Genomic DNA, 140,698 nt, shown 5'->3' with positions numbered 1-140,698 from the left:
AATGTTCCTGATTATTTGGACTGTGTTGTCCAAATTTGAATATTCCGAGTTGAAAGTCCCTTTGAAGTAACGTATCGTCTCCAAGGCAATATTCTTTGGGTCTTCTAGCAAATTACCATTGTTTTCTGTAATCTTGGTTATAGTATTAGCCGCTCTTCTCGCCTTGGTGCAGTTATGGAAAATTTTGGTATTTTTGTCTCCATTTTGGATCCAGTTCTCTCTTGATTTCTGTTTCCAATATATTTCTTCTTTGGAAAGGATTTCTTCATACTTTCCTAAAAGTTCTTTTTCCTTAAGGTAACTGTCCTGGTTCATCCCTTCCTTAAAAACCTTCTCATTAAGGTCCGTTAACTCCTTTTCCACTGTTGTTTTAGCCTCAAATATGTTTCCGAATTCTTCCCTATTCCATTTTAGTAACATATTTTTAACATATTTCATCTTGCTTATCAGACAAAACATTTTAGAACCTTGGCATTTTTCTTCCTTCCACCATTTTTTGATTAGTTCAAAAAACCTGGGATCTTGTACCCACATTTTTTCAAATTTAAATGGGCAGCGGATAGGTGTTGCAGCCTCCTCTATATGAAGGAGGATCGGAAAATGGTCAGATCCCGAAGATGGTAATAGAGAGGGTGAGAAGTTAAAGGGGAAGTTTGCTAGCTCTCCTCTAAAAAAGAATCTATCTAATCTTTCTGCAATTTGGGTAAACCCTTTTCTTCTATTATTCCAAGTAAAGTACCCATTGTTGGTAATTATATCTATTAGATTATCATGCTTTACCCAATTGCGGAAGTCTTTAAGAGATTGGGACTCTCTGCGAATACCTCCATTTTTCTCTGATAAGTCAATAATAGCATTAAAGTCTCCCCCTATAATATAGTTTTTACTAGGATCACTATTTAACAGATTGCTAATCTCGGCCCAGACCGCCCATTTATCTCTGTCTGGAATTGGCCCATAAACGTTTATGAGGTAAAAGGATAGGTCACTATTATGTCTAATAACCTCCCCCACGAGCCAATGTCTGTTCCCGGCCAGGGGAGAAAATGAAACCCTCCTAGGATTCCAGATGATTCCCAAACCACCTGCTGCCCCTAGGGATTCTACAAATTCAGATTTTAATAAACCTATTTTCTTTGTAAAGGCTTCTATTTCGCCTGTAGCTAACTTAGTTTCTTGGAGAATAATGATTTCACTCTTATAATTAGATATAAAGCGCCTAATTAAGCGCTGTTTGTTAGGGGCATTCATACCCCTAACATTCCAACTTATGATTTTCATTGTGACAAGGGAAGGTCCTTCCCCTTCCCATTATCGAAGAAGGCAGTCAATTTGCCTTGGTCCTTAGCATTCCCAACCTGGGATCTTAATTCTCCTAAGGATTTCCTTCCTCGAGCTTTAGATACTTTAGCACAATCTGGTTGATTTTTCCCTGAATAGATATTCTTAATCCCAAGAGTCTTCTGAGGTTCCAAGACTGGACCATTCATGCTTGGGTTAGGAGAGCTTTGTGGAACCGACCTGTGGCTAATAGTGTGAGGGTAGCCAAGCTCTTTCCTAACTTCTCTAACTTCCTCTTCCTCCATAGATGATAGCAGCTCCTGAATTAGGAAGCATCGCTCTGCCTCATCGTCCTGCCTAATCAGGTCCATAAATTTGAAATATTAACTAATTTTCTTAATTTAATAACTTTTTTATTTTAATGAATTTTGAAAAAAAAAATATATCATCAATCTACACAAAATTCTTTTCTATTTAAAAAAAAATTCAAAAAATGCTAAGTTTACGTCAAATTATGTGGGTCGTAAACGTCAAATTTTTAAAAAGATAATTATGGCCATTAGAAAATTAATTAAAAAAAAATATTAGAAAAAAAAATACAGAAAAATATGCTCATCAATCTTTAGTGTGTTACAAACCATTTCCCATAACGGTTTGAGAAAATAATTTTAATTGTGTCAAAAAGTGTGGGTCGTACACATGCATGGTATGGTCCTGAAACAGGCATTTTTAAAACATGGTTTTTAGAACTCCATTCAAAAAGTTATTTTTTATTATGTGGGTATTAAAATAAATTACATATTTGAAAAGTACACTCAGAGGGCTATCTTTTATATTACTGACTTTTTCCAAGATTCAATCTCTAAGTGTTTCAAAATTTAAGCTCAAATGAGACAAAATCTGAAAAACCGGGAAAACACTTCCACTTTTTGGCCAAAAAGTGGACTCATCTTCTTGCACTGACCCTTCATGTTGGGTTCACCAAAATGTGCTATGCTCAAATTCATCATTGCTAAATAGGAAATAAGGAAAATCACGAATTCCTTAACTATCTAAGAAATTCAAACATAAAACCAATGAAATAGATGCAAAGTGGAATTAAATTAAACAATATGAAACTTCCTATTGCGCATCATGGCTTCCATTGTTCTTCTCCTCTCTGTGGTATGATGGATCTCAGATATTGCATTGGCAACCTGCAATTGACACAAAGATTCAAAGTTTGTGATTCAGAGTAATTGTGAGGATTGAATGCTCAATTTATAGATTTTTGGAGAAGATTGATTGAAAAGTAGAACAAATTGATCAAGAGGTGGAACTCAGGGGAGCTCACATGTTGATTAATAGTTGAACTGCTTACTTGGAGGTGAAACAGAATAGATTGAATAGATTAAAGGAGTTAACTGGTTGAGAAAAAGCTAACTGAAGGAAGAAAAAGAATGATTGGAGGAAAGTTAATTGATGACAAAGCTAACTAGAAGATGGAAATAGAGATTGGAGAGATAAATGATTTAATTAATTAATTGATTGAATTAATTAATTTAGCATGTGCTTGCACTTTAACTTAGATTTTTAATTTAATCTTTGCATGAGATTTTAATTCAAATAATTGAATTTATTCAATTTAGTATTTAAATATATTTACTTGACTTTGATTTTCAATTTGGTTTTTGAATTCATGCGCATGTATTTGAAATTAGAACAAATTAGAAGAATTAGAAGAAGAATGAAATTAAATGAAATTAGAAGAATTAATTAGTTAATTAAATAATTTAAAGAAACTATTTAATTATGTAGAAATGGACTTTAATTAAATAATAAAGATTATTTAAATTAAAGGATTAAATTACAATTAATTAAATAATTAATATTTAGAAAAGGGTTAAAGATTAGATGATTAGAGATAGAAATTGAGAATAGAATTTATTTAAATAATAAAGATTATTTAAATTGGGGAGTTAAAAAGAATTAATTAAATAATAAATATTTAATTAATATTTAGAAAATGGTTAAAATGATTAAATGATGATAGAATGGGAAATAGAATAATTAGTAAGATGATGAGGAAATATTAAATTAGAAGAATAAGATTAATTAAATTAATTAAATAATTAAAAAATTATTTAATCAATTAGAGGAATAATTAGTACATGATCAATGAGACATTTTTAGGTGTCTACAAATAGTTCAATAAGTAAGGAATAACAACTAGAAAATGTGAAAAAAGATTATGCCAAATCATAGCATGATTAAGCCTCTTTAAAACTCTATCAAGCCTAAAGAGCAAATTTGTCCACATATACCAAGGCAAATGGTCAAGATAAGGTTGAAAAGTTTCAATTTATTGTGCATGTCAAACCATGTCTCTCACATTTGTCCAGTGCATGGGAAAAGTTCCATATTTATCATGCAGACACTCGATCATGTTAAAATCTTTACAAAACACCCAAATTGTGACCCGCATTGAATCTGCAATCCATTTGAAAAGAAAAAATCTTGAAATAGCATTATTGAAAGCATAAACATTAATCACCCCAAATGAATAATTATGAATATATAAAACAGCCCAAACCATACATTTAGTCAGGTCACATCCATGATCAACCAAAAGTTGGCACAAAGTTGGTGAGAAAAAAGGTGATAACTCTGTTACGACCAACCTCATGATTGAAGCTAAATGTGCATAATTGGTAGGTTGTAGCATGTAGCAGAAACTCAAAGTGAAAGACCTTGACTTCTTGAAATCAAAGTATGTCTAAATCTCATAATCAAGCATGAACATCTCTAAGAGAGTATTTCTAGGGAAGGTATGTCAGACCTAGCACATTCCAAGAAATACAATTCATTTAATAGTTGGAGCATTGTAAATTGTATACCCTTATAGTTTCACACTATTTTTAGCACCTATTTAAGTGCTTGTGTTTAATCTTGTGTAAACATGCTTGTCTTGAGTTCAAATTGGTAGTATTGGTTACATCGCCGAGTGCCTAGCCCTTTGTGCAACCAAAAAGGGCTAGACACCAACACCCAATACTAGTGTCCTCCTAATGTAGCTTCAAATTTGAAATATCAAGTGTCATTTTGGGCCCTTAACGATTGTAACCTAGTTGTTGGCCTCTCCTTGATAATTATTTGCGAAGAGGTGCAAGTCACATATAAAGTTGTCTCCCTCCCTCATTTAAAAAGGTCATCTAACTCTTCTTAATGAGAACTCTAACAATCAATCCTATCAAGCAAACAAGTTTAGAAGTTCAAACACATTGTCAAGCACACAATGATATGCTATCAAGTATCATTATCATTTATCATTTATCATTATCATCATGTTGTTTTAACATATTGCAGACTTCATGAGAGCAAGTCGACATCACCATACATGAGATTCAAGCAAGGGTTTTCATTCCTAAGGTAATCATTATGGTTTATTTTATTCGCCTCTACTCCCAAGAGAGCATGCAATGGTTATCACTCATCACTAGTGTGTATGTGGAAACACTAACACATGGTTTGACTTAGACAAGCCCCTATACAACACAACATTTGCTTCTCTTTGGTGTATGCAAATCCGAGGGTTTTAGGTTGAGATAATGATACACACAAATAGAATAGGTTACAACAAACAATTCCAGACTTCAAACAATGAAAACCCCTCAAGCACTAGTGCTAGACAGTCAGTTTTCCTAGTTTTACCTCTTTTTTTAGAACAACTGCTCTAGTTTTGGTTTTCAACACTGGTATAAATGCTACAATCTACTTCAGAACCCTAGTGCCCAACGCCTTTGTCCTGCCTAGTCTGTTCCCAATTTTAGTAATAAATTCTTCTCAGCATTTTATCTCCAAATTAGCCCTCCTATTCTATAGGTTTGTTCCATATTTTTTGCATGTTGGTAAACTTGTTCAATCTAGCCTTCTTTAGCCTAATTCGTTACATGCATCCAATCAACCCCCAATCAATCACACCCAACCCAACACATAACAAATCAAGTATAGATCCAAGAAAGCTTAGCTCTCCCTTGCGGACTATAGTAAAACCCATTCACACCTCTTCTAATAAAATGTATTGTGAAAAGGAATTGATTTTAATTTTATGTACATGTTATTGGTGACCCTAATGTATCCTACACTTGCTATAATTTTTTATGTCTCATGCATATCTTAATGCATTTGATTAGCTAGTTAGTTAATTTCATGCTTTTATTGGGTACATTATTTATTATTTACAAAAGCATTATATTCACTTTAACACTTCTCATTAGCATATATTGTCTTCATCTAGGAGCATACTCTTGCACATTTTCAGATTGCATTACATATAGTTGAGTAATTGGTCAAATAATAGTTTTTCAAAAGATGTTCTCTTCATGTTATGGTGTTCTTAAATCATTAGTAGACATTTCTTGTTGCACTTTTGATACTTCTTCTTGTGATGATAATATGGATGCTTGTCCATATCCTAAAATTGGCCCTACTCGTGGGAACATTTTGGCACAACACGACTATGACATCCAAATCCTTCATGATACTTCACCTACAATCCATAGCAATGCTCTCCCTTACAAAGATGAAGTATTGTTGGATGAAAAGATTTGTCTTTCCTAGAAATTGTCCTACTCATAAGGATATTTTGGTGCAAGAGGATGATATTATCAACACTACACCTGATAACGTGTAGTTAAGAATTCGTGAAAGGATGGGGCTAACAATGATTTTCATTCTTGTAAAAGGACCAAATTTGCTTCCCCTATTCATCCTTTTTATGATTTAGAATATGATTACACATCTCAGTTCAATGAGATTAGTAATGTGATTCCTCCCCCTCCATTAGAGTTAAAAACACATTATGAGGTCGATTTTAAAATTCTCTCTAAACATGGATATAATGGACATGGTCTTGGGCATATGAGATGAGAAATTAAGGTCCATGTGTAGATCACAATGTACAATTAAAGAGAGGGTGTAAGTTTTCCGCCTTCTCCACCTACACCCCCTTCTCCATTACCTCCTAGCAAGCAAAACAAAAATCCTTCACATATGATAGGGTTACTTCTTGGTCCTTTTCCCTTATCTAGCAAAAAGAAATCCTTGTCAAGGTTCTTAGAAGCCTACTTGATTACTCTTCCTTCTCTAAAATATCATAAGCTTCACAAACCTAACCAATAAAATCTCACTTTTTGCATATCATCACATGCTTGGCCATGCCACTAGTGAATGTAATGCCTTTGAAAGGAAAGTAAGGCAGCTTATTAATGTTGTTATCATATGCATGATAAGTGGCATTAAGTTTCTCATTTGGCATGTCACTCATAATTAATCAAACCACTTGCTATATGTTTCTCCTCACTATGTGGCGTTTGTAACCCTCCATGGGGGCTCATTGTCATTCATGGTGGTACAATCTCAAGCACAACCATTATTTATATTGGATAGCATCATGATAATCTCTAGTGTGATTATCCTCACCTATTTATTGGAACGCAAGGACTGTTTTCCTTGGAGGTGTGCCTCCTTTCCTTGGGGATCCTCTTCTTTAACTTATTCCTAAAGATGTTAGAAAAGCAATATGACCTCCTTTTGGTTTTGTTTTCATTGGTGTGCCCCTTTTGTGGTGGTGGTGTTTTCATAATGCCCTCTGATGCTTGGATATCAATATCATCTCTTGTGATTTTGATGGTCTATGAATCACCCAACATAACACAACTTGTTGGCCAGTGGCATTCATATGACTCACCTTGATCACCTAGCATAATGTAGCTTGATAGCTTGTGATCATTGTTATTGTTTATGCCCCCTGAGGCATTGGCGGTCTATGAATCACCCAGCATAATGCAACTTGTTGGCCAGTGTCATTCATATGGCTCACCTTCATCACCTAGCATAACATAACTTACTATTTTGTGATCATTGTTGTTGTCAACACTTTGTGAAGTGTTGGTGGTCTATGAATCACCCAACACAATACAACTTGCTAGTTTGTGACCATTGTTGTTGTTTGCGTTCCCTAAGGCATCAGTGGTTTATGGTTCAACCCGCATAAAGCAACTTGTTGGAATTCATATGATTAACCTTGATCACCTAGCATAACGCAACTTGCTAGTTTGTGATCATTTTGTTGTTGGTTTATGGATCACCCAACATAATACATCTTGCCACCTAATGGAATCCATAAGATGTGATTAGTCATCCATGTTCATCTAGTATAACACAACTTGCTAGACCCATGGGGGCTTTTGCAATGTGCATGACCCTTAGCAATAGAGAAATCTAGTGCGAAAGTCATGTACCCATCATTTGTTGCATCAAATGTATTCTTCCATTGTGTTTGGCAAAGCTCCTACAAATGTCTTCTTGTATGTGTTTGATTATATGTAATGACTAAGTTCCTCTCTATGTGTTTGTTTTATTCTGTGGATGATGCTTGGTATTGAGACAACATTCGATATCGAGGTCTACTTATCTGACTAACTTGAAATCTCTGTTTACTTTAGTATTATGATTGCTCCTTATATGTTCTTGTGTGTATTATTTGTGTCTTGTCTTTTATGTGTCTATAGGTTTTCTATGTGTCTGTGAGTCATCTATGTGTCTTGTATGCATGCTTTGTGCCTTGTATGTTTTCAATCATGTTTGCTTTGTGTCTACTTCATGATGTGTATGTTTGATAAGTGCCTTAGCCTCTACTGCTATATACTTTACCATGTGTATGGGCATAAACTCGTACCCCTCCTAAAGTGGGGACTAAATGTAACAGATCATAAATTGTATAGTATTACAATTTCACATTGTATTTAGCTCTCGTTTTGGTGGTTGTGCCTAATCTTGGGTAAACAAGTTTGTCCTAGATTCAGATTGGTAGTATTGGTGACATCACCTAGTGCCAATACAAGTTTGGGTAAACAAGTTTGTCCTAGATTCAGATTGGTAGTATTGGTAGTATTTCTCCATGAATAGTATGCTTGTAACAATAAGGACAAAATTTCTTTAATTCCAATCGAAGAGGAGTATTGCGTCAATTTTTTCGAGTCGTATATCTCGAAATACCCGGTGATTTTTTATTAACACTATCTTGAGTACAACTAGTACATTCTAAAGTAATTGTTACTCTTACATTTCCACCCTTGGCCATATAACTTACTTTGGATATTGTATCTACTTCTTTTCTTTTCAATTCGGAAAAAAGAGAAGAAAGAGAAGAAAGAGAAAGGAATAGAAGTTTTCGAAGAATGATTAAAGATTTTATTACTTAATTCATTCTCGTAATAAAATCTTTAATTAAAAGTTTTCAGTAGTTTACTATTTGAGGAACTTTTGGATCTATATTTTTTTTTATTATTCTAACTTCCCCCCCTTGAATTCTAAAGAGATTGAATCTAATTTATTTTCTTTATCCAAGAAGAAAAGGAAATGAATCTAACATCATTTTTTTTCTTTCGGGTTCGCGGGAGAGGAAAATGAAAGTCAAAAAAAGGGAAAAATAAGGGCATCCGGGAAAAAACGATTTATCTCAATTAATAAACCGACTAAAAATCCCGACGATAAAGCAGCTAACACAGGCATTGTGGAAAGATATGTCTTTATATCTTGCATTGTTCGTAAGTTCTCCTTCTCAATCGTGATGGATATATTATATGGTCAACTACATCCGTAGTTTATGAGTAACTGCAAACAGATATTTGCACAAGTTGGTTTTTTTTTTTTTTTTAAACAGAACATGAACATGTGATAGTAATCAAGTAGTACTGTCAATAAATAGACATCTTATAGATCCGTGTATACAGTCTATTCACGAAATCAAATGGGAATCAAGGCGGATAAATGTGGAAAACAAAATTCATTTTTTTTTAATATGAAATATTGAATAAAAATACTCACGATTAAAAGGGAAGCCCTTTGTGTAGCCAAAGTTCTAGTGTCTTCCAATTTGGCTCCAAATTTGAAATATCAAATGTCATCTTTAGGCCCTTAATGGTTGTAACCTCATTGGCCTCTCCCAAATAATTTTTTGTGAAGAGGTATATGTCACATGCAAATGTGATTCTCTCCCTCATTTAAAAAGGCCAACTAACTCTCCTAATGATAATTCTAATGATCAACCCTATCATGCAATCAAGATCAATCAAGTATTGAGAAATCTAAGGATATCATCAAGTGTGTTGTTATCTATGATTGAAGTGATTTTGTTTCTTATTGTTATTGTTATGTTGGACACTAACACTTATAGGATCTCATCAACACCTTGTGTGGAACTTAAGCTAGGGCTTCACATGTAAGGTAACTAATGTCATTTCAAAATCAATAATTGTTTGCTTGCCTCTGCTCTCAAGGGAGCACGCAATGGTTATCACTCATTATTGCTAACATGGGGTTTGACTTAAGAAAGCCCCTATACAACACAACATGTTTGCCTCTTTGGTGTATGCAAGTGAAGATCCAAAGATTTCATGTTGCAAAAGTGATACAAACAGACAAAACAAATTACAACAAACAATTTCAGACTTTGAACAACAAAAAAGCCTTGAACAGTAATGTTAATCGTTGGTATCTTGGTTTTGCCCTATATTTTTAGGATAGTTGATACCTCAAAATCTGATTTTTGGCACTAGCATCTACAACAATCTTCTTCTAGACCCCACCACCCAGTGTCTCTAACTTGCCCAATATTCTCTTGATTTTAGACATATTCTTCTCGACATATCATCTCCAGATCTGCCCTCTTTTTTTGTACTTCTATTCTATATCTACTGCATTCTGGTAAACTTGTTCAATCTAATCTTCTTTAGCCTAATTCATTGCATGCAACTAATAAACTCCCAATCAATCACACACAACCTAGCATGTAATAGGTCAAGTGTGGATCCAAGACAGCTTGGCTCTCCCTTGAGAATTTTAGTCAAGCCCATTAACACCTCTAATGAAATGTATTGTGCAAAGGAATTGATTCTAGGTTAATGTGCATGTTAGCCTAGGATCACTTTTTCCACATTTCCACAATCAAGAGGTGTTGATTTGATGATCAGAGATGTAAGTAATCAGATATGTTAATTGGGTGCTCACCTACATATTGTCTATTCATTTTTGTATGTGTTCATTACTTCAATTATATATATGTTGGCGGTGCCCCTTCACTAAGGGTCACCACTTTTGGCCCAATAATTATATTATGTTATTATATAGCATAATTATATTATTATATTATTGTAAAATAATAATATAATATAATCTTCAACAATATAAGATAATTATATTATATTATATTATATTATATTATAATCTCAATAATAATAGTAATAATAATATTAATATAATTATTATGTCATAATAATTATATTATCACAAATATTATACCAATATAATAATTATAATGCCTATCAATATAATTATTATATCACAATAATTATCACAACCTTTAGGTTGTCTATGTCAACCTGTAGGAATCTAATCAACACTTCATCTTCCTCAGACTGGAAGTGATAACCGACGCTACCAATCTTCAATGCTCCCTCTCAGCTAGGGAGGATACTTCCAACTGCACAAAACATATCACCTCAAAGTGATGTTGACCACAATGGCTACATCCATATGTGGAAAGGAAAGATATCACCTTACTATGATATCAACCATCATGACTCATCTGTAGACATCACCTCATGTGATATCAACCATTATGGCTTATCCATGGCTATCACCTCACGTGACATCCACCATAGATATATCCTCATGTAATATCCACCATTATGGCTTATCCATAGATATCACTTCACATAATATCCACCATTATGGTATATCTACCATTATGGTATATCTAAAGATATTACTACATGGCATGTCCATGGATTTCACGTCACATGAAATCTACCATGAATATCTCTTTATGTAATATCCACCATTATGGCTTATCCATGGATATCATGTCTCATGATATCCACCATTATGGCATATCCATAGATATTACTACTAGAGATATAAACCATTATGACATATCCATAGATATCACGTCCCATGATATCCATCATAATAGTATGATAAATCAATATTGTAATATCGTCACCTTACGATAATGATAAAATGTACAAGTGTTCACTATTGAGAGATCGTCACCTCACAATAATGTTCACAGGGGCTCATGAAGCACTAAACCAAAATTGTCATGGAGTCACACAGATGACATCCACCATGAACAATATCAGAGGGTGTAGATAAGAGCTTTCTCCTTAAGTCTCTCTCAAAGAGAAATGCAATCACAAGAGTTTACACTTTAAAACATCTTTTGAAAAGAAGAATACATTAGTGAATAGAATGCCTTTCCATCATAGCATACCTTTCCACCATGTCTCTAGAGAGCCTTTCACATAGTATCTTAAGTGAATAGCATACATTTCCACCATATATCTAACATAGTGATACTTGATTTCCACATGCTTTGACCTATTATGAAATACAAGGTTGGAGTCTACATCACACTTGGTGAGTCCCAAGCTCACCAAGTATCCATCTATTCAGGAATATCATGACCTAGGAGTCAACATAAAGGCCTTCCAGCCTACATACATGGGACTTCATCTCATGAATCATAATCCTCTGACTGATCACTAGATAAACCATCTCGACATGGTCCACTCCCTCTTAACCAATATGACCAAGATCCTTGGATGTCAACCAAAAAACATCCTCTTAGCTGCTCCCTCTGAAGTTGAAATGTCAAGCTCCCTCTTAATGTTGATTCTTCCTCTTCAAAGAAACGTCTTCAGTCATAAACTCAATCTCATGGCAACCATTATCAAGGTCTTCCTTCCTTGAATGCAATCTCTTGTGCTCTTTTTTTTTTTATCCGTCTTGAAATATCAACTAGTTCATAGAACTAGCTTATCTGAAGGGAAATATTAATGCTAGAAGCATACAAAGTTCACTATCCTATTGTTAAGTCATGAATTAACAATTGCATAAGGATTTGAGAACATTATTTAGCCATGAAAAACTTATCTCTTAATTTGTTAGTCTTCCACCAATGTTCTTCCCTAATCTTGCTCAGCATTGGAATTTCTATCCATACCGAGTTTTATCTATATTGGATTCCTTCTTGTCTTCAAAGAACTAGACTTCTTTAAAATGCACAAAAAAACAAATTCTTCATTATTGTCAGTATACAAATGGTCTTCAAAATGGTGAGGAAGTATGACAATAGAATAATGGAACTGCAGCTAGGTTTTATAGAGCTTAAGATACTTCTTCATGTGCCAGATAACAGATTCCAATGGTGTCCCTCCTAAGAAAATCAACGCCCCAAACAGAAGCAAACAAACATCCAAACACACTTTTCTTCCCACGATCCTTCTTCTAAAGCTGACAGCTACCAATACGTCCTCCTTCAGTAATAAACCTATGCTAAATATACATGTGTCTAGCAACCTCATGATATAACAGAGGAGAGAACACGCAACCTTATGCCCTTTTCACTATTGGCTAAGATTCAGAAGATAGCAAATACAACATCACCTCAATCACTTAAATTTAAGGCTTAGCTTTCAATACATTCAACTTCAACACTTAATATAATTTCACAAAGTTGACACCATAGCAAATATTAATATTCTACGTTTCTGAAATATTTAACAAGTCAGTGGCTCAAATCATTATCTGTATATTTATTAATACATTTGACCTGATGTCTTTAAATAACAGTCCCAAAATGAATATGGAAGCGGCTTCCTTTTCTTCTCTAAACACCCCTGATAAATATAGCGATGCTAGTAAATGTGAACTGTTCTCCAAATACGAACTGCATATAAAGTCTTCTAAAAATCTTTTGATGATCATCGACCATATTAATCATTGCATAAAGTCGGCAGTATTTATTTTAATAACTATCTCTGACTTTTGACTTAATTGATTGCACCTTGTTCTCAAACCCGTCCAAGGTACTAACTCTGTCTCTCGCCACTTCTATCAATGTTCCATTGTCCTTAGTAATATGTAATCGTTGTCTTTTGAAGGATACAAAAAACCTTTGTAAGGTTTGAATCACTGCATTGTATGTTATAACGCAAATTGTTGGGCAGTTAAATTATAAGTATTATACACGATTTATATTTGTTGACTAGTCAATATAAATCGTAATCTTTCTCCCTTTATTTTTAATGTTACCAAGTCGATGATAGAATTATCGACTCCCTCCAAATTGATAGATTTTACTAGTCAATAAATACAACTTAGATATAATCGATTTTATCTTGGACATGCGTAATTATCTTGGATGAGTTTTGACTTTCCATTATATGTGTGGCATAGTCACCATATTATTGTGTATATATTTTGGTATGTTCTTCATGTGCAGGTATAATGACAAGAATAGTCACTGTAGTTGTTTCTGTTAGATATTTCTCTACATATACATAGTTTGTTGTATATGTATGTTACACCAAATAAATGTATACATATCACTGCATCTTTTATGTTGGATTGTATCTTTATTGGATTGATATGAATTGCTTTCTACTGTTACTGTGAAGGAAACTTACAAATCTGATCAAATTTTGGAACCCACTCTGATACCAAGTTGAGACATGAACCAGCTAGGACTCGAACCTAGGACCTTCCATACGTTGTTGGAGTGCTCTACCACTGAGCTACTGGCCCTTCTTGGACCAGTCCATCATCGGTCCGGGTGCGGTTTATTTCCAACACCAACACCCCCCCTTAAGCCACACCTCTTGTGTGCTTGGGGCTCCTAGCTTGGACTTTTCTCTAATACCATGTTGATTTGATGATCAAAGATGTAAGTAATCAGATATGTTAATTGGGTGCTCACCTACATATTGTCTATTCATTTTTGTATGTGTTCATTACTTCAATTATATATATGTTGGTGGTGTCCCTTCACTAAGGGTCATCACTTTTGGCCCAATAATTATATTATGTTATTATATAACATAATTATATTAATATATTATTATAAAATAATAATATAATATAATCTTCAACAATATAAGATAATTATATGTCCAAGGGGTTGAGCTTAACTGGTTAAAACACTGGGTTCTCACTGTGGAGACCAAAGTTCAATTCCCAATAGGGACATCTAAAATGAATTCTAAGTTGTGACTCTTGGCCTTCCATAAAAATGGGGAAGGTCTAGGGTCAATCTAATCAAACATAATAATAATAATAATTCAAAATATTGCGGCTTATATAATTATTATGTCATAATTATTATATTATCATAAATATTATACCAATATAATAATTATAATGTTTATCAATATAATTATTATATCACAACAATTATCATAACCTTTAGGTTGTCTATGTGAGCCTATAGGAATCTGATCAACACTTCATCTTCCTCAGACTGGAAGTGATAACCGACGCTATCAATTTTCAACCAGAGGAATTTCCTCAATATCCAACCCATCAATGACAAAATAACTTTTCCAAACCAAAGTGTTGAGAAAGGCATATCTACCAATTTGGACATTGAGTTGGATCACTTTTGTAAGACAAAACAAATTCTTCTTCCTTCAAATGCTCCAATGAGCTATTAGATCTCCTTTGACCCACCACTAATGGGGAAGAATGTCGAACATGACTAGCCAGGAGTTGTGAAGCAATCAAACCAAGCTAAGAAGAAGTTGTTGCCAAGTCCAACACTAGAATGTCGATCGATTTTTGAAATCTAAAAAAGCTAGAACTCCATGCAATGAGGATTTGGAAGCAAACTTAGAAATGCTAGCATTATTGGTTTTGTGAATGACCATAGTCAACCAATTGGCTTCCTCCTTAGGATGAGATAGCAATGCCACCAAGGTTTGTGGAGTGGACTTAAGATGTAGGGTGACCAATTGAAAATCCTTGATCTTATGATTTGGGGCTTGAAACTGATAACAAGTGTTTGGAAGATTAATATACTAGATTCTACGAGACTAACAAGTTGGACCAATTTGGTTTTAGGTTGCCGGTCTCTTGTTGGCCTTGAGAAGTTCTTTTCTTTGGTTGTTATTTTTGTTGTTCTTTTGCAGCCTTTCTCTCTTTGTTCTATTTTATCTAGTTTCTCTATTGCTTATCTATTCGTTATGTAAGCGGGTTTCGGGTCCCTTAAAACCTGATTTTCCTTAATCAAAAACATGTTGGACCAATTTGAATATCCAATGTTTCTTTGAAGTCCTTTAAAAGGTTAGCCTCAACGCAAACACAATAGTTAGGTTGAGCCATGTAAAAAAAATTAGGTTCTATGCAAACTACAAAACCCACTAAGGAAGCCATTTGGGAAAGAAAGTTCCAAAACAGAAAAGGTAATTATGAGAATTCAACCTAGATCGAGACACGGAGAATTTTTGTTTGACAGAAAAGTTTCAAGTCCAAGGTTTAAGCATGAACAAAGTGGAGAGAACAAGCCATGGACCTTGAGAAAGAACTATCTGGGCATGACCAACATCCACAAAGCAGAAAAGGCAAAAAATATTTTGTAAGGTTTTGCACAACCAACCAAACCCCGTGTAGGGTCCAAGATTTCTTGGACTAGTCATGGATAATACTTCAAGGGGGGGCCTCCCTATTAAGTTCTTTCAAAATTTTGTGATCAAAATAGAAGAAATGGAGATATGATCTGAAAGTTGTATTTTATCTGCTATAGCATGTTTTAAAGATGCATCACACTTATCAATTTCGATGTGTGCATCCTCCTCAATGTAAGCATGCTATATAAGTGGATGAGGGGTTATGTAGTGAAGAGATATGTCTTCCCACATGGGAAGACACATCTCTTCCCTACATACCTCTCACCACAGTATATAAACTAGTCACTGTTTACTGACCCGATCGAAAGGAGTGCGACTTGTTTGAGAATCGCTTTACCACCCGATACCATGAACGGTGTAACCGTTGGTCAAACGCAATAAGTTAACTTTGGTTTTATTTATCAGTAGTTAACATTAACATATTAGTATATGTAATCAAATTAATATATATATCAAAAGCATGAAATAGTATGACCGACGTTAAAAAATTAACACCCCCTCTTAACTAGGGAGGACACATTTCATGTTAGAGAAAACATCACAATTCATCCATTGATTGTGAAGAGAGGAGATATCACACCATAGTGATATTCAGAGATATGGTTCAACAATGAATATCAAGTCTCGTGATACTCACCATAACTCATAGTTATCAAGTAAGGTATGTGCATTGGCATCAAGTCACATGATGCCTACCATACTGATAATGATTTCATGGCATGTCCACAAATATTATGTTCATAATATTCACCATGAAGATCTCTATCATAATTATGGTTTATTTAATGATATCAACCAACAGATGTCTACCATAATGTCTCAGAGATATATATACTATCATGACATGTCCACAGATATCAAGTCACATGATATCCATCAAGATAGTTAAATTGATAATTGTAAAATCGTCACCTTACAATATCAATTTGAAATAAGTGTTCATTATTGAAAAGTCGTCACCCTTCAATAATGTTCATAGAAGGCCCATGCAGTCATGGAGTCACACACATGACAAATAAAAGAGTTTACACACTAAACATCTTTAAATATATTAGTATATCAGAATAAATGAGACTCTATCTCAAAATTAAATAACATTTTCAACCATACCAAGTTTATCTCTAAAGTGTTCAATCTTGATCCTGGAGAGAGGCTTGGTAAGAATGTCTGCAATCTGATCACATGTACTAATATAATTCAGTTGGATCACATAAATTTCCACCATATCTCGAACATAGTGATAAGGAATCTCAATGTGTTTAGACCTGTCATGAAATACTGGATTCATTGGAAGCTTGGTGCAACTCTGATTATCACAGTAGATGATAGTAGGATTTAAGTGTTGACCAAACAGTCCTACAAGCAATTTCCGGAGCCATACAGCTTCTCTTGCTCCCATGGAGGCTGCAATGTATTCAGCTTCTGTGGAACTCTGTGCAACTGAAGACCGTTTTCTACATATCCACGAGATCATTCCTGATCCTAAACTGAAGCAACATCTTGATGTGCTTTTCCTGTCAACTATGCTTCCAGCCCAATCGGAATCAATGAATCCATGTAGGTCAAGTTCTACATGTTTATATTTCAAACCAAAACCAATAGTTCCTCGAAGATATCTCAGAATATGCTTTGCAGCAACAAGATGTATTTCCCTGGGTTCACACATGAACTGACTTAGTGCATTTAAAGCATAACATATATCAGGTCTTGTGTTTACCAAATACATCAGAGATCCAATAATCTGTTTGTAGAGTGTAGGATCTGCAAACTCAGATTCTAGAGTTGTTTCCTTTAGCTTGTGCAGATTTGTCTCCATAGGTGTGGTCATGGATCTACAATCCAACATTCTAAATCTCTTGAATATATCAATGGTGTATTTTCCTTGATTAAGGATTATACCATCTGCCTGCTACCAAACTTCCAATCCAAGAAAGTAGTGAAGAATTCCTAAATCTTTCATATCAGAACTTAGAGGCTAATTCTTTCTTACATCGATAAATACAATTATCCTCTCCTATAATTAGTAGATCATCAACATAAAGAATAAGAATTAATAATTCACCATTGATTACCTTGTAGTAGAGATTTGAATCTGCTTCATTCTTGAAAAAACCTAATTCCAAGAGATAGTGATCAATTCTTCCATACCATGCTTTGGGGACCTGTTTCAATCCATAAAGAGCTTTCTTTAATCTATAGACATTTGATTCAGCCTTATGAATCACAAAACCTTCAGGTTGCTCCAAATAAACTTCTTCTTCAATCTTACCATTCAGAAAACCAGTCTTGGCATCCATTTGATGGACTTTCCATCCTTTAGATGTTGCAATAGCCAAGACTACTCGAACATAAGTGTTGTAGTCACAGATTATTTCATGCTTAATATCTCTCTTGATATGCCTGTTTAGGATAATCTTTTGTTGCTAACACTAACGTTTGTTTCTTGTGCTCTTGTGTGTGTTGCCATCAAACAGATTTTCTAATCCTTTTTGCAGAGCATCAAGTGTATCTGACAACAGGAGCAAATGTCTCTTCATAGTCAATACCTTCTTTCTGTGAGAAACCTCTGGCAACAAACCTTGCTTTGTACTTCTCAATGTTGCCATCTGCTGCATGTTTGATTTTGAAGAGCCATTTAGAAGATGCCACAGATTTGTTTTTAGGCCTAGGCACAATATCCCAGACATCATTTTTCGGAATTGACTGATACTCTTCTAATATAACATCTTTCCAAACTTGATGCTTGAGCGCATCTCCAACATAGGAAGGTTTTGCATCAATGATCTCACTCATCAAGGCAGTATAACTAGAAAATAGGTTAGGTCTCTTACTTTCTCTGAAGGTCCCCTTTGGAGCAGCATAATTTTTAGCTTCTTGAAGCATCTTTTTAGCCCATAGTGGTCTCTTCCTAGTTTCGGGATAATTTTCTTCTAAAGGTAAGCCTTGAACTTCATGCTCAGCATCTTCAGGGGTCTCCCTCTGAATCTCAGGGGTGGAATCCTCATCCAAGCTTGTAGGAGGATCTTGGTGTTCTAATTCATTAGAGCTTTTGGACCTCCTGAATGCTATGTCTTCCTCGAAGATGACATCTCTGCTTAGTTCAATTTGTCTTTGACCAAGTATGTATATTTTGTAGGCTTTAGAGGTTTCACTGTACCCAACAAATGCTCCTTTCTTTCTAGAAGGTTCTAACTCTGACCTCATTTCTTTGGGGACATGAATATAGACTGGACACCCAAAGATCCGGAAATGACTTATGTTAGGTTTGTTGCCAGTAAAGGCTTCTTCAGGGGTTTTATTGTCAAGAAGAGAATGAGGGCATCTATTTTGAATGTACACAGTTGTCCTAGATGCTTCAGCCCAAAATGAGGTTTCTATATTTTGGTCAAACAACATAGCCCTAGCAGCTTCTACTATAGTCATATTCTTTCTTTCAGCTACCCCATTTTGTTGTGGGTTATAAGGTACAGTTAACTTCCTCTTAATCCCAGCATTTATACAATAATCTTTAAACATATCAGAAGTGTATTCCCCCCCATTGTCTGTTCTTAAGGTTATGATTTTCTTACCTGTCATATTTTTTGCAAGAACTTTGAATTCCTTAAAATTAGAAAGGATTTCTTGAGACTCTTTGTACCTTAGAAAATATATCCAGGTCTTCCTAGAATAATCATCTACAAATATTACATAATATAAAAATCCCCCTAATGAGGGTACAAACATGGGTCCACATAAATCAGAATGAACTAATTCTAATACATTTTTGGATTTACTATTGCTAGAATTAAAAGACCCTTTAGTATTCTTTCCCAAGGCACACCCTTTGCAGGCTCCTTCAAATTTTTGACTTAGCTTGGGTAAGACGATCACCATCTTCTCTTTCTTAGGTAGGGCATGAAAATGAAGGTGCCCTAATCTTTTGTGCCAAAGTTCATTTGAATCTGGAGTCTCATGAATCAAGGCTAGAGGTGGAGTGGTGCAAAGTCTGTAGAGGCTCCCTTGTCTTACTCCAATGGTGTGGGCTTTCTTGATGGAGGAGTTCTTTGGCCAAGCAAGTACCTTTCCTTCCATAAAGGTTAATTTGTAACCCTTATCTTCGAGTGCAGAAACTGAGACAAGGTTTCTCTTTATACCAGGTACAAATAGAACTCTAGTCAGTTGTAGGGATATACCTGACTTTAGGTTGATATTGCAGGTTCCTATTCCCATAACTGGATAATTTGAGTCATCACCAATTGTTACTTCTTCATTTGAACTTTCCACAAGTGTATCTAGGTGCTCACGAAATCCAGTGATGTGTCGAGATGCTCTGTTGTCAATCACCCATGTGTTGAAACTGGAGGTGACTTGACTAGAGATGGTTGAGTAGAAGACTAGCTTCTCGAAATTACTCCCTTTCTTAATTTCTATCATTGAAGCTGCTTGTTTGATCATGTCTGGACACTTCATTGCATAGTGCCCATATTGGTCACATCTAAAACATTGTACTTCAGAAATGTCTCTCTTCTTCTTTGAAGGCCTCTTCCCATTTGAGTTGTTGTCCCTCTTTCTCTTAAAGTTCTTCTTCTATCCTTTCTTGTGGGAATTAGAGTTTAGAACTTGAATGTCTTCATTACCATTGTTTTGTTTTATTCCTCTTGTGACAAGTCGAGATTCCTCTTGAATGCAATCGGTTTTCAATCTATCAAACTTAAAAAATTTAAAATGAGCACTGATTCCTTGAATGAACAATTCCCATGAGGTAGGAAGTCCATTTAGGGTCATCATAGCAAGTTCTTTGTTTTCTACTAGATGTCCAATAGTGGATAGTTGATCCCTAAGCTCGGTGATCCTCAAGAAATAGGATGTAATTGTTTCTCCTTTATTCATCTTTATATGGTGTAGTTGATTCTTTAGGGTGAGAACCCTGCTAGTGTTGTTGATTTCATAAATATCAGCTAGTGCTTTGAACATCTGAAAGGCCGTCTCATATTTAGAAATGACTGGTACAATACGGTCTCTTACTGAATCCACAATTATCTTAAGGGGCTTCTCACTGTCCTTGCTCCACTGAATTTTCTCTGTAACATCAAAGGGTTCAGGAATTTCACTTTTGACATGGGAGTCAATTTTATTTTCTTTCAAAAACAAGCATGATCCTGAATTTCCAAGATACAAAATTTGATGCTCCATCTAATCTATCTTCAAACCTAACTCCGGTTGCCATTAGGATTATGGGAATGTGATCTTAGCAAGAGCTTGGTGAAAGTTTATGAGATCGTTACAGAATTTTTATATGATCTTCCTTAACTTCGCTCTGATACCATGTTAAGTTCTTTCAAAATTCTGTGATCAAAATAGAAGAAATGGAGATATGATCTGAAAGTTGTATTTTATCTACTATAGCGTGTTTTAAAGATGCGCCACACTTATCAATTTCGGTGTGTGCATCCTCCTCAATGTAAGCATGTTATATAAGTGGATGAGGGGTTGCGTAGTGAAGAGATATGTCTTCCCACATGGGAAGACACATCTCTTCCCTACGTACCTCTCACCACAGTATATAAACTAGTCATCGTTTACTTACCCGATCGGAAGGAGTGCAACTTGTTTGAGAATCGCTTTACCACCTGATACCATGAATGATGTAATCGTTGGTCAAATGCGATAAGTTAACTTTGGTTTTATTTATCAATAGTTAACATTAACATATTAACATATTAGTATATGTAATCAAATTTATATATATATATATCGGAAACATGAAATAGTACGATACAATATAGAAAGCATTGCAGTTCCTTGGGAACAAATCAGAAGATACAATAGATCAATAGTATACAGAAAAAAAAATTGAGTTCTAATGCAGTTTTCCATCAAGGATTTCTTTTCAATTTATATAAGTTATTTTTAATCTTTCATGGCCTAACCCAATAGAATGGACAGGTAATAAACAAATCAATGCATTTGCAACATTTGCCAGAATGGCATAGTGTGATGGTTAAAACGTAGCATTGTGGTTCTTGCCACCAAGGTCCAAACTCCTCCAGGGATGTTATTGTTTCAAGGTGGAGATGAGGTCCCCCATCTATCATCTCACTGATTCATAGCTCCAGTTGAAAGTGTTTGCCCAAACAAAACAAAAAATACATTTGCAAAATTTATAAACTATTATATATTCTCCAATCATCAGTTCAACTTCAAAAAAAATATCTTGCTTTACAAGGCCAAACATTTTGGGACTTTACTGACATGTTTCTTAAATTTTCCAAACGAGAAGATGTAATGAAAACTTTATCTAAATGACAAAGTATTGGCATACAATAAGTGGCACAAATCCCTTACTCCAGGAACTTGCACCATTTTAGGAAATTTGTTAAATATACAACCATTGTTTGAAGTATAATCTATTCAAAAAAATATCCACATACTATAGCCCTGTTTTCTACATTTACACAGAAGATGTGCACATTTGTTTTTACACCATTTTTAGCTGATGCTTCATTTAATACACAGTTCATGTGAACATCATCTTTGAATAAATTTACATTGGGTATGATTTGAGGTCGAGCAAAGCAGAAAGAATATACTGTACCCATAACATGAATTGTGGATTCAAACTATCAAAGTGATCCAGTAAATCCTTACACAAGTCAGCCAAGTAAGCCTTGAATCTGATCCCACTATGTAACTATTTCTTCTTCCACTAGTTGAACCAGGATGTTGCAATCAGTTTTAAATTGAATGCAGATAAAAAATAATAATTTAAGATTAGCAAGGTAATCATTTTTTTATTTTTAATACTTGTCCAATTTTGAACACAAAACATTTCATTAATAGAAACCATACTTTACATAATAATATACATTGAAATTCGCATAGATAATATACATTGAAATTCGCCTATGTTGGCCTTTGGACGGTTCTCTTAGCAGAGTGTATCTTTCATATGTAAGTACACATTTTACCAGGAGGAATCAATGTTTGCAACAAAATAGTACTTTTAAGAAATCCTGGCCTCTGTTTATAGATAACAATACTCCGATTTGTGCATCCAAATGAGAAAATGCCCCCTGATTGAGCCGAACTCAATATCAACTTGCATCTGCTTTAGGAACTTCAAATTTTATTAGTGCCTTGATTCACTGCAATTTAGAAATTTCAAAATTTCAAAACTATCTAATATTTAAAAGTTTTACCTCCTAAGACAGGAGAAAAAGATTTTTCAAAACTTGCAGGAAACATTCACTGGAGTACACAACTTTAGGAATAACACATGAAAGGGAAGAGATGTCATTATACTACTTATAGCAAGTTTGTTGCAACATAGATATAGTCTTTAATACATGAGATACTTTGTATAGCAGTTCACAACTTTCTACTAAATGGAATTACTCATAACACTATATGTCCACCCTTTATGGAACACCAAGAGCATCAGTGTGTCCCTGGGACATACCCTCAATTTGGGGGGATGTTTCAAAGATGTTTGCCCATTATGAACACCATCAGAAGATACCTAGAAAATCCATTCAACTTAGGGGACATTTCAAGGATGTGCATCCACTATGGAACACACAAGAGATGGCGGGACATGCCTGATGGCTGTACTTTGAAAAAGCATCCACAACAATCATTATGGTCAAGGATGATGACCTTCAGAAATTTAACCTTCTTACATAAATTGCTAAATTTTGCCTGTTTTTTGATATAAAAAATTTGTAATGAATAGAGAACTAGCTGACTTCAGCAGCCATTTTATTTGTATTACTCATGTCTATAATATATTTTTCTTTTTCGCTCTTCCTCGTTTTTTTCTTTTACTGTTTGTGTGGTATAATTATAATTGTTGACAATTGGTCTTTTATGCAACTAATACATAGGTATTTGGCATAGAAGTGTGTTGGATTGATTTTTTTTGTTGTCTTGTATATTACAAATTTAAGTGGTAATTTTATATATTATTTTGACAGCTGTCTGCCTGCCATTTATAATATTAATATTGCTACCCCAGAAACCACATCCTCACCTCTTCATCCCAAAAACTTGGAGAAAAACTGATATTTGCTGTAATGTACCCTTCCTAACCAATTGAGTTGGTAGACCTTTAGCCTATTCAGTCCGATCCCATAGGCTATTGAGTTTGGGTTAGGAAACCATGGAGGCAGTTTATCCAGCAGTTTGACAGTATTCAATGGTTAGTTGAGCTCCCATCGGAATTATGAGTGGAATGCCCTTTTTCTGGAGTAATGTTGGATTAGTCTTCCTATACTTACTATACTTACAAAATATGTTGACTTTTCCTTACCTCCATAAGCTGTGATTGACTTGATAACCCTTTCAAAGGCCACATTGGCAGAAATAAAGGCTTTCAAGCCTTGAAACAAGATCATTCGAATTCCTTTGTTTCTTTAGAAAATAACAATGGTACGGCAACCCATTTGGTGTGTTATGAATACCTTTTTGGAGTTGAAAAGTGTACAGCCAGTAAAGGCCGGCTACTTAAAATAAATTTAATATAATTTCTTCTCTTCACCACACACACACTGATGTAGAGCAGGGTGGCAACCTTCTAACAAATCCAAATTGGTCAAGTTCCCACAATCTTTTAGCCCTTATAACCCTAACTCAACATACTTTCACAACTCCACCCTATATTTCTTGTAGCCCTCCAAATCATAAAACTTGCGCATATCTTTTAGAGAAAGGCCTCAATACCCAAACTCTTCATCATTTCAGATACCCTTTTCCCTCTTATGAAACATATCTCAAAATCAGATTAGGTCACTTTGAAACCAACATCCCAAAAATGGACTGATACGCTGTCCCACAAGACCAATTAGACCACTTTTCCAAAGCCACTACCCTCTAAACACTCTTCCAAACCAAAAATTTTCCTTCAATAGCCTAGGCAGGATTCAAATAGACAAATTCCACAATTTTTATCAATGGGCACCCTCACAAATTCACCCAACACACCAACCTCACTTTTAGGCCTTCTAGGCTTGCCTACAATGAGGGTCTATTGGAACTCTTATCTCTAGATCTCAAACCACTTTGCCAATACCTCAAACATGTCAAAATATGTCTGCACATGCTTTACAAACCTTCACCCACTCAATAACAATGTTCTTTCATCAAAACCCTACATGAAAGCATCAACTTTCACCAAAACAAGACATAGAATGCACCTAGGTATCACCACAAAATTGGCAAATGGCCTCCCCTACTCTTGACAACCCCTCAAACACAAAATTTACAATTGTGTGAGCCATTCCACTGAGTTACAGCATGGTACAATGGGTGGAATGGCTTAAAAGTCCATGTTTCACTCTCAAACCCTTGAACCTAGGTTTACATAGGCAGAATTCAGAAAAATTGCTATAACTTGCACTAAACTTAACCAAAATTCATGAAACTGGCGCCAAATGTAAAGTAATTCACCCCTCTTTCAAATGAGTCCAGTCTTGAGCTTTAACTCTTCCATACAAATTTGGAATAAACGCTGCAACAGGACTGTTATTGTAAAAATCTGGAAATTGCAGTCATTAAAATGATCATAACTACTTCAAATCTGAATGAATGTTAATGCCACAAAAGCCAAAATGAAGGTAGTTCACTACTCTAGCACATCCAATTGGTTTCCAATCAAAACATGATGAATTTCATACTGAAAAAGTGAAGAGAATCAGACTGCTATGCCCAAAAATGCATAAAAACTCCAATTTTCATTAGCAAAATTTTCAAAATTCCACCAACCAACCTTGGATGGCATCCCAAGGGTCTATATATATACCCAACCAAGTGGGTTACATCCTCAAACTGCCAAAGTGGGTTACATCCTCAAACCGCCATAAACTAACTTTCAACCACATTTCAAAAAGTTGCTTTCAAAAGTTGCAAGAATTGTCATAACAACAATGACAACTTTTTGGAATTTTTACATTTTAAACCATATGGACCCCAAACTTTCCAAATTGGGCTTCAATACATCAAAATGGCCTCAAATGGTCTTATTTGCATAAAAGAACACAAAACCAACATAAAATTCAAATTTTGACCTTTTGGACTAAAACTAGGTCCCTAGGGTGCTCTTGCACCAAACGCAGAGCACAATTAAATTTATTATTTGTTTGCGAATATCAAAAGATATGTACCTGGAATAACTGATGCCAGCAACTACAAACAAATTCCATATTTCTCTAATTAACTGCACTTGTGAAATCCAAATTCACCCAAGATTGGCTAAGTGGGTTTTCGTCTACAAAACCAAGAATCCCAAGGATTTTTGTCCTAGGGTTTGCTGAGCCAAAAGCAGAAGCTTTTGAACCTCTCCAAGAAAATAACAAGTCAAGAATAATAATGAATTGATTTTTGGCTCTCAACCCCTTTTTAATATCCACCTTTGAGAGAATTATTTTCTTTTATTCCATTTTCACACTCATAAAGTGACCCAGTTTATAATTTTCTATTGACATAATATAAAGTCACTATATTAAAATAACTAAGGTTAAACTTTTAATTAATTAAATATAAATAATCCCAAGAAGCATAGGACTATTTAAAATTTAACTAATTATTATTTTTGTCATTTTTAAATAATTAAAATTAGTCGTCTTTTAGATTATTTATTTATTTTTTACAACTTAAAACATTTAATTGTTCTTTAAGGTCAAATAAAAAGGGACATTACACCTTGTTGTCTGCTAAAAAATGGCCTTCCAAAAAGTCTATCCCCATAAAACAACCCCCATCATACAAACTTGGTATAACATAGCTTTACATCCTTGGTCAATTATTTATTCATAGACCACTATGTTGATGCGTGTTTTGTGACACTCTCCAACACAAAATAAAATACCAAGTATTATATCCTCTCTTGAACAAGGAAAACCCAAATGCTAAACAATGTGATCAATTAAGGTAACCCCAAGGTTTACAATGTGACTTTGCAATGGATAGATTCAGTGAATGATGTGATTTGCTGTTATCACAAATGGACTTATGCTTTTCACTGGAATTAGAACATGAATATTAAATTGACTTGAACTTCAAATAAAAGACAAAAGAGATAAAGGTTAGAGAATCTAAGCTAAATCTAAGGACAAATGAAGATAATGGATAGTGCTTAGATAGACAAATTCCTTATGGAACTACTTTCTACTTAACCAGAGATAGCTCACAATGCCATAGAAAGAGTGCAATCTTCTAAGGTAGTGAAAGATTTTCATATTGCAAACATCCATCCAAATACCCAATGTTGTGTTGGCGTAATCCAAAATCGAACTATTGCCAAAATGAGGTTCAGACTAACCACACACTGCAATTTGCAATCAACAAACTAAAAATGGTATGAACCAAGGAATTCATCACATATAATCACATTTCTCCATCAAAATCAATGAACTTTAACTAAATCTGGAAAAGTAGAAACCATGCAAATGTTTAAACAACACATAAAGATCCACCATATCTTCAATCAAAATTATGTATTTATTCGAGCATAGTCTTGGCAACAAATTTTTATCTCCTCCTCCTCCTACTACTGCTAACTTGCTAACTTCTATTCTTCTATCATTCACTATTACATATGAAAAGGCAAAGCCTTATATAGACTTTCAATTACAAACCAAGGGCCCAAATTGATTCTAAATCAATGCCCAAGATAATTCAATGAAACCCTAAATGGAGTTGGTTATAACTACCACCTCCTTACATTTAATATCCTCCAATGAGAAAATTACAAGTTCTTAAATGCACATCCTTTGGAGGAAAGGACCGATGAAAATTAACATAGCCTCGAAGTCTCAATTTATATGGAGTAAATGATGACATTCCATTTTATGTCTTCCACATGTCCAATTGTTCTTCTTTGGATGAATCAAGTTCGATGAATCCAGACAAGTTGACCTTGAATTGTTTGATTGGTTGGAGATGAGTAGATGCCACCTCAGCTTGCATATCTTGTAAATTTTCTTCTCCTTGCATTTCTAGCAATATCTCTTGACACTCAACATCATCTAGCTTTTTGACTGATTATGATGGCTCATATTCCCAAATTGCATCATCATAAAGCAGCCTATGTATCTCTAAATTTGATTTACTCTTTTGAAACTTCAAAATGCTTTCTTTAGGCTTCATTGCACATATGATCTTCATCCTTGAAATCCTTGACCTTTCATCCTTTTTGAATATCTTTGACCTTGATCTTCTTCTCGTAGTTGTATCCTACATTTTGTAGTGTTCTTCTTTGTCATCTTCTTGAAGATCTTGATTTTGTCTTTTGCACTTCCATCTTATTGAGTTCTTTCATCCACTTGCTTATTCAATCATACCTGAAAAGAGAGAATATCTAAAATCAAAGTGAAGGAAACCTTTATGTTAATGAAATGCAAGACTATTATGATATTAAAATTAAAGTTTAACCTTGCATTCTGTTGATGTGTTTTTATGCACCTCGAACACAGAATAAAATACCAAGGTATTCTATCCTCTCTTGAACAAAGACCTTTCGAATGCTAAGCTATGAGATCATACGAAATGACTCCAAGGTTTCTTTAGTCAGGTCTTGACTTTGCAAATGGATAGACTCAATGAAATTGATATGATTTTGCCGGCCCCCGTTCCCCGCCCGCTGGCAGTTCCACGCCCGCCGGCCACCCGCCCGCCACCACCACCTCCCCGATGCCCAGGCTCGCCGCTCCACCACCGGAGCGCTGCCGGAGCGCCACCTCCGCCCGACCCTGCCACCAGTTAGCCCCTGTTGCCCCTCTCTCTTGCCTTTGAAGGGGGGGTTGGTTTTTTCATCATATCTTGAGCATACGGAGTCATTTTTTTCGAAAACGAATAGGCGTCGGAAAGCTAGTTCCGAGCCGGACCTCATGGTGTTGGAATTTTTTTCCAATTTTGCTGTTTGACTGTACTTTTTTCCAGTCAAAGTGGGGCCTCTTTTCTGCACTTCTGGGGTCGTAGAATGGGCAAACGAACTCCGTTTTTCGAAAACGAATAGGCGTTGGAAAGCACTCAGCATCCTCTTTTCAGATATGTGATCTTGTTTCTCAGATTTTTCATCACGTACATGTGATTTCAGTTTGAAGTTTTTTTGCTTATGCACTACTTCCTTCTCATAAATATGTACTAGGGTTTGGGTTTATCTCTTGTGGGGGGGTGTTTTTTTCTCGCTTTCTGTCATTTATATCAGAACTCTAGAACACCAGAACTCTCAAAACAAACAAACCCTTCTGCATCTTCTGTCTATTCTAAAAGATTACATAATAAAAAAAACCACAAGCAGGTACAAGTGCAGAGTTTCATGTCAGATCCTTCAGTTGAGTTGTTGACATCACACAACTATCACACTTGGAAGCGTCGCATCACGAGGCTTCTCCGGGCTCGAGGGTTGTGGTCTTGTTTGGATGAGGTTCAGCCTCTGTTGTAGTGTCCTTATGAGCTTCTTCAGCACAGAAACAAGATGGATGAGGCCATGGGTTTTCTCTCTTTACATGTTTCTGACAGTCTTTTGTTTCACCTTGATGAGTTGCTCACTCCTCACGCTATGTGGTTGAAGTTTGCATCTCTCTTCGGGAGGGTTAATGAGATCCAGGCATTACAGATTGAGCCAGAGTTGGTTTCCTTGTCACCTGATTCCTTTCCCACCATTGAGGATTTTTTGAACAAATTCAAGACTACCAAATCTGTTCTCCAGGGGTGTGGAAAGATCAAGACAAACACAAAGTGCATTCACTTGATCCTTTCGAAGCTTCGAGGTCATTTTCAATTTTTTGCCTCTGCTTTCTACTCCACCATGGATGGCTTGGGTGCTCGTTTCACCATGCCTACCTTTGATGTGTTTTGTGAGCGTTTGTCGCGTGAGCAGTCTCACCTTTCTCAGCTGGACATGCTCTCAGGGTCCAAGAACAAAGCATTGGTTGCTCAGTCCTCTAAGGAGAAGCAAAAGCAGAAACCGAAGCCAAAGAAGAATTCTGCAAGCACTAAGCATTCCTCCAGGCCACCTCCTAAGTCTGACATTTCCTCCGAAACATGGGAAATCTTCACAATCTGGTGAGTCTTCCTCCAAGACTAAGAAGAAATCAGGAGATACTTGCAGTTTTTGTGGCAAGGAAGGACATCCAGTTTCGAGGTGTTGGAAACGATTAGAGGCTTTAGAAGAAGCCATGCAGCAGCATCACATCTCCTCACCTCAGGCGTCTTCTCCTTCCACAGGGAAAGGTCATGCTCTCACTGCTCGAGCTTCGACCTATGGGTCCACTTGGATTTTAGATTAAGGCGCTTCTCACCATATGACTCACACTCAGCAGTTGGTTACTTCTCTTGCCTCTTGTGGTACTTCACAGATTGCAGTGGGTGACTCAGTTCAGCTTTCAGTCTTGGGTTCGGGTTCTGTCTCTTTGGATGGGGGCACTCTGTAGGATGTTCTGGTTGTCCCTGACATCTCGACGAATCTCCTGTCCATTTATCAAATTTGCCATTCTGGCTCTGGTAAGACAGTTGAGTTCTCACCACATGATGTGGTTATTCGAGACCTCCATGACTCTGATTTAGTTGTGGCTACTGGGAGTGTTGATACTGCATCTCGTCTTTACAGATTTGATGGATTTGAGCCCTCTGCAGGTGCAGGTTCTTCTCTTATAGCACATGCAAATTCAATGAGTAAGCTTTGGCATGAGCACTTGGGCCATGTCAATTACAGATATCTTCAGCAGATGAGTACACAGGCACTTGTTCTTGGGCTCCCACAAATTTCCTGCACTGATGGTGTTTGTCATGGTTGTGTGCTTGGCAAGCATCACAGGGATCCCTTTCCAAAGGGAAGAGCCCCTCGTGCTTTGGCACCTTTGGAGTTGATTCACAGTGACCTCATGTCATTCCCTACTCCTTTTTCTGGGGCCAAGTATGTACTCACTTTTATTGATGACTTCTCCAGACGCACATGGGTGTACTTTCTTAAGTACAAGTTTGATGTCTTTGATTCATTTTGAATCTTCAAGACATTTGTAGAGAAGCAATCTGGTTGTTCTATTCGACGGTTACATATAGATAATAGGGGGTAATATGTGAATCAGGCGTTCAGAAGTTTTGCACTGAGCATGGTTTGCAGCATCAGTTTACCATTCTCTACACCCCTCAGCTGAATCAGGCTTTCAGAAGTTTTGCACTGAGCATGGTTTGCAGCATCAGTTTACCATTCCCTACACCCCTCAGCAGAATGGTGTCATTGAGCGAAAGAATAGAACTTTATGGGAGATGGCGAATTGTATGATTCAATCCAAGTCCATGGATTCGTCTTTTTGGGCTGAGGCAGTCAATTGTGCCAACTACATTCAAAATCGAATGCCTCACAAGGCGATTCGACATATGACTCCTGAGGAGGCCTGGTCTCATGACAAGCCTGATGTTTCTTTTTTCCAAGTATTTGGTAGTGAGACATGGGCATTTATTCCTGATGCTCAGAGGAAAGCAATGAAGCGGAAGAGCCGACCCTTCATTTTTGTTGGCTACTGTGAGGATGTTAAGGCGTATAGGTTGTTTGCTCCTTATTCCAGAGAGGTCCTGTTTCGACGGGATGTTCAGTTTGATGAGCGCCTTCCCACAGTGGATACCCTGTCTCCAGTGTCTACTCCTCTGCCTACTCCTCCCACTGCATCTCTTCAAGATTATTTTGAGGATGATTCTGATGATGTTGTTGATGATCCACCATCCCCACCTCCACATGCTCCCCCTCAGATGCCCAAGTGGGCTCGCTTTACTGTTGAGGTGGAAGGATCTGTGGCTGGTGATCCTTCAGATACGCGTCGCACCCGTTCTCATACTGTGGGTTCTAGTCTTTTGAGTCATGCCATTTCAGATGATCCTCAGAAGTTTTCAGAGGCTACAGGGCACCCTAAGTGCGATTGTGCTATGGAGGAGTGTTCTTCTTTGACGCGGAATAATACTTGGGATCTTTGTCCTCTTCCTAAGGGCATAAAGATGGTTCAGTGCCGCTGGTTGTATCGCACTAAGTATGTTGTTGATGGTTCGATTGATAAGTACGAAGCATGTCTTGTTGCGAAGGGTTTCTCGCAGGTTGAGGGTATTGATTACTCCGAGACATTTGCCCCTGTCGCCCAGATGAACTCTATTCACTTTGTACTCTCCCTTGCAGCTTCTAGGGGATGGCCCGTTTTTCAGATGGATGTGAAGAGTGTTTTCTTGCATGGAGACCTACAGGAGGAAATCTATATGGAACAACCTCAGGGATTTGTGCAGGACAGTTCTTTGGTTTGCAGACTTTTGTGTTCCTTGTATGGTCTCAAACAGGCCCCTCGGGCTTGGTATGAGAAGATGGACTCTTTCTTGATCTCCACTAGTTTCACCCGCTGTCATTCCAATCACACAGTGTACATTCAGCTTCTTGAGGGTGAGATCCCGATTCTTGTGCTATATGTTGATGATCTCCTCATCACAGGTAGCTCATCCTCTATGATTCAGCATGTTCAGCGCGCTTTGATGGACCAGTTTGAGATGACAGATCTCGGTCTTCTGCACTATTTTCTTGGTCTTCGGGTGATTCAATCTTCTGATGGGATCTACATTTACCAACAGAAGTATGCTCTTGACAAGCTTCAACGCTTTGGCATGCTTGATTGCAAGCCTGCTCCCACTCCTTTTCAGTCAGGGGTTGTTTTGATTACTATTTGCTCCACTCCTTCAGTAGATTTTACACTTTACAGGCAGTTGGTTGGCAGTTTGTTGTACTCGACGCACACTCGTCCTAATCTTTCCTTTGCGGTTGGCCTTGTCCCTCGATTCTCCCATGATCCTCATGAGAGTCATTGGCAAGCTTCCAAAGGTATTTTGCGATACATCCGGGGCACTATTTCTCATGGCATTCACTACACATCAGGGGAACCTCACATTATTGGCTACATTGACTCAGATTGGGTTGGTGATGTCAATGATTGGAAGTCTACTTATGGCTTTGTTTTCTGTCTTGTCTCTGGTCCTATCACATGGTCTTGCAAGAAGCAAATTGCTCATGCATTATCATCTACAAAGGCTGAGTACTGAGTTGTTGTGCTCGCCAATCAGGAGATCTTATGGCTTCAACAGTTGATGACTGAGTTTGGTTTTCCTCCTGATAGTCCCACTATTCTTTGGTGTGACAATCAGAGTGCTATTCATATTTCTCGCAACCCAGTAGAGCATCAGCGGATGAAGCACATTGGGCTTCACATGCATTTCATCCGCCAGCAGTTGATTTAGGATGGTTCTCTCATCTTGGAGTACATTCCCACTACCAAGCAGGTTGCAGATATCTTCACGAAACCTTTTGCATCGTCGCGCTATCTTTAGTTGCGCTCTATGCTTGGGGTGAAGGAAGTTGTCCTTGGGGGGTCTTTATGAGGCCTTCCTTCCTTCTTATTTCTTTCAGCATGTTCTTTTATCTCTTTTTACAGAGGAGTTTTTTCCCACTGGGTTTTCTCCTTTTTCTCCGTTTCATAGAGATTTCATTGTATTTGGGTACCTGATCAAGCCTTGTTGCCAGGACCCATCTTTCCTGCTTTCAGTAGCTGTTCTAGGTTTTAGCTTCTCCCTAGGTCTAGCTTAAGGGGGGGTGTTAGAGTAATCAGGTCTTTACTTGATTAATTAAACAATATTTGTTTAAATTAATTAAGTTCCCTTTATCTCTTTTACACTTAAGCTAACATTAGGTGCATAATAATTAATTCTTTTATTAATTATTATGTGCAAGCCTAGGTTTTCCCTTTTAGGGTTTCTTGACCTATTAGAGGTTAATTTCTTTTCTTTGTATTATTATCACATTACACATTTTTGTGAATATTGAGCTCTCATTTTTTTGAGCATTCTTTTGTGTATTTGGTTTTTCTTTGTTGCTTCCTTGCTTCTCCTTGTAACAGGTTTATTTCAGCTTGCAGAGATCATTTGAGCTCCTGTGGTGTTGTATTTCTCAACTCTCACAGGACTTACGTTTTTCTTAAACTTAGACTCTAACTAACTTGCTTGGAAAATAAAGCCAAAAGAGATAAAGGGTTTAGAAAGACTACGCTACTCCTAAGATCAATGATGATGATGAATGTTATTTAGATAGACAAACTCCCTCAAACCAAGCTTTGTTTCGCCATTAGGAACAACTACACAAACTTGATGCAATCTTCTAAGGAAATGGAAGATTTCACATTGCAAATACATCACTCAAATAACCAATGCCAGTGCAATTTGAACAAGTATCCACAATCGAACTTAGCACAATGATTAGGCTCAAGCTAACTTTACACTGCAGCTTACAATTAGCTAACTTTACTCTAATAACCTTGAGAAGTAACAAGGAACCATGCAAAATGTAGAAACAACACAAAGATCCACCATAATTTCAATGAAATCAAGTATTTATTTCCACAAATCTTGGCAACAGTTTCTTTTTTCCTCCTACTCTACTTTTACCTCTAACTGCTTCTGCTACTAACTATTATCTATTAAATCTTACAAATGAGAGTACTGAGCCTTATATAGAGGTCTCTTTGGTCCACTCATCCAATCCGAAGTAACAAGGCCCATACATCTTCCAGTTGCATTTTCAAATAATGCTGATGATTCTTGTTTTATTCTATTCAACATCCTATCATAATGAGGAATACCAAATGTTTCTCTAATTGCTTCTTCCAAGAAGAATGCAAGTACTACTCCGTTAGGTGCTACTATCGTCCTTGTTTGGGGATCGTAATGCCTTACACGTTCAACCATCAACTCATTGCATTGAACTGCTGGCAGGAAACCGGCAGCTTGGTAGATTCCATTCTTCACCATGTTGCTTGCTGATGTGGATGGCATTTGATCTCGAGTGCCAAACATCCTTCTTTTGAGCTTGACCAAATCCAACTGTTCCAAGTTGGTATTTCCAAATTTCCTCCATCTTTATGAAATCTAAGAGTCCAGGAAGAAACCTCTATGCACTGTCTTCATTTGAACTTTCCTCGCACTACCTTTGGTCCTTGCTCCCGACATGTTCCTATATGAAACTCAAAGTCAAAAACATTGATTTGAAAATGAATAATGACTAGAAATGAATTCAAATCATCAATTCCAGAATTACTTAAGTTCTGATTTCCACTTATAAATTTTGAATTCAACCTTCTAAAATTAGAATTTCACACTTTAAATGTTAATTCTAGCGATGGAATCATTAATTTTACAATATTTGAATATGAAATTCCTCACAAATTAAGCCAAAATCTGATATTCCATACTTGACAAGATCTGATTTTAAATCTGAATGTCGAAAACTTGAATGTATGCTTTATTATTCCATTGATTTTGCTGATTGACACACGATTTAGGCTTTGATCTTCAATCAGCCTTTTCTTCTTCCTTCCAATAACTCGATGTTTGTTTTGAAATTCACCCTTCAATGCTGGAAGAATCTGATTCTGATCTGATTTCTTGACTGCAAACTTAATCTTAGCAAATACAAAAATGTATCCTTGGTGCCTTGACAAGATCTGATTTTAGTTCTGAATGTTGAATGTATGCCTTAGAATTCGATTGATCTTGCTGATTGACATACAATTTAGGCTTTGATCTTCCTTCAAATAATTCAATGTTTGTTTTGAAATCCACCCTTCAATGCTGAAAGAATCTGATTCTGATTTGATTTCTTGACTGCGAACTTATTCTTAGCGAATCTGAAAAGGTATCCTTGGTGCAAACTTGCTTGGGAATTTAAATTTGAATTGTAATTAATTGCACACCTTTCTCTTGCTTTATAGGCATCGCTACAAAAAGTCCCACCCTTTCCTTTAATAAAGACGACTTTTGCACTTGAAACATCTTTTGTTTGCTAATTAAAATTCGTATTTGCTTCATTTGTTTAGTCGGCTTCTTCCTTTTTCTTGTGATTTTGCATTTAAATAATCATTAATCAAGGTGAAGCGCTCAACAATTTAATCCATATTTTATTTGTCCTTCAAGAGTGGAAATTTGACTTGGACAAGGAAGGAGTGGAAAAACGACCAGCACAAGGAAGGAGTAGAAATTCGCTATGTAGAAGGAAGATTTTCTCTTTCAAAATTAACCTTTTAATCATCCTTCAATCAGCAAGATTTGGAGTGGAAAAACGCACATGACACTAAAGATTTCGTTTTAGCTCTTGAAAATTCATCATAATTGGAGTTGAAATTCACACCTCACAAGGAAGAGTGGAAAATCACTAGGTAGAAGGAAGAGTGGAAAATCGATATGCATGAGGAAGATTTTATTTTCTGAAATTTCACTCAATGCTTGATTTAGAAGGGAGAGTGGAAATTTGAACTTCACAAGGAAGATTTCGTTTTCATTGCCTTAAAATTTCATTTTCTTCTTTCATCATTCAAATTAGAACAAGGGTGGAAAATCGACATGCACAAGGAAGGGTGGAAAATCGACATGCACAAGGAAGAGTGGACAATCGTCACTTAGAAGGAAGGCTTTGATTTCCTTGTTTTTCATCCTTTTTTGTTCCGTCTTGCATTGTTCATCAATTTGCTTGAAGAGTGGAAAATCGAACCACACAAGGAAGGGGTGGAAATTGATGGTATACAAGGAAGTTCTCAATTTCACACCATATTTTGATCTTAAAGGTCTTCTTTAACAAAGGTGTGTACCTTACAATGCCATCTCTATGTTTGATTTATACAATTGCATTCTTTGTAAGGAATTATCTTCTTTGATTTTGAATTACGGTACCTTACTCCATCAAGGGAAAAATTGGTCTTCAAACTTAGCAAAAAACATCAACAACAACCCTCTTCCTCCACCATGACAAATGATTTGAAAAACTTCATTCCACAATCCTACAAAGATTAAAAAAGGGAAAGCAAAGACAATATGATGAAGAAAAGTAGATCATTTTTGAAATATGATTTTCACTTTGATCAACAAACAACAAATTTTAGCTTATAACTTTGACACAATATGAAAATTCAATATGGTTACAAGAATTCGTCAAAGACAATCACCAAGATTAGGTGCCCCTAATTGAATCCAATAATAATATTATAAAATTCAAGAGTCCATGTGAAATTGGACTAGTTGAGAACTGTTGGTTGAAAATTTTGTACACTTAGGGGAAATATACAAAATTGTGATTTCAACCACAGCACACGAGTAAAAACTCTCCTAATTAAGGGAAGGCTCCCCCTATCTAACTAAAACTGAAATAAAAACAGGATGGGACAGCAGTCTTCCTTCTCTCTTCAAGAAAGACAATATCCTTTTCTCTTCACAGAAAAGGATAGCGATTGAATAACAGCAGTAACCACTTTCAAGTGAAATAAGAGAAAGGAAATGAAGTTTCCTGAAAGCGCAAAGACTTCCGTCACTTCCTTCGGGACGGGACAGCAATATCAAGCTCAAAGACTTGACTATTGGAAGTCCTATCTACCCTTTGCTATACTAAATTTTTACAATGGATAAAAGATAACAGCTCAAAGACTGGAATAATTTATTCTTTTAACACAAAGACAAGAACTAATACAAGCTCAAAGACTTGCTGCTATTTCTTATCAAACAGTAATTTTCCTCAAGAATAGACGCAAGCTCAAAGACTTGCTGCTCCTTCTAGAGATTTTCCTATTTTAATTAATCTTCTCTACTTGCAGCTCAAAGACTTCAAATCAGATTGGACTAAGCTCCTTTAGAAACACTTTGCATAGAAGAAATAAAAAGATTCAAACTCAAACATGTAGCTCAAAGACTCGAAACTTGAGTAATACTTCTTTCTTATTCTTCAAAACCTTCAATTCACATACATAAGCTCAAAGACTTCTTGCTGTAAATTTGGCAGAGTTTTTGCTTGCTTTCCAAAAGATATCAATTACAATGGACCTCTCAAATATTTATAGAATAGGAGGCTTGAGAAAAAGGTGGAAGGATCCCAACTAATTTGAGAGATTCTCTCAACCACCAAGACTCTTTTAATAAATAACTGAGACTTCATTAATTAACTAAGAGTTATTCTAACTAACTAAGACTTATTCAGACTACAGTCCTAATCGGACACAACTTGTAGTTACCTTACATGTAATTACAAAAGTACAAGTAATGTGTAACTTGCATTTTACATAAACTACTTTTACATGTATCTTGTTAAAACAAAATTACAACTAAGAAATTACAAAAAGAGAGAAAATTCAACTAAGTGCTGAGAAACACTTAAGTTGAATTTTGTGAAGACATGAATCCTTGAAACTTCCGGATGCTCGCTTGTAGTTCTTCGGGATTCGGTTCATGAGTGTTCTTAGCAACTACCATAGTCTTCACAATAGTGTCGTGGCAACGGAGAAGCGCGGAATTGTCTTTATCCAAGATGGACTGAATCTCATGCAAAAAGGCTTGGTGTTTCATCAATGTTTGAATTGAAACTACTGAGAATTGTTCACTCCTCCATTCACCGTAAATCCTCATCTGTAAATCCGCAAGAACCTCTTCTTCTGGAATTAGCTCTCCATCCTGACTTACTATATTGCAAGAGGCCCTTTCACAATGTGAGACAATACCTTGATAAACTTCATCCCGGAGTCTCCTTGCATCACTGATCTCTTCGATGAGGGATTTAAGAACAAGAGTTTTGTTTTCCATGAGTTCCTCGAATTCCAAGTACATGACCCTGGAAGAAATGATGGCGTGATCCTGCAGGATATTGAGCTGTTGTTGGGGCATGGTACGCCAGATTGCCAGACTTTTCTCAACACTTTCCAGATTCTTTTTGAAAGTGTTAGAAGTCTGATCCAATTTCTCCTCAATGGTTTCCAGCTTAGACATTATTTGAAAAATGTCTTTTATCACTTGCACGCATTGATCATGAAGCTGATCAACCCAGGAATCCAGTGCTTGTACTTTCTGAGCAGCTCTTTCCACTCCACGAATCGATTCTTGGGAACCAGAAGAACCTATAGAGTTACTCCCTTCGGCAGCAGGTTTTGTGATTTTATGGATGGCTGCCATGAGCTGTCGATTTTCTTCTTCTAGCTTGTTTTTCTTTGCAAGAAGATCGTCACATCTTTGCACTAGTGAAGCAACAGAAAACTGAGCATCATGTTTAATAACCTCATGTGTTTGCTTGCCCAATTCTACCTTTGTAACCTTATAATCAGCAGCTGACATTTCATCAAGTGGTTTATCTGCAATAGGTTCCACAATTTCAGCTACTTTCATCTTGTTGCTATCAACAGTTACCCTGGAAATAGTCTTCGCCTTCTTAGCAACTTTGGATCTGGACTGTTTGAGTTGCTGGTAGTCAAAGGCATCAGGTGAGATCTCTTGCTTCTTTCTTTTCGGGGTGAAAGAACTAAGCCATGGAGGCAAAGTCATCAACTCACTTCCTGTAGCAGCTGTAGGCAAAGGAGAAGCAGTTTCTGTTTGAATCACCCTGGTCACCCTGGGAGGAATATCTGTTTGAATAGCGACTATGTTTTGCTCAGTTACCAACGGACATGAAGATTGCCTCATGAATTCTTCAAAACCAGAAGTGGAAGTGTCAATTTCTGATAACTGAATGCAAATGGGAATATCTTCAGGAACTTTCAACACACTTTCTCGCTGTTGATCAGGAGAAGGCTCGTATGCCGAAATGGGAATTGCATTCTGAGGAGACTCATCAATGAGCAAATCAGGAGGAGAAAGAGGCGTCTCAATGGAAACTAGAGGAATGACCTCGTGAGGCGTGTCTAGAACTGGAGACTTAGGCGCATCATCAGATTGCTGCCCCTCTTCTGGATTATCCAGATCGACCACCTGAACATGGAACCGTGATTTCTCCTTCCCACGAGTAGTTGTCTCTTCAGGTGGAAGCACTACTGCACGACTAACTCGTAATTTGATCCTTGTGCTTGAAGATGAAGCACCCTCCTTATTATCAATTTGAATCTCAGACTTCCGTCCAAGAGGCCCTATAGAATCATCTTCTTTACCAACCTTGATTTTGATAAGTCTAACAGCATTGCTTTTCAACCATGCGTTAGTGTTGGCCAAGATAGGCTGAAATCTGTCAAGAATGGAGACGCACTCTTTATGTGACCATTGGATCAAAGGAAGTGGAGCTTCCTCAACCCTCCGTGAAGTGTATTCAGGATCAAGTATACGCCCGTCATCAATCATCCCTTGTGGGATATCTGCCAAGTTCAAGTCAACAATTTGCTCAACAGTGAGCCTGCAGTAATCCATCTTCAGAACTTCAGCTTCTGTGCGGAGATCTGCCCAGATGTCTTCAATGCGATGAACATGCACAAAGGATTTCTTGATCTTTTCCTTCATACCTCTATAATCAAAATCAGCTCTAGGTTTGAACCTCTTAAGCTTGATTTCCTGCAATTCAACCTCCATGGCCTTAGCCTTCACAGATGTGACAAGGGAGTATCGACCAATTTTCAATGGATTTGTGCTGGAGATCCCCATTCCAACCTTGTGTCTAGCAGACTGAAGAGTATGAACAGCCATAATCTGTCTTCCCAACTCCATAAGAATTATCCTATCGGTCGGGTATCTTGGAAGCATGTATGGTTGTCCATCATAGCACCCAATCCTCATGTAGGTGAAGGTGGGAAATTGCAGGAATAAACACACATACTCAGATACCTTGACCCATGCCTCATCTGATACTCGTTTATTTCTGAGATCCATGTCAAACTGACACATAAAATATCCAAAGAATGCGTCTTGGACTCTTCTGAAATGTAGTCTGCTAGGTTTCAAAGGCAGCTGGTCATAATATTCCCAAACTGGTATGAGTGAGCGATCACCCTTGGTAAAAAGACCTGGAAAGTGTCTAAGTGATGCTGCTAAATATACCAAATAAGAATTCATAAAGAAGGTCATAGTGGTAGGAACCGCTGCAAGTTGTTCGCACAAAGCATTGCTGATGATTTCACCCCATGAAATGTGATGCGACTGCCGTATGAACATGATGAATTGATACATCCATGGCTCAAAGACATTAGAGTGCTCAAGGCCTAACATTCTGCTGAGAAGAGTGATGGTGTCTCCTATCTCCCACTTGAAATCACAACGGTACAACTTTGCCCATCTTGAGAAGGAAGGACGTGTGGCTCATGAATCCACCTATTGATGTGGCGCTTGCAATCTTTTTCTCTTTTCACATAATACTCTGCTGCACTTTCTTTGGTGATTTCCATATAAACAGGTGCAGGTGGTATTTTGAAGACCTTCTCGATTGTATCCGCATCAAGACGAATTATGGCTTCACCATCATCATTTTTTATGACTCTTGACTCTTTGTCAAAATGATGGGCGCATGCAAGAACAAATTTAAGTTCTAGGGCAGCCACTGGGAAAGAAGACGCATGATGGATATGGCTGTCCAACAGCCGCTGCAAGTTGTTATCCTATGGATCTTCTACCCTGTGAATGAATTCTGCCATATCAACGTGCCCTATTTCTGTGTCCCTGATGCGATCCAATGGAGAAGATACCTGGGAAGGTGCAACCTCATTCTGGTATTTGTCATATTTGTATTTCATTTTCTTTGGAGTTGGCGATGCCGGCAAATCTGACATTGATTGCGAACCTGGAATGCTGTGATGAAGACTTAAAAGGGTTAAGGCCACATCATAATCAGCTGCAAATATCATTCTTTCTTTTTCAAATGGGTAAAACTTTGATCTCTGAATTTCACGGTTTTGTGAGAAGAAGAGGGAAGACATGTAGAAATGGGAAAATCTTGACTTTGACCAATTTCGGATCTTGGGGGAATTTTCGCAAGTATACAAGTTGGAAAGTACATACATGCAATCGGGATTTTAAAACCCGAATACAAGTATACTTGTAAATTCGAAAATGGAGAAACGGATGAAAAACGGGATTTTGACTTGCGGGAAATGATGGAAATGGAAAGTACGGATATGGGGAACGTGAATGGATAGAAATGGGAATATCCGGGATAGTCATTTTCATGAAAATGGGAAGATCTTTTCAACATGTAATCCGGTTTTCAAAACCCGAATTTGCAAGAGAGGGGTATTTCACACTTTTCAAGCTTGGAAATTTAACCAAAAATGATTTAATTCCTTAACCGTAGGGGAAGAACAAGAATTTCCAGCGAACTTGTAATCGAGATTAAAAATCCCGAATACAAGCTAAGATGGAATTTTGAGAAGAATAATGCAATTTAACAATTGCATTTCAAAGGGAAGATTTCTTTCATGAAAACCAATTTTAAGGGAAGAACAACACATGCGACGAATGTAACAAATAACGAAAAATGAAGAAAACATGAAAATAATAAAAAGAAGAGAAGAAAGGAAGAACATACCTTGATTAGAAAATCAAAATGCTTCTCCAACAATGCAATACTTCTTGAGATGAAGAAGCAAAACTGGACTATTAAACCCTTATCACGTTTTTGTGAAAATGCCCCCAAAAATGGCAGCAATCTTAAACTTGGAGGAGCAAAATGCCAATGAAAGTGTTCATTTCAAGTTTGTTGAAGCAAAACGATCAAGGAATTTGCTGAAGCAATAACACCAAAGGTATTTGAAGAGGTAACAATGCCAAAGGTTTAAAACGCAGCCAAAGAGAATCACGTTTTTGCAAAAAACGTGGTATTCAATACACATTCAATGGATTATTAAATGTCTTGAAACCAATCCCATACTCCACGCCTTAGTAGAAAAGAGCAAAACGATTTAGGAGTGTGCAAATTGTTATAGATTTAACTCCTAAAAACGTGGCATTAATAAATAGCGTGGTTGCTGATTTAGGGTAAAAACCAGCGAATGTATCCTTCAAATGGCATGAGAGATGTCCAACAATGCATGAAGATAGGATGCAAACCCAAAACGCCTCCTTCATCCAACGATTCCTCCACAAATTTCGCCTTGAAAAGGTCTAAAATCGTTTTTCTCTTGCATTTCGGGTTTTGAAGAGCCAAAGGCAAGTTCGTTTTCTTCAAAAGGAAGCAAATCGGGTTTTGGATATAAAACAACAAGTTCGATTTTCACTTTTTCCCTCTTTCATGCTTAAAATCGGGTTTTAAAAGACAAATGACAAGTTTAAAATCTCACTTTTTCACTCATTAAGCCAAAATCGGGTTTTTTTGGACAAATGACAAGTTTAAAATTGTCAAAAATGAACTTTTATGTTAAAATCGGGTTTTAAAAGACAAACTGCAAGTTTAAAAATACTTGTAAGGGGGAAATAAAATCCCTACAACAAGTATTAAACACTTGCACACATGTAATGGGGATTTAAAATCCCTATTACATGTGAAAACCATTAAAGTAGGGGTTTTTTGAACAAACTGCAAGTTTACTTGCAGTTGAGCTAAAAAACCCCTATTTTAACTAAAAATGACCAAAAAACAACAAAAAGATAAAAACATTAAATGGGAAACTTATAATATATTACAAGTGACATATTTGAAATAAAAAATGCACATGTAAGTGATCAAAAATTCCCCTACAAAGACCACAACAATGAATATCATTAAAACTTGTAGTTTGAAGAAAATTCTCCACCTGCAGTCTGGGTTTTAAAACCCGAAATTGAAGGAAAGGCATAGCAAACGAACCCAGAATTGGACGAAATTTGAAACATAGTTCGAGAATGGACTGAGGATTAAGCCAATCCAAGGATTAGTCAAAATTCTGCCTCGGGAAGCGTGCCATAGAGTAATAATTTTTATTTTTTCATAAAAATTTTATCGTAGTGGTCCTTCATTTTTGGAAACAAAAATGAGGACAACAAGAACTATCTCATAGAACCTTGTGATGTCAGTCCTACATCTTTTAAAATATAATCATGCTCAAACAACAAGTTCTTAGTGAAAGTTGGTTAACTTGACGGCCAAATTATTTTATCCATGCATTGCGCTCTTAAAAAACAAAACAAGTTCTTAGTGAAAGTTGATTAGCTTGATAGCCAATTTATTTTATCCATGCAATGTGCTCTTAAACAAAATATAGTTTGTTCATGTAAATAAGCTATTTTTTTGTAATTCCGATTATTTGTAGATAACTTGGAGGACAACATGAATAGAAGATTTAAGAGCTGAAAACCCTAGCCTACCTCAAGTAGTGGTTGTGGCTAAGGAGAATGAAGACTAGAGAGGCACTAAGGATAATGGATCGATCATTGTAGCAAATAAGTCTTGCGGGGCCTTTCTATGCCTAGCAAAGTGGTTGCTTGCCCTCCATGCAAGTGGGATGGGGTGCATTCCAAACCTATTTTAGAACTCATACAAAATACAATGGAGCAGAAAATGGGAAAATCATATGCAGCAGCAGCAAAGGGAGATGTCTCAAAAATAGAGATTGAGAGGAGAAGGGAATGCACTAGAGGTATTGGGTGATTTAAGATGGTTGATAAAATGCACATTTTGGAACGTGGTGAAGACACTGTGGAAGATACAGATTATTAAAAGGATATGGCTTTGATATGTAGATTTAGCTCTACTTGGCCTACCCTTCCAAACCTTAATGCATAGGTAAGTTCTAACTAGTTGCCCTTCTTACAATCCTCATTAGTAATAGGTCCTTATGCATAAGGTTTTTTCTGTAGTGGTATGTGATTCTGAAACTAATAGACATAGCAATCTTGAGAATGGACCATGGACATGGCATATAGAGAATGGTACCCGAGTTTCAACCCAAACATAGAATCTTTTCAGATGTCTCTAGTCCAGGTTAATTTGCCAAATTTGCTGCTTCATTTTTAGCAAATAAATCTCTAGGAAAATGCATCTTGATATCGCTTGAATGCAAAAACATGTATTAACTTCCACAACACATTCTACTAGAACTTGACATTTTCTTGTAGACTCCCTAAAGGCATAGGTTTAAAATTCAAGAATAAGGTGTGGAAATAGCCATTGGAATATGAGAATCTAGCTTTCTGTTTACTCAAGTAGCACTATACTACTTACATACAGAGTAAACAGAATGTAACTTACTAAACATAGAATATCAGAGCATAGAAATACCAAACGCAAATATAACTTCAGAAAGATAAATCTTTTATTCCAATACAATGTGTACATGCGAATAGTAAAAGGTTCCCGACACACCCAAAATGAGTACATAAATAGTAGCCAGTGGTTGGTTAAGATTACCAACCACTAGGAACTGTCAAGTATCGACTACTCATCGAGAACAATAAACACAATTACATAACATACATTTATTTACCAAACACCCGATTAACTTCTATACATTTTATGCATTCGGCTAACTAATATTTATTTTATAAACAAACTTGCCACATTCTGCCAACTACATCAACCCCCCAAAAGAAAAGTCTTCCAAACAACTTGAACAAAATTGGGAGCTGGAACAAACAACAAAACTGAAGGAAATGTCACTGAGAGGGATGAGAAGACGTCCCTATAAGTATGGAGGATGCTGGAGTAGATGCCTAGGAGTGTTGTTGTTGAAGGCATTGGAAGCATTGGTCGGCTACCAATTCCCTCTCCCCGGCTGCCTTCGCCATATAGGTGGGCTGCATCAACTACACTTTAGTCCTCTTGAGCTTGTGGTCCTTCTCCATTAGCTTCCCATTCTTCTCTACCAACTATCACACAAGTTGAGTAGTCTTCTCCACCAATTGTCTATCCTTCACGGCCAACAGGTGCTCTCTGTCAACCAGTCTTCTCTAGCATAGTAACGTGAGCATGATTTGAGCCAGTTGCTCTCTGGAATCTCGAACTAGTCAACCAAGGCCTTCTAGGCCTACTTATCCTAGCGAAGAGCCCTCTCCTATGACTGAGTGGCGTCCTCTATGGAAGTTGCAAGCCTATGGTATCGAAGAAAAAGGTCCCTGAAGCATAGCTCTACGCCATGCAACACTCGCATACTTGGCCATGTCGGCCTCCGACTGTTGGCTGCAAAGCATGCCAAGCATCCAACATTTCATGTGTCTCCACACTTGGACAACCCATGGAAATGAAGCACTTGAAAAACTTCTAGTGGCATTCCACCTACATGAAGGCCAAAATGCACTTCGCCGCATGGGTCATGGCTAATATCCAAAACCCTGGCAAGATCCCCCACTTTATCCATGAATGTAGCCATGCCTTGCAACTGTCGATATAGTATTAGACAATATTGATCGGATTATGGGGATTTGGTTGAACCAATTGTAAAATGATCTTGTCGCAATCACTAGATGATGACTCCTCTTCTCCGTCTGCAGGTGTCTGTGGGACTGGAGGTTAGATGGACTCGACCGTTGTCTATGCTAACCGAGGTGTCAACTCTAGAAGTGGTTCTGGAAGTGGCTCTAGAAGCGAATGCTCTCCCAGCACACCCTATACTAGTTGTGGCACACCTGGAGTGAGTTCAACCATTGTAGCTACTATCTCGTCCAACACAATATTCTCTAAAAGTAACATAGGAGACTCAACTAGAGGTGTGTCAAGTGGGAACCCCATAATCTCTAACCAAGTGTCAATGGCATCTTCAAGCTCTACAGTGCCATCTAAGGGAAGGGTTTTGTCCGCAGGAAATGTGTCGACTAGCACTGAGGGATCCACCAATGGGGCTAGAGTTAGTACGTTTGATGTTGTCATTAACTAGGCAACTAGTGGTGGTGCATCTAGTGAGGGTGCTACAACGAACTGGACGGCTAGTGAAGGTGTTGTCACAGGCTAGACAACTAGTGGTGGTATGGCTAGAGCCTATATAAGAACTAGTACCAATGGTACTCTTGCCATGTCCTCAATGGGAAAGGTCTCCTCCACATCATCCTCTTTCCAGCTTGCCTCTACGGCCACAAAAACTCCCTCAGCACTCTCATTGGCAGAAGACAACTGAATTGCCTCTCCTTTGTCGCTGCTCTCAAAGTCTTCCCTCTACTTCCGCTTCTTCCTAGTCAGTTAGGTTTGCTCCATGCCACCTAACTACACTCTCAGGTGGTCCTAGTAGAATACGACTGGCCACAAAGGATCAAGGTGACCAACTAGTTGTAATCGTCCCCATTTGTCCAAGGGTACCTAGGTACAAATGACGTCCAAGAAGAGGCCAATAGTTTGCTGAACCATGTAGAAAACCTTATGTTGCAAACTCAATAATTCTCTAATCCGCTTAGAGAGTAAGGATGCCCAATTGTAGACTTTTCAAAGGCTGAGCCCTGTCATAAGAGAGATCATCCACATGACAATATCCAATAACCTACGTGCTCCTGTAAATCTCCTTTTGATTAGGTCCAACACAAATCGCCATTCGGCTGTAGCAATGAAAATCTTTTTGACCCCTCAACTATTGCTACTGCTCCAAATACTATCCAATTCTTCCTTTGTCAGGTCGTTGCAACACACTTGTTTGAGGAGGGTAACCTTCTGGTGCATTTTCATTTTGCAACTTCGCTTGGCAATAGAGGCTCCTCTCAAGGGTATCCCAAATATCCTTGTAAATTCAATAGGTCAAAAAGAGATAGTAATATCACACCCCTTATAATATATAACCAACTTGTGGGAGTGTATGTTGTATTGTGCAACCATTGCTTTCAAGTAGGGCTCGAACTCCCAAACATTGAAAGGGGTAGCTATGTAGATTTGTCAACCTACACGTGCATGAGTGCTACCTTTAGGGAGTGCTTGTCCTCTGCGTCCTTCCACCAAGTGCAGCACTCACTGCCACTCAAGCTCTCCCAAGTGAGTGTTGCCAATAATGGCATCATCTCTTGTAGCCTTCCCTGCTTGAATGCAAGGCCTATATTGTTTGCTCTTGCTACTAGTGGTCATGTTTGTAACATGCATTGTTGGTAATGAAGAATGACTCGGGAGAGGCACTAGCAATTTATAACAACTTCGAAAGAAGTAGTGATAACTATGTATTCTCCGTACTAGTGAAATCCGCTTTTGTGGAATCAATTTGCCAAGAGGAAGTCATACCAATACCAATTTGCCAAGAAGAAATTGTACCAATTTACCCATCAATTCATGCACCAAGCTGAGCAGCCGTACAATGTTGCAAACTGGTCATACCAATTGGTCAGATAATTGTCATACCAATTGGAGTTGTCATACTAGCACCAAGGAGGGATGCATACCAATGTGCTATAAAATATCCATAACAGTCTTCCAACAAGGTACCATGCCAAGTTCTAGTCAAGCACTTGTACCAACTCAAATTGAACTAGCTTATAAAAAAGTTGTCATACATGTACCAAGAGATGTGGTCATACGGTGATGTGATACCAGGGTTGTATGGGATGGAGCCATACGAGTGAAGGGATGTGATGTTGTATTGATTTGTGGTGTATCTATATGATAGGGATCTGTCTACAGGTTGTACTATGTCATACAATAATGTTATGATGATGTGCTAATTGCCTTCACCTCGTTGTCGTACCAATTAATGAAGGGCTCGTACACCATGAAAGACCCATAGAGGAAACTATATGTTGTAGGGATAGGGTCGTACCAATAAGTCATATACCAAGCAAGTGAAGCCACACCAAAAGCTTTGTAACCTTGGCAGAGTGCGTTGCAAAGTAAGCAAGACCTAGTCGAAGGTGTGAGATAGAAAATGGTCATGTGTTTGTTTTATAATATGGCTGAGGCGAAAAATAAATTTAATTTTTTTATTCCCAACTTTAGCTTATTCACTTTCTTGCACGTTTTACATTCTTCTCCACACCTTATAATATTATTTAATTAGACGACCTTTATTTCCGACCTTTTAATGATTATTTCCAATTTTAATATATTAAATAAAAAATCTCTCCTTACATATTTTGGCCACATTTGTCCTCTACAATTTTAATTTTCTCACCCTTAGCACTTTATAAAAATACTTACTCCTTATATACTCAATTTTTAATTTGTTCTCCACTTTTCATTATTCCATCATTTTTAATTTTTCCAACATTTCTAATTTTTTTTAAATTCTTCTCTTTCCCTTCAATTTAATTTTTTGTTTTTGCAAAATTCTGCTTTTTCCCTTCACTTATATTTTTTGCCTTGTTTCCTACTCTCTCCATCATCAGTTTTTCTTCTTACTCCTCTATCCCCCAATAATAATCTGACCTTTACTTCCGAGGCATATTGCAACCAATAGGAAAAAAATGGCCTCTTATAACAATCATTTTTGCAACAAATACCCCACATATTCCAAATCAAAAAATTTAGCAAGCAACAAAGCAGGCCCCATACCTTTATACCTGCTATCAACTTAAAACTTGCCATATTGTTGATACTTGATACCATGTGGCCTCTTACCCTTTTTTTAAAACCTTTGGTGGCCCTACCGGATTAGGTATGACTAGCCAACTAAATGATTTCACACATCTTACAGTGCCTTATAGGATTCTCTGATCCACTCCCTCTGAACTTAGGGAGCTTATGCCTATCAATATTTGGACTCACCGAGGCAGTCACCATCCTTCTCGGTCAATATGTACCCTATGCCCAGGACTTGATTGGATTGTTTTTCTCTCAACATTCTAGTGTTTCTCTTACACTCGATACCATGTGTGAGCCCTCTACACATCCACCTTCAACATCCCTTGCACCTTGGTTACCTTCCTTGTTGTTCCTGGACTCTCTCCTACCTGGGATCTTCGGCTCAATACTTCCTATTCTCGATTCTTCTGATATGGATAGATTCTCAATGCGGTGCATATATTTCTCAAGTATTTCAGCAACCTTGTTCTCAAGGTTCTCTCTTTCATCCTCTTCATCCCATATAGACTGTATGGACTAGTTACTCTCCACAAACTCAGTCTCAAAGTTTTCTTCGTCCTCTTCATCTCATATTGACTATACGGACCGGTTGCCTACCTTGTCAACAAGATCTTCATTTGATTCGTCGTGGAGTGGTAGGTGACTGGCAATATCCTCCCACTCACTCCTCGTACAATGTGTTGTTCCTTCCTCATCGAATGGTTTTTCTCTCCCTTGACTATGGCTTCTGTTGACACTTCTAATTTTACTTCTTGCTAGACTTTCCAATTTATCCATGAATCTCTACAACCATCGTCGTCATTCACTTTGCTCTCTAAGCCAGAGAGATATTCTCACTAATCCCTCTCCCTCTTCTCAACCGCTTATAGTACATGTCTAGTCTTTGTTTGGCCACAAGGGTATTAATTGTCAGTTACGACGTCTATTTGTCTCATGTTCTTCTTCCTCCCTCTGGTTCCTTTCCTCATACAATTGTAGTATCTACTATCAACATTTCTCTCAATCCCTTTCTTCTCAAAGGTCTCAAAGGGCAATGAAGTTACGTGCCAACAACCTTGGTATTCTTCAGAGAAGATGGTCACCCTCATCATTCACTACCAAGCTATCTCGAATGGCACTCTTAGGGACCTCTCGCTAGAGAGCCTTAGTTCGAATGTACAAGTCGACAAATACTTCCCACAAGTACACCAAGTCTTGTGTCAATTCGTCTTTTGTCATGTACTCTTCTTCGCCCTACTACCCATCACTATACTACCTATCTATGACTTATATTTCAAATTCATATCAGCAATAATGCCAAATGTTTCTTCGAGTAGGATTATGCTACTTACATACAGAGTAAATGGAATGTAACTTACAAAACATAGAATATCAAAGCATACAAATACCAGAGACAAATAAAACTTCAGAAAGATAAAGCTTTTATCCCAACGTTATGTGTACATGCCAATAGTAACAAGTTCCCGACACACACAAAATGAGTACATAAATAATAGTCTGTGGTTGATTAAGCTAACCAACCACTAGGAATTGTTGAGTATCAACTACTAATCGGAAACAATAAACACAATTATGTAACATAGATTTATTTACCAAATAACCGACTAACTTCTACATATTTTATACCTTTGGCTAACTAATATTTATTTTATAAACAAACTTGGCACATTCTGCCGACTACACTTTCTATTATTGAAGGTGTTTTCAAGTGGGGCACTTAGTTGATGCTTGTTATAAAGTAAAGTGATTTTCAAGCAAAGCCTCCTGGTGGAAAAATGCCAAGGTGTGCCACCAATAGGAGTTCGATCTCTCAACAAAATAGTTTGAAGTAGAAGAATGCTAATGTGTTGGAAGTGATGCTTCTAACAAAGAATGTAGAAGGTCAAAGTAGGGTAATCTTAGAGAAACCAGCCCCTTTGAGCCTAAAGGTCAATGTAAAACAAGTACAAATTTAGAAAACACCAATCTCCTTGAATTGTTAGTTATCTCTTCTACAAATAATGCGAAGTTTTCTAAATCACAGAGTTTGGTTGAGGTGAACCACTTCTCTCCAAAGGACGATTTCCCTTCTGACACTAAAGGGGGCAATATATAAGATTCAAATGATCATTAAGCTATGTTACTTGGGGACATGTCCCCAACCAAAATGGGGTCGTCCCCACTTGGACATGTTCCAGGGACATGAGAACACTTCAGAAACATCCTCCATTGTCCCCACAAAAGAAAAAGAAAAACATCTCAAGGACATTTGCCAAATCATAGGAAACAACCAAGGAGGGCTAGTTGTCCTTCAGATCTAAGTTACCGGTTCTTCCCCTTTTGGCCTGGGTTCGGGTTTTGGTTCTTGCCCGGTCCTAGTTCTCCCCAAGTTCTCCTTGGGTTCCTCCCGGGTCCTTCCCAGGTGGTCGGGTTCCCAGGACCCACAGGGAACCCGACCACCTGGGAAGGACCCGGGTGGAACCCAGGTCGAACCCAGGAGGACCCACGTGAACCCAGGCCCGTGGTTTCCCAAAAACGGGGCCCATGGGTCAAAAAACAATTAAAACACTTTAAAATAGTTTTTTTATAATAAAACTCTAATTCGCCCCTTTATGACTTTTTAAAAAAGAATTGAAACTTGAATATTATCTTTTTTGCAAATTATGAATATGATATTAGACTTTAGTTATTAGTTTACTGATTACATTTGTGATATATGAATATTTGTTGGCATTGCCAATTAATAATTATGGATTTAGGATTTATCATTTATCATTTATGTATGGAAAGTCACATTGTATATTTTATTTTTGTATGGATTGTATATATTGAACATATATATAATAAATAGGTATATATATATAATTAAAATATATATATATGTACGGATGAACCCGTACCCGTACCCGTACCCAAGATTTGTTTTTTTTGCCGAATCCGCGAATCCTTACCCGAATCCAAACCTGAACCGGTAACTTAGCTTCAGATGGGCAAGGGATGCCTGGATGTCCTCCAACCATCCAAGAGATGGCTAGTCATCCCCTACAGCCCAAGCAAATTTAAGTTGCTTTGTTTTCAAAACACGAGAATAATAAAAAATAAGAGTGTAGGGGCCCAAGGGTTTCAACTATCAATTTTCAGATATTTGTGGCTATTATGAAGGATTTTTTATCAATTTCCGGCACTAGAGTTTGTTCTTTTAGACTTTCTTTCCCAGCTACTTAGGGCTTATAAATTGTGTGCACTTTTGTGGATGAAATCCTAGGGTTTGTCATTGTTTTCCAAACTTTTTTGTAGCTATCTAAAGGAGGCCAAAAAGAGTTAGGAAGGAAATGGTTGTCAAAGCCAAAGTGGTAAACACAATTTCACAATATATTGCTGCAAAATGACTTCAAGGAATCAAAGAAGAGCTATGATAATTACCCTGTCGAATAGGTTAATAGGAGAACTATGAACAGATATTCAAAAATTGGATGGTATACATCACTAGTATCATCTATGAAGGCAAGACCTTCATCGATTGACAGCTCATTAGTGATACTATGATAGTATTCCTAAGCAATTGATCGGTTCATTCTACATTAAGAGCTTTCACATGGTATCTTATATTGTATACTCCTTGGTACAGACAAAGGCATTCATGAGGCTAAAAAAGCTATGGGAAGAACGAAAATTTTACAAAAAATATCCACAATTAGAATTTAGATAAGGCATGAAACTTCAAGAGGGTCGATGATAATTTTGTAATGCTAAAACGGACCTTGATAATTAGAATCATGTTCACATTTTAGAATAGGCCATGGTTGTTTGTGTAATGTCCCAAACTAATAAATTTGTGATATTAAATTAAATTTGCATCAAGGGACAGAAAATTACAATTTACTTCTTATTCCAAACCCTCAAATAATTAATATTTCCAAATAAACTGAAATACCCATAAAGATTTAACAGTAAATCTTATAAACTATGCACCCGATTTGTATATCTAACTATCAAATCAACCCCAAACTTCACCAAACTTGACATGCAAGTAAATAATATCAAAATGAAGATTATTTTCATTAAAACCACAGCCTCAAGTCTGATATATACATCAATAAATTTCTAATACAAATAAACCCAAAATAGTGAACAGATACGAAGCTTGAAATGTATTGCAAGCTCACAAATCTTCAGGATAAACTCATTAAACCTCAAGCCAAATTTACTAATAACAAAATATCATGAAAATACATGAAATTATAAGAAACCCATGACCTTAATGCTGTCATTAACTTCTGCAACACATGCAAACTTAAAACTCAAGAAAACCTCAACTATTCAGCATAATGATAACCTTCGAAATGAGATTATTCAATGGTATTCCTTGACTCCCGTCCTCAGAACACCTGGTAATCCTCTAACTCCCATCCTTAGATCACCTTGGAAACCATGAACATCCCGTCCAAAAGTCTCCTTCTCCACTGGTTTATCAACCACTGAAGAAAAAAACAAAAGCTTAGCTGAAATCTGCAACAAAAATAATGCCAAATGAAGCACAAATTCATGTTTTATTGAGAAATCTTAAATTTATAATTTGGGAACCCACAACTCACAACCAAGAGAGAAGATTCTTTACATTTCCAACAATGTAACTTCTCCTCCACTTGCCTTTCACCTCCTAACTTTACTAGTTGCAACTTGCCAATTGCCCATTTTGTCAAAAGTTACCAAATGCCACTTATCATTCCAAAATGTGCTTTCTAATTTTTCCAAGCCATATTTTGCCTCCAAAATAATATCAAATGTTATCTATTAATTTAATAATAAATCTGATTTTGATCATTTAACCGTGAAGGACAATATTTCTCAATTTATTTGGAGGTCCTGATTTATTATTTTTGAAACTGCTAACTTACTATTTTTAGTTAAGTTTCTATTTTTAGAAATTTTGAAAAAGGGACATGACAAGTCCTCCCTTCCAAAAATTGCTTGTCCTCAAGCAATTGTAAACATAATGCACCAAGTTCTTGATTCTCAAAATATCCCATTGTAGACGGCAATTATGTCGTCACTAAATTAAACATGGTTTGTTATGTTAATATGGCATGTAATAAATAATTAGTTCCCATAGGTAGTTGGTAGTTCTGGCAGTAGGCACCTCTGCCAACCATCCGAGTGGTATATAGTCTGGCGAGAGGACTAGGAATGAAATTAACAATCAACTCTACGGCTTATGCAGCGGGAGGACAGTATTACAAATTTCAGATGTAGGCGACAAGCCAACCTCTTACACTTATTCAGTGGGTCTCTCTTTTCCTTTTTACAATCTAGAAGTAGCTGTTAGTACTACTAAACAGCTTTACAAATAAGAGCATGAGATTTTTAAGATAAGAAGAACATTGTCCAGCTCTGCAAACTGAAATTATGCACTCCCAAAGCCCACAGACAACCCCCACTAAAAAAACACACACCACACTAATGATTTTCAGATTTTAACATGCAACCCAATTGCTGGAAAACACAGACCAGCAACCATAAATCTCACTAAAATTCTCATATCTCTATGCACACCCAATGAAAAGACCCAAGAACGGATGCAAAAGATGGCTAGAAGCTAGGCAATGTAGCCAAAACTCAGAAAACACACCAAACAGACTCCACACAAATAATGCACGCAAACCAAAGCACTTACAGCAGGGTACGGCCAGGCAGGAAGTTCGATTTGCATTTAAAAATTCAATACTCAGAGTTAGGCACTAAAAACTTACAAATATATTCGCCCATGGCATAAAGAAAGAATAAGCCACCAGAATAAACAGATGCACAGGCAAAAAGATACAAATGAAAACATGCTACAGCCATACCCAAACCAGCAGCCTAAAAAACACACCTACAGCACTCCAAAATCACAAACTAATACAAAAATCTACAACATTGTCTTCAATCCACTTCTCTAAATGAAAAGCAATCTCTGGCTCAACTGGTTGTTGTATTGCAAGCAAGAAATCAAGCTATGGCTAGGAGGGTAAGCGTTCACCAAAGCTTCATTCAAAATTTTGGCAGCACTTCATTATAGTTTTTTCCATGGATACCAAAACGAAAGCCCAGCACTCTTCTTTATAGCTTTTTGTGTCTCCAAAATCAAATTCACATTCCCTCCAAATGGACGCCAAACCCAAATGCACATTCACTTCATATTATTTTGAAATTTACATTTCATTTCTCCTTTTCCCCAAATCGACCTTCACTAAGAGGCAAATATACTTTATAAAAATATCAATAAAGCACAATGTGGCGTCCATTGGTGATAAAGTGCATTAAATTATAAAATCAGTTTATTCCTCCTTAGGCGTCCAATATGAATAAGTGAAATATATTGCAAAATTAATTTATTTCTCCCTTAGGCATCCATTATTCCTTAGCTAATATTTCACTTAATAAAACATTTTTCCTCAACAAGGAATCGCCCAACATAAGCACTTGTTTACACATTTTTAAAGATTAAAATCTTCAATAAAATATTTTTAAGATGGACGCCCCCAAAAAGCAGAAATAACTTAAGTCATTTAATTAATAAATGTCTAGGTCCATTTGATCATATAATCAAGCTAAAGAAGCTGAATCCAATTTGCCTGCCAAAAATAGAACTGAATCTTTGGATCATCATGCCAAGCTGGACAGCCATAAATAGCCTGTGTTGCATTGGCTCAACCCAAAACCCTAAAAATAGTAAGTGTCTCCAAACTCCATTAGGGCACAAACTGGGAAGCAACTGTCACTTACTAAAAATAGCACTTACTAAAATAGCATACTGCTAAAAATAGTGTGTCCAATGCAATTTAACCACATATTGAGCAGCCATCACAACTTACTAAAAATAGTAAGTACGGAAAAGTCTTCAGATTCATTTGCATGTCACACCATCGGGAGGTTCTCTGAAAACCCATAAAAACCCAAAAAAAAAAGCTATCGCCCCACTTACTAAAAATAGTAAGTTCGGAAAAGTCCTTAGATTGAGTTGCATGTCACACCATCGCGAAGCCTTCTGAAAACCCAGAAGGAATCCAAAATCAAAACTGTAAAACTCCAACATGCAAGTCACCAGAATTGCCAAAACATCCTCCTAGAAAATAGGAAACCCTAATTATGCCTCTAACTAACCAATGGGTCTCGGGAGTGGCCAACAAACCCCAAAACAAACTAGAGCGAAAAAGGGGGCATTACACAATACGGCAGCAGGCAGTAAACACTAATGGGCCGACCATTCAAGCAACAGTTAATAGTTACTAAAAGTGATACACACGAAGAGGTCACGCAGGCAGAAGTACGAGAGGATCAAATGACGAAGGATTTGGTGGATCTATGGGAGGTTTCAGTCACCCACTACGTACAGAGGGAAGCTCGGGACAGAGCAGTCCCAGAAGGCACGGTACGTGATGAACTCACAGTCAATCCTATCGTATTTGATCTCCATTGAACGGCAAGACCAAAGGGAAGAAACCAATCGCGAACGTCGTCAACAGCAAATACTGCAGAGGTTTGAAGAACGGAACCATATGGAAGAGGAAGAGAGGGATATGAGCAGACGTCGTACCCCTGGCAATTACTGCCCCTACGGCCAAATAAGGACCGATGGCGTACTAGTACCACCCAAGAGGTAGCGGAAGGATCGGTAGGGAGATTCTTACATATCAGAGAACAAAGTAAACGGAGACGCCATCTAAGGGAGATTGTTGAAGGCTCGGCAAGTCCGGAAAGGTGGAGTAAGAGTCAGAGTGTGAGTCGGAGGCATAGTCGGGAGAGGCAGAAACCGTGTACAAGGAACTAGTTGGTAGAGGTTGCGAGGGACCTACCACTTCCAAACGTAGAAGAGGATCTCGCCAACTAGGCCACACACTCAACGTCGAGTGAAAAGTACAGAATTGAGTCTCAGAATAGCCCATCCAAACAATCCGAACATGACGAAGAGGTAGTACAAGACCTTGAGGGTGAGGTTGCTGAAATTTTTGAAACCAACCTATATAGAATTGGGAATCTATCTCTGGAGGAGCCATCAAAAATAGGAGGGTCGAAGCCAAAGACTCCAGGAAGGAGAGAATAGAGAAACGAGGGTGACCAAGGTGCAGAAGACGCAGAAGGTAGACACATAGAGCAGAACGGTCCAATTTGGTCGAACGCACACAGTACCTTCCAGGCGGCACACAATACCTTCCAGGCACACAGTACCTTCCAGGCGAGAACAATGGCGCACAATCAAAACACCCGAGAGAAACAAAAGCTTCCAAGATTCACGAGGGACGAGTCGAAGGATCCCGTATGGCATTGCAAAACATGTATAACCATTTGGGAGGAAAATGGCCAAGACGATCGGGATTACTGGTTGAAGGCATTTTTAGCCACCCTTCGGGGGATGGCAATTGATTGGTATACCGACCTCGATGCCCAACACAAAATCAAGTTTGGAATAATCCGAAGAAGGCCTTTGAGGAGGAAATCAAACTCCTGAGGGATGACAACGAGATTGTGGCTGAAATTTACAATACCAACCAAGGCAAAAGTGAAAGTGTTCGGGCTTACAACCGTAGGCTGAAAGAATTACTGAACAAGATGGAAAACCAACCAGATGATGACCTAAAGAAATGATGGTTCATGGAAGAGCTCGCCCCGTCTCTCGGAAGTTAGATGAAGGTGGTCCCTCCACCAACATATGATGAGGCTTATAACAAAGCAATGGACATTGAAAGCGAAAACAAAACATCGAAAGGAAAGAGGAGGGTGAGTGATGATGATAGTACGGATGGAAGTAGAGATGGAGAGTCCAAAACCGTACAGGCCCTCCGTAGGGACATGATGCAGATGATGGAGTTGAAGGCGGACAAGGAGAGTGGCAAAGAGGGTAAAGAGCTTTGGTGCACCGACTACAAAGAAGAAATACTAAGGGAACACGCCCAAGAAAGTCTTTTTGTGACATCTATCAGGTGCTGAGACATTCCATTAAGGATTGCCCATGCAATCTAAAAACACAGGGCACACAAGTGCTCATCGCCCAAGGGGAGCAAACTACTCCGCCAACCACACCACCTAAACCACTAGCAAATTCCGATGCTTCACCGTGAGGATACTACAATAATCGGCGAGGGAACAATCGGTCCAATAACAACACGCCAAGAAGTAAGATCCAATACGATGCGAAAGGGCAACCCATGATCCAATGCCGCAAATGTAATGAGTGGGGCCACTTCACTCATGAGTGTCAGGGCAGGAACAATAACCGAAGTTTGTTGTGCAAGTGGTGTGGTCCTGGGAACCATGAGGACAATAACTGCCCAAAGCAAAAAGAGGTAAATATGTTGGATGTCAAGGAGCCAGACGAGGAGGTACTAGCAATTACAAGAGTGCAGAGAAAAAAGGCAGTGTACCCCGATCCCTGTACGAAGAAGGAAAGATTCCACGAAGCAGAGGCTAATGCGGAACAGGTGATGGCGGAAGAACGTAGAGCCTCACATAATGCCGCCAGTATCCCACTTCGATCATAGGCCAAAAAAACTATAATTAAACAAATGTTGTCATTGATGTCAAAGGAATTGATGTTGTCCTTGATGTCAAGGAAATTGAACTAAGAATGAAACTTGAGTCATTTGGTCGAATCATAGAGATACAAAAGCTATGAAGAGTATCATCACTAGTAATGCTACAATGAGTGGCATGAAGAAATAAGTGTTGCTATATACTCTCAAGAATAATAAAGTTTATAATGGAATGGCAATAATGGACATCAGAAACCAAGAAGAGCCTTTATAAACCTGAGTAAGATTCAAACCTAAAGAATATTCATCATCAAAACCATTAAAACTTATACATACTAATCTTTGTGAACCAACTAGAACAAAAAGCTTGCAAAGAGAAAAATATTTTATGTTGCTGACTGATGTCTTTTCCAGGATGACTTGGGTTGCCCTCCTAAGGGAGAAATTAGAAGCTCTTGAAAAGTTTAAGGCCTTCAAAGAACTAGTTGAAAATGAGATAGATGCAAAAATAAAATGCCTTAGATCAGACCAAGGAGGAGAGTTCACCTCCAATGAGTTTGAATATTTTTGTATAAAGCATGGGATAAAAAGACAATTTTCAGCACCAAGAACTCCACAACAAAATGGAGTTGTGGAAAGAAAAAATAGAACTGTCCAAGAAATGGCAAGATCCATGTTGAATGAATCAAAGATAGTTGATACCTTTTGGAAAGAAGCAATCCACACAGCAGTCTACATCAGGGTGAATAATGACAAAACACCTTATGAATTATGTAAAGGTAGGGCTACAACAGTTGAATATTTCAAAAAATTTGGCAGCACATGTTACATTAGAAGGGATAAAGAAGATTTGGGCAAATTTGATGCTAGATCAGATGAGGGGATCTTTCTTGGGTATTCCACAAAAAGAAAAGCATGTAAGTGTTACAATAAAAGACTCCATAAAGTAGTTGAGAGCAGTGTTTTAAGACTTGTGGACTCGCCACGGACTCGCGAGTCCATGGGAGCCACAAGTCAACTCGCCAAGGACTCGCGAGGCGAGTCCTAGCGAATCCATCTGAAAGACTCGCGAGTCTTTTGCAAGGACTCGCGAGTCTTTTGCAAGGACTCGCGCAAGTCTTTTGCACGGACTCGCGAGTCTTTCAGATGGACTCACGCGACCCAAAAAAAACGCCATGCAAGCTTTAAAAGTGAGTTTTTTTTTTTTTTTTTGCCCTCCTTTGGCATTCTTGCTTGGTTATGACAGGTTTGTAGGGTGTGAAGGAGGAGATATACAAAGAGGAAGATGTAGTCTTCTCTTTAGTTTGTTCATTGTTGTTTTTTACATTTGGAGTTCGACATATCATTATATGTAATTTTGTAAACATTTATAAACTTATGCTGCTATTATAAATTTTGAGTTGAAACTATGAGTATGAATAATGAAATTTCAAATATTGCATGTTTGTAGATCATATGACATGTAATCTTTCAATTATGGCTTTTATGTTCTCTAAATCCATTAATTTCTTTATGTTTTTTTGGTAAAACTATGGTTTGTTTTTTTTTGTCAAGTCCTTCCCGAGTCTTTTGCGAGTCTTTCACGAGTCTGAGTCTGAGTCCAAATTTTTGGTTTGCCGAGTTTGTGGCAAGTCCGAGTTTAAAATTTTGGTTGAGAGTGCCAATGTAAAGATTGATGAAAAAAAACAATTTGAGAAGGTTGTAGAAGACCATCCTAAGGAACAAAGTGAAGAAGAAAATACTAAAGAAGAAGCTAAGGATGAGGAACTAGAACAAGATACCTCAAAAACTCCATCTAGAGCATCATCCAAAACACCATCAAAGGCACCATCAAAAATTCCATCCAAATTTGTTCAAAGAAATCATCTAGAAGACTTGGTAATTGGAGACTTGGATAAAAATATTCAAACAAGGAGAAGACTTGCCAACACAACAAAGCATGCACATTATTGTCTTCTTTCAGAAATAGAACCCAAGAACTTCAATGAAGCAAGTGATGACAAATCTTGGATAAAAGCTATGAATGAGGAGCTAGATCAAATTGAAAAGAACAACATATGGGAGCTTGTTCCAAGACCGAAAGATAAACATGTCATTGGAACCAAATGGGTTTTTCAAAACAAGATGAATGAGGATGGTGAAATCACTAGGAACAAAGAAAGGTTTGTATGCAAGGGCTATGCACAGGTTGGAGGAATAGATTTCGAAGAAACATTTGCTCCAGTTGCAAGATTAGAAGCCATTAGAATGTTTCTAGCTCTTACAAGTTACAAAAGTTTCAAAGTCTACCAAATGGACATAAAATCAGCCTTTAGACTTGGAAGAGGAGGTGTATATTGAGCAGCCTGAAGGGATCATTCTATCAGAACAAAAGGACTATGTGTGCAAGTTAAAGAAAGCTCTTTATGGCCTTAAACAAGCTCCTAGAGCATGGTACTCCCGATTAGACAAGTATCTTCAAGAACAAGGATTCAAAAGAGGAGTTGCAAACAGTAACTTGTACTTGTTGTGTAGCTAGGTCGGATCCCTTCTAGGGCCGACCTAGTGCACAAAATGCCAAGTGGCCTGTTGGCCTTGGCATTTGGATATCTCAGTTGTATGAGTCTAATTTGGGGCAGGCCCTATTTGGGCGAACCACTTGTGTGTAACTTGTGATTAAGTTAAATGTAACTTGCAACTAAGGGAGACTCATATGTAACTTGTGATCTATAGGTCTGACCCTATCCTTGGCGCCAAAAGTATATGACCGACTTGAGGTCTATTAGGAGGTATTGATTCATATATATGCAAGGTCATGATTGCATCAATAGCTATGAATTCAATAACATGAAGGTCATGTAGTGTGCTCGGGGGTGACCATAAGAGCTTATCGTCTATGGTTGGGAAGGCAACAGATCTGATGTTTCCCTGTGGTTAACGAGCACTACCATAAAATCAACTTGGCATCAAAGCGGGTTCCTTCTATAGGGCCTAACCGCTTGAAGGTAGATCATGTGCTTTTGAGGGAGTTCAATCAAAGTAATTTGCAGACTCGGAAATCTAAGTGCAGGCAAAAGTCGATTACCGAGCCTCTCAACTCAGTCGTGAGCATCGCATATGCTCTGCGGCGAGTAATGATCGTTGAGGTGCCGATGATCACCATAGATCTGGTATCGAAATGCTGACGGTAAGTGGAGTCGCTATGGACATCTCTATCCGTTTTAACATTCTATATTTGAATTCTTCATTCGAGGAGAACATGTTGTGGAGGATTCTCTCCAACAATCGTAACATTTTACTAGCAAATGAAAGTGACGGAGTTCGCTCGCTTCATTGCGCTCGTGGCTAGAGACATCGACAAGGTGGCAGCAAGAATTTTGAGGATTCAACGAAGCGACGTGAGTCAGTACGCGTGCTATCGACTGCTCAGTATAATGGAAGGTTGATATCGAGCAACAGCATAGTGGCGAGTTTTGTGATGATCACATTAGGCCATACACAAATGTGAAATGTGTGCGTATGGGGACAAAAGGGAATGGAGGCAGCTAACGATCAGGAATGGTGAAGAAGGCCTCAATGCAATAACGCCTTGCAACAGCGCTCACATCATCCTAGAAGCTTCGAGAGTCACATGAAGCATTTGTTTCGCTGAAGCCCGCATAGGCATCAGATGATATCGCAACTGAAGGTCCAGTTATTCGAGTTCTTACTTATGTCGCTCTTGAAGATCATCTGAAGTTTGTCCTAGGATGGGCACTGCAGCTTAGCATTTTGGCACACCCTGCTACAAGTGGATTTCTGTCACATTTATGTGGTTGGTCCATCACTTTGTTGTGGATGGTATTAAAGGCAGTTCTTTAGATGATGCTTAAGCTATGCTCGGAGCAAATATTGTGGACAGATGATGAGTGATGGCGAGGAACAAAAGCCACGTAGTCATCAAATCATCACTAGGTGCTTCGGTGTGATCAATCCAAGTGAATGGAAATTCCATTGTTGAGCAAAATTATAAAAGATAAGTACTCTTTATGTTTGAATAATGCTACATCATTGAATAGTGAATCATGTATTGACATTTCCCCTGACTATCATTATCTCTCTCTGAAATGCTTCCAGGACGAATCAAAGATTGCATTCAAGGAAGGAAGATTGCTTGCATTTCTTCGCAGAGGAAGAATCAGCATTCAGAGGGAGTCTGACATGTCGTCAAAAGTAACCTTGGACGAAGAGATCAAAAGGTTGATATCTGCTTCAAAGGGAGCTTAACATTTCAGCTTCAGAGGGAGTGCAATGTCCCTACTAGTTAGAGATCACTATCCTGCAAAACAGATTGTTAGAATACAACAGATATATATATATAACTAATCTAACTTGCCATCTAACTTTAAAATACTTAGTTAACATAATCACAATTCTCATCTAATAAAACAGGATACGAATGCCATACAGCAATATGTCATTAGGCGGCCGTGAGGCTCGCCTTCTTGGAACCCATCTTGGTTCCAAGCCCTCCAGGAAATCGAAGGTGATTCCAACTCCTGTCTTGAATGTAATTTCTTACATCCAAGCCATCCAGGAAATAGAAGGTTAATTTGATTCCTGTCTTGGGTGTAATTTCTTACACCCAAGCCATCCAAGGAAGACCCTATGTCCATTCCTTGCCTTGGGTGATGCATCTCATCATCCAAGTCCTCAGAGAGGACCGGCCAGATCCGTCTCAACAGGAGTTGGATTCACCTTCGATTTCCTGGAGGGCTTGGAACCAAGATGGCTTCCAAGAAGGCGAGCCTCACGGCCGCCTAATGACATATTGTCGTATGGCATTCGTATCCTTTTTTATTAGATGAGAATTGTGATTATGTTAATTAAGTATTTTAAAGTTAGATGGCAAGTTAGATTAGTTATATATATATATATATATATATATATATATATATATATGTTGTATTCTAACAATTTGTTTTGCAGGATAGTGATCTCTAACTAGTAGGGACATTATAGGGAGCCACGTCATCATGAAGATTTGGTTAATGCATTTTTCTTTGTGATGGAGAAATTTGAGGCGAAAGCCCTTGTTAATGAGTTCTTCTTTGTGAGGGAGAAGATCGAGGTGCAATCCATTGTTAATGAGTTATTCTCTGTGAGGGAGAAGTTCGAGGTGCAATCCCTTGTTGATGCATTCTTCTCTCGGAGAAGTCTGAGGTTAAAGCCCTCGTTCCACCCTCTGCGAGTAGGTATGGTGGATCCACCCCCTATGAGTAGGCATGGTGGAGATGCATTCTTCTCTGGGAAGTTTGAGGTTAAAGCCCTCGTTCCACCCTCTGCAAGTAGGTATGGTGGATCCACCCTCTGCGAGTAGACATGGTGGAGATGCATTCTTCTCTGGGAGAAGTCTAAGGTTAGAGCCCTCGTTCCACCCTCTGCGAGTAGGCATGGTGGTAATGCACCCACCCTTCTCACGGAGAAGATTGAGGTGAAAGCCCTCTTCCACCCTCTGCGAGTAGGCATGGTGAGCCCACCCTCTGCGAGTAGGTATGGTGGGTATCATGGAAGAAATTCCATGATGTGCTTGTTCACCCTCTGGAAGTAGCTATGGTGAACGTATTATTCATGGGAGTAGCCATGGTGGTAGTCACCATGTGACTTGGTTATTCAGAAGGAATCCTCCCTAGCTAAGAGGGAGTCTTGTTGTGTAGCTAGGTTGGATCCCTTCTAGGGCCGACCTAGTGCACAAAATACCAATTGGCCTATCGGCCTTGGCATTTGGATATCTCAGTTGTATGAGTCTAATTTGGGGCAGGCCCTATTTGGGCGAACCACTTATGTGTAACTTGTCATTAAGTTAAATGTAACTTGCAACTAAGGGAGACTCATATGTAACTTGTGATATATAGGTCTGACACTATCCTTGGCACCAAAAGTATATGACCGACTTGAGGTCTATTAGGAGGTATTGATTCATATATATGCAAGGTCATGATTGCATCAATAGATATGAATTCAATAACATGAAGGTCGTGTAGTGTGCTCGGGGGTGACGATAAGAGCTTATCGTCTATGGTTGGGAAGGCAACAAATCTAATGGTTGCCTGTGGTTAACGAGCACTACCATAAAATCAATAGTACTTCAAAAATGAAGGTAATGATTTGTTAATAGTAGTTGTCTATTATTTTAAGTGGTAGCAAAAACAAGATGTGTGAAGAATTTGCCTCTAACATGTAAAAAGAATTCAAAATGTCTATGCTTGGAAAACTTTCTTTCTTTTTGGACTTACAGATTTCAAAGTCAAGTGAAGGAATATTTCTTTCACAAACAAAATACATTAAGGAGATGTTGAGGAAATTCAGAATGCAGGAATACAATCCAGTGAGTACTCCTATGGTCACAGGTTGCAAACTAAGTAGAGAAGATGAATCCCCTGATGCAAATCAAACTCAATATAGGTCCATGACTGGAAGTCTTCTATATGTAACAGCTACAAGGCCTGATATTATGCAGGTTGTTGGTGTAGTTGCACGCTATCAAGCAGCACCTAAAGAGACACATGTGCAAGCGGTGAAAAGAATTTTCAAATACTTAAAGGGCACTATGGATTTTGGATTGTGGTATCCAAAAAGTGATGATTTTACTCTCAAAGCATACACAGATGCAGATTGGGCAGGCAATATTGATGATAGTAAAAGCACCAGCGGAGGGAATTTCTTTCTTGGCAACAATCTTCTATCTTGGCTAAGAAAGAAACAAGCTCCAGTTTCTCTATCCACTACAAGGCAAAGTACATTGCAGCAGCAGCATGTTGTACTCAAGTACTATGGATGAAGCCAACCTTAAAAGGCATTAAGGTTGAATTTGATCATCCCATCTCCATATTCTGTGACAATACAAGTGCCATTAATATATCCAAGAATCCAATTATGCATTCTAGGACAAAGCATATACCAATCAAATTTCATTTTCCAAGGGAACAGGTTCTTGAGCAGCAGGTGAGGATGGAATATGTTGCAACCAAGGAGCAGATTGCAGATATTTTTACAAAGCCTCTTCCAAAAGAGACTTTTGAGTACCTAAGGGAGAAGTTGGGAGTAATATCACTCTCATCTCTTCACTAAATGCTTCTTATGAAGCATACATTCAGGGAGAGCAGGTTAATAGCAGCAGAAGACCCCTTGCTATTGATGTCAAAGGGGGAGAAGTTGGAGACAAGGGGAGAATTGGAGTATTGGACAAAGGGGGAGCATTGTTAATCAAGATCATCATTTCACTAATAGGCTGCCATCAATGACAAAGGGGGAGATGTTGAAGAAAATGAAGTTAGATTTAAAAAAGGTTAAGAGAGAAGAGATTGAAATAGTATTGAGAGAATTTAATAGAGCATTAAATAAATTTACTATTCATTCAGATGTGACATCAAAATATTAAGGGAAATGGACGAATGGCTTGGAGGATAGATGAATGGAATGGTACAAGGACTTTTGACTGGATGGTGACAAATTATTTTGGGTTATATTTTATGAATCTTCAATCAATGAAGAAAATAATCTTTTGCATATTTTTTGTGATCCTATTCCTCTTTATGATGAGCGTTCTATCCAATATGATGTAGAAAAGGAAGAAAATTATCTTAAGTTCTTTTTGGTGAGTCTCCCCTTTAAGATACATTTGATGATAATGCAAGTCAATTTACAGAAAGAAAAGGTTAGGAAAAGATGACTATAGAGAGTCAAGAAGAAATAATGGAGGAGAGTGTTCCACATAAATCTTCACCCTTATAAATGTAAATGATGTTCAATTCTCAATTCAATATGCAAGATATATTCTAGTTTATATTTTCTTGATCTATGTATTATCTATTTATATGATAAATCTGATTATCTTATTTTGTATGGCAGGTGAGAGGAGCATTTATTGATTTCGATGTCCTTCTCACAAATGCCAATTGATATGTATATGCAAGTTGGGTACGTGTTGACGTGTATTTTGTACACAATCATACACAGAATAAAATACCCAAGGGTACCTTATCCTCTCTTGAATAAAGTCTCTGATTGCTGAAGATATCGCAAGAAGGATCAGTCAGGGTGACTCCAATGTTCTTTTATGTAGGGTCTCTACGTGTGGATAAGCTCTTTGTGGTATGATGTGATTTGCTGGAATCACAAGGGGACTTACATTTGATGCCTGAACTTCTGATTTGCTTTGAATATTGCTGGAACACAGGATTTTCACTAGCTTAGATTTGAAAAAAGGAAAAAAGACGAGGGCGAGGAGAGGATCTAATCCTAACACTAAGAATGTAAGAGCAATGAATGATCTTTGATGAAATTCTAACTAAGTCTTGTTTTGACATCATAGGAACATCTCCACAAGGTCAGTGCGATCTTCGAAGGAAAGCTTTATGATGTTCAAATCATCACTGCAGGCATAGACACCATCAGGTTGATGCATATCGATGAAGAAGCGACAATTGAAGTTAAGCTTAAGCTGAATGATTCCAGTTGACTACGCAAGGCAAGTCTGCAATCAACAAACTGCTAGTAGTATGGATATACGAATTTCACCATCAATCAAGCACATTTCTTCCACTCATCTAATCATAAAATCAAACATGAGAAGTATAAAGACCATGCAAATTGTCGAATTGACCCATAAATTTCACCATTTCTTCAATGAAGTTACAAGTCTTTTACAACAACATCTTGGCAACAATCTTTGCCTTCTCTCTCTACTCTACTCTAGTTACTATTCTATTTCTATCTTCTAACTATTTTCAACTCTCTAACTATTATCTCACTATTGCTAATTAGCCTTTACAAATGAAATGCCAGGGCTTATATAGTGCCCACAATACAATTCGATGGCTTAGATCAATTCGAGATCAATGGCCAAGATTTTACAATGAAAACCCTAATTAGGGTTTGTTACAACCATTACATAACATTTAATACTTGACCAATGATATAATTGTATTGCTTGGACACATGTCCTCTCTGGAAAAATCGACCAATGGATAGCCGGGGTAGGTACACTGGAGTTTGTGCCACCTTCCATGAGTTAGGTACATCGAATCTGGACATGCTAAGGTGGACTACACTGACTGGATGAGCGATGACTAGGATGCCACCTCATTTGACACTTGGAACTTGGTAGATATTCAACTTGATGTTGTTGAGAAGCTAGCTTTAATTAATTCATCTGGAATTATCTGCTTCTTCAACGAACCCTTGTTCTAACTTCTTGTGTCCTTGATGTGCAGGACGACTGTTGTACCCTGCCTTGAAATGCTGGATTGGAGGAGGCCGCCCTTGTCCTTGCTTGATCGTCCTTGAGGAGACCGTCCTTGATCTGGCTTGATTTTCCTTGATGAGATCTCCATTTGATGCCTACACAACATTTCAAAATTAGTAACATGATTTTGCAATGAATAACTAGATTAGAGATTAAATTTAGGAAACTTCATGATAAGTCCTTGAGTTATCATTTCCTAAAAAACGATTGAGCTATCACAATTCAAAATTTCAAAATTCAAACTTTAAGGCTATGACGATCAAAATTTAAAATTAAAACAAGGGATCTTGCCATACCTTACTTGAGAGCTAACTCAAAAAATGCAAAATGAAGAAAATCGCCTAGGCAAAAATTAATGTTTGAAACTTTCAACGTGATCTCCTTCAAACGAGCGATCCTCTTTAGTAATTCGCCACCTTTGGGGGGGGGGTCTTCAATGTAGTCTTTGGCAAGTTCGCCCCACTTTAACTTCAAGTTCGCACTCCCTTTGCTAAATTCGCACTTCTCCTTTATGAAATTCACTCCCTGTAAATACAAATTGCACCTCCCTTTGTCTTCTCCAAATCGCATATGAATGAAGGTGAAATGATGATTTGAAAATGAAATTATCACCTTCCCTTTATAGGCGCTTACCCCATGCATTACCTTAGGACGACTTTTGCAAAATAAGGTAATTAAAAGCAATTTTAAAATAAAACCAAAGGCCGACTTTGTAAGAATAAAACAAGTAAATCCAAGCGCTCCAAGTTTTCATTTAAAATAATAATTAATTAATTAAATGCCATCGTTTTTAATTAATTCATTTTTTTTTTTAATAGGCAAAATTAATCAATTAAATGCTCATGCGTTAATTTTTAAATGCTATCAATTGAATATTCCAATTTATCGATTTTTCTAGCATTTAATAAAATTCAAAAAAATGTTTTAACGCCAAAACTTGGAGATGGTGGAAAGATACAAACCATTATCGCCCTGGTCCCTGACTGAGGGACAGGAGCAAACTTCCATTTTAGCCTTTGATTTTCGCCTTTGACGTTCAAAATCTCCATCTTTACGTTGAAACTGGCATTTTCGCTAAGAACCTCGAGCTTGATTGATTTGATTTTGTGGATGAGTGCCTCCTGAGGTTGATATCGCCCTGGTCCCTAGGTGAGGGACAGGAGCGATCTTGGTGTTTTCTCCTTGATCTTGCTTCTTCAATCACCAATCTTCATTATATGGCAAGCAATGACGTTATCCCTTCGCTTCATGCATATTCTACTTGTCGTTAACAAGGCATATTCGATGTTTAAATGGTTTTCGCCCTGGTCCCTTGGTGAGGGACAGGAGCGAATTTTATGCTCTAGCCAACATTTGCTATCTTTCAACCTTTGCTTCTTGTTCGTTGCCTTCCAAATGATATCTTTGACCTTGTGCAACCTTGTACGTCCTTGACTTGGCGTGATTTTTGAATGAACTGGCTAATAAAATGAATATCGCCCTGGTCCCTTACTGAGGGATAGGAGCGAATTTGGACTTGTAGGCTCCATCACACTTTGTTAACTTCAAAAATTATCTTCAATAGACTCGTTGTGTCCCCTTTCATTCATCCTTGGCCGGGAGTTTGTTCAAACTTGGCGAGAAATCGACCTAAGGCAAAAATCGCTCTGGTCCCTGGGAGAGGGACAGGAGCGCCTAGGACAATATGGGCCTCACTTGGCGTTTTTGCAATCTTCAAATTATCTTCAACGGACTCGTTACGCCTCCTTTGCTTGCCTCAAACTCAACACTTACTTGATCTTCGCCCAAAACCTGTCTTATAGGGAAAATCGCTCTGGTCCCTGAGAGAGGGACGGGAGCTATCACTTAAATTCGCCCTGGTCCCTGGCAGAGGGACAGGAGCGATTTTGCTTCTAGGGTCAATTTTCCTCATGATTGCGCTTTCAAGTTATATTCAACTGATAAAATGTATCTCCTTTGATCTTCTCAATTCGCGAAATCGTTCAAATCTTTCAAGGGCAAGGCAATTTTGGATTTCAAGCTCCGGTCCTTCAGTGAGGGACAGGAGCGATTTTTGCTCTCTAGGCCAAATCGTTACAATTTTCATCAAAAAAAATCTTGGCTAAGGAAGATATCATCTTACTTCATGTTATGAATAAAATTTAATGTCCAAAAAAGGTCTAAAATTGTGCATATAAAGAAAATCGCTCTGGTCCTTCAGTGAGGGACAGGAGCGAATTTGACCTTCTAGGCAAAAACTTCATCATTTCATTGCTTTTGATCAAGTCTGGATGCTCGATCATGCTCATTTTGCCCTTCACCATGCCTTTGATGTCTCAATTCGTCCAAACAAGGTCAAGAATGGCTCAACTAAGCTTTTTCGCTCTGGACCCTTGGTGAGGGACAGGAGCGCTTCGCCTTGGTCCTCCTGGGAGGGACAGGAGCGAAATTCGCTCTGGATCCTCAGTGAAGGACAGGAGCGAAATTTGACTTTTCGAACTCTCTATCAGGATAACTTTTATGGAATAAAGTATAAGTGACATTTCCTTCTATGTTTCTTCTTTCTTATACTTTAAGTTATATTCCATATATACTTTCAGGATGTTTGAGAGTGGTTTCAGACCTCCAGGAGTTATATTGCAAAATCTAGTTTTTGGAGGTTTTTTCAGTTTCCAGACTTAGTCAAATTCAGGATCAGGACATTCCAGACTTAGCCAAAATTCAGGATCAAGACATCACTCAAGCCGGACTTGCTACCCTATTGATCTCCCCGACAGCACTCAAAATGCAAAGGCTAACTAACAAAACCCAAAAAAACCAAAAAACAAACCCTAAAAAGCAAAAAAAGCAAGGGTCCCCATTTGCAATGGGGCGATGTGTGAAAACGTCACAACAGTACGATCAAGCAATGCCTTGACCGGTCATGTCTCGATCAAGATATTACTTGATCGTACCCCTTGGCTTATCGCAGTAATTACAATCGGTGTATGTTAACAAACCAATACCCATTGGTTTATACTTATCTTAACATCCCGATAACCATCGGTGTGTATTTACCTTGCCACTCGATACCAATCGGTGTATGTTAACCCAATATCAATCGGTGCATATTTAAATTGTCACCCGATACCAATCAGTGTTTAGTTAATTCGATAATCATCTTTGTTTACTGTTAAATATATTAACCGATATAAATCGGAATACATTGGTTAGCCCGATTAATAATCGATGATCACAGTTAATAAGACAAACCGCTATTAACCGGGATTCATACGTTAGAATATAAACCGATATTAATCGGTATGCTATAGGATGATTATCGATAGTCAAGCATTGATCGAACTAAGTAGTTGAACGTATATGAATGAAGAATGGTCATCAAATGAAGGATTAATAGCTTGAAGTTTTCATCATAATTTATCGATAGGATAAATGATTGAATGAGAGACTTCATTTATCTCTCATTCAATCATTTATCTTACCGAAACTATCATGCGTTAACAATAAATACCATCAATAATGATTTTTTTTTGGGTATCTCATTGGACAAATATGCATATAATAGTTTTGATCATAAGTTGACAATGGTTTCTAATCTGTTGATTGATCTATACATAGATCAATATGAATTTCTTGAGTATCTATAATAAAGTGCAATGAACAAGGATAATTTCATCTATAAACCACCGTCAAATTTATTACCCATTCAAATGGCTTCATATATTCATTTCCAATTCAAGGACAACAAAGGGGAAGGAGAAGGAAATGTACAAGCGAACTTTAATTTGGTTCTCAAAAATTTGGTGACGAAGCTTGCCAAGGGAGAGAACATGTTGTCTTCCTAAAAACAACATATTTTGTTATTGATATAAATAAACTATTTTGTTATAAAGCTCATATTTTGTCACATTATGTTATTTATATGATCAGTGATTAGTAGCGGCATTAGGTAGATCATTAATAGGAAAAGGTTGAAAGGAAACAAAACTAATTCCAATTTTTTAGTAGAGTAACCACTATAGAAATAAGATATACCATAGAAAACCCCTTGTAAGGGAAAATATCAACTTCCAAAGGACACCCAAATGTTTTGATCTTCAAAAAAGGTGTAATGTCCCCACTCTAGCAGATTGACCAAGCATATGTGCGTTAGCCTAGCTCTACATGGTCCCGAGGGCTAACGAAGGGTTTAAAGGGATCCTGGAGTGTTTTGGCCTAGTCATTTCCAGTTTGGGCCAAAACGAAGTTGATTTACTTAGTTTCAGGCATACTTACTATTTTTAGTAAGTCAGCAGGACACAACGGAGGCTAGTTTTGGTGATTGGATTTGATACTCCTTGGCGAGAGCTTTCCGACGAGCTATCACTCACGCTATTCGGAGTCCGATTGCTAATATATTTTAATGCCTGAAGTTTTATTAAAGTAACATTTAATTTAATTGTAAAATATTAAAGTGTTACTTTAATATTTATTTTATGGAGATATGTGTAAATCAAAGGGGCAACCAAGGGAGACATAAGTGAATATTTTAATATGTTTTATATTGAACATGTTTTATCCCACATTGTTTGAGTGAGTTGGGTCGCCCCTTGGAGAAAGAATAAAAGGGAGCTTTTGTGGCTTCATTGGGCAGGTTGAATATGAGAAGAATTTGGTGTGTGAGTTGCAGATCCGTTCTTGGCATTAGAGGGCGTCTATCCTCTCTTGTGACATTCTAGACGTCATTCCCTTGGGGTTTGGCCTTTGGAATCCTTTGTGATCAGCTTCATTTACAGGCAAATTGGGTGCATTTTCCAGCTACAAGCAACAGCATTATTTGGTTGCATTTCCAGCTACAAGCCGCGACACTATTCACGTGGGTACTATTCACGCAACACTATTCACACGGGTACTATTCACGTGACACTATTCACGCGGTACTATTCACGCGGCACTATTCACATGGGTACTATTCACCTAGCACTATTCACGTGGCACTATTCATCTGGCACTATTCATGTTACTGTAGCAGCAGAATTAGAAACTTTTGTTGGAACATTATGTCAAAATGCTAGAGTAATTAGTGAGTTGAAAATAACCTGCTTTGTATTTGAGTTTGTTAATTCTGGAAATAATATTATAACAGCAGTAGTTCAATTTCCAGCTTGCCTATTATTGTAAATTCTTTTTAGTTCATGTTATGTGGTTTCATACCTGTGCAAAGACTTAAAACAAAAAAAAACATTGAAACATTAAACGGAGGAATAAGGAATTGGCTGCAAACTGTTTGACTAAATTCCTATCAGCAATGGGGTTAGTTTTTGGGCATTCTAGGGTGCCCATTACAGTGGTATCAGAGCAGAAGATTCTGCCATCTTGTGGGAAACTTTCACCAAAACATATTGCAGAAATAAAACAGGTCCAGAATGTATGATTGAGCATGCGACAGGGGCATTATAATTTTCGCAATACCAAGGCCAGACAAAATAGAAATCCGGATAGTCAGAGTGAGCAGTCTAGTTCATCCGTGCAGGTGGACATAGAATCCAGTCATACAGACATAGAGGAAATATTCTTCGATCAGGACAGCAGTATGGGTGACCGAGATGAGAGGAATATCATTCCAGATCAGGGGGAGGTAATGTTCAGACAGTTACTGGGTACGTTAGAGCAAGGGCAGCGTATGCAGCAGGAGCAGAATAGGCGAATGGACATGATGTTGCAGCTTATGGCTAGACAGATGGGCGTTAATATTAATCCAGGTGATGCCAACAATGGAAACAATAACAATGGGGGAAACGATAACAATAGGGGCAATGATAATAATGGAGGCCGAGGCAACAACAATGGCCCTGAGAATAACATTAATGGTAATAATGGACATGGCAACAATGGGATTGAGGCGGATAACTTTAGACACATTGCACACCCAGCTCGAACAACGAGCTCGAGACCTCTTCTACCCACCTTTCCACCTAGGGATCCGGTTCAACCAGTGAACGAACCGCAGATTACTGAGTTACAGGGTCAGTTCAAGAGGGACTGGGAGGCCAATGGACCCGAGTTTCAGGCGGATATTTCCCTCAGAGATTATATGGACTTGAGGATGAGACATATGCCTTGAGCAGGAGGGAGGAATCAGAATTTTGAGCTAAGAAAGAAAGTTGGAAAACTTTCCTTGCCTTATTATGATGCTCCAGGGAAGATGACTGCACGAGCTTGGGTGCAGAAGGTAGATACATACTTACAGCTTAATCCTATGCCTGAGGAGGAGGCTATCAAGTATGCGGCTATGCATTTGGACGGCGTTGCGCATGAATGGTGGCATCATGGCATGGTGACTCTGGGGCATAATCAGATTACATTCTATGAGGAATTCACAGAAAGATTGATTGAGAGATTTGACACTAGGGATCCCGAGTTACATTTCAAGGAGCTAGCACAGTTAAAACATACAGGTTCGGTGGATACTTACATCGCCGAGTTTCAGCGGTTGTCTGTACTTGTTACTGATATCTCTCCTAGGAGATTGGTGGTGTTATTTTGTGATGGGCTTGCTGATCCATTACGTGGTTGGGTGAAGGGACATGATCCACTCACCTTAGCAGAAGCAACTAAAAAGGCACGAGATTTAGCCCCTTCGGTATACAAAGGAAAATACCATTCAACAGATTCTTCCTACCGCAAGGACAAAGACAAAAAACCATTTCAGAAAGAGTATAACAAACCCAAAGAAGGATCAAAAGGACTAGACAGTGAAACCTTGAATGAACTTCGAAAGAAGAAACTATGCTTCCAGTGTAGAGAGCCTTGGGACTTATCTCATAAATGCCCTCTCAAGGCTAAGGCAAATCAAATGGAGTATTTTTCAGCAGAGGAGTCAGAGTCAGAGGGGGAGGATCAGCACTCCGATTCAAATGAGAGTAGTACTACAGAGAGGAGCAGAACTGCTGAGGATGACAGATCATTGGCACGGTTAACCGGGGCTCAGAAGGCAATCACCTTTAAGGTGAGAGGTACTATCCAGGGACAGAAGGTGATTTCCCTTATTGACAGTGGGGCTACACATAACTTTATTGATACACAGTTGGTAGCCAGGAGAGGCTTACAGACAGAGGAGCATGATGGTTTTAGAGTCATGGTGGCTAATGGCCAAAAGCTATTATGTACTCAGAAGGTTTCGAATCTTCACATTAGATTTGGAGATGGTTATGAGTTGGAGGATGATTTCTATGTTGTGGACATGGGAGATTACGACGTCATCCTCGGTATGACATGGATGGCATCGCTGGTTGAGTTCACTTTCAATCTAGCGAAGTTGGAGATGAGGTTTCAGCATGAGGGTAGGACTGTTGTGCTCAGGGGACTTTCAGATGGGAGTTGCAGGGTAGTGTCTTTGAGGAGAATGGAGAGACTTTTTCGACATAATGACATAGAGTGGGCAACAGAGTGCTTAGTTATGCCAGCTTCACCGGAGCCTCGAGTGAAGAGTCATCCACCAGATATACAGGAGATACTTGACAGGCATGCCAAGGTATTTGGTGATATTCCTCATGGGGTTCCTCCCGATAGGGGTGCAGAGCATGTTATTGAGCTCGAGGAGGGAGCCAAACCAGTGATGATCACTCCCTATCGTCATCCTAAGAAACATAAGGATGAGATAGATAAGGCAATTAAGGAGTTGTTGGAAATGGGGCACATCAGGCCAAGCAAAAGCCCATTTGCTTCAGCAGTTGTCTTGGTTAAGAAGAAGGATGGAACAATGCACATGTGCATTGACTACAGGGCCTTGAACAAAAAAACCATTAAGAACAGGTACCCCATTCCGCGGATAGATGAGCTGATAGATGAGCTACATGGGGCATGTGTATTCACAAAGATAGATTTGAGATCAGGGTATCATCAGATCAGTATGAGAGCAGAGGACATTGAGAAAACAGCTTTTCGGTGTCACTATGGTCATTTTGAGTTTCTGGTTATGCCATTTATGCTAACCAATGCTCCTACTACTTTTCAGAGTTGCATGAACCAGGTGTTTAGGGGGCAATTGAGGAGATACGTTTTGATTTTCTTTGATGATATTTTGATCTTTAGCAAGACATGGGGGGAGCATTTACAACATCTTGAGGAGGTGCTATCTATTTTGGAGAGAGAGTCCCTGTATGCCAAGGAGTCTAAGTGTGAGTTCGGGATGACAGAGCTTTTGTACCTTGGTCATATTATCAATGCAAAGGGAGTTCGGGTGGATCCTGAAAAGATTAGAGCTATTGTTGATTGGCCCACACCTACGAACCTTACTCAGCTTAAGGGGTTCTTTGGCTTATGTGGTTTTTATAGGAGATTTGTTAAGGGGTTTTCTCAGACAGCTGCTCCCTTGACAGATCTTACTAAGAAGGGGGCCTTCATGTGGACAGAGGCAGCACAGAGGTGTTTTGAGCATTTCAAGCAGGTGATGTCTTCGTGTCCAGTTCTAGCTCTACCAGACTTCACGAAGCCCTTTGAGCTTCATTGTGATGCATCGGGTGATGGGATTGGAGCAGTATTGATGCAGGAGAAGCACCCCATTGCTTTTGAGAGTAGGAAGCTCCGAGGTGTGGAGAGGAGCTATTCTATTTATGATCGTGAGATGTTGGCCATAATGCATGCCTTGGCCAAATTCCGATCCTACTTGGTTGGAGGGAAGTTTGTGATCAAGACGGATCACAATAGCATAAAGTATTTCATGAGCCAGCAAGACTTGAATGATAGGCAGCAGAAGTGGGTCACTAAATTGCAGGCTTATGACTTTGACATTGAGTTTGTCAAAGGGAAGAGGAATGTAGTAGCTGATGCCTTATCCAGAAGACCTCACATTTGTGCTCTTGCAGAGATTACAGGAGATTGGAGGGATAAGATTATAGCAGAGTATGTCGGGGATACTTGGGCGTCTGGTTTGATTTCAAGTACTACGCAGGATGATCGCTATGAGGTGATAGATGGATTGATCAGATTTCAAGACAGAGTTTACTTGATTCCGTCATCACAGTTGAGAGAAGCGATACTTAGGGCATTTCATGATGCACCTACAGCTGGGCATCCGGGGGTCTTCAAGACCTATAGGCAGATCCGAGAGCGATTCTCATGGAGAGGGCTCAAGGATGATGTTCAGAGGTATGTCAGGGAGTGTGCAGTTTGCCAGCAGAATAAGGGAGAGCACACGTTCCTTGCAGGTTTACTACAGCCCTTACCCATCCCAGATAGGAAATGGGAAAGTATTTCAATGGACTTTATCACTGGGTTGCCACGAGTGCAAGGGAGGGATTGCATCTATGTGGTGGTAGACCGCTTAACGAAGTTCGCTCACTTCTTTGCTATTCCGTCCACTTACACAGCAGCACAGGTGGTAGATCTTTTCTTCAGAGAGATATTCAGGTTACATGGGCTACCTAGATTCATTGTCAGTGATCGGGATAGTAAATTTATGAGTATTTTCTGGCAAGAGTTGTTTATGTTGTGTGGCACAGATCTTACACCCAGCACTAGTTATCATCCGCAAACAGATGGGCAGACGGAGATTGTGAATAAATGGGTGGAGGGATATTTGAGGAATTATGTGACTAGACAGCAGAGGGCTTGGGTTAGATGGTTGCATATGGGAGAATACTGTTACAACACTACATATCATATGTCCATCAGGATGACACCCTTCATGGCACTTTATGGTTATGAAGCACCAAGCTTCATGGATCTGGTTTTGGGGGACAGCAGGGTGCCCAAAGCGAAAGACTTATTGCAAGATAGTCAGGATATCCTGAGAGTGGTCAAGGAGAACATACAGCAAGCTCAGAATCAACAAAAGTTGTATGCTGATCAGCACAGGGTAGAGCGCAGTTTCGAGGTAGGGGATATGGTATACTTGAGGCTACAGCCATGTAGGCAGTCATCTCTCAAGAGGAGCGGGGCAGAGAAGCTGAAGCCTAGATTTTATGGTCCCTACAGGGTGATTCGCAGAGTGGGCGAAGTCGCCTATGAGCTTGAGCTTCCAGAGGGCAGTCGAGTACACAATGTATTTCATGTGTCTAAGCTTAAGAAAGCTATTGGTCAGAGTGTAGTACCTTCTGCAGATTTACCCCCTTTGGATGAGGAGGGGAAGCTCGTGTTAGTACCTGAGGCTATTCTGGACACCAGAGTGAGGAAACTCAGAAACAGGATAGTGAAGGAGTATTTGGTCAGATGGAGAGACCTGCCGGAGGAAGATGCTACATGGGAGAATGAGCAGGTGATACAGCAGGCTGGACTGAGATTGCTTGAGGACAAGCAATTTCAAGGGGGGCGGACTGTAATGTCCCCACTCTAGCAGATTGACCAAGCATATGTGCGTTAGCCTAGCTCTACATGGTCCCGAGGGCTAACGAAGGGTTTAAAGGGATCCTGGAGTGTTTTGGCCTAGTCATTTCCAGTTTGGGCCAAAACGAAGTTGATTTACTTAGTTTCAGGCATACTTACTATTTTTAGTAAGTCAGCAGGACACAACGGAGGCTAGTTTTGGTGATTGGATTTGATACTCCTTGGCGAGAGCTTTCCGACGAGCTATCACTCACGCTATTCGGAGTCCGATTGCTAATATATTTTAATGCCTGAAGTTTTATTAAAGTAACATTTAATTTAATTGTAAAATATTAAAGTGTTACTTTAATATTTATTTTATGGAGATATGTGTAAATCAAAGGGGCAACCAAGGGAGACATAAGTGAATATTTTAATATGTTTTATATTGAACATGTTTTATCCCACATTGTTTGAGTGAGTTGGGTCGCCCCTTGGAGAAAGAATAAAAGGGAGCTTTTGTGGCTTCATTGGGCAGGTTGACTATGAGAAGAATTTGGTGTGTGAGTTGCAGATCCGTTCTTGGCATTAGAGGGCGTCTATCCTCTCTTGTGACATTCTAGATGTCATTCCCTTGGGGTTTGGCCTTTGGAATCCTTTGCGATCAGCTTCATTTACAGGCAGATTGGGTGCATTTTCCAGCTACAAGCAGCAGCATTATTTGGTTGCATTTCCAGCTACAGGCCGCGACACTATTCACGTGGGTACTATTCACGCGACACTATTCATGCGGTACTATTCACGCGACACTATTCACGCGGTACTATTCACGCGGCACTATTCACACGGGTACTATTCACCTGGCACTATTCACGTGGCACTATTCATGCAGCACTATTCATGTTACTGTAGCAACAGAATTAGAAACTTTTGTTGGAACATTATGTCAAAATGCTGGAGTAATTAGTGAGTTGAAAATAACCTGCTTTGTATTTGAGTTTGTTAATTCTGGAAATAATATTATAACAGCAGTAGTTCAATTTCCAGCTTGCCTATTATTGTAAATTCTTTTTAGTTCATGTTATGTGGTTTCATACCTGTGCAAAGACTTAAAACAAAAAAAAAACATTGAAACATTAAACGGAGGAATAAGGAATTGGCTGCAAACTGTTTGACTAAATTCCTATCAGCAGTGGGGTTAGTTTTTGGGCATTCTAGGGTGCCCATTACAAAAGGTTACAATCCACTCTGAGTTGTAGTGCTTCAATGGAGATAATACTTTGTATTTTGAGGAATTCAAGCAGCAGAACCCTGCATAAACTGATCATAGAATCTCCATCTCAAGCCCTCCAAGTATTTCATCAATATAACAGAAACCTGCATATATCAATATTGTTACGCGTTTCATCACATTTTTGGGATAAGTATTTCTTCCCTCGTTATCTTGGATTTGCAGATGCAATTCACTTTTTGTTTGCATAAGTGCCCCGTATTTTTTTTTCATTTGTCATTGTTTTGTGAGGGTTGCATGTATACTACATCATGCAATCAAAATAGCAAAGAATAGGCCTCTCATGTCTAAAGTTAGCTCAACATTGAATGAATTTGTAATTTTGGGGGAATTGCAATCATGGTAGCACTTCTTAGCATGATATTTTACAATCTAAGGCAAATCAACTGATACATATACCAAATTTTATTTGATTGCATATTTATAGCTCATACTTTGTGTTTTATACATCTATTTTATTAGTATAAAAAAGACAATGCAAATATACAATATGCTTTCATGTGACAAGCTTGTTTGAAGTACAGATTTATATAAATGGAATGATCATACAATATATAGCATGTCTTCATGTAAAAACCTAATTTGAAATGTATATCATTACAAATGAAAACAAAAATGTGCAAAGGGCAGCAGTCCTATCTTACCTCCCAAACAACTTTCCAAATGCTGTAGTTGCAAAAGAAAACCTTGATTAGGTGCTGCTTGGGGCCTTTTACTCTTCACAAGCTCCAAAGCTTCGCATAGACTCATTCGATGAGTTCTCATCAAGTAAGCAACAATAATTGTTACACTACAATGTCATTCAAGTCAAAGTTATTCAATATTGTTGTGTCCAACACAGTTACAATAAACATCCAGTATAAGCTAAACTTTTACTTTTTAAAACATAACAATGACAATAGAAACAATCACACAACATCAACAATAATGCAACACAAGTAGAACACAAGATTTACGTGGAAACCCTTATGGGAGAAAACCACAGCAAAATATTGCTGATATAAATACTTCTCTTTTACAAATTTAGTACGCACCAACCCCCAGAAGACACCAATGCCCTATTAAATTATTTGTAGGTACCAACCCACTGGAGACACCAATCCCTGCAACTAAGCACCAACTTACTAAGAGAAACCAATCTCTTCAAAACCTCTTCTCAAACCTGCTCAAAATTCTCTCGACAAGTCTGCTCAAAACACTACACAAATCTGTTCAAACTTTCTTCACAATTCTGCTCAAAAATCTTCAACAATCTGCTTACAAATCTCCTTCAGATCTGCTTAAAACTTTGATTTAGATCTGCTCCAATCATGCTTAAAAGGATGCTCTAATATGCTTTAAAAATCTGCTCTAATATGCTTCAAAGATCTACTCTAATAATCTGATTTTGATTGCTTCAGATCTGCTCATGTATGGATAGATAATCGTGGATTGCTTAACTTCATCACTATTCACATGCTCTTCCTATATCTTCACCAAAGTAGGCAACCTTTTGGAGGAATATCATGCTTGACGAATGAGGACTCTTCATTATTTTATATATTTAAATCAATGCATCCTTTAATTACAAACTTGGGTGCTCTATAAGGCGTCGGCCCCATTAAATCCCCACAAGGTGGGGTACTACACACCAAGGGTTGGCCGGTATTATGAACCATGGGTTGGCCCTTATAAATTTATTTATTTAAAGGCACTTTAAGCTTTAATAGTGGGTGTCAAAAAGGTACAGGTCGACCAGCATCAAATATGTCTTGGATGCCAATATAAAGAAGGGGTTGGCCAGCATAAATTTAATTCATTTTTATTAATGTTCATTTCTGCCTTTGTGAAGATAACTTTTGCCTTCGGTCTGCTGCCTGTTTGCTGATATATCTGATAAATCAAATACAGGAAATAATAATATACATGACCACGCACACCAGACATGGCAGTAAAATATATCTTTATTCGCACATGCAGTTATTACAGAGAATAAGACCAGAGATGGTTGGCCAAGGATGCCAACCGCCGGACAACTACCTATCCCTACAGGAACCAACGGTTCATTTCATTGCCATACACAAAACATAAAAACTATGATTTATTTAGGCGTGGCAATTATGCCGTCTACACTGCCCTTTGACATCAATGGCAATAATCTAACACTCTTCAAGACCCTCTTAAATATTTATAACTTACAAAGTGTGCCTTTGTTCCTCCTTTCCATCACAAACTCTTCTTGAACTTTTTTCTCTTGGACTCACACAAATTCTAATTGTTATTTATTTTTTCTGGCTGTATAAGTTTCTTAATTTTGATGTTGAAGTGTGTAAAGGAAAAAGGAAAGAATAATAAGAAGATAAGTGATTCCAAGAAAATGGGTGCTGATTCTAATATTAGACTTCCTGACAGTAAATTCTAGGAATTAAGATCCTAGCAGAGCAAAGTTGAGCAACCAACATTTAAGAATTTGAATGGGCTCGTTTGAAGGTCTGTCTGTTTTTTTAAAGAGGAAATAGGGATGCAGGAATTAAAAGTTCCTAGAGGAAAGAAGACTTCTTAAGCATATAAGAAGATAAGTGATTCCAAGAAAATGGGTGCTGATTCTAATATTAGACTTCCTGACAGTAAATTCTAGGAATTAAGATCCTAGAAGAGCAAAGTTGAGTAACCAACATTTAAGAATTTGAATGGGCTTGTTTGAAGGTCTGTCTGTTTTTTTAAAGAGAAAATAGGGATGCAGGAGTTAAAAGTTCCTAGAGGAAAGAAGACTTCTTAAGCATAGACCACCATTTAGAATGATAATGACTCATAGTGTGGTTTACAAAATCCAAGAAAGTATATTGGGAGCACCTTTTCACTCTTGGTTAGGGACACCGAGAAAACTCATTAGAATCAGCACCCATTTTCTTGGAATCACTTATCTTCTTATTATTCTTTCCTTTTTCCTTTACACACTTGAAATTTTTTTGACTTCCCATTGTTATGTCACATGGCATATTTGGATCCTTTCCTAGCACCGCTTCATACTAGCTCATGAATAATACTTACAAATTTTGGCTTGTACCATCAAGCTGATACCTTTATTTAACAAATTCTGTTTGTACCTTGAATAGTTTTTACTTTGTATTATTTACGACATCTACAACTACCTCACGATTAAGGATCTTGTGAACAACTACTTTATTGTCATGTACCTCCCCGATTAGGAACAGTCCCAGCCACATCATTTTCCATCCTTTATTTCCCTTCAACCACCAGATTTTTATCATGCCACTTTTCTCTCTACTTACAAGAAATGCCAATGATTCATTGAGCATTCATTTAATTTTGTTAGTTGAGTGGTTTCGATTGATTGGACTACCTCAACCATCAAATCCATTCCTCATAGACTTATATTTATCTTGTATCACTCATCAATATCAAATCATTCATGTACTTATATTAAGGTCCTAAGAATATCGATATGAAGAGATCTTATCAACATATCATTGTTCAAGTGTAATGATGGGTACTTTGTGTTCATGTTATGGATAGTGATTCTTTTCCTATTTCTTGTGTCAAATGCTATCTATGGTACAATGTGTTAGCCTGTACTCATGGGATGTTAGTGTTTATTAGAGGATCTCACCTACATACAAGGACCCATGTATTGACTTAGTGGTTTTTTATTAGCCAAAATTATCTTGAATGTAAATTCCAAACATAGAGGCAACCATCTACACACACATGTATTATCAGCTTGTTCTATAGGTACATTGATGCTTGGTGATTGACACTAAACACAAAGGGCAATGCAATTACGCAATATGCCTAAACATTCGAACAGCATACCATACACCATCCTAAGTGCTTCTCTCTCAAATCTTATAATCAGCCTCCTATGCTAGTGTAAACCTAATTGAAAAATTTGGCACTTACGCATGAACATGGCATTGTTTTCTTTGTAAACAAATTGAGGAAGCCACATATAAATTGTAGTTTTCACCCAAAAAAACTTCATTAGGATGATATGCCGCCTAGGAGGGGAGAAGTGGTATGGAGTCCAGACCAAGAAACTTGATGATAATATACAATATTGCAATGTAGATCACAAGAGATTTTCAACAACATAATAAGCCCCTAGTTCAAAAGAATTGTGGAATAGTCAACCACTTGGGATGCTAGAATAATAAAACCTATAATAAAAATGAAATTAAATATCATTGGATGAAGAATAGAAAAACAAATGTTTCGCTATGTTTCACGGTATGTTTATCTTCTTGCATGCATTATAGTGGTGTAAAGGTAAAACATCTAATGTTGTAAACTTTGTATTTTCAAAGCAGCAAATAACCATTTACAACCTGAAGTTTATAAGAATCTTTTGTAAGCAACTAATGCACTTCTATGACAATTTAGGAACCTCAATTTCTATGGTAGATATGCAAACAAATATTGTATAAATTTAATACCTAGGGGATTTTTCTTGGAAACTGCTAGGGTTGATTGTTTTTCTCAAAGGGGATGCATACAAAGGTTGACCAAAACACTTCGCAATGCCTAACCCAAAATGTAAAGTGCCAAGCTAATTTTCTTGAAGTTCGGCACATGTTTGATGAAATACCAGCACTGGAGTGTCCTAATTATTTGTGTGATTTTTAAAGTGTTTGACAAAATGATCATACAATAATCAAATTTAAACTAATAACGATATTTTCCAATCAATCTAGTGCTACAATCACTTTCATTTATCACCATATACACAAATTTGACGAAACATAGTTCATAGTATCATTGCTGGGATGAAATATCAAGCATACATAGATTAGTTTGAAGCACATCTAACCTCTAGAATGCTGTTGCAGTCATCTACAGGTCAACAACTATAATTGCTACATCTGGAAGATCTTTCAAACTGGGTCAATGATGTTGTGACTTACTTGGGCTAGCTGAATGAAGGTAAAAAGGGCGGTATAGCTGTGTAATAGTGCATGCAGCAACTTCTCCCTTAGCTCCACTTCATCCAAATTCCTTACAGCAACCTTAAACTGAGTGTTGTGCCTTGCACACACTCCCCATCATCAACAGGGTACCCCTTTGTTGCCTGCCTCTTCGAGGTCCTGTGGGAGTTTTGTCTAGTTTTGCAGAGTGGTTAGCATGAGAAAGAGGGTACTAAGTTCAAATGGGCAAGGCGCCTGAGGGTGGCCTTACAATAATAATAGGCAATTTTGACATTTTTTCTTAAAAAGCCGAGTTTTTCCCTTTCAAAGGCGAAGTGCTAAGTAAGTTCGGAAGTTTTGGTAAATTTGCCAAACATTGCATTATAAAGCTTTTTCCGTGTTTTGGCTCCCAAGGCGGAACCTCCTCCTCAAGTCAACAGAATGAGAAGATTTTCCAAAACATTTCATTAAACGTTCACATTTTACTTCTAAAAGTCGAACTTCTGAAACGATAAAGGAAGTAAAGTGAAACCTTTAGGTCAAATTTCTCACATTTTTGCCTCAAATGCCGAGTTTTCTGCTTTATCCATTGGGGCGTTAAGTTTAGAATGAAGGATGCGTTTTGAGTCAAAGTTCACATTTTACCTATCAAAGCCAAAAAGTTTCCCTCAAAAGGTAAGAGGGCGTTTTAAAAGGCAATGATCGATGCTCATATTTCTCCTATAAATGTTGAGTTTTTTTTTAGTGGCTAAGTAATGAATTGAAGGAAGAAAAGAGGGGGGTTTTGGTGGAATATAAACGCAAACTTTTCGCAATTTCCCTAATAAAGCCTAAATTCTCCCCTCAGCAAGTTGTGTTCTAAAATTCCAAGGGGGCAAAATCAAGTAAAATGAAAGGGCATTTCTTTTTAAGTCGAACTCGCAATTTGGCTTGCAAAGCCAAGTTTTCTTCAGCAAAAGGATAAAGCGCATTTAAAAGGATTGCTAAGTCATAGGTTTGCTTTCTTCCTCAAAAACCCAAGTTTTGTTCTTTGGAAAGGTGAAGGTAAAAGTGAAACGGAGAGAGCGCCCTTAGTTGAGTTTGCATTCTCCCTCCCAAACCGGAGTTGCTCCCCAAAAAGCTAAAATTCTAAAGGGGGAGGCAAAAAAAATTAAGAAAGAGTGAAGAAAGGGAGGCATTTTTTTTTTAAATCGTGCAACTCACATTATTCCTCAAAGGCCTGAGTTTTCTCCTTTTCGTGCAACCCCAGGAAGATAAGATTACGGAAGAAGGCGAAATTCAGGATTTTTTAACAGAAGTGTGAACTTTGCTTCACAAATCATTTATGCGTTCTTCCTAAAATCACCTAAGTTTTCCCCTAGGGAGATTGAATGAAATTTTAAAAGGCTTCTCGTACTTTGCCTCTAATCGCCTAAAAATCCCCTTGAAAGGAAGACATTAAGTTAAATTATAAAGGAAACATCTTGCACATTTGCCTAAAATTGCCTTAAGTTTTCCCTTTTAAGGTGGCGCAATCTTAAGTCGAAAGCGAAATGAAGTAAAGGGGATTCAAATTGTTTTAAGAGTAAAAATCTGTCGTTTTCCCCTCTTATTCACCAAAACAGAACCCACTGTTGCCTTGATAACATTTAATATTTGTCAAAATTACTTAAACTTTTCAAGGTGATTGATTCAATTTGAACTCTCTTGTGTAGATTGATGCCGCTGCAAAGAGCTTGGGAAAAACTCAAAGCTCAAATTGAAGACATGATTGCAATCGAAGCCGAAGGATGAAGATGCAATGTGTAGGATTAAAATGGTGATCATAGAGCATTGAAGAGCACACCATAAAGTCAAGACCAAAGTGATGATGTTCCAAATTTTGGAAGGCATCAATAAAACCACTCAAAGTGCTACACGAAATATGCAGATTCGAAAAAAAGATGCACAACAAAGGATTCCAGAAAATCAATTTATTTATAAAAACTAAATTTTGCTTTATTGTAAAAGGACTGCCTATGAGCCCCTTTTAATGCATTTAAAACAAGGGGACATAGGTCACTTATTCCTTAGCTACCTGATTGACCAAATTGATGTAGAACGGTGGCCAGTAGCTAAGATAGTGGTTGAAAGTGGCAGTTGGGAGGACAACCGAAAGTTACTAGGCATGAGTTAAAGTTGTCAGGCTTCTAGAAGGCCAATTGCAGCCATTGGATGCAGTCAATCCTGGCCCTTGACCTGAATGGTAAAATCTATAAAAGACAGATGCCTCTCTTTTGTAAAGGGTTAGATTTTTTGGGGTTAGACTCTTAGAAGTTAGATTTTTCTTTAGGAGTTAGAATAGTTAGATGCAGTTTGTAGATTAGGAGTAGAATAGAACTGCTGGAAGTGTTAATGCATGATAGCCTCGGTAAGATAAATGATTGAATGAGAGATAAATGAAGTCTCTCATTCAAACATTTATTATCGTGAGGGGGCACGATCAAGTGATGTCTTGATCAGCCATGTCCAAAAGACATGGCATCGCTTGACCGTACTATTGTGACGTATTCACACATCGCCCCATTGCAAATGGGGACCCCTACTTTATTTGCTTTGTGGGGTTTTTCTTTCTAGGTGTTTAGGGTTTGTCTGTTAGCCTTTGCATTTTGAGTGTCGCCAGGGGATCAATAGGATGGTAGGCTTTGCTTGAGCCAGGGGAGTCAGCAGGTGCTCCAGGTTAGGGTTTCTTTGAGAGTCTTCCTTAGGGCCTGGTTTTGCTCTTGTTGCTAATTGTGTCTTGCTTTGTGAGTGAGCATCATCCTTGAAGGTCTGAGTTAGGTCAAGTTGGTGAGTGATGAAGTCTGGAATGTCATCCTGATCTTCAAATGCCCTGAAATTTGGCTAAGTCTAGAATGCCCTGATCCTGAAATTTGGCTAAGTCTGGAATGTCCTAATCCTGAAATTTGACTAAGTCTAGAAAACTGAAGAATCCTCCAAAAACTAGATTTTGCAATATAACTCCTGGAGGTCCGAAACCACTCTCAAACATCCTGAAAGTATATATGGAATATAACTTAAAGTATAATGTCACTTATACTTAAATGTTATATTCCATAAAATGATCCTGACGGAGAGACCAAAATGTCAAATTTCGCTCTTGACCCTTCCAAAGGGTCCAAAGCGAATTTCGCTCCTGACCCTTCCAAAGGGTCCAGAGCGAAATTCTCCATATGACATTCTACTTTGACCAAAACCTAGAACTAACGCATTCTCAGGCTTGAATGAAGGTAAAAACGCTTGTTTGAATGAAGAAATGTGCAAATGAAGTCAAGGATCCAACCCAAAAAGTGATTTTCGCTCCTGACCCCTCCAAAGGGTCTAGAGCGAAAATCTTCATGGACCTCATTGTCTTCCTTGTTAGGCCAAGTTCTTAGTGTCCAAGGCATGTTGGAGGAAGGATAAACATATTCTTGCCTTGAGGAATGATGGAAAGCAAGAAAAGATGAAATTTCAAGCCTAGAGAGGGAATTTCGCTCCTGACCCTTCCAAAGGGTCCAGAGCGAAATTCTTTGTAAACCTAGTTTTTTGACCTTGCTTAGGCTTCAATCCTTGTTCCTTGGATGAAAAATGATGAAATGTATCTTGTAAGGAAGAGTGGGATTGAAAAAATGAAGGATTTTAGCCAAGAAGGTGAATTTCGCTCCTGACCCTTCCAAAGGGTCTAGAGCGAAATTCCTAAAATCCCTTATTTTCCTAAGCAAAGTCAAGTCAAACTTGGGTTTTTGTAGCTTGGATGGGTGAGGATAAGTGTTTTCTTGCCTTTTAAGATAGATTCAAGTTGAAATGATGGAGGAATAAGCCTAAAACAAGATTTTCGCTCCTGACCCTTCCAAAGGGTCCAGAGCGAAAATCCTAAAACCCATCATTTTCTCCAAAATTTGTACCAAGCCATGCCTAGATCAAGGTGAGGGATGCCCTTGAGATTGTCCTTGAATTGATTGTTGTCTCAAAAAAATTATGATTTTGGGCTAGAAAGGGAAATTCGCTCCTGACCCTTCCAGAGGGTCCAGGGCGAAATTGTGCAAAACCTATCTTTTCCCTTAGTTTCATGCCAAATCTAGTGTGGATCATGATTAAAGAAGGCCTTAGGAATGACTCCAAATTGCCAATTATTATCAAACTTGAAGGAATTGAGCCAAAAAGTGATTTTCGCTCCTAACCTTGCAAGGAAAATAGGTGGTTTCAAGATTTTCACTCCTGACCCTTCCAAAGGGTCCAAAGCAAAAATCTTGAAACCACCTATTTTCCTTGCAAGTCTAGTCAAACGTTAGGTTTTTATGGCTTAGATGGGTGCGAGGAGACATGTTCTTGCCTTTTGAAGTTAATTGGTGTTGAAAATGATGGAAATTAGCCCAAACCAAGAAATTCGCTCCTGACCCTTCCAAAGGGTCCAGAGTGAAAAACACTAAAACCATCCTTTTCTCCAAATTTTGTGCTAAGTCAGGCCTAGACTAGCGTGAGAGAAGCTATTTGGAATGCCTTGGAAAGATGTTTATCCACCAAAGATGCAAATTTTGAGCTAAAATTGGAATTTCGCTCCTGACCCTTCCAAAGGGTCCAGAGCGAAATTCTAGATAGGTCCTGTCCCTGGCTAGTTTCTTGAGCGAATTCTCCTTTTTGGGCCTTGTGAAGATCGAACCAATGTTGCCAAGCTGAGAAGTGGGTTCAATATGGGGGATTCCAGATGAAGTGAAGTGAAGAAAGTGAAATTTAGTGTGAATAGGCAAGCAAAAAGTGAATTTTGCTCTTGACCCTTCCAAAGGGTCCAGAGCGAAATTCATTAAGTCACTATTTCCTCTTTGTGTCAAGACAAGATTTTGATTCCTAAGGCATGAAAAGACTGGAGAGAGGTTGTTTAAGCCTTGCAAGATGAGTTGAAGTGAAGGAAAACAAGCAAAGAGAGAAATTCGCTCCTGACCCTTCCAAAGGGTCCAAGGCGAAATTCTCCAAATCAACCATTGTTCCCTTGAGTGAAGCTAAAATGTTGATACCTATGGCATGATTGAGGTTGGGGTGAGATATTCTTGCCTTGTAGGGTGAATTGAAGTAAAGGAAGTGTAAAATAAAGCCTAAAGAAGGAATTTCGCTCCTGACCCTTCCAGAGGGTCCAGGGCGAAATCCTTGAAAACACCTATTATTCACCTTGTTTAGGCTAAGTTGAAGGCAAATTGCAAAATTGTGATGGCAAACCTAGGTTGTGAAGATTTTGATTCGTGAAGCAAACAAGCCTAGATGAGAGGTTCAAATAAGCCTTGAAATAATTTAAGCCTCCATCACTTTGAATATTTTAATGCCCAAGGAAAATGAAGATTCATCAAGCCTTAATCAAGCTTTAAGATTCCCTAAACTAGCCTATAGTCTTTCACTAAATTTGCCTATTACAAGACATTTGGAAGACTAAAACAAGTTCGCATAAATTAAGGCATTCATAATTTGATTAATTAATTTCTAGGCCTTGAAATAAATGAAAAAATCCACCTTCGAGCTTTGGAATTAATTTTAAAAATTAAAAATTATGCTTGAGTGCTCAAAAATCATTATTGTGCAAGTCGGCCATCCTTTGAGTGGAGTTTTATTTTATTTTATTCCCTATTTGCCAAGTCGGCCTTGAGGGAAATCAAGGTGAGCACCCTATATAAGGGAGGTGTATTTTAACAAATTCAAATCATTCTTTCATTATCTCTCATGCGAACTTGAAGAGCAGATTTGGAGGTGCAAAATTGAGCAAGTTGGAGGATAATTTCCAGATTTTGGAAGGTGTTTGAAGGCGAATTTCCAGATTTTCAGAAGCTAGTTGAAGGCGAAATTCTTTTTGAAGGCTGATTGAAGCTTAATTCATCCAAAGGAGGACCTGAAATTCAGATCAAACGTCCTTGTCCAGCAAATTCTCATCTCCCTTCATTCATTTTTCAAGGTTGATAGCTAAAAATTCAAGGAAGAGGTATGAAGAATCAGATTCTTGAAATTTTTATTCAAAATTTAGTTGGATTTTCCATAGTAATCCTTTGGAAAATGTAAGTCTTGTACAATCTGATTTTAATTTAATTTGAAAATTCATAATTCTTAGATTTATCATCATTTTCAAATTAATATTTAGTTATTTCCTTGAAAGGTCTTGAATCCTATACCTTAAGATATTATGCTCAAACCCTAACTTTAAGCTTTTGTGTAGGTATCAAATGACAACCTCCACAGGACCAGACCAAGACAAGGATGACCTTCTCCAATCCGGCATCATCAGGGACGGCCTTCTCCAGTCCGGCATCATCAAGGACGGCCTTCTCCAACCCAGCATCATCAAGGACAGCCTTCTCCGGTCCAGCATCATCAGGGACGACCTCTTCCAGTCCAGCATTCGAAGGAAAGGTACACCATCCATCCTGCACATCGAAGACAAAGGAAGTTAAAGCAAGGGTTCATTGAAGAAGCAGACAGTTTCAGAAGAGTTAATTAAAGCTAGCTTCTCGGCAACATCAAATTGAATATCTACCAAGTTACAAGTGTCAGACAAGGTGGCATCCCAGTCATCACTCCTCCAGTCGGGTTGGTCCACTTCAGCCTGTCCAGATTCAATGTACCTGACTCATCAAAGATGGCACTAACTTCGATGTACCTACCCTGGCTATCCATTGGTCGAATATTCCAGAGAAGACGTGTCCAAATAATGCAATTATTTCATTGGTCAGAATTAAGTTTGTTGTAACAAACCCTAATTAGGGTTTCCATTGTAAAATCTCGGCCATTGATCTCAAGTTGATCTGAGCCATCGAATTGTATTGAGGGCGCTATATAAGCCCTGGCTCCTCATTTGTAAAGGCTAATAGTTAGTCAATGGTTAGCTAATAGATAATAGTTAGTCAGTAGTTAGAAGGTGAATAGTTAGCTAATAGTGAATAGTCAGTTGATAGAATAGCAATTAGAGTAGAATAGAAAGAGAAGGCAAAGATTGTTGCCAAGATGTTGTTGTAAAAGACTTGTAAACTTCATTAAAGAAATGGTGAAATCTATGGGTCGATTCAACAATTTGCATGGTCTTTATACTTCTCAGATTTGATTTCATGTTATTAGATGAGTGGAAGAAATGTGTTTGATTGATGGTGAAATTCGTATATCCATACTACTAGCAGTTTGTTGATTGCAGACTTGCCTTGTGTAGTCAACTGGAATCATTCAGTTTAAGCTTAACTTCAATTGTCGCTTCTTCACTGATATGCATCAACCTGATGGTGTCTATGCACGTAGCGATGATCTGAACATCATAAAGTTTTCCTCCGAAGATCGCACTAACCTTGTGAAGATGATCCTGGGATGTCAAAACAAGACTTCGTTAGAATTTCATCAAAGATTATTCATTGCTCCTAATTCTTAGTGTCCGAATTAAATCCTTTCCTCACCCTCATCCTTTTCCTTTTTTTTCAAAATCTAGACTAGTGAAATCCTGAGTTCCAACAATATTCAAAGCAAATTAGACATTCAATCATCAAGTGTAAGTCCCCTTGTGATTCCAGCAAAATCACATCGTAACACAGAGAGCTTATCCACGAGTAGAGAACCTACATACAAGAACCTTGGAGTTGCCTCGACTGATCCTTTGGCGAGATCTTCAGTAGTCGGGAAACTTTGCTCAAGAGAGGATAAGGTACCTTTAGGTATTTTATTCTGTGCTCGCATGTGCAGAAAAAACACATCAACACGTACCCAGCCCACTACATATACCAAATGAAATGTGTGAGAATGGACATTGAAATAAAAATGCTCCTCCTCTCCTACAACATAAAAGAAGACAATCAGATTTATACAACAATTTAGTAATAGATAATACATAGAACAAGATAAATTTTAATTTTGATCCACAAATTAACATGGTATCAGAGCCAGGTTTCCTTCTATAAAGCCTAACCGCCTGAAGGAAGATCCGATTAAGATCAGATTGATATCTCCTTGAAAGTCTCAAATATGGCCACATTGCAAGAACTTGTCCTCTCAAACTTAAACTACAAGCGTCCCTTGCTGAAGTCAGAAATTCAGATGTATGTTCAGAAAAATATGTTCTCTAGAAGAAACTCAAGATACCTTGTGATTGAGAGGGAGCTTACTAATCAAGATTGAGCACTTCTGAGGTAAAAATTGTAAATATTGATTATTATTATTAATACTGATAATTATTTTATGGGCCCTATGTAAATCATAAGGAAGTGATGACTTCCAAATGATTTCCACTTGTATTTTTGAGGTTATTGGAAGGTGACGATCTTACAATAACTCAAGATTGTGGATAGAATCGCCGACTGAGGCAATCCGCGTAAAAGCTTGTGGATAGAACCGCCGACAGAGGCAATCCACACAAGAGCTCATGGATAGAATCGCCGACTAAGGCAATCCACGTAAGAGCTTGTGGATAGAATCGCCGACTGAGGCAATCCACGTAAGAGCTTGTGGATAGAATCACCGACTGAGGCAATCCACACAAGAGCTCATGGATAGAATCACCGACTGAGGCAATCCACGTGAGAGCTCATGGATAGAATCACCGACTGAGGCAATCCACGTGAGACCTTGTGGATAGAATCGCCGACTGAGGCAATCCACACAAGAGCTTGTGGATAGAATTGCCGACTGAGGCAATCCACACAAGAGCTTATGGATAGAATCGCCAACAGAGGCAATCCACTCAAGAGTTTGTGAATAGAATCACCGACAGAGGCAATTCACATCTTGAAACTATGGTCCCAAGATAAGCATCATATGATTTATGAATATTGCTCCCAATACCTTTTACATTTATCTTACCTAGCTAAGAGGGAGTGTTAATGCATGATAGCCTCGGTAAGATAAATGATTGAATGAGAGATAAATGAAGTCTCTCATTCAAACATTTATTATCGTGAGGGGGCACGATCAAGTGATGTCTTGATCAGTCATGTCCAAAAGACATGGCCAGTCAAGGCATCGCTTGACCGTACCCAGCCCACTACATATACCAAATGAAATGTGTGAGAATGGACATTGAAATAAAAATTCTCCTCCTCTCCTGCAACATAAAAGAAGACAATCAGATTTATAGAACAATTCAGTGATAGATAATACATAGAACAAGATAAATTTTAATTCTGATCCACAAAATTAACAGGAAGAAGTCGTAATGGCAGTTGAAATCAATATATGAACATTTAAATATGGTGTTTGTTACTTTTGTTTTCTCCTGTTTGCATGATTTCCCCTCAACCGGTTAAGTAGAGTTTAGTGGTTTCAATGGTGAAATGCAAAGGTATTTGATTTGATTTCAGGTTCATACCATTGGGGGTCTGGTAATTGTAGGTCATCGTGTATGGTTAGTCTGAACCTTACTAGTGTGCTTAGTTCAACTATAGGTATTCGTCTTAGGCTGCACCAGAATTGGGTGCCTAAATGAGTACCTCCAGTCTGAAAATCCTTCATTCCCTTGGAGCTTGCACTATCCCTGTTAAGCTGTGAGTATATCTCTTGCGAAGCAGGAGTTAGTTTATGGAAATCTGTCTACCCGCAGCATTAATTGTTAATGTCATTGTTCTTAAGAGTTCCTAAACCTTATCTCACTTGCTTTTATTTTCCGCAGTCTGAGAATCGCAACATTGTCAAATGCAGGCCAACTTGTTGTAAACATAAGCCCCCTTGTGTTACCAACAAAACACATCATCGCTAAGCTATACTGTAGTCAAGACCTAACATTTGGAACCTTGAGGTTGTCTCCTTTTATCATTCATAACAGCATTAGGGATTTCCTTATTCAAGAGAGAATAGGATACTCAGCATTCTATTATGTGTTGATCGGAGAGAGTTGATAATCCGACTTTAGCCACTCTACACTGAGCAGCTGGTTGTTTTGTCTCAACATATGAATCGCCCCTATTATTTCCTCATGTCTCCTACTCCTCTAAATTGTCACGACTTACAAGGGAAACATTTCAAGATAGAGTGGCTACAAATGAATCCAACCTGTCATACCACCCAACACCAATCTCACAAGTGCAGCCCCATCACTAGTGCAGTCTGCAAACTCCATTGGTACAACATATACTCTCCTTTAGAATGAGTGGCTACCATATTCAATTAAAAATAGGATGTTTAAATGTACTCCAATACTTCTCTCTGCTCTTGAATTAGAGAAATGAGTACATGCTTTGCAATTGTAATCAATAAATCTCTCCACTTCAACACAATCTCGAAATGAAGGTTTGTTCACAAAATCCAAACATTCAGACCATTTGTGAATCCTATATAAATCCACCCGTAAATTGGCTAGGAGGGTTTATGTCCTCAAAACCAATCTTGCCAAAGGTTTTTGTCCTAGGCAAAAGATGAACCAGTTGCTTACTTTTCAAAGCTGGGGTTTTACAAATGAAAGATGCCACGAATGCACTTTCACCTCCTTTCCCCCTTTTATACACTTTTTGGAAATAATAAAATATCATTTTCAATAATTTTTTATTTTTCCTCCAAAAATGAATTTATAGTTTTTATATTTTGGGCCCCACAAAAGTAACTTTTTAATTAAACTATCCAACTTAATAAACAATTTTATAAGGAGTTGTTGCAAAGTAATCTCATAGAATATTATTTGGAAGGTAGGAAGGGAAGACCAATTTTGGTAGGATAGATGGATGAAGGATACAACCTTAAAGGATATTCATCTATACAACCTTGTGGGTGTGTTGGTTAAGGATAATTGGATGGAAGGCCGAAATTGGAAAAAAAATTCCCTTCCCCAGTGCCCAAATTACAAGAAACTTATGACTGTATACAAAAAAACTCCTTTCCCTAGTGCCCAAATTACAAGAAACTTGTGACAGTATACAAAAAAACTCCTTTCCCCAATGCCATAATGTAATCTTGGCCATTGATCTTGAATCAATCTGGGCCATTGAATTGTAATTGGGATGTCTATATAAGGCATTACCATCTCATTTGTAAAAATTAATAGTTAATTGTTTAGTAATAATTCATAGTTAGCAGTTAGCAGTTAGCAGTTAGCAGTAGAGTAGGAGGAGAAAGCTCGAACTTGTTGCCAAGACTTGTTGAAATTAATACATGATTTCCATTGAAGTATGGTAGATCTTTATGTGTTGTTTAAACATTTTGTGTGGTTTCTTGTTACTTCTCAAATATAGTTGAAGTTCATTGATTATAATGGAGAAATGTGATGATATTTTGATGGAATTCCAATTCATACCATTTGGAATTTGTTGATTGCAAGTTGTAGCGTATGGTCAGTTTGAACCTAATTTAGCACAAGTTCAATTGTGGATGTTCATTTGAATCGCACCAGTCTTGGGTAATTGATGAATGTTTAAAATATGAAAATACTTCATTATCCTTTGGAGATTGCATCAGTTTTGTGTAGTTGTTTCCTCATGGCGAAGCAAGGCTTGATAATGGAATCCATCTATCGAAGCATCATCCTCTATCATCATTGTCCTTAGGATTAGATCAGATTTCTTAACCGTTTGTCCTTTTGTCCTTTATTTTCCAAGTCCGTTTAGTATTCCACATTCCAGCTGTTTTGCAAAGCATAACTCCCTTTGTGATTACCAACATTGCCATTATCACATCAATACACTAAATCTATCTAGAATATAAAGTCGATTGTTTGCATTGTAAACCTTGAAGTTGCCTTATTTGATTATATTCTTTAGCATATTAGGTTTCTTTGTTCAAGAGAGGATAGAATAGTTGGTATATTATTTTGTGTTCGAAGTGTCGTAAAAAACACATCAACACCACTCACTCCACGTACGTGTTGTGCCTTCTTCATAGATGGTGTTTGTCTCTCACGACAACATCTTCTGCTGACACTTCTAATTTTACTTCTTGCAAGACTGCAATTCCTCGATTCTTCGAAACCATCGTCAATGTTCACTTTGCTCTCTATGTTTGCGAGATCTTCTCACCGATCCCTCTCCCTCCTTAGACCACTTACAATATGTATTCAGTCTTTCTTTGGCCATAGGGGAACTAATTGTCAAAGGTAGTACGCTTGCCTGTATCACATTCTTCTTCCTCCATCCAGTTCCTTTCCTCATACCATTGTAGTATCTACTGCCAAAATTGCTCTCAATCCCTTTCTTCGTGAAGATCTCGAAGGGCAATAAAGTTACGTGCCAACAACCTTGGTAGCCTTCGAAGGAGATGATAAACCTCATCATTCACTATCAGGTTATCTCGAATGGTGCTCTCAAGGACCTCTCACTGGAGAGCCTCCCTTCGAATGTATGAGTTGACGGATACTTCCAACAAGTATACCAAGTCTTGCATCAATTTTTCTTCTGTCATGTACTGTCATGTACTCTTCCTCTTCCTCTTCAACTTCAGTTACTTAAAGTTCTTCGATCAGTTGGCCCATTACATCGACATACTACCTATTTGTGAATTATATTTCCCAGATTCGTATCAGCAATGGCAGCAAATGTTTGCTGAAGTAGGGTAATGTTACTTAACATATAGAGTAAACGAAATATGTAACTAAAGAACATAGAGCATCAGAGAATAGAATACCAAGTACAAAATAGTTTCATTAAGATAGATAATTTATTCCAATATGCAATGTGTACATGACAATAGTATTAGTAACAGATCCCTGAGACATCCAAAATGTCTCAATACATTAATAGTCCGCGGTTGGTTAAAACTTAAGATTACCAACCGTCAAGAATTGCCAAGTAACAACTACTCATCAGAGACAACAACCACGGTTACATAATATAGACAACTAACTACTACATACTACCTTTGGCTAACCAACATTTACTTATAACAACTTGGCATAATCTGCCAATTACAAGAAAAATCTATTGTAATATAACTCAACAAAGAATCATTGTGGAATTTGTTGGGTTTTGAGATTCATTATAAAAGGTTTAATTAGGGTTTTTGCATAATATCTTTATCAAGTATAGAACATATTGAATACAACTAATCCTCTTTACTTGCATTGATATTTAGTGGCCCTACTTCAGCGATTAGATTCACTTCTCCATTGAAAAAGAGAAATACTAATGAGTATGACACAAATTAATGATAAGTTCATCTAAGAAGGAAGAATCAACTATACATACAATTATTACAGGTCAACTTGGATATTTGGCAGAATGTAAAAAGTTCCATTAAATAACCAAGCAAGACTCTCTAAATTCTCAATAAATATGAAAATTTTGAAAATGAAATATCATTTATCAAATGGTAAATCATATACCATTGCAATCCTTTCAAAACTAGATATGAACATTTTTTGCATTGCCAATGAGTTTCCTCACTAATATGGAAGGAAGAAAATATACTAATGTGCACAAAGACCAAACTGGTTCCATGAGATTTTTGACTACAAAGAACTCAGAAGCAAAAGGATACCTTCTCGATCTTCCCGCAAAGCAATGCACCAAAACACCACCTTCCTCCTGCTTAGCTTCATCAATGAAAGTGAAACACTCCTCGAAATGTTGCTCTAGATCTGTATCCACGCTGTCAAGCACTGAAGAGAATGAAGCCTTTTGCTGTTAGATTTTAGTGAATACAGGCAATTTTGAAACAAGATGGGTTTCTACAGTCTTAAGTGTAGAAATCATCAGAACCTTCTAATTTTTTACAAAAGTAAGGTGAAAGAATCTAACATCCCCAATTTTCACAACAGTGTGCACCGTATATATGAAATGCAATAGACCAAAAGTAAAACAGACACAAAAAATAACTTAAGTTTCTAACAAGATCATATTTATCTTCAGTAAACTACAGTTCTAATCATGGGTGAAAATGACATAAACAGGAAGAAAATCACCATAATGTTAGTTTGTGGGATTATGCAAATATTAACAAATGGACTGTAAGCACAGAAAATAGACATTACAAACTATGCGTTCAAGCATCATTGCCACGAGAATCCAATATATGAACTAGAACCACATCTCCATCTCCATACCCACAATTTGCGGTGTCTAAGTTTATATATGATATGGCCATAACCTTATTAACTTACTAAATATCCTAATTTTAATGGCATCCCCTTCCCCATCCCTATACCCCCACATCTCCAGGTAACTATGCTTTGCAGTTAAGCTTATTTTACAAGCTTCCAAAGCAAGGTAGCTTCGAAGACTTTTAATATTTATAGTTGGGAGTAATATATTGATTTCTACGCATTTGTTGTTTCTGCAATGCATCATTATGTAATATCATTTTCTAGGAATCAACTGCATTAATATTGAATCAATCTTCATCCTAGAATGGTCTATGATGCATTGCTGAAGAGAGATAAATACATTCAGTATAAACAAATATGCATATTTAACAAACATTAGGAATTTAGGAGTACAGGAGAGATATTTCAACGTGTTGTGATAAATTTCAGAGCAAATGCCTAAAACATATGGCAAGCAAATCTGAAGATTCTCCCAGAGCATACAAATGCACACATGTGGATGTAATAAACCAATAGGAAACCAACAAAAGAGTAGAATTACTGGCCTTCAACTTTCTTGTATTTGAAATCATTTGGATATGCAGGTTCCAAAGCATTTGCCACTAATAGGACGTGAGTAACATTCAAGCTCTTTAACACTGATTTATTTTGAGCTGCTCCAATAGAACCGAGAAAGAGACCCTGAAAAGAAATAATCACTTGTTTACAGGCTGTGTGTAAATGTGAAGCTTAGATAACATATACACTTTCCTTGGACCTTTTTAAGAGAACACAGACAACCTTAAAACACAGTCAATATGTTCCTTTGTCATGTTCAAATGTTTTAAGAAAGCATAATGGAAAATTAAAGATATGAAATTTCCACAATTCATGATAAAATAGCTATCTTGTTATTTCTGGATTAGACAATGTAAACATACTTTTTTGTTATATCGATCATCAGGACGAGCTGCTAGAGAAGAGAATTGAAAATCTTAATAAATGCTCATAAAGCTTAGAGAATAAAAATATGTACTGTGGGCATCTTTATTACCACAATTCCTGACAAGAAGAGTGGAAGTAGTGTAGATAATTTTTGATGTTGCTTAAAATCAGGAAGTAAAATCTTAAAGACAGTAGACTTGTTAATATTGTTAATAATTATACTAGATTACAGTTAGTAAAGGAAAGTTGCCATTTATATAGAGGCAGGATTTACTTCCTTTTTATCAAAAAAAAAAAGGATTGAAATGTTTTGTCCCTATACACAACAGATTTTTTTATTTTTTTTTTATTATGTCATGTAAATGAGTTATTTAAATTTTGTCATGAAAGTCATATTTTCTCACATTATGTTATGTAAGTGGTGGTGAGCAGTGTTGTTAGGTAGATCATTAATAAAGTTATGTGGCTTATATTAAATGTTATTAGTAGATTCATTGCATCTGTGGATTCTGGTTATATAGTAACTTGTCTTAGAAGTAATTCCATTTGTTAAAAATAGGTATGCACCTTCTTATTACATATTCAATCGATCAATCATAATACAAGTTCTCATATAAACATAACTAGCAATTGCATCTCGGTATGCAATGGGTATGCCGAAGAGGTGTGAAAGGTCAATTAGGGGAAAATTTGATCAATTTTTTGCATAAATTTTTGTGGTACATGAGATCAATTGGTAGGCCATTTAGAAAATGATTTTGTTTGTGCAACAAAGGTCTCAATGGAGAAGTGATGCTAGCTTCAAATCCACCTTGCATCCACTTACAAGCATCTAATTACAACTGAAACAAAACCTTTGAATTAGGAAGGTAATCAAGTTCCATTACCAACAAAATCATGCTATGTTTGCAATTGGGTGAGAGGGAGAGAGAGGTAGAGATAGGGACAAAATGAGGGAGAGATAGAGAGTGAAAGAGAAAGAGAGGGAGAGAGATGGGTAAAGAGATAAAGATAGAGAAAAAGACAGAGATATAGATAGAGATGAAGACGGAGATGAGATGGAGAAGAAGATGGAGAAAGAGGAGAGGAAGATGGAGAAAAGGAGAGAGATAAAGAGAGAGAGGAGACAAAATTAGATAGATGTGGAAGCTCGAAAAATAAATAGAAAGAGAGAGAGAGGGGGGGGGAGAGATATCAAGATAAAGATAGAGATATTAAGTGATATATAGAGGGACGGAGAGATAAAGTGTTAGAGAGAGAGATAGAGATAAAGAAATAGAGATAGATGGATAGGTGAAAGAAGAGATATGGAGAGATAGATATACAGAGAAAAAGTAATATGAATATAGAGGTCTCAAAGGAGGGAGAGGGAGAAATGGGGAGAGAGATGGATATATAGAGGGAAACATGTCTAGAAATAGAGGGGGAGAGAGGAAGATAGAGGTAGAGAGGAAGATAGAGTGAGAGAGGAAGATAGAGTGAGAGAGGGAAAAAAGATAGAGAGATGTAGAGGGAGAGATAAAGATATAAAGATAGGGGGATAGAAAGGGAGAGATAGAGAGGAAGATACAGAGAGACCTTTATAGAGGAAGAGGGAGAGATGGAGAGAGATATAGATGGTGAGATAGAGTGATAGAGAGATAGAGATACAAGGAGATATAGAGAGAGGGGGGTAGGGAGAGATAAATAGATAGACAAATAGAGAAAACTAGAGATAGACAAATAGAAAAGGAGAGAAACTGAGAGAAATATGGGGAGATAGAAGAAGAGATAGACATATATTTGAAGACGAGAGAGAGAAAGAGAGAGAGATATATATACAAGAGAAAGGGAGAGAGAGGCAGCGATAAAGAGATAGATGGGGGAATAGAGAGGGAATGAGAGAGAGATATGGAGAAATAAAGAGAGAGACAAAGAGACGGAGGGAGAGGTATAGATAGAGGGAAATATAGAGAGATTGAGAGGGATAGGGAGAGAGATAGAGAGATAAGTGGATAGAGGTAGAGAAAGATATGGATAGTAAGAGACAGAGAGAGGAGAGAGAGATCAATTAGATAGAGGAAGAGGGAGTGATAAAGATAAAGGAAATTATAGATAGAAAAAGAGGAACAGGGAGATAGATAGAGAAAGATATGTATAGAAAGAGAAAGAGAGAGGAGCAAGCGGGAGATAGAGAAAAATAGAGAGATAGAGATATCATGCAAGGGAGATGGAGTGAATGTGTGTGTGTGTGTGTGTGTGTGTGTGTGAGAGAGAGAGAGAGAGAGATTGATAATGAGGGGGAGAGAAATATATGGAGATAGAGATGGAGAAGCCAAGAGTGAGAGAAGTAAGGTCTCAGAGACAAGTAATAGAGAAAGGTTTAGAGAGAAGGAGAGCGATAGACAAGGAAAGATAGAGAGATAGAGATAGAGATAGGGAAGATAGAGATATAGAGATATAGGGAGGGAGAAACTGAAAAATAAATTGAATGAATGATTCAATTCAATTGTCTTGCATCCTTCTCCTCAATTTTCAACCATTGATTTCAAAAAGTAGGTTGCACATTTCATATAGGAAATGCCTTCGGCTTTGGATGAGTATTTTCTCCATTGTTTTATTTAATTTGCAGAAGTAAACAACATTCTAGGGTGTCCAAGTGTCCCCATTTGCTTTGTGTAGTTGTGCTTGCTAGTATTGTAGGTATGCTACAGTTGGTATTACAGCACAAGTTATGTAGTTTTATCTATTTTCTTAGGCACTCTAGTGATATCAGAACCAATTTCAAGTGTATAGCACAGAAATAAAGCCATGTGTTGCATGAGTGGTAACTTTATGCTGGAGTGATGGATTTTGGTGAGATTATTTTTCATGGGGAAACAGATTTAGTTAGCTGTAACATGTATAAATATGTCACTTCCGGAATTTTCTACCACCAAAAAAAATTGTAAATTTTATGAAAAAAAAAATTACGAGTTAATATGTTTCAAACACACATCATTACTTTGAGAAAATCCAATGTAATTTATATGATATATTTATAAAAGCTCTATTATAAGTTTCTTCATTTTCAAGGGATACTTATGGGAGACATATAGAAGACGCAAAGAAACTTCATTTGAAGTCTCCTAATGTCTAAAGATGTGTCCATAAAGGTCTCTAAGAAGGTGTTTCTAGTACGGGAGATGAGTACCAAGAGTAAGGGTACGAGTCTCCTAGTAACTATGGATTTTTTACTAATAACAATTTGGAAGAAGTCTACAAGGCTATTGAGTAAATGGCAAAGAACACCTAGTGTTTATGTTGGTGAAAGGTTGTTATAAGATTCTAAACCTATGTTACCAAGTTCTACTACATAGGCCCCTATATTGCATAAACTCAATACTACTTCGAATTTAGATTCAAAACAACCCCCAATTCACCCTAGGTTCAGCCCGAGTACCTCAGGTATCTTGGGTACTGCGGCTCTAGGCACTAAGTATCATCCTTCAATGTCAGATTCTTAGGCACTACTTGTGAAAAAGAATTTTGTGCACCCAACATCTATTACACCCATAATTGGCATTGAGATAGTTTATACAACAAAAAAAAGATCAGTCAACCAAAAGATGTTCAATGATTTTAAAAGAATGAGATATCTGCAGACCTATTGAATTGTAGTTTAACGACAATAACAAATAATTTTTAAGCGTCTCTCATGACTTATCTAAGGCATTTTCTTCCTTAAATTCAAATAAAGGACTCAGCATGAATTGACTGTTCAAAACAAAAACAGTTACTAGAATAAATTATCACGGAGAAACCAAAATTAAAAGTGTGAAGCCCAACTTACAGGTTCAATTTCACACGGTATATTGTCATTTTTAACATATTTTGCTAAATAAAGTGCCCGTATAAATTTTGCCATTCTCTCCTTGCGTGTATCTATTGATGCCATTGATGCCCACAGGCTTGTTTCTTCAAAAATTTCATAGAAAGACAGCTTCACTGTTGGCCTGCTCAAATGTCTACAAATGATCCTCAAGTATTCCTTGCGTACTGGAGAAATAAAAGCAACATTATATTTATCAGCATGATAGAAAAAAGTTCTATCTCGTTAAACTGGCATACTAAAGAGTTTGGAAGTTCAGTTAACACATTGAGCAATAGACTGCCAAGAGACTAATGACTATGCCATGATATTAAACTTAAGCAAATATTTTCCCCATTATGCTACACAAACAACCCTTAATGTATCTGCATGAAAAGCTCATTCTAAGCAAAGATCGTAATACCGTTAATTCCAATTTGACATGGTGAATTCAACATTTCTATGAACCATGCAAAAATACTTGGTATTGAAAATAAAATAAAACAAAAAAAAAACTAAGAAAAGAAGGAAATTATAAATTAAAAAAAAACCTCGAAAATGGTTCACATTTTCAGCAAAACTAAGAAACCAGCTCAAAAAAGAATGAAATTGTTTGTATTTCTGTGGCACGGCCATGTCTTGTACTCAATAATAATAATCAGCAAAACTAATTTTTATTTGTAGCCACATAAAAAAATTAGAAACAAGATGTGTGGGAGCTTCATTTAAAGAGTGAAGATGGACCATAATCAAGTGACAAAGCAATCAACAGTAAAACCCAAAGATCGAAAAGAATCTCTTTTAAGTAGAAATTAAAAATGTTCAGAAATGAATCCCAAAAACACTATTATTGAGACTGAAAATATCCAAATTAAATTAATTTTCTGGTCTCAAACCTCAGGCAACTGGGCAATTCACGGCAACTTCAAAATATATTTGCATTTCATGAAAATATCTAATTCTTCAGAGGCTACAGTTGTCTTGAGAATATAAATTCCTTATTTTTAAATGTTTAGCTACCTTAATTGTCTAGTTTTGACAATTCTTCATGAATCAAAGAAACGTTTTGCCTTTGTTTACTGGATAAAATCAACCCATTATTTGTCAAAAAAACAAGCCAAAAAAATAATAATTATTTCTCCTAGTTGCAGAGGACTCTAGAGAAATTGAAGATCCCAAACCCATAAGATATTATAAAATGATACACCAAGTATAATCTAGGGAAGGCAAGGGTTGTCACTTAATTCAAGTTAATAAAGGAATTCTAATAGTGCCATGTCTAATGCAGTTAGAAATATTCTATCAGCCTGCAGTCTAGTGGTAAAGTGTTAAGTTTCTTGAAACACGACCCAAGTTCAGATCCCAGCAGTCACCTCCAATGATATAATGAATGTAATGCTGATCTGGCTTTGTGTGAGAAGAGGATTGACCTGCTCCAGTAACTAGAGCATTAACCACCAAAAAATTGCAATTAGGGTATATTAAATCTTCAGCTCCTGTAATTGACCTTGTGCTCTGCACCAATCAACAGACAAACGAGTTCATTATTCAAGGAAAATCCAAAAATAGAGAGATTGAGATTTACACAAGGAAGCCAAAGGTCTGCTTAAGATCCCTGCCTATTCCAGAATATGGCATGGACTTTCCAAGCAGAAACAACACAAATAGAAGAGTTCATCTAGATTCAAGCCAGCTTCAATGTATAGATTACAATAATGATCGTGGTTGATAAGAGAAACTACATCAGTTACACTGGAGAAATGCTCATATAAAAAACACCTTAGGTTAAGAAAAGTAACTGAACTTTGTTATTCCCATACAAAAAAATTGTACTGAATCAAGTTTAGCAACTATAAATCCTCACTTATCTATCCTTGATGTGTTCGAAAGTCTTAGCTTCAATGCACCACTTTGTTGGTTCATCTTACTAACACCACAAGATCATCAATACGAACACTTGAAGAATAACCCAACACACATTACATCAAGTGTGGCGACAAGAGAAGCAGTATGGCTTTGCAAGCTTCTTGCTAGGTTGTTTGGACAACCTTGGGAACCCTCGGTCATTTATTGTGACAATCAGAGTTGTATTAAAATGTTTGTTAATCCAGTGTTTCATGACAGGTCAAAAAATGTAGAAACTCATTATCACTATTGTCGTGATATGGTACAGAGAGGTGCCATTCAGCTGAAATATGTCAGCACTAATGAGCAGATTGCAGATGTTCTCATCAAACCTCTAGCTCGAGTGAAGTTTAAATACTTCAGAGAGAGGCTTGGAGTTGTGGAGAACGCAGCCTTGATTAAGAGGGGGTCTCAATCTCAGTGATGCAATCAAGTTGCATCTTCCACCCTCCGCGGGCAATGCAAGGTGGAGTCACCCTCTACGGGCAATGCAAGGTGACATTGTGTCCTCTGGGAGAAGGCTGAGGTGTAAGACCTCTTCCACCCTCTGCGGGCAATGCAAGGTGGATCCATCCTCTGCAAGCAATGCAAGATGGATGTCATGGAAGGTCAATGATGTGTTATGGTTACTTGGTGTTATCCTCCCTAGCTAAGAGGGAGTGTTGAAATTAGTACCTAGCTCGGATTATATCAGCTCGGATTATCAAACTTTAATGTTGCTAAAAGCAATTAAATGTTGATCATTATCTATGCGTTTAAACTCATTAGGGCTGGGCCCATTAAACTGTAATAGGTCTGGACCTATTCTGGGCGGTAAAAGAAAGTCTTGTAATTAATCATGCCCTATATGTAACTTGTGGGGTTTTGGCACGAAGTTAAAGGATAAAATTAAGATTATATGTGCTAGCAGACTTAGGTGAATTAAGGAGGTCAAGTCTCCTATATATATGCAAGTATCATTCATTGTATCTACACATCTTCAGCAAACTTCTCCATTCAGCAAGTTCAATCTTCTATCAACGAAATACTCCTAGCATCAGCGAATCTCCTTCTAGCATCAGCAAACTATTGGAGAAAGTAAACAAACCCTATCCAAGGTCAACAGACTATCTGTCTAGGGCAGCGAATTGATTTGCCAGTGTAGTGAAGCTCATCTACAAGATAGCAGAGGCAGTGAAATCCTTCCTAGGCACAGCGAACATATCCTCAAGTCTGCAATTTGGTGATCAGTGAACTCTTTTGGCATAGCGAACCTCTTCTCACAATCAGCAAACCATCTTGCAGGGTCAGCACACATAACTTCAGGTCTGCAATTTATCAGTGATCAGCAAACTCCATTTGTGGACTGCAGATAAGTTACATGCTTGTTCTATTTGCTGACCTAATACTACTGTGTTAAATACTTAATGTGCTGAAGCTAATTGTAAAGAGACCTACTGATCGTTGATTAATAAGATCTGAGAAATTTGGCTGGGTTTTTCACCTCCAAGAGGGAGGTTTTCCCAAGATAATTGTTTGTGTTGTCTTGTGTTTTGTTTGCATTGTTTACTTTTGAGTTTTATTATTAAGTCTGATCACTAAAATTAACATGCTATCAGAGCTTTAGGTTCATTATAAAGTAATCAAATTATCAGTTATCCTTCACTTTCAGTTTGTTGTTTTAGTTTTGCAAGATGGTTACAGGACTGAAGGTAGAGGACAGACTTGATGGTGCTCTCAATTTTACTTCTTGGAAAGTTCGTGTTCTTCTTGCCCTTTAAGAGATTGAGCTGTTACAGTTTGTGGAAGACAAGGATCTGCCTGAACGCTCAGATCCAAATGAGTTAAAGCTGTTCAAGAAGAATGCTCTTAAGGCAAAGAAGTTCCTAATTGATTCTGTAAAGGATCATCTTGTTCCAGTCATCTCCAAGTTACCTTCAGCCAAGGAGATGTTCAAACACCTAGAAGGAATATACGAAATCAATAACATTAGTCGGGCACTTACTCTAAGGTAGCAACTTCTTCAAATCAAGATGAGCAAGGGAGATTCAGTCATGTCCTTCTTCATGAAAATTTCAGAATTGAAGGACCAACTCAACTCCATTGGAAGTGAAGTTGTGGACAAGGATATTGTCATGATTGCATTAAATGGTCTCCCTAATTCTTGGGATCCATTCATTCAAAGCATAAGCGGGAGAGCTGAATTTCCCTCGTTTGATCGCCTCCGGTATGATTGCATTCAAGAGAAATCGCGCCTAGCTGCAAGAGGACTGCTCAAGGGCACCCATGGAGGTGACCATCATGTGCTTGCATCTCAACATGTCAAAAGAAAGGGTGGTCTTTGGAAGAAGAACAGCTTCAAAAGAGATAGAGACTACAGACCTCCTGCTGCTCATGATTCAAAGAAGAAGCCAAGGGATCTTTCATGTATCCGTTGCTTCAGATGTGATAAGTTTGGACACTATGCTAAAGAATGTCAAAATCTGACCAAGCAAGGAGAAGCAAACCTGAATGAAGTTACAGATTCAGAGGATAATGAAGGCTTCCTCTTCATTTCTGCCTTATCCAGCAATGTGCCAACCGACAGCAACACTTGGTTGATAGATAGTGGTGCATCCAAGCATATCATAGGATACCGGGAGCACCTCTCAAACTTAATGCAAAAAGAGTCCAACCTCCATGTGGTAATTGGTGATGATGCTCGGTATTCAGTAAGAGGTTTTGGCAATACATCTTTAAATCCAAAATCTGGTATCTCTTTGCATCTTAGTGATATTTTTTTTGTTCCTGAAATTAAAAGAAATTTAATCTCTATTTCTGCCCTAGAAGATAAAGGTTATCAAGAAGCATTTTTTGAAGGTAAAGTACTTGCATGGCCTAAGAATTCTAGTTTTAAATATGCTCGTGTTATTGGAAATAGATATGATAGTTTGTATAAGCTTTCAGCTAATCCTATTTGAGCACTCATTCATGAAGCTCTCGAATCTAGCGAGCTATGGCACAAAAGACTTGGTCACCTTCACTTCCAAGCACTCCCCTCACTTGAAAAATTGGTTAAGGGTATGCCTAAACTTAGTCATTTTCATGATGATACTTGCAAAGGTTGTGCATTAGGTAGGAACACTAAAAGTCCATTTCATAAAAGTGAAAGTAGAGCTAAGGAAAAATTAGCAGTTGTTTATTCTGATTTATGTGGACCCATGTTTGTTCCTTCACCTAGCGGATTTTTATACTATGTTACATTTATAGATGATTTTTCTAGAAAGACTGGATTTAATTTCTAAAATCTAAAGAATCTGATGAAGTGCTATGTACGTTTAAAGAATTTAAAGCCCTAACTGAAAAATGTCTGGTAAAAGGATTAAAGTGTTAAGATCTAACAATGGAGGTGAATACACCTCAAGTAGTTTCAATGACTTTTGTGTAGAGACGGGAATTAAAAGGGAATTTTGCATCCCCTACAATCCTCAACAAAATGGTGTGGCTAAAAGGAAGAATAGAGCCATTATTGAAGTAGCTAAAGCTATGATTCGTGATCAGGACCTGCTGACTTTCCTATGGGCCAAAGCATATAAGGCTGCAATGTATATTCAAAACAGATGCCCTCATCGTGTCCTGAGGAACATGACTCCCAAAGAAGCCTTCACTGGAGTCAAACCTGATATCAGTCACCTAAGGATTTTTGGAAGTCCTGTCTATGTTCATGTGCCAAAGGAAAAGAGAACTAAGCTAGAGCCATCCGGGGAGAAAGGTATCCTTGTTGGATACAGTGAATCCTCCAAAGCATTTCGTATCTACATTCCAGGACAATTGAGGTAAGTAGGGATGTCACTTTTGAAGAAAATATTGCTTTAAAGAAATCTAAAGGTTCCCTTGTCGATAATGATAAAGAAGTTAATGATAATCAAGATATGGATATTGATACTAACCCTGAGATTCAGAGGGAGTTCATTGAGCCTCCCGAACCTGTTGACCATGGTGATCCTCATAAGCCTCTGGATCCAACTGATGGACCTAGAGATATTGCAGTTAGCAAGAAAAGACCACTTTGGGTTAGGAGTACAATTCAAGAAGCAAAAAAGTTTGCAACTCCCCAAGGAACATTTAGAGAAAGCTGAAGACCTCAGAAATTCTCAAACTATGTTGCAATGATGTGCAATATAATTGAGACTGGACCATCAAGCATAGAAGAAGAAATGAACCAGCAAACATGGAAACTAGCTATGGACGAAGAGTATCAATCTATCATCAAGAATTATGTATGGGATATTGTGCCTAGACCTAAAGGTAAGTCTGTTGTTTCTTCTAAATGGTTGTTTAAAATTAAACATGCTACTAATGGTAGTATTGAGAAATATAAAGCTAGATTTGTAGCTCGTGGTTTTTCTCAAAAGGAAGGCATAGATTATCAAGAGACATTTGCTCCTATTGCTAGATATACTTCCATTAGAACTATTATAGCTATTGCTGCAGCTAAGGGTTGGAAGTTACATCAGATGGATGTAAAGACTACCTTCCTTAATGTTGTCATTGAAGAAGAAGTCTATATTGAGCAACAAGAAGGATATGAGACTCACAATAGAGAAACTCGTGTATGTCAATTGAAGAAAGCTCTTTATGGCCTCAAGCAAGCTCCTCGAGCTTGGTATGAAAGAATTGATAAGTATTTGGTTAGTTTAAGGTTTTGTAAGAATGACGTTGATCCTAACCTATACTTTAAAGTATTTAATGGTGAAATGTTAATTCTGGTTTTATATGTGGATGATTTATTTCTAACTGGTGAAGATAGTCTCATCATTAGATGTAAGAAAGAACTAGCCACTGAATTTGAAATGAAAGATCTAAGTTTAATGCATTACTTTCTAGGGTTAGAAGTATGGCAAAGATCTAATGAGATTATAATTAGTCAAGGAAAATATACCATTGATATATTAAAAAGATTTGGTATGCTGGATTGTAAACCTATGATTACTCCTATGGAAACTAACTTGAAGAAATTGAGTTTATCTGCAGCTAACTCTAATTTTGCAGATCCATTGGAGCATAGGCAATTGATTGGATCCTTGATGTATCTAGGTAACACTAGACCGAATATTTGTTATGCAGTGAGTGCCCTCATCCAGTTCATGAACAAGCCAAAGAATGTTCATCTTGTTGCAGTCAAGCATATCGTAAGATGTTTGTGAGGCACAATTGGCTATGGGTTGAAGTATCCAATCAACACTATCATCACCTTGGAGGGCTACTCTGATTTTGATTGGGCAGGAAGTGTAACTGATAAAAAGAGCACTTCAGTAATCTGTTTCAATTTGGGTTCTGCCATGATTTCTTGGGCCAGCAGGAAATAGTCCTCAGTTGCATTGAGTACTACAGAAGCTGAGTACATTACATCAAGTGTGGCAACAAGAGAAGCAGTATGGCTTTGCAAGCTTCTTGCTACGTTGTTTGGACAACCTTGGGAACCCTCAGTCATTTATTGTGACAATCCGAGTTGTATTAAAATGTTTGTTAATCCAGTGTTTCATGACAGGTCAAAACATGTGGAAACTCATTATCACTATTGTCGTGATATGATACAGAGAGGTGCCATTCAGCTGAAATATGTCAACACTGATGAGCAGATTGCAGATGTTCTCATCAAACCTCTAGCTCGAGTGAAATTTGAATATTTCAGAGAGAGGCTTGGAGTTGTGGAGAACGCAGCCTTGATTAAGAGGGAGTCTCAATCTCAGTGATGCAATCAAGTTGCATCTTCCACCCTCCGCGGGCAATGCAAGGTGGAGTCACCCTCTACGGGCAATGCAAGGTGACATTGTGTCCTCTGGGAGAAGGCTGAGGTGTAAGACCTCTTCCACCCTCTGCGGGCAATGCAAGGTGGATCCATCCTCTGCAAGCAATGCAAGATGGATGTCATGGAAGGTCCATGATGTGTTATGGTTACTTGGTGTTATCCTCCCTAGCTAAGAGGGAGTGTTGAAATTAGTACCTAGCTCGGATTATATCAGCTCGGATTATCAAACTTTAATGTTGCTAAAAACAATTAAATGTTGATCATTATCTATGCGTTTAAACTCATTAGGGCTAGGCCCATTAAACTGTAATAGGTCTGGACCTATTCTGGGCGGTAAAAGAAAGTCTTGTAATTAATCATGCCCTATATGTAACTTGTGGGGTTTTGGCGCGAAGTTAAAGGATAAAATTAAGATTATATGTGCTAGCAGACTTAGGTGAATTAAGGAGGTCAAGTCTCCTATATATATGCAAGTATCATTCATTGTATCTACACATCTTCAGCAAACTTCTCCATTCAGCAAGTTCAATCTTCTATCAACGAAATACTCCTAGCATCAGCGAATCTCCTTCTAGCATCAGCAAACTATTGGAGAAAGTAAACAAACCCTATCCAAGGTCAGCGGACTGTCTGTCTAGGGCAGCGAATTGATTTGCCAGTGTAGTGAAGCTCATCTACAAGACAGCAGAGGCAGTGAAATCCTTCCTAGGCACAGTGAACATATCCTCAAGTCTGCAATTTGGTGATCAGTGAACTCTTTTGGCATAGCGAACCTCTTCTCACAATCAGCAAACCATCTTGCAGGGTCAGCACACATAACTTCAGGTCTGCAATTTATCAATGATCAGCAAACTCCATTTGTGGACTGCAGATAAGTTACATGCTTGTTCTATTTGCTGACCTAATACTATTGTGTTAAATACTTAATGTGCTGAAGCTAATTGTAAAGAGACCTACTGATCGTTGATTAATAAGATCTGAGAAATTTGGCTGGGTTTTTCACCTCCAAGAGGGAGGTTTTCCCAAGATAATTGTTTGTGTTGTCTTGTGTTTTGTTTGCATTGTTTACTTCTGAGTTTTATTATTAAGTCTGATCACTAAAATTAACAAAACATATAGACAAATAGTTTGTTGACTTGGTGGTCAACACCTCCTTGGGGACTCGTGACATGGCTTGACCGCCTCCTATGGGTCACATTAAATCTGGCGTTTGTATTGAGCGTTGATAGCTTGAGTTTTTGGTGCAACAGCAAACGATTCCAACAATTGGTATCAAAGAAGGTTCCTTTGATCATAGCCTAACTGCTTGAAGAATTATCCATAAGAGCACAAATGAATGGAGTAGACGGAAATAGTTTCTCCTCAAACAAGGCACAACTATTTGATGGAACAAATTATGCCTTTTGGAGCATTAGAATGGAAGCCTACTTAAATGTTCTTGGTTTTGATGTTTGGCAATCTGTGGTAGATGGTTACACACCTCCTTCAACTCCTCCAACGGATCAAGCTAGTAAGAAGAAAAGTGAGAACAATGCAAAAGCTAAACATGCAATCTTATGTGGGCTAGTAAATTCTGAATTCACAAAAGTTATGCATTGCAAGTCAGCAAAGGAAATATGGAATAAATTGAAGAACATATATGAAGGAGATGATAAAGTAAAGGAGGCAAAGTTACAAATTCATGGAAGAAAATTTGTAAGTCTTAAAATGAGAGAAGATGAAAACATAACCTCTTATCTACTTCATGTTGATGAGATTGTGAATACTATCAAAGGACTAGGTGAAGATATTGAAGAAGATGTAATTGTTCAAAAGATTTTAAGATCCTTCGAAGAAATGAAAGATCTAGATCAATTAAAAAAGGATGAACTGCATGGGATTCTCAATGCTTATTAAATGAGGATTGAAGATAAACCATCACAAAAAGAGGTATCTTTTAAGACATCAAAAAAGGAAAAAAGAAAATAATATCCACCAAAAGATAGTTCACGTAGTGAATCAGATGAAGCAGAAGCCTATTTCACGAGAAAGTTTTAAAAAGGCAATAGGAAATATAAAAGAAAGTTTCCTTTTAAATGCTTCAATTGTGGCAAAGTTGGACATTATGCTTCCAAATGTCCTAAAAACGATAGTGACAGTAGTGAAGATGAAAAAGAAACATATGAAAAGAGGAATGGAAAGAAGAAGTACAAGCATAGCCAAAAGAACTTCCAAATACATAAGAAGAATTTTTATTCAAAGAAAGATAGCAGCTCATCAAAAGAAAGCAGTAATGATTGTTCAAGCAGTGATGAAGGATAAATATTTTTTATGGCAATGGAAAATGAAAATAAAGAAGAAGAAGATCCAAATGAGGCATGCAATGAAGAAGAGGAAGGTGATCTTGAGGAAGAACTTCACTATGCATACAAACAGAATGAAAAACTTAAAAAGAAAATCTCAAAGCACAAGATGGAATTTCAAGAAGTTTTTGAAACCCTTGAAAGATCAAACAACATTATTGAAGATCTGAAAATCCAATAAGAAGAAGCAAAACATATTGAGGAAGTAATTAAGGATTAGCTCAAAGCAAAAGAAGTGGATTGCAACAATCTAGAGTTAGAAACTGTCACCTTACAGGAGGAGTTAGAAAAATATCATAAATTTGATAAAAGCACCAAGAAAATAGATAAGCTTATCAATTCACAAAGACCTCCACTCAATAAAACTGGTCTTGGCTTTATGGAAGATCAATCAGCAGAAGCTACAAGTTCAAAGACTATGGATTTGTCAAGAGAAGTAGTTGAAGGCAAGCCAAGAAGTTATAGCAAGGCTCTCATGAATTCAACCAAGGACAGCAATAAGGAGGAAATCAAGAAGAAGGGTGCAATTTCACAAATAACCAATCCACACTTCAAAGGCAAACAAGGACAATTGGAGAAAGCCCCTTTATCAAAGACAGCCATATATGCCTAGACTTTATTATTCTTTTAATGGATATTGTTTCTCATGTTATAAGTTTGATCACAAAGCAATAAATTGTAGGAGTCATACAAGGAATGTTCCTAGCTTCATTCAAAGGAATTATATTTCATTTTCCCCTCTAATGGATTATGATATTATGTGTTACAAGTGCATCAATTTTGGTCATACAGCCCTTTTTGCAGAACCATCTTTGCTGAAGTTCCAAGACAAAATAAGAAAGAAGATGTCCCTATCAAAAGAAAGGAGGAATCAATAATGACTTGGAAAAAGAAGAAGCGAAAAAAGGAAGAAGAAGAGAAATCCTTGTTTGTGCAAACAGCCCTACATGCTCAAAATAAAAAGGATAGGTGGTATGTTGATAGCGGGTGTTCGAGACATATGATAGGTGACAAGAGCAATTCATTTCTCTTGAACTAACAGATGAAAGAATAGTTAGATTTGGTGATAATTCAAAGAAAGAAATAAAAGGGAAAGAGACTCTTAGTTTGGATCATAGTAAAACAAAAACTGAAAATGTTCTTTGTGTTAAGGTGTTGAAAAAAAATCTGCTAAGTGTAAGTCAGCTTTGTGATCAAGAGCACACCGTGACATTTCTTCCTAAAGGATGTGAAATCAAAAAGCATGAAAACTAATAGCAAATGCTAATAGAACATCAAACAATCTTTACATCCTTAAAGAGATTGATAGTGAAAGTTGTTGCATGGTTCAAGAGGACGAGAGTTGGCCGTGGCGTAAGAGATTAGGCCATTTAAATTTTGACAATTTGGTCAAAATAAGTCGTAAGGGAGCGGTGAGAGACATACCAAAGATTTCAAAACCCACAAATATCATTTGCAAGAAATGCCAACTAGGAAAGAAAACTAGAGTAAGTTTCAAATCAAAGGAGTATTCAACATCAAAACCATTAGAGCTCATTCATACAAATCTTTGTGGTCCAACAAGAACAAAAAGCATACAAGGAGAAAGGTATTTCATGTTATTCATTGATGATTTCTTTAGAATGACTTGGGTTGCCTTTCTAAAAGAAAAGTCTGAAGCTCTTAATAAGTTTAAAGCTTTCAAAGAATTAGTAGAGAATGAATCAAATTCTAAAATCAAGTGTCTTAGATCAAATAGGGGAGGAGAATTCAATTCAAATGAATTTGAAGATTTTTGTGAAAAACATGGTATAAGAAGACAGTTTTCAGCAGCAAGAACTCCACAACAAAATGGAGTTGTGTTGTGCGTAGCACACGCTCCCTGTCGCCGACAGGGTCCCCCTTCCTGTTTTTGAGCCTTTCGTCTTTGCCCTGTTAAGTTTCGCGCAGAGTGTCTCGCGTCCTTTCGAGCGAGGCCGCGACTGGTCCGTGGAGTAATGTTGTCAAAGGAAAAGAGCCGATAATTCCATCAGGCTAGTCTAGCCCTCGGGTACGAATGCTAAGAGTTTGTTCGAAATCGTGAAATCACCTTGAATAGGCGTAAGGTGATAGAAATTGGCGAAGCCCGCCAAGCAAGAACAATGCGTCTGAAGGTCGCACGAGGACCCAAAGTTGCCGTTTTTTGCACAAGAGCGATGAGATATATTGCATAAGGTTTGTCCTTGCGATGGTTATGGGATTTGAATAAAGGATGATTTTCGCCTGCTGGTGAAGGAGCGAATTTCCTGGCCAAAATGCCAAGGTTGCAAAACTTGCCCAAGTGCCCAATCTCACACTTCTCGAGGAGAAAGTCTAAATCGCCAACATCGCTCTAGGAGTAAAATTTTGGACTTTCAGGCCAAATTGAGAGGAAACTCCAAAATTTGCAAGACTGGGCCTAAGGTCCGAAAATGCCTTAAAACTATGAAAACTAGCAAAGGGTCTGAAATTTCAAAAAGTTGCCAAAATCGCCTAAGTCACCAAATTTCGGACCCTGGGGTTAAATTTCAAAAAATTCGAAATTTCCCAAAAATGGCAAATGGTCTGAAATTTACCTTCAAATTGCAAAAACCCCCAAATGGTCCGAATTTCACTTAAAATATCCAATTTCGGACCCTGGGGCCGAAATTCAAAGTTTTGTATAAATTTGCAAAAAGGTGGTTTAGGTCCGAAATTCTGGACAAGTTGTAAAAACGCCTAAAAACTCCGAAAATTGCAAAACATGTTCAATGGTCCGAAATTCATAAAATTTGCGAAAAGTGTTCAATGGTCCGAAATTCACTTAAGTCCCCCAATTTTGAACCCTGGAGCCAATATTCAAAAAATGATAAAGTTGCAAAAATCACGAAAACTCCGAAATTTGCAAGAAGTGTTAAAAGGTCCGAAATTTTGGATAAATTGCAAAAATCGCGAAAACTTCGAAACTCACCAAAACACTAAAGCAACTGAAAATTACAAAAGCGTGAGAGGGTCCGAAGTTTTTTAGTTGCGAAAAGTGTTAAATACTCTGAAAATATCTCCAATTTGCAAAAACGTCTAAGCGCTCCGAAATTCGCCAAAGGGTTAAGAATCGCGAAATTCCAAAGGGCATAAATGGTCCGAGGTTATTTGGAAATCGCAGAAAGAGGCGTTTATATGGTCCGAAGTTCGCCCTTAGGGTTAGAAAACGCAATTCAAATTTCAACCCCCTCCATTACTCCGAAGTTCACGCAGGTCGGGCAAATGCGAAGTATAAGTTTTGGAAGGGCCTCCATATTCGCCAAAGGGTCCGAAGTTGGAAGATAAAACGCAGTTGAAATTCCAAAGTCCCCTACTTCTCTAAAAATCGTGACGCACAGGCCCAAATATAGGGAGTTCGAAATTGATAAACCCCCCCCTTCTCCGAAATTCACCAGAAAGGGGATGAGTGTTAGGATTTTAAAATTTGCCGGAGCTCTTCAAACCTCGAGTCGCGCTGTAAGAAATTTTCAAAACGCCATAAACCCCTCCATACTGCCAAATTTCGCGTAAAGGAGGATCACGTCCGATTTTGAAAGAGAGACAGGGCCAATTTCGCGCGATTCACATTCAAGGTAAAACGCTGCATAAACTATTCCAAATCATTCAAGTTCAAATTACCAATTGCCTAAGGTAAAAACCGTTTAAAAATGATAAATTCCTTTCAAACAGTAATCGCGAAAATTCGAATTAAGGAAATAACTGTTGGAATTCAAAATTTGCAAAATTGTCCATTCGTCTTCACGCGGCAAGGTTGGGCAATTTCTTGCCATCCACTCTCATCAGGTAAGTGCGCTTTGTCTCTCTTGATCATCTAAAATGCTTGTAAATCAAATAGACATATGTGCGAAATCTGATTAAAATGCTTAAATTTTCGAAGTTCGCACCTTTTTCCGCTTGTAAAACGTTGTGCAAAGCAATCCAAATTAGAATTTGCTCCTAAGGTTTAACCAGAAATTGCATTTTCAAACTTAGGAGAATTTTTCGAGCTTTGTCCCTATTGAAAATAAATCCAAAATGCTTAAATATAAATTCACGATTAAAAGCTTCATGAATACTGTGGTTAAAATCAATCAAGCTCTCAGCTAGCAATGTCACTCCGTTTCCAATCTAAATTTTGAATTAATCCTTGAATGCTGGAATATTTTCTATCTAATCCGCCTTACTTCTTTTGTATCGCCTCGTAATCCACGTCCGGATGTGCAGGATAAATGCCTAAATTGGCGGTAGAATCATCAAAGACGCTCGCTACAGCCGAGACATCGCGAGCATCCAAATCGGATATCCCACGTAAAGTTGAAAGGATGAAGTATCAGTATCAAAGAGGAGGATTGAGAGAGTCAAAAGTTCAAAGCGTCTGGGACAATATCGGTGATACCGACCTAGGCCATATCGAGATCCAGGACTTCAGGAATCGGGTCTTCTCCCCTAACGCATATGGCAAGCCTAGACAAATGGTGGAAAGTGGCATCACCCAGGCAACGGGATTTCCTCCAGCAGTACAGAACTATGAGTTAGTAGTAGAGGCTACCCGGCATTATCAGCGAAATTCCAAATTGGTGCTCCTCGAGAATATGACTCTCGCCAACTTCACTCCTGAGGCCATTGGCGATGCATTCGACATTCCCTTCCCAAACAATCCCACAGCCACGACTATAGATGAAGCACAGGGGGCATATGATATGAATCCGGCCCAATGCAAAGCACTGATCAACGAAGAGTGGTACAAGGAGAGAAGGCTTCCGAGCGCCAGGATTGTGAAAAAGACCCCAAGAAGTGATTTTCATAATGAACATGGGGATATGGTCACATTACTCAGCCGGGTTATGGGACTTCCTAAATCCAACTACTTTGAAGAGTGGATGTTCTATTTCACAGAGCAAGTCTTCGCTGGGAAGTCTAAGTTTGACTGGGCCCAGATCATAAGCGACAACATCCACACTCAGCTGATTGAGCTTGAAACGAAGAAATACTTCACTATGACCTCTTATTTGGTCTACATGTTCGCCAAGAACCAGCCGCTGCCAGGTTTGATAATGAAAGGTGAAATCAGGAATGGGCCTGGTCAAGTAAAGGTCTATGATTGTTACCCGCAGCTGCATTACCAAGATATAGCTCAGAGGGAAAAGAGCAGCCCAGCTTATGCAGTTGGCCAATATGAGCGCGTCAATGATGCCTTCACAATGCGCCTGGTCAGGCTAATGCAGGGAGGATTACACATAAGGCTCTCAGAGCAAGTTACTATTCTAGTACAGAGGTATGGAGCCCAGTTCATTCAGTTCCCAAGGTTCTCCTATATCCGAATAGCGGGCTTTGATGGTGCCCCTCTCCGACTTCCATGGTACCCAATCGACAAAATAATTCTTATGGAGATCGCAAGGCAGTCACATCCGGCCGACATCTTACTCAAAGAAAGCAAACAGGCTGGATTCGCATTCCCCATGATCATAGGTAACCAGGATGTCCACCTAAAGACTCCCACCCTAGCAGAGGAATCCCTCGCAGAGTTGGCCTCTTATGGCCTGCAGGAGCATTTTCCGAGAAAATATTTCGATCGCAATAATCTAGCGAAGAGGGCCTATGGCAGGCGGTACAGAGCAAAGGAATCAATTGAAGACTATTGAAAGAATTGCTCTGATGACTATGAGATCCGGAGACGTGAATATTCTAGGCTAAGTGTGCAGCAAATGCGGCTCTTTGAATACCGTCGGATCCCAGATCAACTCACAAATTCAGGGAATTGCCTCCAGGTCCGAGAATTTGAGGCAGTAAGGCATCTTTTACCAGGCGTTGATTGGTCCCAGGACCCAATCACTGATTTTGAGGCAGTCATGGCAGCCCCAGCAAGGTACACAGATCAATGGTTACATCAACAAATTGAGAGGCTAATTCACGAAGGAGTCCAGTTCACCTATCACCTAATGGGCAGCCTTGATTCTCAGTCCTCCGAAGATGAGGGAACGTCCAGTGCACCCAGAGAAGAAGTCGAGAAACCTGAAAAGAGAAAGAAGGCTAAGGCCTGCAGAGGGACTCGGACGTCCAAGAGGACAAGAAGGGAGAAGATTCCTATAAGGACACCAGAGGTCACATCATCGTCAAAGGACCCTAGTTCGTCCGACGATGTGGTAGAATTAGATTATATACTTGCTCCACCTTCCCAGAGTGACATCGATGCATTTGAAGCTGATGATCCTCCTGCACCCGACATGTTAGAAGCTGAGATAAGGGCCATTGAATCAACCCAACCGGGTAACCAAATAGAGGAAAGAGAGATTCCATCCATTCAAGGGATCGAGGTGCATGAACCCACTCAACAGAGCCGCCATGAGCTGCTGCTCCACAATACGACCAAAGATGACTCTACTGTCGAAGGAAAACAAAGGACAGAGGAGACTCGCGAGCTCGAAAGGACTGAAGGACAACCATCACGTGAAGATACCAGACAACTGTTCAATGAAGTGGGAGAAAATTCAGCTACAAGCAAGGAACTTCGCACCTCTTCCACCCCTCAGGTAGCAGAACAGCTGTGAATCTGTGATGAGTCGGATGAGAACGTCAAAGAACAGAATGCAAACTTAACCATATCATCAGCCCAGGCAGTACCTCAAGAATGGTTGATTGCCAGAGCTCAGCGCAAGGCCGCCACCAAATCACCTATTGATCTGGAGGACATCTTCTCGCACATAGACCAAGCCAAAGCTAAGGGGAAGAAAAGGCCTAAGGCATATTCTAGAATGACTAAGGATGATCAAAGGAACCGCACTCTTCACATTGCCACCCCGCCTGTAGACAAGCCAGCAGATCAGATTACACTGGTGGATTATAGCATCACAACTGTCCCCATTGGACGAGCCACTAAGGAGCAAGAAAAAGAAGAATTCAAAGATTCAGTGCAGAATATACTCAGGCAGCTCGAAGAGATAACAGCTGAAAAGAACATGTATCGGACTTGTGCTGAGCAGGCCGAAGGATACATCAATCAGCTCCTAAGGCCACTACACAATGCTTTCTAATCCCATATTCCCCCGATAGCATTAGCACAGAGGACAACAACAGAATTCGAAGGAGTACGGGATACCGCAAGGGCCGTCAGAGAATGGATACAAGGCATCAAAGGGAGAGGAGAGCAAATCCTCGAGGAAGTAAAAGAGATGGCTCACCATCGAGAGACCACCTTGGTCTGGCTATTAGAGGTAAAGAGGGAATCTCTTAGAATGCATGAAGTGGCTGCCACAACTCTCCCCCTTATGAGGGCTCTTTTCTGGACCCATGCGCAGATTCCTACATTGTCCGCCATCCTAGATCCTCATAACATCAGCACTCTTAAGGAATGGTACTGGACTATCACCATGAAAAATGACACCAGAGAAATCATTGACAAAGAAAATGACGCATGCGAGGCAATTCTGGGAAACATGCAAGAACTAGGTAAGACAGTCCTCCGATCAATGGTTTCAGGATGGAAAAATGACTTGTCCGATGATGCAATCCAGCCGGACTGGGAAGAAAGAATGGGGACGGATAGGATTACCTATTCCGCTAAGGACTTGAGTTTTGCTAGTCAATTCCATTCAGATATGTTATGCTTTGAGCGTAATCGCTCCAGCTGGCAGGACGGTTTAAAGCACGTGGACCAGTATCTCGAAGGCATGCAATATAAAATTCGTCATCCTCCTATGCCTCCATTCAGTTTGCTATTCCAATTATGCATCAAATTCCAGGAATATGTTCATGAGGAACGTACGGCAGGTCATGATCTGTGGTAGGAATATTTGCATGGTGAAGATGAATTTCTAGAAAAGGAGTCTGAGGCTGGAAAAGAAAAAATGATTTCTTAAAGGTGCTTTTTCTCTCTAAGATCTTAAAAGTGCACTTTTGCACCAAAAGGTGATATTCAACTTCTAAGTCAACAAAAAAATGTAAAACTTTATTAATGCACCTTTTTGGATTATTTTTGGATATGTTGCAATTACCTTTTTTGGGTAGTTATTGCTCCCTTTGGGGTGGTTGTTGATATTTGCCTCCCATTTATGGGTATGGGCAGCCATGTTTTATGGATGAATCTGGGCCACTTGTTTAGATTAGATCTGGGCCATTCATCCAATTTTGGAGACTATTTAAAGGGGACTGGTTTCCCTCATTTTAGGAGAAGTTCTTGGATTGTTGCAAAAGCTCTGGCAAAATTTGCAAGAATTAATGCAAAGATTAAGACTATTTTCAAGTTTCCTTGTGAGTGCATGGTCTCCTTCTTCACTTAATTTAGAAATCTTTCAGTTATGTTTATTTCCTTTACATATCATTTTCAAGCAAACATCTGATAGAATCCTCGCAGTTCACACCATTGGGGAACGGCTGATTGCCTTTCTCTCTGCATGGTTAATCTGGACCTTTCATGCTTAGTTCAGTTATTGAATACTCACTATGAATGTAAAAATTCTAATGTTGTAGTTGATAACATGAAAATCTTATTTTCCTTTGAAGATTGCACTGGATTTATGCAAACATCGTGCTTAAGTAGCTGGTGATGCTTAGTCTAGTTATTTGGAGGTGTTCGTCTGTTTGCTGAAACTGCTATCTTAGTTAGAATTTACATTTCATGTATCTCTCTCGCCCTATCCTTCCCTCCTTTTTCCCCTTTTTTATCAAGAGAATCCACAGTCCCACTGAAAACAGTATCAATTCAACCGAAGTCATTTGGTAAGAAAGATCATAAAAGTTCCAGGCAACTTATCTATAAATTGCCTATTTCAACGTAAGTCCCCCTTGTGTTTCCAGCATAAACACATCAAACCACTGAGAAATCCCGCAGTCAAGACCTGACAAACGAAACCTTGAAGTTATCCCCTTTGATCAAACGTGAAAAAAACAACACTAGGGATTTCCTTATCTCAAGAGAGGATAGGATACTCAGCTGGTTATTCTATTCTGTGTTGGCCATATGGAGTTTGCAGCAATGCGATTCCAAACACGTCAACAAGTTGTAGAGAGAGAAAAAAAAAAAGAACGGTTCAAGAAATGGCTAGACCTATGTTGAATGAATAAAAGGTAGCTGATATCTTTTGGAAAGATGCAGTTCACACAGCAGTTTACATCTTGAATCGTGCACAAATCATGATAAATAATGACAAAACACCCTATGAGTAATGGAAAGGAAGACCTACAACAATCAAGCATATCAGAGTCTTTGGTAGCACATGTTATTAGAATATTTAATTATATTTTAGTCACCTATATTTAGTTCCTTGTTTGATGGTCATTTAGCTTTTTAGTTAATTAGCTTTTAAACTTTATTTAGCTTTTAGCTTTTTCTTTTTAGTTAATTAGCTTTTAAGCTTTATTTAGCGTTTAGCTTTTTAGTAGTTCACTTTAAACGACTTGTTCTTAATTTAGAACGTCGTCTTGTAATCTCTATATATACGCTTGTATATTGTTGAATACATTATCCGATTATTGAATCTTCATTCAATTTATTTTTCATGTATCAGAGCATGGAAATTAAAAATTTCAAAATTTTTTGTTATTAAAATTTTTCGAAGTTTTTAATTGAAGAGATTTTTTTAAAAACTGTTTTGTTTTTTTTTAAAAAGAGCAGATTTTTTTCTCTTCCTGGGCAGATTTTTTTTGCAGGTTGAAAATTTTCCTAGGGTTTCTGCAATTTTCGACTAGGGTTTTGACCCTTCAATTCAAGTTGAAATTTTATTCTGGTTGCAGATTCTTGGTGGGTTTTTTGCGACCTCAACTGGGTCATCATCAGATTTTTATGGGTGCATCGTTTTTCATGCCTCGATTTTTGAGTTGTCGAATCTGCATTATGTTTTCAGATTCTTGGTGGGTTTTTCAAGAGATTTTTTGGGTTGGTCTCAGATTTTTTTGGGTGCCTCATTTTCTACACCTCGAATTTTGTGCCCGCAAATTTGCCTTGGAATTTAAAAACAGTTCACAATTTCTGCTATTTCTGTGGACATTGGGATTTTTGCTTTTTTTTTGGGCACCATTTGTGCTGTTTTAAGTGTGCAAAAATTTTAATTTTTGGGTTTCTTCCAAACCTCGAAATTCATGCCTTGGAATTCGTGCCAGAATTCTCCTCCAGGGTTTCAAATTTTTTGTGCAGTGCTTCTATTCTGATTTTTGAATCAGATTCTTTTGTCTCATGCTTTCACTAGGTTGATCTCGTTCAACCTCCATTTTCGTGATGGCATCTTTGACCAACATTATGTTGGAACACAGTCAGAAGTTCAACAGCTACCATAACACCTGGAAACAGTGCATGTTCACAATATCTGAATATCGTTGCCTTGATCAGATTGATTTAGGCTAGACCTCATCTTACAGGTCCCAGGGTTTTCACGATTTTTTTCCTGAAAAATTGTCTATCGGTTTTCTGATTTTTTCCACAGAAAAACATGGGAGGGTTTTCACGATTTTTTCCTCAAAAATTGTTCGCAGGGTTTATAATTTTCCCTTAAAAATTATCTCATCTGTAATCCGCGATATTCGCGTAAGATTTTAGTTATCTGGGTTTTACCGTTTTTTTCCACAAAAACGATGATTTGTAACCTCGGATTTCTTGGTTTTTCGATTTTCTCCTCAAAATCGTAAATTCTCTTTTCTCCTCAAAATCGTAAAGTCCATATACTTGAATGTCAAAGGGGGAGAAATTGGAGTTAGGGGGAGCATTGTACAATCAAAATCACATAATTAAGAGGTTGCCATCAATGACAAAGGGGTAGATTGTTGGAAATGTTGTCATTGATGTCAAAGGTAAATTGTTGTTATCATTGAGTCAAAAGAAAATTGATGTCATTAAGGGCAGTGTTTATTACAATTGTGTTGTAGTCTACATATTACTATTGACGGTCAAAGATTTGTAAACTGTGAGACAAATAGCAAGGATATTTTGAGGATATTATATGCTCTTATTGAAAAACATACTATAAATTATGGAGGAGCAAATACAGAATTTCTGAAGAGATTGAGCATTCAAACTGCCATGATCTAAAGGACCAGTACTCTTTAAAAAGAAATATGAGAACAAACCAACAAAGGCCACTGCCAATAGAAATAGAAGACTTTGTGAGAAGCCAGCATCGAGATTTTGTTTTTCTACGTTCCAAAGAGATACGTTAAAGTTCAAAGGTCTTCAAACAGTAATCATATCAATCAATACATGATGCTTTCAATTGGTATCAGAGCCTTGGGTCACGGGTTCGAGTCTCCCTTTAGTGGGTGCTGAAGGCTCAGTCAGTGCTGAGGGGGAGAATGTTGACTTGGTGGTCAGCACCTCCTTGGGGACTCGTGACATGGCTTAACTACCACCTGTGGGTCGGGTCAAATCCGGCACTTGTATCGAGCGTTGATAGTTTGAGCTTTTGGCGCAATGGCAAACGATTCCAACATAGTTTGCTTGCATTTATCTTATAAAATAGCCTACAATATTGAGCACAGGCTTGCTGACTGGCTTGTTTTTTCAGTTATCATTAATTGGCTTTCTGAGCATTAACAATCATATTGCAAAGTAAAGATAAACTAGTTTCATTAGGCATACAACAATAAATTGTTTATTCACTGATCACTAGGGTTAATACATAAATGGAATAGCTTTCAGTCATGACAAACCAGCAATAATAGTGGCACTGCTGTTAGCAACCAGCTATGATTTTGAGACTCCCTTGAGGTTGATACTTGCACCAATACCAAGGACAATGAGGTATAAATGTCCTCCAAAACAAAGCCAAACTCCTTGAACAGTTTCTGACCTGGAAACTCATGCTTCATGGGCTGTCTGGAAACTTAAATGCATGAGAATGATGCTCAGAAGATATCAGCAGTGCTTCCAAGCTTGCAAAATGAGTGTCAACCCAAACAATAGGACTGAAACTTCCTTGAACCTCTTCAAATATGATTCCAAACTGTTATACAAAGATCTGCAGCAATAAGACTTCCCTTATTATCCTGCTAATAATGGAATGGGAGTTCCAAATACATCACTGTAGCAGAAATATGAATCACTGTAGCATCCCTGTAGCGTGACACTGTAGCAGAAATATGGATCGTGTCATTGTAGCAAGCCTTCAACATTCATTAAAGCTTCAAAATCTTCACCAAAATTCATGCCAAACCCTAGCCGTCCAAGGTACTATGAAAAATATGGCAATAAAACCTCCACATCTGAAGCAATATCTTCCACCTGCAAATAAACTTCAAACCCTAGCTGGTAGAAGCTCCAATATGATGTAAACCTACAAATATACTCAATGACGAACCCTGGGAGGATTCACCTCTCAATGTGGAGTTGGGTTTTCATCCAATCCACCAAGAAACTCCAAGGGTTTCTGTCCTCAGATTTCTTGTAAATGAAAGCCAAAGCTCTCAAGCTTCTTCGAGAGAAAATAAATAAGCCAAATATATCTCAAATGAGCTTCCGCCTTTTTATAATGCTTTCATCCCAATGCCCTAATTAGGGTTTGCACATTTTAAATTAAAAGTGACTTTAATATTTTATAATATTCAGGTCTCCCAAAGCACCTTTAAAAGTCACTTTATAAAATAACTTTTATTAAGTCACTTTAATACATTACTTTATAAAATAAATTTATAAAGTCACTTTATCATATTAAATAACATAAAGTTAAATATTTAATTTAACTTTATTATTCAAACGTTATTTAATATAATATCAATAAAACTACAATCGCCATGAGTCATGACGCTATCAACTTCTACAATAACTAACTATCCAAAAATAGCCATGATACCCTGACTTACTTAAATAGTAAGTATGAACATAAGTGACTAAAAAGAGCTCTGGAAGGTACACACAAAACCTGCTGACTGAAGATGTTGCGTGCTGAAGTTGGGAAGAAACTGAACTATGACCCGTTGCCGAAGCCCGAAAATAGTGGTTACTATAAATCATAACTACTAAAAATAGTAAATAAGCCTAGACTCCTAATTGACCGAAGTGTCGAAATTGGGCACTTACTAGAAATAGTAAGTCTTGAAGTAGTTGCCAAAAATCACCCCAAAAAGTGCCAAACAACTCCAAAACATTAGCTAAGAAATTAGAAACCTCCGGGAACAAGCCGACCCTATTAAAATTGGAAGGCGTAAAAATGGGGACATTACAATCTGCCATTCCCAAAGATTGCTTGCCCTTAAGCAATTTGCATCTGCATACCAAACCCACTGCTATTTGCACCTGTATGCCAATCTAAATACCAGGATCCAATATCAATTCGGATAACCAATAAGGAATGCAAGACTGATGCAGAGCAAAAGGCCAAATATTTATAGACCTCACAAGCCATGACAAGCCTACAAGAAGATCAACCAAGAAATAAGATTACCTTTACCTTTACTTTTTCAGTCCCACATTCTAGTTGTATCTCTTATACTTACCACCTCCTAAAAGTCACTTCAGCTTCTGCACTACTAGTCTAATATCTAACAAAACCTGCAATCCATGTCTTTTGTTGTCACCTCCAAGGTTAAGATCCCTAATCTCTCATCCCCACTACATAAACCTACAATCTTTCATCATATTTATCTGAAACCTAACAAGCCTCTTTTCCTCACAACAACAAGACCCAAGATGAAGCCCCTCCATCCAATCTCAATAATGACAACCAAGCCCAAAAGAGGAAAGATACATCTGCAAAGATCCACCACTCAAATAAAACTACCATCCACACAGCCTTAGTCAATATTAACTACTCTCTTTGAGGCCTAACCAAAGTCGTGAATCCAAAAACAATACCAACCCCCAGCAATTTATCAATCTGCTCCTCGACAATAGACAAGAAATTAGAAGAATTAAATGGCAATAATTAACTGTCTGAACAAGCAAGAAGGTGTCCTAGTGATCCTCTGTCATTGCTATCAACATGTTCTCAACAATGCTGAAGCCACAGAACTAAGCCTAAGCAATAAAAAGGAAAGAAAAACGTCCACAATGGCTGAACAACAAAACCAGCACCATACAGCCCCACAGATCACTGGAATGCATTCCAAGGTGGATAAATGGAATGAGCTGCTGTGGGATGATGTGATGAACCCTTGCTGGTTCAATCCTTCAACCTGCAGTAATTTATTATTCTTTTTTTTGTGTTTTAAATATTAGAGATGGTCTTTCAGAAATAGACAGAAGTTGCAGAAAGGTTTCTTTAGTTCTCAACACATATTGAAAGAATACATGAAAATAATCAACTAAAGCAATAAATTGGAGAATTTAGAAGCATACCCGTAGGTCCTTAGCCAGTTTATTGAATTAAAAGAATTCAATCAGCAACTTAAAAAATTCTGATTTTTTATTCTGAAACAATTCAGATCTGCTCTTATTTAATACTAAGGCACCCAAACAATGGAAGATGGCACCAATAAATGAGCAAGCTGTGTGTTTGGGAAAAGCAACCTCCAAACCACAGAAAAATTAACAGCAAAATAGTAAATAGGAAACCTACAACAAATCTGCCTTGTAAGAAGCCAAATCTGCCCCAATTTAATTCAATTTGACTTCTGAATGAAGCCAACCAAGCTGCAACAATTCGATTGATCTTTCACAATCTCAAAGCTACTGAATTCTGAAGAATGCACACTCTCCAAAACAGGTCCAAACCCTAGCCGCCATAGCCAAGTGCTCAGAAGAAATGTCAAATGCTCAATATCAATGAATGAGGTTTAATTTCATCTTGGCTAGCTAAATACCCAAAAAGTATGATTTTTGGCAATTAGGTTTTTAAAAATGATAACTTGCTTTTAGGGTTCCCAACTTAATCCTAAAAGCAATGCCCAACTTAGGAGATATTAAATTTTCACTTAAATAAATTTAAGTGATGCACTTTGTGGTTTTATTTTAATATTTCATTAAAACATTAATTGCCTGTGGGAATCACTTAAAAATTCATATCTCCCTCATTATTGCTCAGAAACTGAATCTGTCAAAAGTTGGGGCCACAGTTCACCATGCCAATGAAAATAGGACAATGTCTATTTTTAGCTGTTTTTCCCTAAAAATTAAGAAATCCTCATACAATGTCAAAAACTGATGAAACGAAAACCAGAACTGAACTCAACACTAAACTAGAACAAATAGACAGACTGCTCCTCAAGATACTGCATCACTGACCCCCTTATCCATACCCTGTTAGCCTACAAGGGTCCAAAAATAGGCTAACTCCTCAAACCACTGTCCCTAACTAGGATGGGGACATTACAGATGAACCTACGATGTTGAGGGAGGACCTGGGACTGGCCCTCACACTAGCAAATGTCATTGTGCTCTCAACAAGTGGAATTTTCGAAGATACACACTACTTGAAACTTCTAAAGATATATATTATATTTTATCAGCTTATACTTGTGTATCTTTGGCTCATGCTTCTAGTGTAGCTTTTCTATGGCTGGTAACTCTATTAAGCTTTTAAACCTCCCATTTTTTTATCAATGTGATCTGCATCTGGGGTTTTTCTACTTTAATGACTAAATAATACTTCATCTATACAACTTATACTTTTATCAAAAAAAGGTAATAATTATATTGATAAAATGGAAAAAACACAACGCAACTGAAAGTGGAAGGCACCATATTTTTGCAGTCCCAGACCATTTCCACACAAGCAAAAAACACAGGGATGCCCCATTCAAATGTCAATGTTCCTCAATCCAAGACTGAGAAAAGTGGTTAGTGAGCTGTATACAAGATAACCTCCTTTCCAAGAAGATAATGCTGTCACCAGCAAATAGAATTACATCACAAGCAAAAACAGAAAAGATGCCCCCTTCAAATGTCAATGTTCCTTAATCCAAGACTGAGAAAAGAGGTTAGTGAGCTGCGTACAAGATGAGCTGTGTATAAGTATGAACAGTGTTATATATTCACAAGGCCCAGAAGAAATATTATCTGGCAATGCGATGCAATTATGAACAACAACATTAAAGGATTGGGCAAGGATATTTAGATATGAGTAGAATCCCGTAAACTTGCTATTATGGAACACTGTGCATTTTCCCCAAGAGATAATAAAACCAATTGTAGATCACCCTTTTGAGAAGCCATCAAAATATGGAACAGACAATACAGGTAGATCTCCTGCAGAGGTTGTCCTAACAATCAGCAGAAGAACAGACCCTGATGGCACTTCATCTTAAAATTGTTGCATGTACTGCTTCACCAACCTTACATTTTAATAATCTTGAATATCTAGAGTGCATTATCGCTTTATCTACCTCAATTGTCATCTTATGTGGGCTTAGTCTGCTACACATTTTATACTGCCATTTGTGGTGCTGTGACTATTGACCATCACTATAGCTTTCTATTTGAAAGACCTATAAATTGATTGATGTCTTTTAAAAATTAGCATTAGCATAGGCATGTTGAGCATGAGATTTGCACAAAAATATCTTCAAGATGATCTGGGTAATCCTGCCACCATCGGCAATACAAGTTCCCACTTGGCTTACCCATACCTGCACTGAACGAAAAATCAACTATTGTTATCTAAATCCTTAAGAATCTAGAGAAAAAACTGCAATTGTGAAGCCTTGCCAAGTAATTATTTGATGCCAAAAACTGATGTGAACCAATTGATGAAGACAAGCCAAACAGAGCAAACAGACTGCATCCAGGAAAAGATGATGAAGAGGCCTAGAGCCATCACAATGGTATTGTGTTGATGTCACCCTGATAGCAGTAACAATTTCAAATGGTTGGCTAACAGCTGTTGCATTAGCCCTGTTGACAGGTTAAGAATGTTCCCTTAGTCTCTGGCTTTCTTGTGCTCAAATTTTAAAGCCTTAAACTCAGATATCACATAGAAAAATGATGATGTTAATATTGTTATTGAAAATAATGAAATTGCTAAATCAAAATGAAGACATAATGCATTTCCAAAAATCCTTCTTGAAAATGTCCGTCTGAAGTTATTGATCAATCTCAACTTGAATAGGAAGTTAGGATGTTGGGATCAAGTGTATTCAAACACTGGACTTTATACTGTAGGATGCACAGTCCAAGAAATTAAACCAATGGAATAAATGATTTAGCGAACCTAAAATGGAGAACAACCTTAACCATTAGTTGATGAAATAACACATAGTAGGCTTGTACGGACTTACTGAATCATGAAGCACGTGCAGAACAATGAAGTTCAAATTCTGAAGACAACCCAAAGGGGTTAATTACTTAAGTATAAAGAAGAGCTCATAAAGCCAACAGATAGGTGAGTTGTACATACAGAAGATTACTTGGAAGAGATGATATCCTCTACCTATTTAGTAACTTACTAAAACATGCAAAGAGTATCAAGCTTCGCAACATGTTGCAGTATAAAGATTCAGATTACAACCAATATTGTCAATATTAAAGCACACACAAGCTGAAAGAAGATGTTAATCTCGGTAACACAAAAGAGGATATGTTGACATGGAAACACGGTTAACAGAAAATGGATCCAACAGCATTAATTGGGAAGTCTATCTTCTCATGGAAAGTAGGTTAACAGAAAATGCTGTCAAGCAGACTTAGTGGAAGAGGATGAAAAAGGCAAGGAAGACTATGCCGAAAAATAAGAAGGCAGACTTCCCAAATATACTGTGGGATCCAATATGGGGTATGTAAAACTATAAAATTTGTTAACCCTAAAATTTAAATGTCATAAATTATGAAACAAGGTGAGCCCTCCTTAGTCTCTGTTGAATCAGATCAGAAGCATGTTGCTTAGTGATGCCATAAGAATTATTTAAGAGTATAAAGACCACCTTCCACAGACTTGAAACGATTTAAAGAGGTTCTTTCTGCATCCAAGTGCATAAAATTGAATTAATTCCTAGTGGTGTGTCAATTTGCAGGTGACCATACAAGATGAACCTGAATTATTAAAGGGTATATGCATAAATAAGATATTAACCTGTGTCATATCTAAAGTCCCACGGTTATTTTTAGAAAGGAGGACGATACTCAGCTCAGAATGGATGTTTGAATGGCATCCATTCTCTGTCCCACTTCTCAATTCTTAAGGAGAAAGTTGCCCGATATAACACAGATTCCTTCTTAAACAATTTTCAGGAAGACAAATTTGTAGTAGAAAAGGGTATCTATGTATAGCATTTAATAACACTTTAGATTGATCAATGCAAAGATCATATTTCAGTGCTCCCGTGAAGAATGTCAACCTTAATGTTAATCTCTTTCTTGATTACAGGTCAACTGATGTGAAATAGGAGATACGTGTAAATATGTTACAGGATGCACATCCATGCCAATATAAAGGAAAACAAAGCTCTCGTTCAACCCAGAGAAATGTCCTTTCGCAGTAACTTATGGGAAAATCCTTGATTGAAAAGTCTGTGACGGTGAAATTTTAAGAGATGGAAGGTTTTAACAAGTATAAAATAGTTAGCGAATCTTCCTCATTCAAAAAGAACGTAATGGGAAAATAAGTAGAATGAACACAGCCATATCTAGATATTCGCTCTGGACATGGATATTTTTTTTTCTTTAACATAAAATAGGACAAATAATCAAATATATATCTAGTAACTTTTGTAATTCATATCAAAACGCAGTTGGTGTTATTAAGTATATCTGCTACTTAATACATTATTTTTTGAAAATCAGGCAATTTAACATCCTTCTGTTACATTGCCTTGAAATCTAACCCTCCAAAATTTGGAAAATTATAAACATGGAGAAACCCGAAAAATGCAGAGAGGACCAACTTTTTTCTTGAGATTCTATCTAAACTTTTGCAGTAGTGTTTCGTCAACTAGAGCAGTTTAGAGTCAAAGAAGTCCCGCTGATTGAACTGTATGATTTTTCCTATTATTTCTACATCCCACAACACCAGAGATTGAAATTGCATGGCACGCAATAAATATTACAATCCTCAAAACATCGAAGCTAACACAAACCAGTCTCCCTGAACAAAAGCCTGGCCTAAAGAATTAGTAAACAGATCAAACCCATTTTGATAAGACCCATCGAATTACAACAAACTACATTGCATGCATCGAAAACGTTCTTCAATTTTGGAACAATAGATAGATATTTTATAAGGTAATTCAATTGTAATGATGATACTAAGGACAGAATATATATATTCCATTGAAATGATCCTGTGATTGAATATCTGTTTATATAAAGCAATCGAATATACTATAAGTAGTGGGCAAATTGTTACTTACACGTATAATTTGAAGAAACTGTCAAGAATGGCGGGATGCTTTGTAGTGTTAAAACTTTTGTTTGGTTGTAGCACAGGCCATGAGAGTTTTTCAAGTTTGTTCGTTGGTAACTATTTTACCTCTAGGGTGTCTTTATTTCACTGGTTCTCCATTAATGAAAACCCATTATCGGGAGTTTGCTGTCATTTGCTTTTGTCAAGAGGACTGCATTCAATATTACTGAGTGGCCCACTACACGGACTCCTAAATTTCTTTAGCGGGTGTTGTGGGCTGGAATTATGGCATTTAACTGAAATAATATTATGAAATTAAATGTAATTTTAAAAAGAAATAATAATGAAAGGGGGTTCAATTTTAGAATTTTTTACTAACATGGAGGTTAGATCATGTTCTAATGATAGTGTTCTTTGTTCACTTGACCTTTCAATTATTAATTTTAGAGAAATTAAAAAAATATAATTAAAAGTTGATTTATAAATTTCACATGTACCAATAGTCATTCACTTATATTTCGAGTAATTAAAATTTATAGACTTTCATTTGAGGAGTTGTGCAACTTTATTGGTACACAAAGTGCATGACTATTTGGGCATTTGTGCATAAGTATTGCCAATTTTTGAAGTGATTGTAGTACAATTATCAAGGTTTCTTTAAGTAGTATCGGGCGACACTTCTAAATGACCATTGGGCATTTATGCATAAGTATTGTTAATTTTTTAGGTGGTAGTAGTGCGATTATCAATACATCTTTAAGTAGTATCAAGCGACACTTCTAAATGACCATTTTTTTACCCTTGTGTGCATAACAAATCCCACAGTAGTCGTCTTAACTACCTAGAAGCCACAACAATAGCTATAAGCAATAAGTCACATACAAAGACAAACTCAAAAAAATCATTGAAATCTGTTGTACCCTTTAAGATCTGTAAGTGCGCAAAATTAACTATGACGACTATTGGTGCTCTTCCCCTAACATAGAACAATGTTTTGTATTTTATAATTAAATTATGTTATTTTTTTAAATATGATTTATAAGAAATTGGTATGAAGCTTTTATTTTATAAAGTCTTATTTAAGAAAGATGTCTTATTTTAGAAGCAAATTTATAATCAAAATATGTTATTTTTTAAATATAATTTATAAAAAGATTAATATGAAATTGAATGTTACTTTTTTTAGGATTTTTTAACAAAGATATTTCAATTTTAGAACTTCATCTATTAATAGTTGAAGTAAGAAATGATGTTTTGTATTTAATTAATAAAATATAAAATGTATTTATTTATATATGTAAGGTTCTCTCCCTTTAAACTATAACATGGAAATAAATAAATATTCAAATTTTGTATTAATATAAAATAAAATATAATAATTTGATATTTATATAAAATGTAAAATATATATCAAATGAAGTGGTCTTTAATTCAGGTATTAGCACATGGGAATGAGATAAATAATGGTACAAGTTAGGCTCTCATGTTAGAAAGTTAACTATTGTTTATGGTAAAAATGGAAACAACAATATTGAAAGACTAAATGAATTCAACCACAAAACCCTAGCCTAACAACAACAAAGATCCACCATAACATATGAAGATTACCTAAGACAATGCAAATCAAATAAAATCACAAAGATTATACCATCATATGTCCAATAGGGTTTGGATCTCCATTTTTCCTATCTCCATTGATCTTGCTTGATATATTTGCTCTCAGATTTTATGTGTGCACGAGAGCTCAACAAAGAACGGAAATGTGGTTGCAAGTAGGCTTGATCGCATATGAAAATTAAAAAGCGTAGTTGGGGAGTCAGCTGATTAGGGTTGATAATGAAGGAAGCATCTCCTTATTTAGAAGACGCTATAAAAAATGAAAGGGTAAGATTAAGAGGTGTAAAAGATAAATGGTCAGCTATGATTAGAGAGTAGGTAAAAGAAATTAAAAAATAATGAGAGGGTAGGTAGTGTAAGAATTAAGAGATGAATGACATGTGTCATGGGTAGAAAAGGCTAATGAATTGATTAAATAAATAAAGATTTATTTAATTGATAGAAGAAGTGGGATCAATTAAATAAATAAAAACATTTATTTAATTTAGGAAAAGGGTAATTTAAATAAATAAAAAGTATGTATTTAAATAAGAAATAAGGCTAGAAGAGGATAAATAAATTAATTAAATAAATAAAAATTTATTTAATTAATAGAAGAATTGGACTTAAATAATTAAACTGGACAATTTTAGGTGACTACAACTACAATAATAATAATGTATAATGTTAAAGCATTTTAACAACTAGTTGTGTTTTTTTTCTTAAGTTCACTTAGTTATTTTTGTAATTGCTTAAGTTCTCTTAGTTGTGCTTCTAGTTTAGCTAGAGTTGAGCTTTTTTTAAGCTCTTCATGCATTCACCTTAGTTCTCCTATTTGTGTCTTAAGGCATCTTTGTACTTTCTTTACAAGCACCTCATTATGCAATTGTAATTCAATCTAAAATCTTTTCTTTTGAGGAATATGACATACTTTTCTTACTACTCTCATTTGTGGAAGGTGTTTTAGTTTATTGTTTAATCTTGCAAGCTTATGTTGCAAAATTCAATATGGTATCATAGCATAATATTTAATTCAACATCGTATCAAAGTTCAATCTTTAAATTCAACATGACATCAAAGCAAAGGTTCACAAACCCCTTCTCGATCTTTGAGGATTTATTTGCTCAAATGTGTTGCAAGGTCACTGATTTTTTTTTTGTGTAACTGGTGGTGAGCAATTTTTTTATTAATTTTGGAGGACAATAGGCAACACTGTTGTGTTTATAGCATCGAAAAACCCAAGGAACACCTTTCATTTTGTCAAAATCTGAGTTGTTGAGTTTTGGGGCGATTTCACCTATTGCACATTTTTCGAGGCAAGTTTTGGAGGTCGACAAAAAAATTGGGCACTTTGGAGGGAAATAGAGGTCACCATCGCACTCAAAAGACCTAAGAATCCTAAAATTGCCTATCAAATCATGAAAATCTAAGGTCAAAATATATTTGATCAATTTTTTGACAGGATGTTGTTAATTGCATGAAAATTTGTACAACCATACTTGTATGGACTACTGCAAGCTCCATATCCCTACGGAATCCAAAATAAAAATGTGCAAGTCTGAATTTCTTAAACAAATTTTTGTTTGGTCAAAAAAAAAAGCTCAATGGGCAATTTTTTTATTAAAAAAAGGTCAAAGGGGTCAAATCTTTCAAAAACGGCCAATCGTACCTTTTATTTCTGCAAACACCTATGAGGTTGTCATGTGAGCCAATTTGGTTGACTTTTTTTAGTAGAACTCTAAAATCAGCCACAGTCTTCTAATTTTAGCATAAATTTTTTTAAGGGAAAACTTGTTTTGGGTTTTTTGCCCATAACTTTGTCATACAAAGTTGAAATTGAGCAAATGAGATATCATCGGAAAGCCAGTTCCAATATTGATCTACTCATGGTAAAGGTTTGATCAGATTCTACACCATGTTTCTATACCATGACTCCAAATTCATCCTTCAGTTTTGCACTTTTGGGGTCATATCTTGTACATTCGGACTTCATTTTTCAGAAACCAAATATCATTTGAAAGGTGGTTTAGCTCTCTATCCAGATTTCCTGTTATTTTTTCCAAGGTATTATTTATTCACTCTTTTTATTTTCACTTTATGGTTTGATTAGTTGGTCATTTTGGCTCCTGGAAACTTTTTGTTTGCATTGGATGACTACCCTTGGGTTGTTCTACATGTATTTCTAGCACTTTTCCATATTTGGGAATTTTGAGAATACTTTCCATGCACTTATTTGCTTGTAGATGTACTAAGATAAAGTGCCACTCTTATGTATGGTTTTGGGGGATTTTACACATTTGTTGTGCCTTATTATGTGCATGCACTATATTATAAAGTGTCATGGGGGGTTGTGTAGTGCTTTATGTTTTTCCATCACACCTTTGTCTGGTAAGTGTCCCTCCATGACAACATCAAATCCTAGTGATTCTTTTCGCATGTGTGTTTGGATCAGTTTCATACCCTTTTTTTAGTTGCAGGTACTTTCTTATGCACATTCAGATTCTCCTTCATGCATTATTTTGTGACAAACATTTTCAGTGGACCTATCATCTCTCTCCCTTATTAGCATTGTCGAGGGTTTATATTATTGGTGCTAATGCTTCCTTGGTTTCACTTTGGAGTGAGCTACAGAATTAGTATTTGTTCCAATATACTAGTTGGATGCAGTGGTTGTATTTCAGTGACATGGAACTTTTACCATATAGGCACTCTTGCATTCCATTTTTGTGGAGGCAAATTATCTTTTGTTGATCAATGTTCTTTAGATTTTTTTCACCTATATATTCAACTAGAGGTTTCTCTTGCATGGTTGAGTAGTGTCATTGGAGTCACATGTGAAAAATCATGCGTCATTAGTATCTTTGATTGTCAAATGCTTTGTCTTTGTTTTCCATTTGTTTGTTCAAGTAGTGTGGTTGGGGGCACTCATGTAGATTCTTGTCTTCTTGATCCTAATCATGATTTTGGTTTCAAAGGAGGTTCTTCATTCGACACTATAGTACTTATCATTCGACAATTGTGTATAGATTCTTCATGCTTGAAAGGATGTTCTTCATGTTCCTATTATTATGGGACATTATTTTATTGGAGAATTCTTAGTCCATTCTTTTCTCTCTCTTTTTGAGAGGAGTTTTCTCCCACTAGGTTTTTCTCCTTTTTCTCCATTTGTGGGAGATTGCACTCTATTGGTTTGTACATGGGTATCTAATCGAGCCTTTGTTGTCGAGACCCATTTTTGCATTCATGCATTTAGAGATTTTTTACTTCAACCTAAGTTTCACTTAAGGGGGGTGTTAGAGTATTTAACAACTAGTTATTCTTTTTTGCTTAAGTTCACTTAGTTGTGCTTCTAGTTGCTTAAGTTCTCTTAGTTTTTCTTTTAGTTTAGCTAGAGTTGAGCTTTCTTTATCTCCTCATGCACTCACCTTGGTTCTCTTATTTTTTGCTTAGGGCATCTTTGTGATTTCTTTATAATCAGCTCATTATGCAATTATAAGCTTTGCTTTCGAGGAATATGGCATAATTTTCTTGCTCCCCTCATTTGTGGAAAGTGTTTTAGTTTGTTGTTTGATCTTGTAAGCTTTTGTTGTAAAATTCAACATGGTATTAGAGCTTAATCTTTAAATTCAACATACAAATCATGTAATATATAAGAAAAAAAAATTGAAATATAGTCAATTGGTCTCTCAACGCAATTGACCCCATCAATCATTCGCAAACTCAAGAATCGAGAACATCACTCAGGCACTTTTTTTCCCAACCACAAAGCTTATGCTTCCCTATAATCTTTGATGACATGAAAGATACCCAACCCTGCATGAAATGCTTAGTACCTAGAAACAATAAGTAGGAGAGAACCCCAATGCAACTTAAAATATCTACATGCATTCATACTCTACTCATTAACATACAATGTCATACTATTAGGATATGGAAAAGATACACATCAATACAATTTTTCTAGGCTACATTCATCTATTTTAATGAAAACGTGGTTTTGACCAAAGCACTTAAAAATATCTAGCTTTTTCCAAAAAGAGGATCAACCTTCTTTGCTATTCCATATTCAACACCCATCCCAAAAGTTAAACCCATTACACACAAGAAAATAAGTACATCCCTTAAATAATGACATAATAGGAAATTATGCATATGCTCTAAAAAAGCTAACTATTTTATTTTCATGAAATTAAGTACATCATGATACTACATGCATATTTACGTGATTACATAATATCTCTCAAGGCAAAATGAAATCTTTACAACTTTTATAAATGATAATATTTGTTATAAATGTAAATGATCATGCATTGTCTATTTCAACATATATGCATCCTAAATTTCATTGTTTACTAACCATAATCATGTTATTTTGTAATAGGTAATGAAGATATTGTAGTCATAGAGTGAAGGAAACAAATAATCACCCTATGAAAACATGCACATCTATGTATATATATGCATATGTGTATGTGGGATTACATATATATGTATATACCTATGTATTAACATATATAGGAAGATACTACTATTTTTAAAGAAATACTATTTTAATGCTTTCTAAGCTCACAAACAAAACTAATTTCAAATATGTATATATGTGTGTATACACAAACATATATACATACATACATACACGTATGTATACATGTATACATATATATTCACACACACACACACATTAATCATACATGTATATATGTATATTATACATGTATATACATACACATATACATATAAATGCATATACATGTACATATATGTATATGTATATGTATGTATATATATACACATGTATATATGTATGTATGTACATGTACATGTATATGTATATACACGCACATATTGTTGGCATTTCAGTAGAAAGAAAGATTGTTGATATTCATTAAGGATATTGAGAAGGTTGTTGAAGATTATTGATATAACTAAAAAAGGATGATAACTATCTTTATAACATTATTTTGTCATTGATGTCAAGAAATTGATTTTTTGATTCAGTATGATGTTGCCATATCTTGAGAAGATTGATTTGAATAAAATTAAGTGGTCGGTAAAAGACACAGAAAGAATGTGATAAGAAAGAGAAGGAATAAGTTATTCAATGGGCAACTATTACCGAGTTAGACAATGATGAGATCATGATGTTTAGATTGCGTTGACATCCTACATATGTTGTTGATTGTAAGGTTAATACTATACTATGTCACCGAGCAAAGAACCTAGTCGGGAAACCCTAAGGTTATCGATATCGGTTAATGAAGGCGGAATGTCTACCGAGTAAAGTTTAGTATTTACTGAGTTGCAACCGAGTTATGAAAGAGCGCATTGGATGAAGACAAGCATTATTTAATGAAGGACAATGATTAGATCGAGATGTACAATGCAGATTGAACCGAAATAACCTTGTGCAAGTTCCAAGAAAGGAATGCAAGTCCCTAGGCAAGGTAAAATGTTTTCAGATCGAAGGATGCATTGAACCTAGTCAAGATTGAAGATCTGATGGCTAAGATTGATCATGGGAAATGTGATCAAGGAGATTAAGCGGTTAGCAAATTGTTTATAAATAAGAAATTATTGATGAACAATGTATGCGGGCAAGTGTAAGCATAGGGATGCTACATAGTGATTACCGAGAACAGAAGCTTGAAAGCCTGTTTGAATAACAAAGTAGAGAGCCCAGCAGAGGGACAAGATAAGTCCTATAACAAGATTGTTTTGAGCAAATAAGAATCTACTTTAGCATTTTAGATGTGAAGTTGTAGATATATTTTATTACTGTTATTTTGTAAGTGACAGAAAATCTCTTAACCGAGTGGACTTAACAGTCTTATTTGTAAACCCTCTAGCAAGGTAACATTCTCAATGAGTGTTTGAAATCCTTTGACAAGGTCACTTCTAACAAAGTGAAGATCCTAACAGATCTGAGGGAAATCCCTTAACCGGGTCACATCTAGCAATGTGTTTGTAATCTTTAACAGGATTTGCTTTTAACCGAGCATACTCTAGAAGAGTATATTTCTTAGTGGGTCCGAAATCCCACAGTGGTTTTCCCTATTTGGGTTTCCATGTTAAATCTGGTGTTATATGTGTTATGATGATTATATGTTTATGAGTTTGCATGTTTAGCAGTTTTTGGTTATATTGCTGAAGTATAAGTTACCGAGGTTGAATCTATTGATTTTATGGATTATTAAGTTAGTATGATTCACCTTCCCTCTCATCTTGTTAGCTATTGGCATCGGTACTTTACAATTAGTATCAGAAATATCAATTGGTATCAGAGCTTTGGACTCTGGAAGAAAAAGTTTAAAGGTACTTGAGGCAAATATCTGAAGATGTATAAAAGGGATGCACCGAAGCTGAACAAGTCAAGTTTCTCCACATGGCAGAAAAGGATGAAGCTACACTTATTAGGAATTGGAGGATATGAAACATATTATTTGGAGAATGATTACATTCCACCGAGCACCAATCCAATGACCTTGGAATAGATAAAGGCAAAGCAAGAACATATCCAAGCTATGAGTGAAATAACATCAACATTGACCGACTCAAAATTTAATGACCTAGAAGGTTGTAATGATGCAAAGGCAATGTGGACTAAGCTCATATTTGTGTATGATGGTGATGAACATGTTCAAAGAGCAAAAGTAGATAGTCAAAGAGGATAACTTGAATCCATGAGAATGAATGAAGGTGAGAACATAACTCAATACAGTACAAGGCCAAAGGAGATTGTCAATCAAATTAAAGGAGCAAGAGGAACTATTGAAGAAAAAGATGTAACAAGTTGTTAAGAACCCTTCTACCTGCTTATGCCATTCGAGTCTCTGCAATCAATGAACTAAGGTCTGTACCAAACATGTCAGTTTCTTTGGATGCTACTATTAGTAAGCTACATGCATTTGAGTTAAGTAATTTTGATAACAATGGGTCTTCGGTAAATAAAGTAGAATCTGCATTCAGTTCTTTTCATATTGGTGAATCTGATGATTATAATGATAGAAGGA

The 140,698-nt window shown here is 37.5% G+C and overlaps 1 protein-coding gene across 7 annotated transcripts; it reads right to left on the bottom strand.

Moving 5' to 3' along the window:
• Nucleotides 1-22,531: 22,531 nt before the first annotated feature.
• On the bottom strand, nucleotides 22,532-132,346 carry LOC131078860 (dual specificity protein phosphatase 1). 7 transcript variants are annotated; one of them, XM_058016676.2, is made up of 7 exons: nucleotides 132,099-132,346; nucleotides 102,867-103,072; nucleotides 98,677-98,812; nucleotides 97,567-97,687; nucleotides 79,906-80,051; nucleotides 53,270-53,411; nucleotides 22,730-22,912 (listed from the first exon to the last, which is right to left on the bottom strand). In XM_058016676.2, the coding sequence occupies exons 2-6, from the start codon at nucleotides 102,969-102,971 to the stop codon at nucleotides 53,287-53,289; spliced, it is 633 nt and encodes a 210-aa protein (XP_057872659.1). In that variant the 5' UTR covers nucleotides 102,972-103,072; nucleotides 132,099-132,346; the 3' UTR covers nucleotides 22,730-22,912; nucleotides 53,270-53,286. The 7 variants fall into 7 exon arrangements, with proteins under 7 accessions (XP_057872665.1, XP_057872664.1, XP_057872659.1 ...); XM_058016677.1 differs by having other exon boundaries at nucleotides 22,738-22,872; XM_058016678.2 differs by lacking the exon at nucleotides 22,730-22,912 and adding an exon at nucleotides 104,258-104,399 and having other exon boundaries at nucleotides 52,990-53,411.
• Nucleotides 132,347-140,698: the final 8,352 nt, after the last annotated feature.

This window comes from Cryptomeria japonica, chromosome 2 (genome assembly GCF_030272615.1).
Source record: "Cryptomeria japonica chromosome 2, Sugi_1.0, whole genome shotgun sequence".
Taxonomy (NCBI): Eukaryota; Viridiplantae; Streptophyta; class Pinopsida; order Cupressales; family Cupressaceae; genus Cryptomeria; species Cryptomeria japonica.
This window is presented reverse-complemented; position numbering and strand designations above follow the sequence as displayed.

What these genes read in the sequence shown, in the direction of transcription:
- LOC131078860 (XM_058016676.2), bottom strand. Translation starts at nt 102,971, where the DNA reads ATGGCATCAATAGATACACGCAAGGAGAGAATGGCAAAATTTATACGG. An exon ending in CAAATACAAGAAAGTTGAAG is followed by an intron (nt 97,688 to 98,676) that starts GCCAGTAATTCT and finishes CATTCTCTTCAG; the next exon opens with TGCTTGACAGCGTGGATACA. An exon ending in TTTGGAAAGTTGTTTGGGAG is followed by an intron (nt 53,412 to 79,905) that starts GTAAGATAGGAC and finishes TTTTTTCTTCAG; the next exon opens with TGGTTGATAAACCAGTGGAG.